Below are 102,929 nucleotides of genomic sequence, written 5' to 3' on the forward strand. Positions count from 1 at the left end.
TATTTGTTGGTTTTCCGGTTTTAGAAGCTGTTCTGCGAAGGCAAGAGCTGGGCATCATACAAGCCATTCTATCCAGCAAAACTGACAGTTTTGGTTTACAGATATCAACAAAGGAGGGATTCCTGAACTATCAAAATTTCCAAACTATACACACAGTTATTATCTGTGGTGATCTTTATTGGTTCTGTTGGTTTACTTGGATGGAACATGTGCGAACTTTTATAGAACTTTGAAAAGTCTATATATGTCTATCTATAAACAAAAATCAGCTATGGTATAATAAGATCAGATGTGCAAACAATGTCAAAGGGTTGTAAAATTAACAATTTGAAGGCAATTATGCTGAAAAAATATGAAAGTTCCCATGCAAATTTTGTCTGTATATCGACAAGTGTCTGCCAATAAATGTCAAACTAGTAATACAAAACTTACCACAAGTATGTAAAAGCACTTATTACCTGTGATCATTTTTAGTAAGATAGTGTAATTCTAAACAGTAGCAAATGGCTTGTTTAGTAAATGCATAATGCAATTAATATGATTTCCGTTCTATTGTGTAATTAATAAATTGGTTGTTACTTGTTAATCCATGATAAATGTTTTATGGCTAGTACAAAGCCAGCAATGTTAATTTTGTAAAAGGTAATACAATAACAGCACTTTGTAATTTCATATACTAGTACGTAAATATTCTTGTACTGTAGGTTGATGACAGTGTTTTAGTATAACTTATTTTGTAACTGTTATTTTATGTGCAAATAAATGATGTGAAGTGTTTTGTATCTCCACACAATACCACATACCAATTTATATATGTACTGTGTTATGTGTTATTTGAATGTTTAAATAAAAAAATATGAATGATATAACATGATGCATTCTAATATTTGCATTCAAATTGTAACTATAGAGCTAAGTGTATGCAGTTAAGACTGTGATTTTAGAATTGCTACAAAATGGCTAGTTTTTTAGTGGCGACAAAATTTAAACTTTTCAACAATAGTTTGCGAAAGAAAATTAGAAACCTGCAAGATACCTGTATTTATTAAATATTTTAATTGCGAAACAAGTATGTTGTTATGCTGATACACATAATTATACATTGATAATAAATAAGACGACAATTAGTGGTGTTAACGTTTCCCAACAGTAGAAATCATTCTTCTGATGAAGTCAGTGATATACAGACGAAAGCTCCAGGTATGGCTTTCAATACGTAGTATGTGTTATTTGACAGTCTAAAACTTATTGAATTAAAATAAATCCTGTCAAATTTGTCAATCAAAATTGATTTGACACATCACATGATTTTGATTATGTTAAATCAGTGTACTGCATGCTAAATGCAACTGCTTTAGCAAGCTGTCAAGTTGAATTGAGACATTTGATGAAACAAACTGTTTCCTGGGTAGGACCAGTACTTAGTGTCTATATGACGTACCATGACGTCGAAAGTCTACAAGACCTACTAGGTAGAACGAGAAATGTACTTCGACGTACAAAATTTTCACCGACCCTTGAGTGGTAGCCAATCAGAAGACACCTTACATCTGTTGCTTTTAGAGATATTTGACATTGAACAATATTATTATTATTATTTATACCGAATTATGCGACTATCTACCGCTAACTCATAGATATTGTGCGTATTTATTGACCTGGCGTGGCGGAATTAACCTCTGACTTATTCAAGTTATGGTTATCACAAAATACGACCAACGGGGAGGTTATTGTACATTATTTATCCCGTTAATGCTTGGTAACTGTTTGGTTACCGTTGGGAATTTCCTACACAGTAATGCGCTGGACGGTCGTGATACTCCGCCCCGCATGATCAATAAATACTCACAATATGCTGAATAATTTTAATTTTAAAAAGGTAACAATTGAATCTTCTTCAAATTTGTATATAATCTATTTCAATACATTAAATACTTGAAACTTCTATGTGTTTTTTTTTTGCCATTCTGATATTTTTATTCATTTTGTCCTCAATTAAAAAAGAGATTTTAAACATTTATTATAAATAAATCTTAAGGAAAAGCGGCTCAAGAGAACAGTGTTTTGATTGGCTGTTCAGAAAATGTGTACGTCGAAGTACAAACATGTATGTCAAAGTACAAATTGTACTTTGACGAACAAGTATATACTTCGAAGTGTATTTTATATTTATGTCGACGTACAATTATTGTACTTCGACGTACATTTCTCTTTTCACCTTGTAGGTCTTCTTGACTTTCAACCCAAATGGTACGCCATAGTATGTCTTAAGGGTTATCTAAAGAATGCTCCCACTTAAGGGATCAATACAGAGACCTCCCAGTGACTAAGCCAGTTAGCAGACACCCCATACACTATATCCATGTAACTCGTTTTAAGATCGATTTTTTTTGGATGCGTTTACTTAATTATTGCAACAATTATAATATTTTGAAGACAATCATGTCCATATATTTATTAATAAAAATACATGGTTATCAAAAAAACTTAAAAAGCTTTTGCCCGTAAATAAGGTAGCACCTATAATCATATAAGAGTTAACTTTAAGTGTAATTTTCAGTATTCAAGTGTGTCGAGTGCTTGTTTCATATTTCTAAATGTATTTTGTCGCATAATTAGTCACGTAACATACATTAAGTTTATCGAAGCGATGATAACATTATTTCCTGCAGATGCAACTAGAGATAATCATTTATGTCCAACTCTTAGGAGACCATTGTCTTTATTTCCTTTTGAATACAAAGTGAGCAGAGGGTTCTAATCATTTTGGACTGATGAAATACAAATTCTAACACGGCACGCGACTTGTTTTCTATAGACAAAGAAGGAAATCAAGTGTGGGTTATCCTGCAATAACTTATGGGCGGAGCTTAATGTTTCGAAAATAGTTCCGAATAAATAAAGAAAATATTGCAGTAAAATGCACGTGCTAAAACCCGCCCTAAAAGAAATGTAATAAATGAAGCATGTATATAAATGTAATGAAACAACAAATTGTATATTTGGTGATAAGTGGCATAACCACACCTACAAAGAATGTTATTGGTAAGGAAGCGTAATTCAGAAAACATTTATAGCATGTCAGATTTTCAGTAGCATCAATAAACGTGACGTCATTAAGTTTCTACGATTGTTGTTTTCAATGAAAGTGACTTCATTTGCAAAATATTTATGAATGAAAACGACGTCATATGTTTGTACAATTCAAAGACGTCACTAAATAGCGAACTTTGTACTAAGAATGGAGGAGTATTGAAAAATATAGTTCACGTCCTAAAGCTTGAACCAAATCAATCAGAATCGTGTTAGAATCGAAATAATATTTTTCTATGATGTTTTGTCGTCGAATAACCCACAGTAAGTTGTATAGATGCGTGTTATCAAATCACTCGTGCTTCGTACTCGTGATTTGATTCCTACGCATCTATACCCCTTACTGTGGGTTATTCGACAACAAACTATGATAGAAAAATATTATTTCTTAAGCAACACACCCACGTGCTTCATAAATTTCACTCGTTGATATAATTTCCTTGTTCATTCAAGCATTTGTTTAGATTATGACAACATTCACTTGAAGGCTTAATTACAACTTCAATGTACATTAAGCACGAACATAATAATTCTGCTTATCTAAGAGTATCAATACATTATGATAAAATTCATGTTCATGACTACACGCATTCCATTATTATAAACTACGATTCATTGTGAGTTATAAAACTGTTTTTATCTAACAAGACATTATCCTTCATTCCATTTATTGCTCACCTATGACGCCCTGAAATCATCAATACGTTAACAAATGTATTGTTTATAAGGCTCAACCATCAAATGTGTTTGTTTTTAATGGTTACACACTGATAATTTTTCTTTAACGAAATCACTATAAAAAAACTTATCATACATCAACCATATAGTTATAAAGAATGATGCTGATATCTGATTATTATCACCTTATTACAAAATATTATTACATATATATATGTAACATATATGTTACATGCAGTAAGATCATTATATCGACTGTGTTTGGCTGTATATATGAACATAAGGCTGCACTTTTAACACAGCAAATCACTGCACATGCTCTCTTATGTAATGTTTTTATAAACTATGTAAAACATTGTAGCGTCGTTCAATGTCGCATCGCCGTTTTATGTCGTATGCTACGAGATTTGTCGCAACGTTGACGATACATGTCGCAAGGAACGATAAAAGTCGCAAATCCTACTGATGATATATGTCGATTATTTGACTATAAATGTCGCGCACCTATGGAAGTCATTTTAGAATGAAAAGTTGAAGCAAAATGACTCAAACTTTAAGGTTAGATCTAGATTACCTGACGAGGTTCTTTGTGCCGACTTCCACCCAAATGGTCATTTTTAGTTAGTATTGTCCGAAATGGTCAATTGTGGCCAGTCCCATAATTGTCAGTTTGAGTCCGTAATGTCAGTATTGGCCCAATCAAATCCTTTAATTCTTGGCGCGAGTAGCCAGTTGTTGATTTCTCTGTGCTAACAGTATTACAGCAACACAAATAACGAACAAATTGTACTGAATATTGTATGTTAATTACATGCAAGGGGAAACAACAGGACACACAATAACGAAACGTGTTGTTTTTATTTTACACTAAATTAAAAAACAACAAATAACTGCATGTTTCTACATAGTGTAAGCAATACGCAGTAAATGAATCATAAATAATAAGAATACAATTAATGTAGACATTATAATAATTTTCAAATAAAATACAGTAAAATACCAACAATGTCTTTGTTGATATCAAGAAAACTATAGGCATTCTTTCATGCTTATTTTCATAGTGATAACATAGAATGGTAACACGCATTGTGTATTCAGTTATTTTGTTGTATGCATATCTATTGCTGCCGTTGAATATTTAACGTTATGGCATGAATAGCGCCATTATAAGGATATCTGTCGAACACTGATGGGCGATACGGTAACGTCACCGAACCGACTAAAGCATAGATATAACCGCGGGGGGTGGGTCTTACCTACTAAATATCTGAACATCATATTTTCCCGTTAAACGAAGTATCTTGTCAAAGGGCTTAGATTTAGAACAATATAAACAATTATATACGAAATCTCACGCGGTAAGTTCACATGGCGGTTTTTGTCAACGTGTTTTCGGTTCCTTTTAAACTGTACCATTTCTCGCAATCGCATAATGTCTCTAACATTATGCTATCCTGGTCGCCAGCGTTCAGGTCATCCACGCAAGCGCTCAGGTCATCACCGCCAGCGCTCATTTCATAACCACCAGCACTCAGATCATCAAAGCCAGCATTCAGGACATCACCGCCAGCGTTAAGGTAATTACGATCAGCGGTTAGGTCATCAACGTCAGCGTTCATGTCAATGACGTCTGCGCTCAGGTCATCACCTTCAGCGCTCAAGTAATTATTGTCAGCGTTCAGATCATCATCGCAAGCGATCAGGTCATCCCCGCCAGCGTTCAGGTCAACACCGCCAGAGCTCAAGTCATCACTGCCAGCGCTCAGGTCATCATCGCCAGCGTTCAGGTCATCACCTCTGACGTTCAGGTCATCATCGCTCGTAGGTGAGTCAGTTTCCAACGCTACTTGTTCTGTTGTGTATACAATTATTTCTAATGCATGTCTATTATAACCAAGTTCAACGTAATGCTCATCGGCGCCCTCCAGGTAATGTTCAAGTATTATTAGCGGGTAACGGTTTGCCAGACATGAACTCCCATATGGACAATGTTGTGGCACTATTCCTATTTGACACTATTAAAATCTGCATATTATACAGCTGCGACATCGCTTGTAATATTATTTGGTCACCGTATTAATTTCTGTAGACATCTGCAACAAAAAATTTCGTGGTTGCTCAAGTATTGAGTTTCACAAGTTTGCACCACAAAACCAATTACCAAGTACGGGTGTTTGCCTAAAAATGTTACTTTGTCTTGTCTAAGCGTTTCTTCCGACCTATGTATTTCATACTGGCGTAGGTGAAAATGAAACTTATGCAAACTGACAGTTGCCGTTTCAAATAGGATCCATTATGACGGGACAATCCGAATTCCAATCTTAAGTTTTTAAGCTGAGACGATTTTGTTGTAGGTATGCAATACTGCTTTTTATGTAACCGTGTTTTGCTTTATGCACCAGTTGATGTACACGTATATGGTGTGAGGTTGCGTACGTGGTTCCATTTTTCTTTCGAACGGCCTGATTGTCCTGCTTGAGCAGATTCGGAGACACGATATTTTATTGTGTACATGTTTGTTTTCAAAGATCGCTTCTGTATCACCCAATCTTCTGCCGATTTTCTCCTATTAAATAAACATTTTTTCTTAGAGCGTAACAGCACTGAGTCTCCAATATTATAAATCGGTATTTTGCATGCGTTCTCTTGAGCTCTGTCGTTACGCTCATTACACTTTAGTGTTGCGACTTTGTCGGCATCTCTTAGGTTCTTTATAAGCCATTTGCGATTTAGCTTTGAATTGTTATTATAACGATCCCTTCCATAGTAAATTTCATGCTGTGACTTCCACGCTAGACATTCTTTTGTGTCATTGTTTAATATATGTTGATACACCGGTTGCTGTTTTGCCCAGTTTATACTAAAGCTATCCACATGCGTCAAATCGTATTCAATTTTTAGCTTCAATGTTTTATGCAACCTTCAACTCTCCCCTGACTTTGAGAATGATAAGGGCGACTTTTGCTATTCTTAATATTGAGAACTTTCAACAACCATATCACTTCTCCATCAAATTAACTTCCTCAATCACGTTGATTTGGTCAATCATGCTGGTTACCAAATTCTGCAAATATGTTTAAAGGTGTAGTGATTAAATCGGCTGATTTGCAAGGTATAGCTCGTAACCACACAAACCGACTTAATATATATTCATTACGCTTATAATGAATTTACACTTTTCTTTATTGTATATAACTACATGTCTCTGCATGTCGACGAGATCGATTTGAAGACCAGAACTGCTGCACTCATGCTTTAGAGGGGCTTTGTTAAAAGCTTTGCATAATCTTCTGATGTTCTAGCCGTTTAGAAATAAATTGCATTATCTTTGCCTATGAAACTTAAGTAAATCTTCGTTTGAACAGATGATATAACCTTCTCACACCGATGCCATTACTTTTATGGTAAATATGAGTTATAACTTTACTGCATGTTGATTCTCAAAAGTTCTTTTTCCTTATAGAACAGTCAATTATTTCCAATCGAATAGAACGCCTTGTTTCTTTGGAATCTTCGCAGTGTAGATTGCACTAAGGGTGTCCTTTCTGCAACCGGTACATGATATTTTCTTTCTGATACCACTTCGAACATGATCCTATACTTTGTATTGGACATTAGCCCCCACGTCCTCCATCCCTTTGCAAGCGCCATCACAATCGGCAACAGCAAACATATCAAACTAAAATACAGCATTAATATTATGTTAGTTAACAACAATAAAGTAAAACTCTGTTAACGGTTCCTTTTTTGTTATTGCTTTAACCAATATGTTTTATCAACGTTAAACTGTTAAACGAAACATTGCACAATACGGGAATTTCAATCTTTATTATAAGACTTTAATCAACAGGCAATAGAGCTCACTGTTTACAAAGCTTGACATAACAGTACACTGTATGACATTATTCAAATTAAAACGTTATTTATGCGACGCCATTTCCCCTGAAATGCACCGGCCGATTATATGAGACCTTAATCGTGCGTTTCCTGATTCCATAGCAAACGAAACATATTTTCCCCATGCGATCGCACATGTAATAAGCATTTTGTAATACGATAGATGGACACAGTGTAACGTAAATCTGTAAATTTGATGCTTTGGGGCTGACCCTCGTACCCCATTTAGTAGTGAACACATATTCATGCCCTACTATTTTTTTCCAAAAGATTAAACCAGAACAATAGTTTAAAGTGTAAAATATGCCTTCGAGTAAACTTTTTTGTTAAGATAGTACAGCCCTACATGACACGATTATTTAGTATACTGTAACCTTCTGCTTCAACAAATTCATTTAGAGTAGTCGCCTTTTAACGCTCGTGATACCTTAATTGGCGATGTCGACGGCTTTTGATTTGACGTCTTGGATGTCGCAATATTCCTGCTCGAAAATTGAATAATTACAATTAGTGCACTCAGTAATTAAAATGTATTAAGCCATATAAAATTGATAATTCACCGATAGACAGGCGATGCAAAGACGGTCCATTTCTGAATTTAAGTTTACTCATTTTCGCATATAAATTTGATAAATGTATGTTCAATCCAAATAGAAAATAGATAATAAAATCGGCCCTGGTCTCGATGTTTGAAAGAAAATACTAGCTGCGAAAAGTATACGTTTTTTATGATACATATACTGTTCATGTTAAATGCATCTTATAATAATAGTTAAGCCATTTAGTAAAAAGACAGTATATCAAGTTATGCTAAACATGTAGTTAATATGGTTTAATTACACGAGCAATCTTGGTATATTCATGCCCCACTAAAATCAAACAAAAAATAATAATTACCTCAAAATCAGCCTCGCTGTCTTAAATGTTCCTTCTCTAGTAAATGTGTCAAAAAGAATTACAGGTAAGTCAAATGTTGGATAAGAAGACTTCCTCAAATAAAATTATAATCGCAAATCGTGTTCGCGTCTTGTAGAAACATGAATAGTCTAAACTAAATGTCAACCGAATGGGCGATCTCATTTTGCTGCATTTTTTTTAAATAAATGGAATTGTCTATTAACAATGATTGCTAGCAATAAGACCTTCGTACTGTGGCTGACGTCTGATATCTGTAAATTTGCAATTTTATGTTTGAGACATCAAAGCAGGTGCGGATCCAGGGTTTTCGAATAAGGGAGGGGGCGTTTGTCAACTTTTACATGGGGTGGTTACTTTAGTGAAAAATTGAAACCCGAAACGGTTGATATCCAATTACATGCGCCGCAGGCAATTTTTGGGGGTTAAGCAACTCTTGGCTTTCGATTTTGAGGCCCAAGTATGCACATTTTAATAAAAAAATGTTTGCTGATTTTAGGTGGGAGATGGAAAGCAGACCGCTTCCGTCCTCCAAATCCGTTCAATGGAATTCAGAAAAATGACATAAATATATTCCGATTTGTATAAAGAATTGTCGTTTATATCTTATTTTTGTCAATATCAACAGTAATGTATGTGTCGCTAATTTAAAAGAGACTTTGATACTTATTTTATCGCCGTACAAGAATGTTGAATTGAAATACCCTAGTGCAAGCCTTTCTTTAAATTTAGGTAGGAAAATCTGGTAGCATGTTCAGTTAACAAATTATGCAATAACGAACAACTTCAGTGCCTTCTGCGCGTTGATTACATGACGTAATCTGTTTTGACATTGACAAAAATTATTTGAAGTTTAGTCTCACTGTATTGGACATCGAACTTCGGTATACCTCCTTCTTTATTACTACGTCATTAACTAAATACACGCAGACCCACACAATAAATACGCTTTCGTACTATCATGCATGCATCGGCGATCTCTTAAACAGAACTATTGGAGCCAGTTTTTACTTTATAGCAGCCATTTTACCGGTTAAACACCTCAACGAGTCGCATTTACGGATGCAAAAAAGTGACTTCATCTTTATTCGTTTTATTGTGTTATGGTTTGATGTACTAGCTGACGTTTAACAATAAATGTCAAATTAAATAACCGTATGAATGCGTGCAATGATGTGTTCTTCTTAATTCATCACTCCAGTTATATAACAAAACTATACAAAATAATGATGGACTTTTAGTATTGACGGTCTCCCCTTCGTATCTCACAAATAATCAATCATCCGTAATTCATCAACGGCATTTAAAGCGGGAATGCACGATTTTTATATGTGTTAAATTGTAATATATTGATAAAAATATATTACAATAACACAAACCAGGCTAGAACAGTTGTACATTTAAGATGAATTTAATAAAATGCAGCAAAGACAAATAAGGGCCCCAAGCCGATCGTGACGAAGATATTTTGTACATATTTTCCTACAATACCCGATACTTTCGTCTTTAAATAGGAACGGAGTTAGTGCTCGTTTGTCCTATGAATAGATATCGTTGCAGGAAATTAAAATGATCCGTAAAACTTAATTAAGTTTCACATCGTACATGCAGGGTATACATGCTGGCGAAATCGAATGTACAGACATTTTCGAGTTCAGATTTAAATATCTGGCTTATTTCGCATTTTTCGACACATGTTCTTCTTAACTTTTATTTTAATTTCTATAGAAATAGATGTATTCAGATTCAGAAATTGTATTGCAACTTTATGTTGGACCATTCCCTTTAAAATGATACAGATATGAATGTGTAGAAGCTATTAGAAAGTCTCACAATCCGAATAATAAAGGGAGACTACCCTCAAAAATCTTCATCACACAAGTTGTTAAGGTTACTTACCTTATAATGTTTTGAAGAAGACGATTCAAAAGGCGTCTTCTCATAGTCATTCGATAACTGTATTGTTGTAAACCACTCCAATACTTGATAAATTCATCGACAATTAAGTTCTTGCACACTATTTGCTCTGTATATGAATTAGCGGTTCATCAATATGTTTTATATAATCATTATTCCAATAGATATGCACTCATACCACTGTAACACCGGAGTTGCGTATTAACCACGACCACAACAATAATTTTAATCAACATTCGATGGTTCTACTAAGAACGCCATTATTGGTCTGTTTGAGAAATCAAAATAGCATCAACGATCTCGTCGGGATCCTGATATCGTTTTTCAATGCGTTTTCACAACGTCCTAAGCGTTTTCACTACGTATATAATGAAATCTCTCGGATGTCACGGAGCGATCATCGGCGATGTCATGGTGTCTACAAACGCATGTAAATGGTAACTGAATTAACAGATATTTGAACAATAGATGTGCGCGGTAGCATTTTATCAATTTGAAAGCGATAACTGGTATAATTTGATTAATCAGTACGTTGGCATATATTCTAGTCAATAAATGGAGGTCAATCATTTGATTTATAAAAATAAATAATTTACTATTCTCAACGCCATGTATACTCTGAGTTAATACTCCGTCCTTATGATATGTTTTTCAAACATTTACTTTAAAAGTGAATTAACTCATTGTTCGTTAGCTTGCATACACACCTTACGAAAGCACATCAATGTCTCAAGTGAAAGTCGACTTTTCAAGGATCGGTCATTTGTTTAAAACTTATTTATTTTATAAGATAATATGATATAATATTTATTTGTATTTCGCGTAAATAATTGCTATGTTGAAACGATCTTCGCGTATAGATCACAGAATAAAGTGACGTTCTTCTTCATGTTTATGGTGCCTATTTTTAACAGTTTACATTATAACAAAATTTTTTATAGACCATTATGTGTTATAACATTTATTGTGCATTACTATCGCACTAAAATCTGGTTGGTTTACTGTTAAGTTATAATTTTTGTTATTATGCGCGATATTAACTAACGACACTTTAGAAATACAGCCACACTTCGCACACACGCGCAGTTATGTCATTAAACATTTTAAACTATTGAAGGTAAAATGTTGTACGAGCTTTGTGAATGTAACCCAGAAAAATCCACAACCAAAATGGGGATTGAACCAGTGACCTCCCGATTCCAAATCAGACAGACACTTTACCGCGTCGCTATATGAGCTAGCTCATAAAGCAGGGCAGTATAAGTTCTCATTATACCCAGCCCTGCTACCCAAACCCCATACAATTGCGATTTGTTTCCACGAATTTCCCCATTCCACTACATCTGACGTCTGACACACATGGTGGGTTTTTTACTTTGGGCGCCAATGTAACCCAAAACGATCCACAGCCACAACCCGGGATCGAACCCGGGACCTCCCGACTCCAAATCAGACACACACTCTACTGCGTCGCTATAAAAGCTAGCTCATATAGCAAGGCAATTTATTAAGTTCTCCTGATATCCAACCCTGCTCAATGAAACATGACCCAAAGTGAAGACCTTTAATACTTTTTTACTTTTTACTTAATGTTAATTTTCCGAAAGCACTTTACTTGAAACTTTGTTAACCGGGATATTTTGCAGTATTTTTTTTAAAGATTTTACACTGTTCCCTTTCTTCCCTTTGTAAGCTCAATCTTAGTGGAACAGTGGATATATCTGCTTTTCATGGTGGCCTTTTTCTGCCATATCCTGTTGGCGGATTTAAAAAGGTGACACCACTCAAACAGCAAGAACTAACTTATTCGTCCAAACCGCGTATTTGTAAGTGTTAATTTCAGTCCCGTCTATGGATTACATAATACATTTGTTGAATACATCATTACGAGGGCGATTTTCACTTTGATCGGACTTGGCGCCATGATTATAGATCTCACTATCCGAATAATAAAGGGAGAATTACCCCAAAAATATTCATCACACAAGTTTTAGGGTTACTTATACTCTTTTAAAGTAAACGATACAAAAGCGTCTTATCATAGTCATTCGATAACTGTATTGGTTAATTCACCCCGATATTTGATAAATTCGTCAACGATTAAGTTCCTGTACTCTGTTTACGATGTATATGAATAAGCGGTTGATCAATAATATTTTACATAACCCTTATTCCTTATATGCACTAATACCCCTGTAACCCCGGAGTTACGTACTAACCACGACCAAAATAATAAGTTTAATGAACACTCGATAGTTCTACTTAGAACGCAACTTATTATTCTGTCCGACAAATCAAAACACCATCAACGATTTTGTCGGGGTCCTGATATCGGTTTTCAATGTGTTTTTCACATCTCAAGCGTTTTCACTGCATATATTCTGCGATAGGCGCGGTAATACAATTTTATCAAAGCGATTACTGATATAATTTGATTTATCTGCTACTTGGCATTCATGGTAGGCAACGAATGGAGGTTAATCGTTTAATTCACAAAGAAATACGTTACTATTTACAACGTCATATGGCGTCAATGCGATAGTCAAATTGTACTGTCGCCATCGTATCATCGCATTGTCCCCATCGAATTATCGCATTGTCGCCATCGTACTATCGCGTTGTCGTACTGTCGTCATCGTTTTATCGCATTGTCGCCATCGTACTATCGCATTGTCACCATCGTATTGTCGCACTGTCGTCATCGTATTATCGCACTGTCGCCATCATATTGGCGCACTGTCGTCATCGTATTATCGCACTATCACATTGTCGCATTGTCACCATCGTACTATCGCTCTGTCGCCATCGTATTGTCACACTGTCGCCATCGTACTTTCGCATTGTCGCCCTCGTTATTTCGCGTTGTCGCATTGTCGCCATCGTACTATCGCTTCGTCGCCATCGTACTTTCGCGTTGAGCGTGTCCATGGTACAATTAAATAGATGATATTGTGAATGAACCTATGGATGATTGTGTGCATGCACCTAGCAGTGATGTCATTTACTATCAAAACAAATTGAAAAAGTTTAAAATACAGTATGAGTATTGCTGTTCAGCGAGTCTTTTGTAGATGGTGTAGTGCACAATAAATGCTTTACATTTTTACATGTGGACATAAGTATAATTTTAATGGTACTATTTTGAAGTTACATAAATCATTTTACAAAATGATAGTAGTATTTAGAATAACATGTGATTAATGTAGATAACACCTTAATGACGAGAAAATTAAATAAATAAATAAGTCTACAATGCTTGTCTCATAATCATGGAGTTGCACAGATAACAAATGGGAAATAGGCTCTGATATTACGTGTAGGAAATAGGTAATAGCAAACAACTACGGGTGTATTGTAACTTATACACTTATGTATAAAACATATTTACACTTAATGATGTAATTTGTCAATGTATTGGGGTAGTCTACTAGTACTTGTTGATACTTTTACATTTATGAATGCATATTTATACATATCTATCCATTATACGTATCCAAGTTTTAAAGTTTAGAGTTCACATACTCGTGATCTTTAATTCATATATGTGTTATGGTATATATCAACATATACATGTACATACATACTAATACTTTCATGTGTTAAGGTGTATATCAACATATACATATATACTTGTACATTTTTACATACATATACACATATATATGCATATACAAACATACTTATACACTTATTTAACTTGTATGTTAGGGTATGCATTAGTGTACCTAATATGGGTGGGAATGGGTACATATAAGGCATTCTTTGAAAAAGGATGTTTTCTGGTATATATAAATTGTTTGAGAAGATTGATATTTACTATAATTGAAAATCAAGTCAACACTGGGTATTAGCTCATGCGTGTGATATTAGATTTGCTTGAAGCAAATGTTAGACAGTTCCTGTCTGGAAGTGATCTTGATTTTCTGATCCTGGTTCTTCAACGTAATGAATATGTTTCCATCAAATGTCCATGTACCTGCGATGGGAGACAGTGGGTCGTGTTTCAATTGTCGGCAAGTGACAGCAATTTCCTTCTCATTAGGGTTAATTGTTCATTGAGGAACACTTTCATTTTATTAAGTCTCAGTTGTTTTCTTGGTTTGCTGAAATCTGTCTTTGCTTTGTAATGAGTGAACCTGACTATTATGTATCTGTGTTTCACATCATTCCTTTTTGGAGGTCCATTTCTATGGGACCTGTCAATATCTGACAGGACAATGTTGGAACAATTATCTGTTGCTATTTGTATGATGATATCATCAGTGGATTCATCCTTGTTTTCTGGCACATTGCTAACTATAAGACAATGACGCCTGCTGTATTGATTGGCATCGTCCAGATCTTGTTTCAGAACAGCAACATTGTAAGATATTTCATTTAAAAGAGGAGTAACATGCTCAGCCAAACATGCCTTGACCAGCCCACGGATTTCATCACGGAGGGAGATTCTCAGTGTGTGGACAATTCGTTGAAGCTCAAAGTCGGTAATGAAGGACTGTGGCAGCATCTGGATGGGTGTTGACTGCATACTGGGTGGGGAGGTCGTGGAATCTGCCACTCAAGGGACATAACGTAATGATGATCCGATGCAACTATTAGATGTACAGATGGCTGAGAGGTGTTATGGCATGGCATAGCTTGTTGGGACTGTTGATTATTCACACAGTTTCTATCAACGAATGTTGAGTCAATGGTGTCGCCATGAGTATTACTGTTCGACATTTTGTGAACTGAGACAGCTATATGTGATTCAATGGTGAAATTGGGGAAAAAACAGTCCACACTTGACCCTTCAGTGCTCTCCGATTCGTGCTCAGATTCAGTGTCCGTAGTTAATCTGGACTAATTTGCGTTTCGTGTTATCATGGGAGACAACTTAACGTTTTTTAACACCGACCCGTTTTGTTTGTGTTTTATTAAGATTGTTTAAATCTTTGGTAGGAGAGACAATAGACGTTAGATCACCTTTACCCATTAGCCAAGTCTGCCTTATGATTCAGGCGAGGTAAACTTAGTTAGTAGGCAAACGATTACATTTTTTCAAGATAGCGATTAAACACCTCAACGAGTCGCATTTACGGATGCAAAAAAGTGACTTTATCTTTATTCGTTTTATTGTGTTATGGTTTGATGTACTAGCTGACGTTTAACAATAAATATCAAATTAAATAACCGTATGATTGTGTGCAATGATGTGTTCTACTAAATTAATCACTCCAGTTATATAACAAAACTATACAAAATAATGATGGACTTTTAGTATTAGTATTAACGGTCTCCCCTTCGTATCTCACAAATAATCAATCATCCGCAATTCATCAACGGCATTTTTAGCGGGAATGCACGATTTTTATATGTGTTAAATTGTAATATATTGATAAAAATATATTACAATAACACAAAATAGGCTAGAACAGTTGTACATTTAAGATGAATTTCATAATGCAGCAAAGACAAATAAGGGCCCCAAGCCGATTGTGACGAAGATATTTAGTACATATTTTCCTACAATACCCGATGCTTTCGTCTTTTTAATAGGAATATAGAAAATGATCCGTAAAACTAAATTTAGATTCACATCGTACATGCAGGGTATACATGCTGGCGAAATCGACTGTACAGACATTTTCGAGTTCAGAATTAAATATCTGGCTTATTTCGCATTTTTCGACACATGTTCTTCTTAACTTTTATTTTAATTTCTATAGAAATATATGTATAATAATTTTTTTTTACACATTATATATATATTCATAAATATATGACAAAATCGGAAAAGTCTCGCTTTAAACATGTCGTGCATATGTTATCGACTTTGCTAAAACCATATCTATCCTTTAAAGTGTGATGAAACAGATGTATTCAGATTCAGAAATTGTATAGCAACTTTATGTTGGACCATTCCCTTTAAAATGATACAGATATGAATGTGTATAAGCTGTTAGAAAGTCTCACTATCCGAATAATAAAGGGAGACTACCCTCAAAAATCTTCATCACACTAGTTGTTAAGGTTACTTTCCTTATAATATTTTGAAGTAGACGATACAAAAGGCGTCTTATCATAGTCATTCGATTACTGTATTGTTTTAAACCACTCCAAAATTTGATAAATTCATCGACAATTAAGTTCTTGCACACTATTTGCTATGTATATGAATAAGCGGTTCAGCAACATTTTTTATATAATCATTATACCAATAGATATGCAATAATACCACTGTAACACCGGAGTTGCGTACTAACCAAGACCAAAACAATAATTTTAATCAACATTCGATGGTTCTACTAAGAACGCCATTATTGGTCTGTTCGAGAAATCGAAATAGCATCAACGATCTCGTCGGGATCCCGATATGTTTTTTCAATGCGTTTTCACAACGTCCTTAGCGTTTTCACTACGTATATTATGAAATCTCTCGGATGTCACGGAGCGATCATCGGCGATGTCATGTTGTCTACAAACGCATGTAAATGGTAACTGAATTAACAGATATTTGAACAAATGGATGTGCGCGGTAGCATTTTATCAATTTGAAAGCGATAACTGGTATAATTTGATTGATCTGTACGTTGGCATTTATTCTAGTCAATGAATGGAGTTCAATCATTTGTTTTTGATACAAATAAATAATTTACTATTCTCAACGCCATGTATACTCTGAATTAATACTCCGTCCTTATGATATGTTTTTCAAACTCTTACTACAAAAGTGAATTAACTCATTGTTCGTTAGCTTGCATACACACCTTACGAAAGCACATCAATGTCTCAAGCGAAAGTCGACTTTTCAAGGATCGGTCATTTGTTAAAAACTTATTTATTTTATAAGATAATATGATATAATATTTATTTGTATTTCGCGTTAATAATTGCTATGTTGAAACGATCTTCGCGTATAGATCGCAGAATAAAGTGACGTTCTTCTTCATGTTTATGGTGCCTATTTTTAACAGTTTACATTATAACAAAATTTTTTATAGACCATTATGTGTTATAACATGTATTGTGCATTACTGTCGCACTAAAATCTGGTTGGTTTACTGTTAAGTTATAATTTTTGTTATTATGCGCGATATTAACTAACGACACTTTAGAAATACAGCCACACTTCGCACACACGCGCAGTTATGCCATTAAATATTTAAAACTATCGAAGGTCAAATGTTGTACGAGCTTTGTGAATGTAACCCAGAAAAATCCACAACCAAAATGGGGATTGAACCAGTGACCTCCCGATTCCAAATCAGACAGACACTTTACCGCGTCGCTATATGAGCTAGCTCATAAAGCAGGGCAGTATAAGTTCTCATTATACCCAGCCCTGCTACCCAAACCCCCTACAATTGTGATTTGTTTCCACGAATTTCCCCATTCCACTACATCTGACGTCTGACACACATGGTGGGTTTTTACTTTGGGCGCCAATGTAACCCAAAACGATCCCCAGCCACAACCCGGGATCGAACCCGGGACCTCCCGACTCCAAATCAGACACACACTCTACTGCGTCGCTATAAAAGCAAGCTCATATAGCAAGGCAATATATTAAGTTCTCCTGATATCGAACCCTGCTCAATGAAACATGACCCAAAGTGAAGACCTTTAATACTTTTTTACTTTTTACTTAATGTTAGTTTTCCAAAAGCACTTTACTTGAAACTTTGTTAACCGGGATATTTTGCAGTATTTTTTTTTAAAGATTTTACACTGTTCCCTTTCTTCCCTTTGTAAGCTCAATCTTAGTGGAACAGTGGATATATCTGCTTTTCATGGTGGCCTTTTTCTGCCATATCCTGTTGGCGGATTTAAAAAGGTGACACCACTCAAACACGCAAGAACTTACATATTCGCCCAAACCGCGTATTTGTAAGTGTTAATTTCAGTCCCGTCTATGAATTACATAATACATTTGTTGAATGCATCATTACGAGGGCGTCAATGCGATAGTTAAATTGTACTGTCGCCATCGTATCATCGCATTGTCCCCATCGAATTATCGCATTGTCGCCATCGTACTATCGCGTTGTCGTACTGTCGTCATCGTTTTATCGCATTGTCGCCATCGTACTATCGCATTGTCACCATCGTATTGTCGCACTGTCGTCATCGTATTATCGCACTGTCGCCATCGCATTGGCGCACTGTCGTCATCGTATTATCGCACTATCACATTGTCGCATTGTCACCATCGTACTATCGCTCTGTCGCCATCGTATTGTCGCACTGTCGCCATCGTACTTTCGCATTGTCGCCCTCGTTATTTCGCGTTGTCGCATTGTCGCCATCGTACTATCGCTTCGTCGCCATCGTACTTTCGCGTTGAGCGTGTCCATGGTACAATTAAATAGATGATATTGTAAATGAACCTATGGATGATTGTTTGCATGCACCTAGCAGTGATGTCATTTACTATCAAAACAAATTGAAAAAGTTTAAAATACAGTATGAGTATTGCTGTTCAGCGAGTCTTTTGTAGATGGTGTAGTGCACAATAAATGCTTTACATTTTTACATGTGGACATAAGTATAATTTTAATGGTACTATTTTGAAGTTACATAAATCATTTTACAAAATGATAGTAGTATTGAGAATAACATGTGATTAATGTAGATAACACCTTAATGACGAGAAAATTAAATAAATAAATAAGTCTACAATGCTTGTCTCATAATCATGGAGTTGCACAGATAACAAATGGGAAATAGGCTCTGATATTACGTGTAGGAAATAGGTAATAGCAAACAACTACGGGTGTATTGTAACTTATACACTTATGTATAAAACATATTTACACTTAATGATGTAATTTGTCAATGTATTGGGGTAGTCTACTAGTACTTGTTGATACTTTTACATTTATGAATGCATATTTATACATATCTATCCATTATACGTATCCAAGTTTTAAAGTTTAGAGTTCACATACTCGTGATCTTTAATTCATATATGTGTTATGGTATATATCAACATATACATGTACATACATACTAATACTTTCATGTGTTAAGGTGTATATCAACATATACATATATACTTGTACATTTTTACATACATATACACATATATATGCATATACAAACATACTTATACACTTATTTAACTTGTATGTTAGGGTATGCATTAGTGTACCTAATATGGGTGGGAATGGGTACATATAAGGCATTCTTTGAAAAAGGATGTTTTCTGGTATATATAAATTGTTTGAGAAGATTGATATTTACTATAATTGAAAATCAAGTCAACACTGGGTATTAGCTCATGCGTGTGATATTAGATTTGCTTGAAGCAAATGTTAGACAGTTCCTGTCTGGAAGTGATCTTGATTTTCTGATCCTGGTTCTTCAACGTAATGAATATGTTTCCATCAAATGTCCATGTACCTGCGATGGGAGACAGTGGGTCGTGTTTCAATTGTCGGCAAGTGACAGCAATTTCCTTCTCATTAGGGTTAATTGTTCATTGAGGAACACTTTCATTTTATTAAGTCTCAGTTGTTTTCTTGGTTTGCTGAAATCTGTCTTTGCTTTGTAATGAGTGAACCTGACTATTATGTATCTGTGTTTCACATCATTCCTTTTTGGAGGTCCATTTCTATGGGACCTGTCAATATCTGACAGGACAATGTTGGAACAATTATCTGTTGCTATTTGTATGATGATATCATCAGTGGATTCATCCTTGTTTTCTGGCACATTGCTAACTATAAGACAATGACGCCTGCTGTATTGATTGGCATCGTCCAGATCTTGTTTCAGAACAGCAACATTGTAAGATATTTCATTTAAAAGAGGAGTAACATGCTCAGCCAAACATGCCTTGACCAGCCCACGGATTTCATCACGGAGGGAGATTCTCAGTGTGTGGACAATTCGTTGAAGCTCAAAGTCGGTAATGAAGGACTGTGGCAGCATCTGGATGGGTGTTGACTGCATACTGGGTGGGGAGGTCGTGGAATCTGCCACTCAGGGGACATAACGTAATGATGATCCGATGCAACTATTAGATGTACAGATGGCTGAGAGGTGTTATGGCATGGCATAGCTTGTTGGGACTGTTGATTATTCACACAGTTTCTATCAACGAATGTTGAGTCAATGGTGTCGCCATGAGTATTACTGTTCGACATTTTGTGAACTGAGACAGCTATATGTGATTCAATGGTGAAAATGGAGAAAAAACAGTCCACACTTGACCCTTCAGTGCTCTCCGATTCGTGCTCAGATTCAGTGTCCGTAGTTAATCTGGACTAATTTGCGTTTCGTGTTATCATGGGAGACAACTTAACGTTTTTTAACACCGACCCGTTTTGTTTGTGTTTTATTAAGATTGTTTAAATCTTTGGTAGGAGAGACAATAGACGTTAGATCACCTTTACCCATTAGCCAAGTCTGCCTTATGATTCAGGCGAGGTAAACTTAGTTAGTAGGCAAAAGATTACATTTTTTCAAGATAGCGATTACAAATTTGATTCTTTTACACCGGAAACCGGTAAAATGGATACAATTTTATGTTACGGTAGACAATATATTGGTATCGCTATATTAATGAATAAATTAAAACAACGTCTTAATATTTCGTGGAAACACGATCGATATTCAACAGAGAGCTGTTAATGAAAGGTGATTTATAAGTTGGCTTAGCAAAATTGATACATAAATTACATAACAATAAGCAATATAAACTATGAGAAGTATTCTAAAGAAAAAAGATATTATTACATTAAATTGTAGATATTTAACAGTGAACTAATCAAATGTGTATACACAAATAAATGCTTCTTTTGTAAGTTGTAAAAATATAGAAAATATACACAAAGAACAAGTGAATATCTTTCTGAATAATGGAAATACGCTATCCATAGTTATGTTCGGGATGTCTTCTTTAAACGCGTTTTATACTTAAAGGCCTGTCCGATACAATGGACCTTTCTATAAGTGGAGATGTTCAATATGACACAATAACATTTAAGTCCTTCAGTCGTTGTTCAGCTCGCTGAAGAGAAGAGAATATGCTATACACAAAATGAGTATTTAGTCGTAATTTAATAAGTTTTCTACATATCAATTCGTTTGCAGGTGTTAATATCATGCTTATAGAAGATGCTGTAGATTTTTAATTCAATAACACACACTTATGAGAAAAATCTAATATATGTTATCACCGTTAAAAATCATTATTTCTGGCGCTTTCCTAATCTTCTGCATCCACTAACATTAGATTAATATGACTAGGACGACACCAACATAAAGAACACATCTTCACACGAAGCATTGTTTTATGTATTACTTTTATCAACTACAATATAAACCGTTTGTAATACTGTAAAAAAGCTTTTGTCATAACTTTTCATTGTTTAAGTATAGCGGAATTGATTGCACATGCCACGTACCTATCTCATACGTGTGTTGCTCATTGTCTGTGTTCTGGTATTCAGCATTCGTTTCTCCACACACGGGACTGCGCGCAGACATTTCAGTTGAACAGACTGAATCGGATAAGGTCAAAAATGGTTATTATGGAAGAAAGAACTTCGTGTTCCAGCATTGCATGATATATATATATCAATGCTGTCACTGCTACGAAAGTTATCTCTATGAATTGTGAATTTACCGTTTTACGTTCTGCACTAAATCCTGCCTATATTGCACACAAATGATTATTATTAAAAATGTTTTTTATCTGAATAATTTATGAACTACATCAATTTATTCTTAACAAAACGTACAAAATAACTTGTTTAAATTGATTTGTGCGAGCTTGTTTGTTTGTGTTCTGCAGGTAGTGACTGAAATGTTCATAACATGCCCTATCATAAATTGCGAACCGTTTTCTGGAGTTTCGGACAAAATACATACCGATAGTAAACAAATAAAACAAAACACGTGTTAACTAAGACGATACATCCAAGCTGTCCAGGACATCTTCTTATATATAACAATCAAGCTTTACAATTAATTGTATTTTTTTCGAAAATAAAGGGCAATTTTATGAAATATTATCTCACGGCCGTATATCAACGGCGCCACCTCTTTTAACGATGCATTAATACACAAGCCAATGCTACTTCCGAGTTGGCGCTTAGAACCGGATGTTTTGAAATTGCGCGGATAATTAAACAGGTATGTTTTATATGCTTTTTTCAACATATTGCGCATTATTTAAAAAAGGGCAATTTAGTGCGATTAAGCGAATATTAACGCTTCCACAAATGAACAGAAGCATGCAAGTGAGGACCTTTATGGTGTTGCATGGTGGAGTTTTCGAAATAAATAAACGTATTTCGCCTGTATGACGAGGAAATTTCCACAAGATTTATTCAAAAACGAAACCAAACGATCGCTTTCGACATGTACTAGTTGCTGCATGCACTAAGGCATTGGCCTTTTGCAGATGTAATATATACTTTAATATTTTTCCAAAAAACAGATACAGCCAATGCCATGGAGATGGCGCTTATAACAGGAGGTGATGCTATTACACGATATATGAATCATCGCATGACTAAAATTTGATAGATACTGTTCTATTTCCTTTTTATATTTTTCAGCGTAAATACGTCAACCCAAATCTATAAACAAAAAACATATATACATTCTATAAAATCGACACGATGCAAATATGTAATAATGAAAGTAACCAACTCAATTAAAAAGTCAGCAGCATGAATACAACATTTTGTCAAATATAAACCCCCAAAATGTAATTCTGAATGAATACACTAACTAAATTGTCAACATTCTCAAACTATTTCTTCTACAACAAATGTAATTATACAGTAAGATAATTCACGAAATAATTAAAAGATGTTACTTTTACTTGAAACGATTATTTTTTTCCCCTGATCCAAAATTTAAATTTACCAAAAATACAAATGTCAACGAATCTTAATTAGGCTAATATTATGTCGTTTGTTTACATTAACAACTCAAAAACATAAGGACATCTTGGTCTTAATCGAAAACCTTTTTTATTATACTCAGGTTACTGTTCAGTTTAATAGTATATTCATTGACACATGTTTCTTCATAATCATCTAGACTTAGATTATATTTCATTATGATCGAAATAAAAACAACCGATTGAACACTCAACCTAGAATGCCCCCCCCCCCCCCCCAACACACACAGCGTTTAATCAGCACCAATAATTAAACAAATCGGAAAATGTGCATTTACGCAAACTCCTTTCATTAGCACCACCTCCTTGACAATGGCTCCGTCTCGTTTGTAATAATGTAAAATTATATATTTTATCGACAAGAAGCCACTGTTGTTTTCCATGCAACAACTTGTAAATATTCAAGGCCATGGTTTGATGTCGTTAACTATTTCATTGGGTCGAAATTCGCTCGTCACACAGGCAAAAGACATCGATTTTCTCTGATAAAATTCCCCGTACCAAGCTTATATAAGCAACTTATCACGTTTCCAAATGAGTTGTTATTATAGGTTTCTGTAAATCTGTGGATGAAAACTCCTAGCTGAATAGCACTACATTGTCCGATTTTTAAAATAATGCGAAATATGTTGAACAAACATATAAAACTAACTCGACCTGTAGAATTACCCGTGAAATTACAAATTTTCCGGTCCACAGCGCCACCTCGGAACAAGCATTGGCTAATTTATAAATGCATTGCGAAAAAGAGTTGGCGACCATGATTTACGGCCGTGTATCTTCATTTTTCAGAATTGTAGCTTTGTATGACAACCATGATGTACGCTAATGGAAGATAGTTGTCAAAGTCTTTATAAGTAAGACGTGCTAGCGTTATCACATCTAGCCACTTACAAAGACATTTAAGTTGTTAATATTTTACATTATTGCTCAAGAAAACACGTTATTAAATCAATTGTAAATTTACATATGGAAAAGCTATGTGTACATCAAACCAAGTGTGTTTTCAATTATCATCCGCTTTGACAGGAATTAAGGTTCGATGGTCAATGGTATGCTAACGCTTTGGATACTTGAAGTCTTCAACCGGCCAATTGGACAACTCAAATTAGTCATATATGCGATACTATATTACACATTTACATTGACCTTAAGCCGTGTATGCGAACAAGACGTAAATCATAATTATGACATAACACTTTTAAATTACTTATTAATCGTCTATATTATTTCTTTACAAAAATGTGAACTGATGACGGTAGTTATTTGCAGTTTAAAGTAGGAATCAGCTATAGCTATAAACGGCTACATACCCTTTGCCTGGAGGGCAGCATACGTTATTTCTTCAGGGAGATTGGCATTGTTTGCTCGTTGAACAGTATCGTACAATGGACTTCTAAAATTTTCACGCAATATGTGTATTGGTCTTGTACATGAAAATGCGAAAGAAATGACACACGTGTAGCATTTTTTACAAAATAAATGGCCATACATATAAAGAAAAAGGATAGGCATGCTGATTGTTATTCCGCCTGCCTAGTAGTAACGTAACAAACTAAAGTAACATGCATCGGTCATACGGGTCCAGTGAAAACAATAGGACAATATCAGTCGCACACATGTGCTCATACGACACAATAACACGAAGTTTTTCTCAAATAAACAACCACACATAATCGCGTCGGAACCTACTAACGTGCAACTCATTAAAAACATCTTTGTGTCTTTGTGTCGTAGCAGTAGATATAGTACTTGTGTAACGAATAATGATTTAGGAATACAAACCTTCTTCGAAGATAAATAAATACAGCCACGGCTGTCACAACAACGACTATTACAGCAGCAGCCACGCCTCCTCCAATTGCAGCTGTTGGAACGACATCTTCACTACTTTCTTGCTTCAGATCTAAAATCACAATGATTTAAATGCCGTATTTAAACAATATTTGTTTAATGTAACATTTGTTAAGGTTTTTAAGTTAGGGTTCTACTATAATTATACAGTTGAGACCACACAAGCATCAAAGCATATTAAGGTCTTGCGATACATGATGTTTGGTTCGACATAACAAGTATGTTGTCCTTAAACCCATGAGATAACATTAATACAAAAGCGCTTAATTAAACAACAAATACAATTACGGTAAACAAAGAAACAATGTCGCATTCTTTACCTTCCATGCAATCGACTCCTGTAAATTCACCACTGCAGCCATACAGACAGTTTCCTGTTTCGTTGGAGCATCGGGTGTCAAAATCTTTTCGAGCACAATTTGTAGGGCATGCCTTTTCACAAAATGGTCCAAAAAAAGTCAGAGATGCATCCATGCGTACATGTACCATTAATATGGCATGATGTATTTACGCACTTATCACTACATGTCAGGGAGCATTCGTTTCCGAAGAGGCCTGCAGACGAGCAAACCAAGCACCTTCCGCTTATCCTCTCACAAATTGAGCAATTGTGTGTGCACTTTGACTCGCATGTTAAATTCCAAAACCCGTTTTGACATCCATGTATGCAATGCCCTGTAGAAGTATTACATTTACCCAAAATGCACGATTTTGAACACGGACTACAAGGTCCGTCTAATTGTGGATAATTCCAAAATCCGTCAAGACATCCATATTCGCATTCCCCAGTGGCATTGATACATTTAGTGTCTATACAATTGTCAGAACATGTCGTACAAAACCCGTGTAAATTAGGATAATATCCATCGATGCAATGTACGCATTTAAAGTCAGTGCTATTTAATCTATCGCATTCTCCACACTTCGGATCGTTGTCGGTACATCTAAACTGGCAACCCGCACCAAAGTACCCTTTTTTGCAGCCGTGTGTACAATGTGTAAGCGATGAGCATGATGAATATTTACAGGTATTGCTACAGGGGCAACACGATTTGCCATCTGAATAGTAAGACGCATTTGTGCAAGTGTTGCATACAGAAGATTCGCATATACTATTTACACACGTGCATGCAATATTTGGCCTCGAAAACCCCTCACTACATGTTGAGCAAGTTTTTGTGGTATTACAAGTTTTACAGTTGTCAGGACAACGGATTTGACATGTTCGTCCACTAAACCCAGTTTCACAAGATCCACACGAATTAGATGAATTGCATGTTGTACAATGTTGTGGGCATGGGTATTCACATTGTGTTCCATAAAAACGTTCTTTGCAAATTAGACAATTATCCAACCGTGTGCATGTTTTGCAATTCGGTGAGCATGCATTCTCACATTTTCGCCCGTAAAATTCGTCTTTGCATCTTTGACATGTCATATCAAGTGAGCATTCCAGGCAGTTATTAGGACATTGTAGCTCGCATGACCATCCAATTAGGCCTGGTAGACAGCAGTAGTCACCATAATACCCGAGTTTACATCCGAAGGTACATTTGGCAATATCTTGGTCGCATCGTGTGTTGTAACATCCGTCTGAACAGCTGTTGTTGCAAAACTTCCAGCGGAACCCGTCTTTGCACGGAGAGCACCAACCGTTTGTATAACATGCATTTACACATCCTTCGCTACACGTCGTTTGATATGAATCTGAAAATATTCAAATAAAGAAGGAACGCAAGATAGTCAGTTAACCTTAAATTGTATTTTTTGTAACTATTATATACTAATGCATTTTTTTTAATGCACGCAAAAACCAGTCTATATGCATGTCGTATATCAACTAACATAAAGCATTACCTTGTATGAAGATTGTTATCCAAACGTAAATAAACAATGTGTTCTTCATATTCTATGTATTGAATGTTCTATGCTGAAAAAAAAATACCTATTTCAATTTTTATAATAATGACAATTTATAACTTGCATCGAAGTTAATGTAACCGAAGATTTTATGGAAATGCTGTAGTATTTTAATATGGGAAATACATGGATAATTAATTATCAAAATGATTGTACTCGTCTGTAATTGTTTTTTTAACAGCTGCGTTAATAAATTGTTAAATATTCGACATAAAATTCATTTTTATTTGTTTTCAATTTAATGTCAACTCTATGAAGTGTATGCGTCTATATGCGTGTATAGCGTTTTTAAAATTCCTCAGAGATCAACAATTGTGAATATAATACGTTTCAAACACCAAGCTATACAAAGAGTATAGATACGGTCTCATCAAATGGTCATAACGATCGAGAACTAAAATCTATATAAAAAATGTTATATTGGCAGAGATATTAATTTAAAATCTTAGTGCATTGTTAATGCATGTTATTGCACTTTAACCTGGCTTGCCGTACGTATTGTCATTTGATACGATTAGTAAATATCATTCACCGATATGGTAAAGGACATCACTCTTTAATTTACTGACACAGAGTTTACTAATTGCGTTCAAAATTTATGGAAACGCACGCACAACAATAATTATAATTATTGTGTTATTGAAATAATGGAGCTATTGTTTTATGCAGCTTAGGTTTTGGTTGTTGACCATTACACTTGCACTAGTGCAATTATTCAGCTACAAGTCGTATACACCAGCTACTCCATAAAGGCGCTACAACAAGTGTTCTATTATAACGTGGTAAACAAGATCAGATGTGTTCTACCATGTATTCGAAATGCACTACTCCAAACATGTTAAGTTAGCGAAAACTAAATCTTTACACTTACATAAATCATACCGCAGTATTATTGAATGCTGATTTTAACAGCAATTTACTGTGTATATAACATGTATTCTTGCATCTTTTCATATACACAAATTTGCTAAAAATGAAATAACGTTTACGTTATTAAGTATTCACCTGTCTTTAATTCAAATAATGGTTGCTTGATGAGTATGTATTTCCAGTTATTGAAATAATTGCCGGCATTGTGACAAAGCATAATTCCCTCCATTAAAAATAGGAAATACGGTATTATTTCATTCCCGACTTTATAATATTGTTAGGTTGTTTTAGTTAAATATTTTAAAATGTTATCAACGGAAGCATAACTCAAAGTATCTGGTCGTAACAAGATTTGTTCTATAGTATTTAACCATAAACAAATCGGTATTCATACGCAGTTACTTCGTGTTAAAGTTCCGCAAAAACAGGAAGATAATTAAGTGTATATTTCCTTTTGTGGTGCTTGATAAAATTACCGTGTTAACAACAGAAGCAATACAACGGCCAAACATAAAAAATCTTCAAAGTTTTGGGGCGTTAGTATACATCATTCAACGAAGGAAATCAAAGTTATAGTAGCTTGAATTAAATATTGTGTAAATGTAAATTCTACTGCTATCAGGAGGAAAGCCGTCCTTAAAAGCGTACCTCTTCATTATTTAGATGCATTCAACCAATTGCGGAAAAATACAGTGCAATACAATACACACTTTCTTAGCACGTGTGTGTATATTCCACATTTTAACTAAGTCTCTTAAGCCCCAATCTTTGTAAGTGAACAATACCATTCATGTTTTGAAAGGGTAGTGAGTCCCCGTGTATTTCCTTATCACCACAAATATCAAGGTGCGCCTGCTATTAGTTCAGTAAATTGAAAGTATATTAATGTTTGGTGTCAACGATGGTATCATGCTCCTAGTGCGAACTGCGCCGGTATTGATCCGGCACTTGTGCTAGACCAGGTACCAATCGACTCGGTTTAAGCTTGTTTTGTTTATAACTGACTATTTAATAACAATCCATTGGTTTCGCTGATAAAGTGATACCTCGGTGTTAAATCTCTGAACGCAAAAGAGAGAACCTCTGTTATTGTTATTTAAAATCACACACATAAGTTTATAGAATGCATACAGGCAAGTAACCTTGGATGTAGGTATTATCTTATTATACAGTGTTTAAACAAGCATTTGACTATTTTAATAATGGAAATACAATTTGAAGTCAGTGAAGTTTTACATGATTTTACACAAAAATGTTTTGGTAACACATTCGTTAAAACAAAATCGTCGTGTACATGTTTATTGAACTGTTCTGTCAGATAGGTAAAATACTTGAATTCTTCCCATGCTAACCATTTGTAAATTCCTACGGTGTTGTTCTTCAGTTAAAAGTATCCGCTTAAAGAGCTTGAGTTTTAAATTGCATGCTTATTGAATTCGAAAATATTCCTTGGGGAAATACAGTGAATAGACCACGCCGACTGGCATATACAATGCGAACATAAGTTATATTCGAATTTTGATAGCATATTTAAATACGCGTCCGACATTTGGAATATATTTATATATATATATATATATATATATATATATATATATATATATATATATATATATATATATATATATATATATATATATATATATATATATATATATATATATATATATATATATATATATATATATACATGTGTCTTTCAATTGCATCAACTAGTAGATATAACGAAGGGGACATACAAGCAAAATATATTATAACCATAACATAATTAACAAAACTGCACACGCACATCAACTTGACACATGATAACACGCAATTCAAACTGGGTTACTTTTGTCTAAAAGCTATCGCTTAATCATGTCGTTAACACGACTGTAATTTTCGGGTGCATTTGTTAGTCGTTTGCCTTTTGAAATTGTAAAATCAACAACATGTATCGGAGAAAATACTTGTTTAAAGAGCAGACAAATAATAACTTTGTGAATGTCCAGTTAAGTTGTTTATCAATTTTCCTGTTGTCTGATTGCTTCGAGATCTAATTTACAAACAAGGTTTCTTTCAAGAAAAGTAAGCCGTCTTTTTCATTCAACGATTTAATATGCTCGAACATTGTTTAAGCATAGGGTTTCTTTTGTCGAATAGTAGCGAATTATTGAAAACTAAATGACTGATGCAGTCATAGTTTCTAAACGTGTTATCTCTACCCTCCCATCAATACTGTGTTTTGATTGTATATTGCATATCTTATAGCTGTGTTTATGTTTTTAAATGTTTAATTTATACATTTAAACAATGTATTCAATTTATAATAAGTACTTGATACATGCACGCTTGGCAAACGGAATACTTAATGTATGTTGTCCAATTATCATTTATATTTTGAGAAGAAAAATGTAAATAAGCCTATGTAACATTGTATAATTTGTATTTAATAATCGTTAACCTGTTTTCTCAAACGTCTTAGAGCAGTCAATCCTTCTTTGAGTATATAACCTTTAGACGATGTTTTTTTTTTAATTCTAATTTATTTGTAGAATTCATTCAGGAAATACGTCTTAATGACCGAGCTTTTTAAATAGAAAGTCAAACAGGAGATAAATAGACATTTTTAGAATTGAACTAGGAGAATTAGAGACTAGAATAGAATAGTAACTAGGGTAAATGCAATATAATTGAGTATCTGTTTTTTTCTGTTAGTTCACTACAGAGATTTCATTTAATATTTATGTTAACATTGTAAGTAATTACAAACAGCACAGAAGTCGTTACTTCATATAAATGCGTTGTATATTTACTTAACATTTAATATACTAAGAAAATTTTACATTCGCTCTGCGTTTAATTGTGCCTACATACAAAACATGTAGACCGTTATATCAATAAACTGTCGATACATTTAAATTGCTGGAAACCTTAAAATCCATTCGGACTCACATGTCCATTTTCTTCGCTAGTTGTAACACATCCTTAAGATACTAACAAGATTTGGTTCTGTACTTTTCTTGAGCTACGTCTTGTAGGGTGAAGCAAGCATCAGGCAATTCGAAAGTTGGTTTACATCAAATTTGTTGCATGACAAAATTGTCACTTAACAATTATAATTCTTCGTGTAATTTTAATTGCATAAGCAATTGATAACTTTCTGAAGTAAAACCAAATATGTCGAATGTTGACAAATTTATATTCTAACTGATTTTGTTTGTTTTTGAGGTATTAATTTTTTTTTATTTAAAATACTTTTTGATTGACAAGTTTTTTTATAAGCATTCAGACGATTTGAATTTGCATATAATAAAATAATATATTCCTGCTGATTGTTCATGAAATAATTAGGAGAAGTTATTAAGAATGTATCGTGTAATAATTTATAAAGACTATATTAAACTACAGTTATTGTGAAGATTTTATGCTTTTAAACGTCAAGACACGATATACAAAATTAACGACCGCATCACAGGTTCATATTATTGTTCGTTTCTGACCAGTTTTAACTGTGAATTCAAATTGCGTACAAAAGTGCACATGTTTCGTATATACGTTTATACCTTTCGGAATCATGGCAAACACAACCGAAGCTCAAACTACACAATACCCTGTCAACATGTTAGCGCTTTGTGCTATAAAGCATGACACGTATATTGCTGCGACAAAATGTTTCAGAAGAGACGGTTTTTCTTCAAATTTCATCTATTGAATACCAAAATATGTAGTGAAACGGGTGTCTGGAAACCCTCGCAACTAAATACAATGTTTTACTTTTCATATACGAGCCCTAGCATAACTGAAGTAAATGTCTGAAATGTTGTTGTTGTTTTTTCAACGCTAACATTATTTCCCAAACAAACCGTTAATCCATATTTGTATACGTATTAAATGATGAACGTTTTTATCGTGTTGTTGGTGCTCATATAAAAACTCTTAAATACATGAGGTTTCATTAAGGAATAATCAAAATAGTATGAAATCAGAGGCACATGTTAAATATTTCCTAATATAAGTCTTAGGTTAAATAACTCTTAACCACGCTTTAATGACACTTTTTAACAGCTCTTGACATGTTTTGGCGTGTTTCTTTCAATTGCATAGACTGATATATATAATGAACGGAATATACAATCTAGATATATAATAACCAGACCATGATGTACAATATAATAAACTCTCATCACATGATAAAACGACATTTGAAGTGGGCTACTTTTGTGTAGTTTACAGGCAATTGATAATTTTCTAAAGTAAAAACAAATATGTCGATTTTTGGCAAAAATACATACTTACTGATTTTGTTTGTTTATGAAGTGTTGAATTCTTATATTTCCAATATTTTCATTGGAGAATTTTTGTATAAGAATTCAGACGATTTGTATTTCCTAATATATTCCTGCTGCTTTTTCATGAAATAATTTCGATTAATTATTAAGAATGTATCGTGTATTAATTTATAAATACTATATGAATTACAGTAATTGTGAAGACAATATGCTTTCGAACGTCAAGACACGATATACAATATTTACTATACCATCAAAGGTTCATATTATTGTTCACTGATTATGTGAATATATTTAAATGTGTCAATCTGTCAATAATGCACACAAACAAGTTTCAGGGTTGATGTTGACGTTACACAAATATGCATTCAATTCTGAATATGGTAGAATGTGTATGTTTCGGACGTGTCAAGTATTATTAATTGCGTTATATACACTCTTATTTATCAGACTTTTTTTCATTTGTTCATGCTTGATGGAAAAATATAGGATATAACACATTAACTTAAGGGTTTAATCTCATGCAAAATAGCATCGTGTATATTTTTTTTTCTTAACAATTTTCACACTTTTTTTGTCACATATTAAAGGGGCCTTATCACGCTTTGGTAAATTAAAAAACATTTAAAAAATTATTTCAGATTCACAAATGTGCGCTGTAGTTTTGATATTTGGGAGGAAATAGTAATACTGAACATTTACCATGCTCTAATATATCCATAATATGCATCATTTGACGATTTACAAACCTGAAACATATAAAGCGTTGCAACGCGAAACGATGGAAAACAAATTGGAGAGTTCTGTTGTTGTCGTTATATTTTGTGATACTACGACGATTGCTTATGTAAAGTATACAATACACCACTCGTATGCGCACGGATGGCCGAGTGGTCTAACACATAGACTTTTACTCCGGGGGTCAGTGGTTCGAGTCCAGTTGAGGTTTACTTTTGTCCTTGATTTTATTTTTTTATTTTTTATTTTAATGGAGCTTTTTAGATCCAATGATTGCATGTATCAATATCACGCAATTAATGACAAACTTAAATATATGCCAAAATCTGTGAAAAGGTCCCTTTAATACTAACTGTAAACAAATTGACTCTAAGAGCGTTGACATCTACATACATTTTATAAATGGTTTTATTATTTAATATTGTGAAAGCGCGAGTATTGCTTAAAAATATATAATTCAAAATATAGTTTGGGCTTTATTGTGTAAATGATCGGATTATGGCAATTTTATTCAAAGGTAGGTTACAATGCCAGAGCCTCTTTGTTGTTTAATTGTCTCAAACAATATTGTTATTCGGCCTAATCACCAACGTTTTGAGTTTAAAATTCATCATGTATAGGCATTTAACAAAAAAAACCAAAGGCTTACATCTTGAATATATCCTATCTATTTCGGTCATATATGTTTCGTAATAATAACCCCTTCTCAACCGGAAATAATTTGAATACTGTAATAGAATTAGTTGAAACACGAAAAGTTATAGGTTCGACTTAATTTTATTTTGAATGTGATAAATAGTTTTAAGTGTGTGCCTATGGTCGAAAGCGCTTGATGCGAACGGTATGTATACGTTACGGTTTATAACAACGAACGAAGAGGACTGACTCAGTTTACTCCAAATATACGTAAGCTATCGCTTTGTTTTAACAATCCAGTATTACATTTTAGATACTATCGTGTTTAAATACCTCTTTGTATGAATTATGCAAGTATGAGGAAATAAATGTTTACTATATCGTTATCTGCTTTTGCACTTCTTTCTGGATTTTCAATGAGTACGTTTATATTGCCATTGTGTTATGCATTTATATGAAGCGAGTGTCATGTTCGAATATTTGATAGATTTTAGTGTATTGTATTATTTTTTTAGTGCATCTAGTTATAAATAGGTCTGCATACATTTTTAAGAATATGCGTTATCAAGTGAAGATCCAATCATCATTAACTTTGTACTAATGGATTCGGTCCGCATGAGGATAGTTTTTACTTTATTATGTATACTAAATATGAAATAAAGTGATAAATGTTTTATCAAATCGAGTTCAGTACCTACTTTCATTGAGATAATGTTTTATCCAGGGGTCATGTAATAAACGGTAGTGAATATATGCCAACCAATTATTCACACGTGAATTCAATACATAAATATGTTTATGAAAATATATTGCAATATATACTTACGTCAAACGAATAATTTCTAATCTGTATGTTGTACGTACTACGCGATTATCTGCAAAGTAAAATGCTGAACTACCACGAGAAGATCTGCATTGTGTGTTTATCTATTCACATGTAAACCCAAGTTGAAGTTAAAGAAATTTTATATTTTTTCAATGCGCTTTACAGCACTCGTTTGAAAGCCATGAAAGAGGCCTTTGTTAATTAAATTTGGTTGATGACGTATATGTTAAGTTAAATTTTGAAATTGAACAAAGTAGCGCCGAAGCAGCTACGATAACATGTTTAAAAAAAATACAACAGTGAAACAAATTATTTTACAATTCACAAATACTAGATGCTATTAAAAAACAAGATTTTGAAATATAGTATGTTAATATGATTGTATTCGTAGTATACTTGGTTTAAACACTATGTATTTAGTTCATTGAAAGTACATATTAGCAATACAATACAATACAAACATGCATATTATATTTGAACAATATACTAGGCAGGTAGAATTGCAGTATTGCTTAACATAAAGGCTGTATTATACTTATATTATTAAATGATGCCTAATTTACTAAAATGTGTTAATCAAATTCCTGGGGTTGCTCACAAGTGTTTAGACCATCGCCATACTTTGCATTTGCCTTACCATCTGTGACCAGGCAGCTTCAACGTAAAAGCCTTATTTAAAGTAATATCATATTAAAAGTAAAAGATTGTAATGAATTATAGTTCGTATTTTTTTCCCCAAACCTGTTCATATTATTTCACTGGATATCAAACTTCCGCAAGTTCAACATATTAGACAATAAATTAAAAGTTTAAAATTTCACAATTAAATAAGACAAATAATAATCAAAACAGTATGGCATCATGTTCTTTGCAGGATGTGCAGTGTCTTTAATATTTATACCATTTTTGCTTTGTTAGTGAACAAACATTGATAATAACACATATAACGTCTCTAGTACAACATACTAAACCTACATGTGTCGTATTTTTCAAATGCTTAGATAAATCAAAGAACAGTAATTTTCGATATGAATACGAATGTTATAGAAAGTATATTCATTGTTTTGTTCATATCATATTGATTAAGCAAATTTATATCATGTTCTTACGAATATAATAAAAATATTATTATTATTATATAGTGGGTATGTTAAATACCATAATAAATATATATGTATATTCAACAGTTATTGTTTTAAATGCGTTAATTACATACGAATAAATAATGTTTCATAATAAATTTCACAAAATCCAGATGCTATGGAACATTTTCGAAAGCTTTCATAAAAATAGTTTAATTTGATATTATTTGCATTACATTTATATAAGTTTAAAATTATTAATTAACTACTACTGATAAATGTCAAATACATGGGTTTCCAAATTAGCGTTTTGACAATAACCATATATGAATGTGCCACAAGGTATGTGAAGAAGCAGCTTTAATGCGAAGGCCACATTTATATGTTATATCGCCTTGCATAAAAAGAATAAATGAATGAAATATAGTTCGTTTTTATGCAAACACCTGTCAATATTGACCTTGTTTTATTTCACTGGATATTAAACTTCCGCAAGTTCAAAATAGTCAGATCATAAATTGTAGAATTGATAAATAACAAAATTCAATCACTTGTAATTATCGAACACTTATTTCATCGTTTTCTTTGAAATATGCGCAATGTCTTCAACATTTCGAAAATCAAGTATATTTGCTTTAGGTAATTCGCTTACAATAACAAAACACATAAAACATGTATAGAACAACAAATAAAACCTACAAATACAGTATTTTAGTAAGCTAAAGAATAATCAAAGTTCTAAAACGGATTTTAGGGAAAGAATAATATACAAATAGTTTTCTGTGTTTATATTTTTATATTGTTCATATAATATTGATGAAAAAAATATCTTTAAGTACTGCTTTTCCATGATAGTAATCTTATTATATTTCAATTTCTATATTAAGCAAACTTATGAATATAGTAATAAGTCATAAAATTAGTTGATTTAAATTCGATAATTACATAATTATAGTTAGTGTTTAATAACAAAAACCGCAAGAAGCCTTATGTGCAATATAATTGTGCTTATGTAATTAGACATATTATCTCAGAGTTGCATTCATGCAATAAATATTTGAGAGGTGTACTTACGATTGCACGATTTCGTCAGCTCCATGAGGTGTTAAACATATAAACCACTGTTAACCCTTGAATTTAAGTAGCTTATAAATATAAGATGACTGTTCTACTTCCTTGTGGGTGATTTCGACAAACACTTCAGACGCTTAATAAGCTTAAAACTCTTCACCATAAGCGCTTTGTGCTATCAACCATGACACATTAATATTACGCGTTTTAGAGTTACTTGTTCACAGCAATAAAGGTTGTCAAATACCACACACTGATCTTAAAAACGGAACTGAAATGCAATTTATACATACGTATTATAAATATGACAAACACAAATTGAGCATTAAGCATGTATGCGAAAATAAAATTATGGCATTTCTCCCTTGCCGAAAAAAATCAAAAATGTTTGTTCAATAAGTATTAACGTTCTAACAGTATTTCACTCACTAGTGCTCATTTATTTTATGCTATACAATAAATAACCAGAATATATGTGGGTTTTCTTAATTCTATGTTGAAACTAACCATAAATTCAATCAATTATCGTATGTAAAAGTTATCAAAAGCCTGTGATATGTATTGGCGTAAAGGCTGCAGTATGTGGCGCAAAACCCTGTGAGCACTTGGTGTATTTAATAACAATTTCCTAGACGTGATGGTTACTTATTTGGACTTGCACGGAGCGTAACCGCGTATGTATACCTGTGCCAGTGACCCACTACACAACCCTCTGGCAGCCACACTATATAACCCTCTGACATACACCAACCTTTACCAGTAACCCATATATCGCATATTTGTCAATACCTTGTCACAAAACACATGCATATATGAAGCTATTTAAAGTACCACACATTTGTCGATAGCATAGTACTTCTAATAATAATTATTTAATGTGTCACAGAAACACTGTTGTTGAACGTACGAATTCAAATTTTCTTTCTGTATTGAGTGTGTTTGTGAAAATCGAATATCAAACAATGTATCTATTAAAATTGCCAGCATGGTAATAATGGAACTGTTGGAAGTTTGTGCTATAGTCCATTGACGTTCTAATGCGCATGTGAAACATCCAAGAACAACACATTTAAGGAGCTGCACATCATGCTGACCTAGCATAAGTAAAATACCATATATACACTATGCTTTCATAAATAAAAGCATAAATAAAATCAACAGCCCTTACCAGTACCGGATTACTCTTCACCGAATTCAAATCTTTTGTTGGAAGAATACGACCAATTAGGTCAACAAACGAAACTTCATTAACATAATCAACATGGACTGCTCCACAACAATCGAAGAAGCAAAATATCACAAATGTGCATGCATCATTGTTATAATTTGTATGTAAAAGGGTATACCTCAAAGACACAAATGTCCGATGCACAACTAATCACAAAAGAATCCAACAAGAAACGAGGAAGGTTCTAATTTCGTTTCATTATAAACAATAGTTAATGATAAGTGCCATCCACAGTGTTAACATCCGCTATAACACATAACTCAAAATGAGATCGTATATTCCGCACGTCCATTAACTTCCGTATAGCAAAACTTGGTAGTTGAATTGAATTCTCAATCATTAAGGATTGAACGTTATATGTACAGGGGAAGTAAAGAACATATTTCTAACACGTGTACAAATAGATTTGACTAATAGCCCAATATAAAAAACATTGTTTTTTGTTGATGTATGGTTGTGACAATTTTGTTTCTTAACTGATAACCGAAGCAAAAAGTCTCCAGTAGAGCGATATCGAGAAAGTAAAGGCTTAATTTAAGGGTTGTTTTGCATGACAATGTTGAAAACCAAGCTGTTATTTGTGTGCTAATTAACTAAAATATGTTTTTTTTTTATCCAGACGTCTTAGCAACAGATATTACAAGTAAGCGCACAAGTTATTTTCATATTATTTTCAAGATTAAATAAGTTATACAGCGGAAATGTCATTTTTTACATTATCATTATTATTTTGACCTTTGACTTTAAAGACTTTCATAAATCTTGAAGGTAATCAAATGGGGTTTTCGTGTAAAAAATGTAGCGTACTACGTTAAATATTACATGAAATATTAGTATACAAAATCTTATACGCATGGGACAATTATAAACAACAGAAATTCAATTGGCAAAAATTCCGACTATAAGCAATATCTTACATACAAAGAGCCCAGCTAATGAATCAATTAACGAATACATGCTTCAGAACGATATCAGATGGCCAATACAGATGGTAATGATAAATAACATCTAATTATACGAGACGAACACATCAAGTTAATTACTCATTGTTTAACTTGCTAATTAGACATGTCGTCGGCATGCAGGTAAAATAAATAGCGGACTTCCTTATTCGTCTATCGCATATTATATTAATTCTCTATATTTAAGCATTTGGTTTTGCACAAGATCCCGTCGGAAATTGACACGTCAGAATTAGGTGTTCCAATCTATATTAATACAGTGTTCGTCAGTAGAGGGTAGTAGGAGATTCACGTGCACAGCCGGACGTTACGTTCACACAAGATGTTATTGTCATTGGACCAAAAGTCCATTGCATTTAACTTATAGTTTAGAAAATAGTACGACATTTTGATAACGTTGTGTTAAAATTAAATAAAAAAAAATAAATCGTTATGAACACTGCAAAGGACTTTGAGTACGTTTATTATGAGTTTTAAAGAATATGTCACAAAAATAGCATGACTAGATATGAAGATTTTGAGTCAAGAACAAAATAAAACGTGTTTTTTTTTCTCCATCAACATCATCCATAACAATGCATGTTCACATGGTGAACACAATATGTAATGTAACAATACCGATATACATACACATATTGCGCGGTTATAAACCGCACTGTGGATTCCACCCATACACACAATATATCACTATATTGATCCCGCACTGGGGATTCCACCCATACACATAATAGATTACTATATTGAACTTATATCCCACGTGATAGAAATATAAATACTCCGATTGTTTATTTGCATGTGTACACTTCACTGAAGAACTCGACCAGGAAGTCGGTGACTATTCCTTTGTCAGGAATGTTGGCCATCATTCCGTACACACCAGCGGTGCCCTTCTTCGCGAGGGCTTTGTTATCCTGATAATAGAAACATTGACAAACACTACTGCCGTATACTGCATTAAGCCATAAGGTTAAACAAAGAACAAGGGAACTCCGCTCGATTAAAGTATAAATCCATTGTTTAGAAGTCATACAGTCTGAGAGTTCAATAAAATTTAAAGTCAACGCAAAGGTAATTTTTAGGCGTTGAGATCTAAGCAGTAATTAATACTTTAAACATTTACAAGTAACACTGCGGTGTGCTTATGCAATTCAAGAATCTGTTAACAGTTGAGTTGAAGAATAAGACAAAAGTCCTTAACAAACTACGAATACATTTAAAACTTATATATAGTATTTGCCCTACCATGCAATGCTTAGTGGCTGCGTCTAGATCATCAAGAAAATTGTCTGCCTTGCCGGTGTGATGGGGCAGGATGGAGCAGTGCAGGCAGTCAGGCGTCTGGCACCGCTCCATCTTCCATCCTGTAAATACGAGGTGTGTGTGACACACTTTTTTCTTTGCAGTTGCTATACATAGATGTCGTGTTTAGGAAAAGTTCTTATCTGGTCATAAAGCACAGTCACTGTGGTATTTTCACATTTGCAATGCTCTCAATTCGTCTTTCAGCACAGCCAGAATGTTACTTTTATTTGACAGTTTTACAGTATTAGTTACACATTCGTTACATGTGGTAATGAAGTTGAATTATATTGCATTGATTTATTCTCGAATATTATTGGTTTACACGAAATGTACGGGATTATACCTGAACATACCATTATTATGTTTTTATCACAAACTCTGAGTTTAGAAGTTACGTAGAAACTTTCAGTACTTACCAAAATGATCATTTCTATTTATTTACTTAGAAGTATTATTTGTCTCCGAACATTTCATGTCATAAGGCCGATGTGAGCTGATTTACACTACTTTTAACTATCCGGAAGAAGTTCTTAATTAAAGGCCCGTAAAAGCTGACAATCCATAATTATATAACCGATTTTTAAATTTGTGCATATTTTATTTATAAAGGTTATCAAAAAAAAAATATATACATGCTATTAAACATTACCATAAAAATGAGCAATACAACTTGTTTTGAGCTAAAAATACAGTGTCCTCCAAGTCAATTGTGTTTACAAGCAATAAGTTTATTTACATCGCTGTTTACTCAATCATGCCGAGCATTTCCGAGCCGGTTTTCCGATAACAAGTTTTACAGGTCGACACAAGACATTGTGTATCAAGTCAAAAGTCGCAATTACATTCAAGGAAAAAGTGAAATCAAGAAAATGAAACATATATAAAAACAAGTATGAATGATGCAATTCAATGTAAAACATAATATTTTACAATACAAAAATATTTTACAGAACTCATGTTCTCTTTCTTTGTTTACGAGGCTATTGCGTTGCTTGTACTACGTCATCAATATATGCTTACTTTACGAAAGAAGCCGAGAAATATCTGAGATAGCGAAAGTGTACGGAAATTGCAAAGTTGTAAACATTTTTTAAATTATAAAACGGGTATAACTCCCATAATTCTTGACAACGTTGCACCTAAGCTGTGTTATTATCATTTTTTATACACGAGTAACTGAAATCCGGTAAAAATTAGACCAGTTTATATGCATAATAATTGGATTTGTCACCTTTTACGAGACTTAAATTGCAATGTTTGCTCTTATTCATTAGTGAGCGTTAACAGTGTTTATTATTTACATACCTGTATATTAATTTAAAAAAAAACCAGCATCAAAAGAAATTACATAGCGAAACCCACAGTTCCAAACTCCCAAACATGGATCTCACCTTTGGCTTCCATGACATCGGCCACAGCCTGGATGTTAAGGTTGGAATCACTGGAACCAATTGCAAACGCCGACATGCATGGTTCTCCCATCAAACACAGGCCCTGATAGAAAAAAAAGCGCAAGTGTTTTAGATTATGGCAGAAATTATAATCTATAAAACAAGTGGGGGAGTTGATTTGGAAAAAGGATGTCCCATGTTTGAATAGCAGAAAGAGCAGCGAAATATGTCTTAGCTAAATCATTTTTTCTACATTTGCTCCGATCCACTGAGGTATGTAAATGGGTATTATACCTATTACTCTGGATGCATAACGCTCCGAATGTAATGTAAGGATCAAGTGGTCATGGTCCGCTTACGCTCAGTATAGATATTACATTATACCGAACCGTTACCTTTATTTATACATGGGTGAAATTTGTACCTGCACATTTAATAATCTATAAATATACAGCTTAAAGAACTAGAACTGTAACTGCATGTGTATCAACATGATTGCAGCTTGCACCTTTAAATGCCGGATTGACATCATTCCTATCTGACATAACGATATATGATAAAAAGAAAGCATATTAACACAACAAAATATATTAAGTCATCAAGACCTTTTTAGCAATAGATATAAGTGAACGTAATCGGTCTAAGCCTCAAATTCATTAACTTTTCAAAGGAGTAACACTAAAAGTGATCATTAGTATTTGAGATTGATGTGTGCTTTTGTGTAGTGTTAAATTGTTTGTCAATTTAAAATTGTCCATCAATTGACGATATCGTTCTAATAATAAGATGTTTATCTTTCTGTACAAACTGGGGGTTTATTTTGCTTATATTCGTATCGGAAGTCTTCCACAAGCGTTCATTATTAATCATGCTCATTATATCATTGTGCACATAATACTTGAATACAACAAAACATACAAAAATGTGTCTTTAATTTGACTAAACGTATATTTGTTACACGCTTATAGATAGTATTGGATTTATAATTTAGATGACAAATTGTATCCGTACAACACCGAAAAACAATGATAAATCCTACTAAAATACTGACGCCCTGGCTTATTCTAAGTGATCAATGTTTATAATTATTTTTAATCCATATACGGTACCTTGATACTAGTTATTCTTGCTTTCATTTTGTCCGTGATGTCCATGAGTTCGCGTGCTTTAGCAATGTACCCGCTTTCACCTAGTGCTTTCATAGCCGCCCAGGCCGATGCAATTTTGCCGCCTTGAAATAGAATACTAGCTTAAGAACAAGTGCTTCTCTCATCAGTGTATTTCATAGCCGTCCAGGCCGCAGCTATGTTGTCTGCTTGAACCAAATTTAAACTTTTGCAATTATTCAAATGTTTGTACCAGTTTTCACCTAAATGGGAACACCTTGAACCAAACAACAGTTTAAGTAATATTGCAATGTTGCAATTTGAACAAAACAAACGTCTAAATGATATTGAATTGGTATGATCATTGACAAAATAATGACTTCATTGACAAGCAAAAATTGAAACGTTGATCCGTCATCTTAAGTGATATTACAATGCAGCAAATTTGTTTTCGGACTATTTCCTTGTTGATAGAATTAACAATTTTATTGTTAACATTAAAAATACACAATAAATATCAAAATTAATATATTTTTACAAGCAAAACAGGCTGAAGGACAATCCATTTTACGTTAATTAAGAATACTGTTCTAGAATTCCATGCTTAAAGAGTTTGTTCAGTTCCAAAGTGGGAAACTGTTCAATTTTCAAAAAAAAAATAAAATAAATAAATAAAAAGACCATTAAACACCGTATGTTACACATTGACTGATGCTAGGCGGTGACGCCAGCTTTTATTATTTATAAAGTGTAAATTGTTATCTATCTTGTGGTCAGTAGTGAACAGGCAATAAGTAACTTGCCCTAAATACACGACTTATCGTTGTTTACAAAACAATATCTCCTGATTTTGTTTCTTGAGTTTCATTAATATATCATATATTTGTAAAATATCCGTCTCTTTAGCAATATTAAGAGAAAATACGTAATATTTAAGGTTAAGTTAGTATAAAGGTTACATTTAATTTTATTGGCTCGAGTAAACGTTGTGATTTTAGAATAAACACTTCACGAGATATTGATTCACCTGGCCTGGTTCCCGCCATGCTGGGAGACCCGTACAGACCGCCGGGCCACTCAGCGTAGGCGTATATCTGGTGTTTCCGTATGTCCGCATTACGGTACAAGATCACACTGGCGCCCTGGTAACAGAACGAAAAACGTTAATTCAGCATATAAAAGTGGAAAATAACGTGTTCGTCGTTTAAATACATATATATACATATTTAATAAAGGGTTATTTTGTAATGCTTGCAATGAGACCTATATTGGTTGGAATACAATTAGTAGAATATAGATAACTTAGTTTTATGAGCAAATTTTCATTGTACATAGCAGTGATCACGTCTCTCAACATATACAAAAAAGTTGTCATTGGGAATTGATCGTTCTATACTTATGTGACATTATTCACTTCAATTCTTATTTCTGTTAAAACGTCAAAACCTTTCCGCGACTAAGGCTGCTTAATGCTGTGACGTCAGTAAAAATGCAAACCTTCACACTATAGCCATATTTATGGACATCCGCCGAGATAGAGGTCACTCCGGGCACTCGGAAGTCAAATTTCGGGATTTTGTAACCCAGTTTTTCAACCCGACCATGTTTAAACAATAACATAAATATAACAAGTGGATATGTGGTTCAACATTGTGGGACAAAAGTGGAAAACTCGCATGTTAACATAAATGTCAAAAGAAACGTTAGAGAAATCACTGAAAGCAACTTAAACAACTTCTGCAGATTTTATAATAAAAATTTGAACTAATAGGCAAATTCATGTGTAAATTTTAATTGCAAATCACTTCATTAAAAACAAACACATCAAGATTAAGTACATCAACAATAAAACAGCATGCACATATGCTGATAAATCATATCATCATTAAAAATGCATTTGATCGGACTCACCAAGGTAGCATGAAACCCCCAAAGCACGCGTCCACATGAAGTGGTATCCCTTTGCGAAGGGCTTACGCCCCTATTTCTTCAATTGGGTCCATCACACTGTGACAGAACTGTGGTGCCGATGCCACAATGAGCACTGTGTCCGAATTAATAGCCTGCCCGAATTGTGGAGCAAATCACATTTGAACAAACACTGGATTAACATGACAAACTATGATTAACATTTGAACTAGTTCGAATCATTTTCATTTATTTATTACCGATACATATACACTGATTTTGTATTAGTCTATTTGTCTATGTTATTATCATCGATTAATGATTTTGTTGACATTAAGTATGTTGGCGTTATTCAGAATTACTGATCTTATTTTTTTTTCATTAAATTATAAACAAAATATGATAACAATGAAAATTTGAAAAAAAGAGAAGAAAAAAGACTATAATAACGATATTTAAATGGTAATAACAATGAGGATGATAAAACTGATGAGAGCAGAAATATTCATTTTGACACCAACCTGTTCGATGGCTTTAACATCTGCCCTAAAGTCCTTGTCCATGGGCGTGTGAATGATATCCATGTCAAAGTAGTGGGCAGCCTTGTCTATGGTCGGATGAACCGATATCGGGGTCACCTATGTGCATATGTCGTTAAACATAAATTTAAGAAACTTGTTAACTGATTGTCGAACTGAAATTTTCCAATATTATTACCATAGATTCAAACACATTAATACCTCTGTACAGTAGGGTGCGAAATATAACTACTTGACTGGATAGCCTTAGATAGCAACCTAAAGAGCACTAAATAATGTAATACATAATGTGCATACACACACATAGTGGGTGCTACTTGCGAGTTTAACGATAAGTTATTCAATTGTCTTTTGTAAAATATAATATCATCTGTTAAATGTAAAACAAATTTGTTCTGTCAATAAGATAAAGGAACTGCCAATAATAAATATCCACTGCCCCGTATGTGACTTATCAAAATATGAAACTCACGGTGTTTCTAGTGGTGTAGTGGATATGATGTTCGCCTTGAGACCGGGAGATCACGGGTTCGATCCCCACATTGGCGGCGTTCTTTAGAATTCTCTAAATACACAAAGTACTGGTTCTACCAAGGATACGGACTCGAGAAATTCATCATAAGCCAAGGCTTTTGATTCTATCGAGCTAAACTAAATATATTTAAACTAAGATATGTAAATTACGATATTTGGTCGCCGGATATGGGGGCGTTGCGCTCGACCATAGTCCCTAAAGGTCTTCACCGCCATCAGGTTGCTCTCTGTACCACCGGAAGTGAGGAACCAAACCACCTCCGGTCACCGTTCAACATGGCAGCGGTCATACTGACCACTTCCGTTTCCATTAATCTGTAAAAGCTGGAGCTATTTTGGGGGGAAGAACATAAATAAACATTTAATTTGAAAGTAAATAAATATTACCTCTTATATAATCATTTTTAGGCATCAGCGGACATCATTACGCTGGCGTATCAATTCAGCTTGAGTTTCGATTTCAATATCTTTAAACGGTATATTATTGAAGTTGGCGTCTTAAATATGAAGGCATTCAGCTTCTCAAGAAAGAAAATTAATATAAATACTATTCGCGCAAAATATTGAAGTTATTTTGCAACTTTTTTATGAAAAAGTAGCTCGGTCGTTAAATTTGCATTCGAGCAATGAAAACCACGTGACGTAATTCAGAACCAGAATCATGCGTTAATGCGAAATAGTCCGCAGAGTTTATATACCGATGGGACTGAGAAAAATGCTTAATAAGTCTTCATTAAACCGCCCATTAACAATGAATATTTAGGGAAAATACACATTGAGAAAAATAAGATGAAACACCATTCGCTTGTTCTACGGTTATTGCATATAGATATGAAATAACTCTTTCCGTTTAAGCCCCGTACTCTGGGGAAACGGGGTTTAATGCATTCGGGTCGTCCCAATGTGCGTAAAGAGTCGTCCCATATTACCTTGTGCAGTCCGCACAGACGGGGTTTAATACATGTGCGCAAAGAGTCGTCCCATATTACCTCGTGCAGTCCGCACTGACGGGTTTAATACATGTGCGTAAAGAGTCGCCTCAATGTGCGTAAAGAGTCGTCCCATATTACATTGTGCAGTCCGCGTAAAGAGTCGTCCCATATTACATTGTGCAGTCCGCGTAAAGAGTCGTAACATATTACCTCCTGCAGTCCGCATGTGCGTAAAGAGTCGTCCCATATTACCTTGTGCAGTCCGCATACACGTGCGTAAAGAGTCGTCCCATATTACCTTGTGCAGTCCGCATACATGTGCGTAAAGAGTCGTCCCATATTACCTTGTGCAGTCCGCATACATGTGCGTAAAGAGTCGTCCCATATTACCTTGTGCAGTCCGCACATGCTTATTATCTACGAAACTGTTCACTTTCATAGATTTATTTCATAGGAAATCTCTTCTTAACGAAAATCCAGTTAAGGTGCAAAGTTCTGTCCCTAATTAGCCTTTTCGGACAATACAGCCTGGGGAGAACTTAACGCGCGAGCATTAAGCCCTTATTCACAGAGCAAGAATAAAAAATATATATATATATAAGGAAACTACTAATTCAAAGACGTTATGCAAACCTTAGAGCTGGGAAGATCATAGGGTTCAATGCATTTTCGTGCATGAAGGCGTGGAAGAATTCCTTTTACAATTTTGTCGTGCTCTGCGGAGTGACCCGTCTTCTCTGAAACGATTTGATGTTGTTTATAAGCCATCGGTATTGTTACAAATTGTAAATATTCTGATAAAGTTAATTCATAGATATAGATAAGTATGGATATTGAACGTGGGTTCTTGAAGTAATGATGCAAAACAATATGTTAACGGTATATTGTAAAATGATTAATACTCTTGCTGTATTAATGTTAACTGTATTTATGATCAATGTAAAACATCGGTATGTAGTTTTTACTGAAGTTGTCTTAGCTCAATGACATTTAACTAACACATACCTTAAGGCATAAACAGTTTTCATACCGTTACGTTGCATACATTAGTTTCCGTATTGAAAACGAGTAGGCTAAACTAAATGAATGAATAACCCATTAAATACCGGGTATCGTGTCATTTAGTTCGTGAACACGTGCACGGACAAATCCATGTGAGGTTATTGGGTATTTCAGGAACACTTATTCCGAAATGTTCGTCTTCAAATTGTTTAACGCTTGAAAAGTGACCAGATTTGTCGTTCTTTCGCCCAGTTTGGGTGTTCTTGCGCCTCTGATATGTCGATCGATTGCGTTAGCAGGTTCGAAAGGCGACAACACGACAAGGGGCCAAAAAGATTAAATGACCATTTTGGTTGTTTTATACTAAATAATCGAGTCGTGTAGTTTGCTGTATTTCTCAAATATCATGTTAATTTCTCAATCCCTGAAATATAATAAAATTAGAGACTCCAGCAAACAAAACTGCACGGAAAATGATTACATTAAACTAGAAAACGGCCGGAAAAAGGAAGGTGCAAAAACAGTAGATTTTGATTTTTTGTCAAGTTCTTTCTAGGTTTGGACATGAAATAACTTTTTATTGCTTAAATCGATTCAGCTTATAACGCCCTTCAAGAAAGGATATGATTATGGGGGTCTATATTTGCAAAATGTTGCTTTTGTTTCCGCTTAATATTCTCTGGTGTAGGCGGATTCGAAAGGCGACACAAAGACGCGAAAAGGTTCAAAGTTACTTTAATGGGCATTTTGACGTCATAATTATATAAAGTGTTAACGACACTATATAGTTTTAACGACGAACGATGCATATGCCATATTCACTGCAACGATTGAATGGATAGTTCAAATCAGCGGTTGTATTTATTGATAGCTATATCTGTTAAGAGAATTATTAGACAAACAACTTGGTATGGTAGTGGGTTCGTTATTTAAGGCAAATCGTGATCTGACCTAAAAATCCTCTTGGGCCAATTTCTCTGTCAACGGATAGCCACACTTTGTAGCTGGTAACCAATATACATGTACGAAATAGAGTATACTATGGGACTACGCAATTACGAACGGGGCGATTAAGCGCTCTATTCGTCCACAAATTTAAAGAAGGTATTTGAATTCAAACAAAAATTGACAATAGATGATTCCTTTTTTGCGACCAACATTATCATATAAATTTGACAGACAACTTTACTTACAGATTTAAAAACAATACTGCTATTCGTACATACACATTATAGTACATGGTTTTCACAACAAGTTTTGACTTGGTATCGACATTTTTACGAAAACACATTTTTACATAAGCTCAAATTTATTCAATAATTCATTTTCAGTAAATATTTCGATAACTTAATAACAATGATACTGTTTATAGTTTATTACATTGATCATTATATATTTCTTACTTGCAGCCATGATAAAACATACGGCATTATAATTTATGTCGACTACTTGTTATTACATGACATGTGAAGTATAGCGTTACGTTAATATATTGTTCGAGTTTAAGTTTACTGTGAATTACATTATAACCTGTATTTCTTGATCATCTAAGCTCTTCATGCTTGTATATCCTTAATGTGTTAAGATTGTGTAAATTATAATCATATATTTAGTTCGAAAACATTCGGTATACAACTTAAGTTAACTTTAATTTATGTAGAAATATACAATATGAGTTTATGAAACACTATGTCCCCCTATATATTTGACATTTGACCTTGTACAATGACCTTGACATTTCATCTCTCAAAATGTGCAGCTCCATGAGATACACATGCATGCCAAATATCAACTTGCTATCTTCAATATTGCAAAAAGTTATGGTCAATATTAAAGTTGGACGCAAACAAACCAACACACCAACAAACAGACAGGGCAAAAACAATATGTCCCCAGTATAGACTGGGGACATACAAACAATTATCATGCTCGAACAAATTAATCACCGCATTACGTAATAACATATATGTAGTTTACTACTAAGCTTATATCGGATGTTCCGTGAGTAAGCAATACGCTTGGTATATTGGTTTTTATGACAAAACATTCGGTTTTTAACTAGTTACTATTCACTGTTTATTTAATGCTGCCCGTCTCCATTATTAGTGGCGAAAACTTGAAAGATTTTTATTATCCGCGAATCAGTATGTTTTCTCTCCAATAACCGTTTGAGCCCAGCACCCGATTGTATAAACGCTGGTTAAAGTTACCGCTCGGTAACTTTAAGACCTTGGTAAGTTTGCGGTTATTCATGTTTAGTAACCTTCAAGGTAACTCGATTGTATAAACACGATATACCGCAAAGTAACCTAACCGCGCAAAGTTGAATTTAACCACCGGTAAATTTAACCAAAACATTCCCACAATGCATTTTCTAATGACTTTATTTTCGCGCGAAGTGTCACGCTTCGATTTCGTTAACACAAAAAATAAACAGCGACATGTATTTTTTTTTATCAAATTCATTTACAATAGAATAAAGTGTACATTTTAACTATGACTTCATCAAATTATTTAAAGTGTTTACGAACATATGAACAGGGAAAAATGTATGATGATGTCGGGAGTTGCATCATTTATTGGAATCCCTGGTGCTTCCAACGGCGAGAGAGTGCTTGCAAAGACGCCTACTTTTCGTGTTGTTTTAAGTGATGTAACATATACATGGTCGTCGTTACATGATAGCCTATTTTTCTCATTTAATTGGCTTATAGCCCGTTTTCATGACTGCGTTATAAAATAATATCTTTCGCCAAATAACGATTTTTACAAATTCAAAGCACAACGCTGAGTATATAATTAACTTTTAATTACATCCGAAAATCACTCTGTCTATAGTCCAATCTTGCATATTGCAATTGAGAAAAGTGCGAGTCTTTTTGATGATTTATTATAAACGTTATTCACATGAACATGTACTGTATATCGACATATTTGCATTGTCAATTTATCACATTTTCCTTATTTCGTGCGATGTGCATTTTTTATAATCCGTGTATATACTTTTGACATTTTAGAATGTACAACAAGCCATACAAAACAATTCCGTTATACTCTGCAATATTTGCTTTCCGATTTAATTCACGTTAGGCATAGAGATGTGTCAAGTATACGATAGTAAAAATAGCACCACATTGGAATTCGGAATGCCCCATTTTGTACACGGATATTATCCACTCATTTATCTGTTGTGTAATGGAATGTTTTCCATTCTTTGTGTATTTATATATTAAATAAAAACATTCGGTATACAACTTAAGTTAACTTAATTTATGTAGAAATATACAATATGAGTTTATGAAACATTATGTCCCCCTATATATTTGACATTTGACCTTGTACAATGACCTTGACCTTTCACCTCTCAAAATGTGTAGCTCCATGAGATACACATGCATGCCAAATATCAACTTGCTATCTTCAATATTGCAAAAATTTATGGTCAATATTAAAGTTGGGCGCAAACAAACAAACACACCAACAAACAGACAGGGCAAAAACAATATGTCCCCAGTATAGACTGGGGACATACAAACAATTATCATGCTCGAACAAATTAATCACCGCATTACGTAATAACATATATGTAGTTTACTACTAAGCTTATATCGGATGTTCCGTGAGTAAGCAATACGCTTGGTATATTGGTTTTTATGACAAAACATTCGGTTTTTAACTAGTTACTATTCACTGTTTATTTAATGCTGACCGTCTTCATTATTAGTGGCGAAAACTTGAACGATTTTTATTATCCGCGAATCAGTATGTTTTCCCTCCAATAACCGTTTGAGCCCAGCACCCGATTATATAAACGCTGGTTAAAGTTACCGCTCGGTAACTTTAAGACCTTGGTAAGTTTGCGGTTATTCATGTTTAGTAACCTTCAAGGTAACTCGATTGTATAAACACGATATACCGCAATGTAACCTAACCGCGCAAAGTTGAATTTAACCACCGGTAAATTTAACCAAAACATTCCCACAATGCATTTTCTAATGACTTAATTTTCGCGCGAAGTGTCACGCTTCGATTTCGTTAACACAAAAAATAAACAGCGACATGTATTTTTTTTATCAAATTCATTTACAATAAAATGAAGTGTACATTTTAACTATGACTTCATCAAATTATTTAAAGTGTTTACGAACATATGAACAGGGATAAATTTATGATGATGTCGGGAGTTGCATCATTTATTGGAATCCCTGGTGCTTCCAACGGCGAGAGAGTGCTTGCAAAGACGCCTACTTTTCTTGTTGTTTTAAGTGATGTAACATATACTTGGTCGTCGTTACATGCTAGCCTATTCTTCTCATTTAATTGGCTTATAGCCCGTTTTCATGACTGCGTTATAAAATAATATCTTTCGCCAAATAACGATTTTTACAAATTCAAAGCACAACGCTGAGTATATAATTAACTTTTAATTACATCCGAAAATCTCTCTGTCTATAATTCAATCTTGCATATTGCAATTGAGAAAAGTGCGAGTCTTTTTGACGAGTTATTATAAACGCGACTTATTTCACATATACATGTACTGTATATCGACATATTTGCATTGTCAATTTATCACATTTTCCTTATTTCGTGCGATGTGCATTTTTTATAATCCGTGTATATACTTTTGACATTTTAGAATGTACAACAAGCCATACAAAACAATTCAGTTATAATCTGCAATATTTGCTTTCCGATTTAATTCACGTTAGGCATAGAGATATGTCAAGTATACGATGGTAAAAATAGCACCACATTGGAATTCGGAATGCCCCATTTTGTACACGGGTATTATCCACTCATTTATCTGTTGTGTAATGGAATGTTTTCCATTCTTTGTGTATTTGTATATTAAATTATTTTCTTGTACAATAAGGGCATTTACCATAGACAAATAGGCCTAAATTGTGCAAGTTTAAACATATGTTTGTATCCAGAAATCTGCAAATGCAACCGAGTTTACCACCGGCTATTATTTGATAAACTGCTCCGGTTCATTTTAACAGCAGATATGTAGAGTACATGACGTAGCGTGTGACGAAGAAGAAAGTTTATCGAGTTCATAAATGCATTTGAATATAGTGATAGGATGGCATAAGGGTCTTTATTTAACTAGATCTATGCTAAAATAATTACTAAAGACCCTAGATGCAAAATCGTCAATTATTGAATTTAATGGATTATTTATGGATTCTAAAGGATTATTAAAGGTAAGATACTAGTTCGAACGTGTTTTGGTTTTTGTTTGTACTTTTGTCGTTCCCTGTTCCCGGAGAAATGATTTTAACATGGGCGCAATTGATGCATCGGATCACAAACGGCATACCCATAACAGAATATTAAGAACACGTTCTGTGCGTTCTTAAATTCGTCGTTCGAAGTCGGAAATCGTATTGCCCTGTAAATTAAGTCAAATAAAGTGTCAGTCGCTGCAATTTCCTGTTTACTCGTCGAAATTGTGAAGGTCGTCGATGGTTAGCTTTTATAATGTCGCGCGCCGAGGACATTTTGTGTAAGTTACCTCTCGGTTACTTGTACTTACCCACCTAGGGAAGCAGGGTATGTTTTAACTGGGTTTTAACCGATCGGTATAACTAACCAACTTTTATACAAACGCTTACCGACCAGTAACCAACAAGTTACCGACTTTTAACCGCCGGTATGTGGTTAACCGCCGGTTTAACTGTTTATACAATATGGTGCTGAACTCCAGTTTGAGAAATCCCTAATCTAATGAACATAAATAAAGAGCATGTTTTGATACGGACCGTATTTTTCTCGGGAATTCAGACTCGTAATAACAGTGAATTGCAGCGAAATGCGACATTTGGCTTTGATGTTGTGACATTTAATACGGTTAATTTTAATGTGGTATTTAGCGTAACAAATGCGTCATTTAGCGTCTGGAGTTTTCGCGACATTTATCGTCTGTTGCGGAATTAAGCGAAATTGAACGTAAAGTGCGATATTTAGCCTCGATGACGAAAATTGACATTGCTATAATGGCATCGATCTTTTGTATTCGGTAATTGATTAATTTATGTCCAACTATAATAATACCCTACCTTCAAACATGCAAAACGCCTCCTCTTGCGTCTTTAATGGTGTACGTGTAAGCGAACACGTTACCGTCCTCCTGCGTGTTGCATTCCCGCTTCAGAAGGTTGCCCATCTGAACACGGAGGTCATCCGAGCTGAACGCTGAAGACATGCACACACGGTGTCCGTAAATACGATAGTTTGAATGAGGATTTCTAGCTAGACATACATAGGTTATAAGGAAAACATAACATGAGCTCGGAAAATAAACGCACCGATAATACAATTTTGAAATATTTACATATTTCGTTAAGGCGTGTTTGCAGGTTATAAGGGTGCTGAAAGAAAGGCACGTCATTATTGTCGTTTCGGCACGTACAAATGTATATGTGCTGTTGGGCCCATCCATACCAGTAACACATGTAGTCCGGTGACAGTAAATAAATGATTAATATGTCTACCGAATGAAAAATATTTTTTTGCATAGGAATATCTAATAATGCAATGGCTTAATTTGAAAGATCTAATAGTTCTTTACTGAGGAAACGTTCTTAGAAAATACCCTACCGGATCAGTCTTCTTTAAGCCTCTCCAATCAGCGTTGTTCTAGATCATTTAGTAATTGACATTAGCAACATCGGTAGCCTGTACGAGTCTACTGTGAGGTATATATCTTTATTCTAAGTATATTTTTTTAAATATATTACGTATATATGTAATAACTTAACGGCATTGGTCATATCATACGCTGGTAATCTAAATACGGCGTACCTGATTTAGGAAGAACAATACGCGGATTGCTGGCAACTACATCCTGCGCAAACGTGGACTACTTTACAAAGCTTGTGACCTCCTTCTTAAGGACCTGGTCAATCAGGGTCTGCACTCCCGGAAGTTCCTTCACCGCCAGGACGATGATCTTCAGGAATTAGCGGGGCCCCTTCCGGTAGTAGACGCTGACACTCACCGCCAGAACGAGCGTGAACACCGCGTGCTCGATGAATTGGAACATCATTTGCTTTGCATTTAAGAAAATAATGATATGCTCATGGTTTGAAATAAATATTAACCTGGTAATGAGATTTATAAATTAATGTAGTAAAATGCAGTGAGAATGAATATATAAATAGCCGTACTGAAGCTGTTTAAATCGAATAAGAAAAGAGTAAAAATTGCAAGTGTACATTTATGCTAATAGCGTTTATGATTGGAAGTTAAAAGATGTCGGCTTTGACATTCTGTTAATTTCTTACATTTTAAAGAATAAACCTACCATACTTTTAAACAGTAAAACACCATCAGGGTTAAACGATTCAAACGTAAAGTATTCAAGTATGTTTGTATGTTTTAAAGTCAAAGTATAGGTTATATTATGCGCAAACTAAAGTTGATTGTAATTAAGTAGTCATTAAATGCAAGTTATAATATAGATTGTCTAACACGCACGTTCATCGTAAAAGTTTACTTAAACCTGACGTACTACATTATGACCTTTAATATTTATAAATATAACTATCGTGGCCGGGTTGTTATTTTTATAAACGATTAACTTTCATTTTCAAATTTTGTAGTTCAAACTATATATTATCCAGCCTTCACTAATAATCTCTAAAAAATCCGTGGGTTATCATAGCCGATTTTTAATTTAGATGATAAATATAATGCATTATTGAAACGGATATATTAACACACCTATTAATAAATCGAGTAATTATCAAGTGGATATGAAGTTGGGATTATTAATACAATTTCTGTTGTTTGTCTTTAAGTAAACGTAATGCAAATACATCTTTATACCAAAGTATATTTTAGTGTTGATCGGTAAACTATGTTTATACACAAACACAAGTCTTGAAATGAAAAAGGTAAAAAAAGCAACGATATTAACATCCACTTACATGTACTTGTTGGTGTATCCAAAATTCAAAGTCCAGTCAGAACAATTAATCGCATGATATATAGTATCGTATGAAGTAGTTATCACTGTTAAACAGGTTAATGTTTACTTTGATTGCACTTAGCGCCGTTAATAAAGATATCATTACCGGCTGAGTGTTAAAGGGAGAATACTCGAATATGTTCTGCATACCCTTTACAGAGGTTACCTACCCTATCGGTTTACAAAAATCATTTAGATAAATTAAATAATACAATTTAGCGCCTATACTAACAGTCATTAACCAAGTTGTAAAACACTTTTAAGGAATGCCTTTGGTAGAAAGATGCACTTAAATTGAGTTATTGATTACAAACATAAACACATTATAAACTAAAAAGTTAAGCAGGACTCAAACGAAGGAAACAGTGCACTGTGATAAAATATAAAGTATTAAATATCAACTAGTACGAAAGGTTTTATCATTCTCTCTCTCTCTCTCTCATTCTCTCTCTCATTCTCTCTCTCTCTCTCTCTCCCTTTACATCGCAATGCGCGAGCACACGTCAACTATTAGTTAATTAATTACTTAATTTATACATACATGTATAAACATTAATGGTAATCAACAGTAACACGGTCTTTAAATAACTTTACATCTTTACACCTAGAATGAATGAATTATCCGGTTTCAAACCAGTTTAAGAGTAACTAATTGTGCACACTGATGATAGGAAATATGAACTTAATCAAATTTGCCATCTTATTTTTTTCAATACTTATTTGAAAAATGCAAACACAAAATCTGCTAATAATAATTTATCAATTTGCGCATTATCATAAAAATGAAGTACTAGGACAAAGTGACGAATTTCTACTTCTTGTTTCTCAACACGATAATCGAACCATTGAAAGTACGCGAAATGCTTAATGAAATAGTTGTTTTGCTTCTGTGAATAAATATATACATTTGATCATAAGAGAAAATCTTTAAAATCGTTCATTAAAAGATTCAACTGTTGTTGTAAGTTTTTAATCCATTAAATATGACCATTTGCGCGATTCCATTTCACACCGTATTACGCGTCACGTCGATGGCAGAATGTTCCGTCGATGACAGATAGCTTTACTCGACCGCGTAAACAGGTAGGTTACAAATTCGTTCGATATAATTATATAAAGCAAGTAAGGCATAAATCGTTGCTACGAACATATTGTCCATTGACTGAGGACGCCACCAGGTAATTTTGGACTCGTAGTTCAAGTTTTTAAAGAAATGCGAACGAGTTAAAAGTGACAGTTTCCGAAAAATTATGGAAAATGACTGATTTGTGTTGAACATATCTCACATTTGAAATAAATGACATGATTTCGTGTTATACACATACGCATTTATCCCTTAGGGATACGTAAGCCAAAATATCCGCCCTTTGAGTTGTTTAATGAACATGTTACAGGCGTCCAAACTGACCCCGTCGAAAAAAAATTGGTGCCATAGTTGGCAGATATGTATTTTAAATGATGCCGCTGATGGCAGAAATGCTGTAGAAAATGCTAACTTAGATGACAGATTGTCAAAATAACTATTTTGTTTATTTTTCTCTTCTTTTTGTACTTTTATACACAATTGAGAAGCGAAACTGTCCTTTGTAATATATTCTCAAGAAAAGAAGGTTATGTATGCTGTAGGTGTATGAATATTCTGTTCAATAAACTTGATTGTGATACCTATATAATATATATAACGAGGCTTTAATATAATATATTGAGGGTGTTTTTTTTGTAGAAAACCGTCATCATGGAAGTTTGGTTAATCAATTCATTACATTTGCAAAAGTAAAGTAGACAATAATAACATTCATGTCATTAAATGGTATAATACGCAACATGTACAAATACAAACAATATGTTGGATTACACGACTTTAACAAGGTCTTAATTAAATACGCCAATTTTAAACAAAACAGTATTTTAATATATTTTATAACATACATTATGGTATAACACAATTTAAAAAGCACACGGGCACAGTTTCATCTTTTCATTTTAAAGTTATAGTTTTCCTGCATTGCTTTATAAGGTTCTATCAAAGAAAACGGTTGCACCTCTTACATATAAGTGTACTGTAAATTTCATAACGAATAGTATCAACCTTACATGGTTTTATGTGTTTCTTGGTTTTCCAAGCGACACACAAATTGCAACTGTAATTGTCTACCTCGGCAAATGCCCTTCTTTGGCGAACTTTAAAATTCGCACAGCTTCAAGAACCGTCATACCAAATTCTTGTTCAAAAATATTTTTAGACAGTTCAGCCAAGAGCGCGCCGTCCATCATGTTCTCTCGAAACATCGACTCGTATTTTTCCAGCCGCAGTACTTTAAGATAACCACACACCTCGTTAATCGACAGTTTCTTCACATCAATTCTGTCATTAACTGTTGGTAGATGTTCATTTACGCGGCCAGACTTTTCAATCAAATCCAGAGTGTGGCTTTGCTGACCTGGTTTTGAAGGGCATATTTGCTTGCGTTCTATGGCGTCCTTCGGTTCTTGTCGGAAAGGAGGAATGCTAGTCCTCGGAAGGTCATTTGAGTAGATGGCCAACTTGTGTTCTGCAGATGCCAGCGTCTGCAAGGGAGTCTTCGGTAGGCTCTCGGGCAAATGAGGGCTTTCCTGTGTCTTTGGAATCTCCGGTGGCGGCCGACGGGGCTTGATCCCGATGGGCGGTTGGGCCCTAACGGTTGGGACCGGAGCCGGACTATTATTGGGTTGCTGAGATGCACGGGGTTCTGGTCCCGTTGATTTAAGGTTTTCACGTGCTTGCACGAGAGACTGTGCAGTTACCGATGATACTGGGTCTTTGTTCTGATTATGAACTTGAGATACATTAAAATGTTTCTGTGGCTGCACTTCCAGCGCTTTGTGTGATTGTAGAGATATATCATGGGCATTACGAATTCCAAACGTTGCCAAAATTGGCTTGTGATAATCTGTGATTTCGTGATATAACCCGGACTCAGTATCTCCATGTTGAGCCTCATCTGAAGGTATGGAGGTGGGGTTATCAATCGGGTTCCCGCGACGATATTGGAACACCGAAGCGATGTTTGAGTATTGTCTTGGTTCCACGTAGGAGTAAACGGTGTCTGAATGCACCGCCGATGCGTCGTATTGGGCAATGCCTGGAGTAAAGAAAAACTCTACTTACAACAAAGTTAGATTTATGTTCATATTAATCAGATATTTCCTGTTGTATCATAATACAATAATAAACCTTTTAAAGGAACAGTGAAATGCTTATTAATTAATTAATTAACGATGAAAACAATGCATATTTTATGCTATTGGAAATGACAAGGGATTTTTATAATATTATATCTCGAAATATCGCAGTGATCACAACAAAATAAGCATGTGTTTAATATTTTATGTTTAAAATATTGATGAAACATGTCCCGGTGTTTATTATTAAAAATTCACGTGTAAACGTGCATGAACACATTTTTAATGTAAGCAACGATAGCTATATAATTTGATATATATATATAGTTTAATAAAATATGGTATGATATGACAACGAGTGTCAGATCTTTTTTATCACACGCTTTTAAATGAGCAAATTAAAAACATATTTACGCAAACATAATGATAAATCCCTAATGTTGTTTACATTTCGTGACGTCATTCGACGTTGCAACGTCATTTCAGCACAAAAACAAAATGCGATTATGCGATTGGTCAATAAACGAAAACTAAGCCAATGAAAACGCTTAAAAATGTTGTGTTACACATGTGTAATAAAAACAAATATGTAATTGTTGTATTACATTGGAAACAGGGTATAGCATGTAATAATTGTGATAATATATATATATATATATATATATATATATATATATATATATATATATATATATATATATATATATATATATATATATATATATATATATATATATATATATATATATATATATATATATATCGATATATTTCAAATGATAATGTTTGTTTAATCTTTCAATGAAGTGCAGCCATTTTCATTAATTGTGTATGATAAACGTGCATGAAAACATTGTTAATGTAAGTAACAATAGGTATCTATATTCTGCAAGTCCCTTGTTTAGCCCCTTGTTACAAGGGCATTCTCTAGATACCATGATAATGTTTGTGTAATCTTTCAATGAAGTGCAGCCATTTTCATTAATTGTATATGATGCGATAATGTGTTGCGACGTAGTGTTTTGGTTTACTTTTTTGACCAATTCGTCACTTTCTCTGATTGTATTTAAACCTAGTACACCTTAATATACTTAATACTTCACCAAACTGCTGTGTATGTCTTATATATCATATTTTTCAAGTGTCAAAAGGCTTTGATTTCACAAACCTTCATTCCCGTACTCTTTGTCATAATTCAAGTAGGAACTAAAACGCGCCAACTCCTCCAGGTAACCCCGCCATTTCTGTTGGGATGTGTTCTTGAGGCACGTTACGCGGGTCATACGCAATTGAGACAGGTACAATGGTACGTGCACAACTTCCGGTCCCATTACACCTGCGGTATTAAATATATAGTGTTAAGACTCATACGAGTAAAAAAGCAAATACAATATATAAAAAGAAACCGTCTCGATTTGTCGTTGAGTTTCTGCCAATAAAAAATGATGAAGAATTGGGATGCCTATGAAAATATTCAAGACGAATTTCAAAAATTGATATGCGACAGAAATAGGAGCGAGCTATATTAAGCTATGATTGTCTAAGGTTTTTGTCTCATTTCACAAGTTTTGCTGAGTATTGAATAGCCTACTATAATGTTATAGAAACCACTTGATTATCAAATTATTAGTACGTTTAAGTCATGCAGATATGTTAAGATTTGAGTCAGCACACCGTCAGGAATACTGGGACCGTCAGGGACATTCAGTTATTTGCAATCTTTCATTTACTGCACATCTTAATAAACACAAGGCCATTGCTTGCTTTTCGTATGTGAAACAGGTCTCAATATGTTGATTGCCGTTAAAGTGAGACTTCAAGATTTTTATATGTGTTAAATTGTAATATATTGATACAAATATGTTACAATAACACAACATAGGCAAGAAAATTATACAATAATTACAACTTCGATAACATTCATATGAATGCTGCATTCTGATTGGATAATTTGTTCACGTGTCCGGTTTTTCATTGGTTCATTTTCATGAACCCACTTCGTATGCAAATTTAAGCATTAATACGTACTGGTCATAAACAAGTTGCCAAAATGACGTTATGTTTTTCGCAAAACGTAATGGCGTTGCTTATTATTGGTCAATTTAGCGCAATGGCGTTATTTTTTTGCGCGAACTTCAACGATATACCCGTTTGACAGAGATGAAACCGAAACTGAAAAAAGATTCATACGCTTGATTAAAAAGGACTTTAATGGACCTTACCACGATAGAATTTCAGCTTTAAGATCATTTTGTATTGTAATTATAAGCATTGAATAGCATTTTCATGCATTTCATCGGTGTATGAACTGTCGGGAAAATACACCTAATTTATGCATAAACGCCGACGGCGTAATTTTCCTGACAGTTTATACACCGATGAAATGCAGGCAAATGCTATTCAATTCTTTATTGAAGACCAAGTTCATAATATGCAACAAAGACAAATTAGCTCTCCGAACCGATAGTGCTGAAGATATTTCGTACATATTTACCTTCAATAACCGAAGCCTTCGTCTTGTTATTAGGATCGGAGTTAGTGTTCGTGTGTCTTATGAATAGATATCGTTGCAGGAAATTAAAATGATCCGTAAAACTAAATTTAGATTCACATCGTACATGCATGCTATACATGCTGGCGAATTCGACTGACAGTACAGACATTTTCGATTTCAGAATTAAATATCTGGCTTATTTTGCATTTTTCGACACATGTTCTTCTTAACTTTTATTTTAATTTATATTGCAATATAGAGCGGGGTCGGGTATTTCCGAACATGCGGGTATTAGCGAACATTAATTTAAACCTAAAACTTAACACATGACGTTAACAATGAATTTTATATGACGTCATCAGTTATCGTCACTATCATTTTCCCTTCGCTTTCATAGCCAGCGCAATCAGATATCGATATATATGTAGTTTAAAAAACGACTTTTTTGCAACAGCACCGATTTCTAGAGAAAATTACGTTATTTACTATTTTTTTATGTTTATGCCTAAGATTCCATAGTCTTATAAAATAATGGCTCTCTTCGTAACTTGTATTTATTCGATAATAAACATGTACGACTTCAGGTTCAACTGCGCTTATGTCTCCTTGTCATGACTCTAAAGATTTTAACAGGGTAGTCGGAAATAGCCTCACATTATTTCTAATGTGAGTCTATAACCGAACGTCTTCATTGATCGTATAGATGCTCTGTTCTTATGTTTTTGTTAGCATATTTCATCAGTACGCATAATTTGAGATTTTAACATAATATTATCTAAAGGTGTTTACTTGTCGAAATAAAGTTTTGCCAATATTAAGCACGAAGTGCACAATTTCCACGAGGATTACATTGGGTTGCCATATCAGTCTTTTGAGTAACTGGCCACGATTGTTTCTGTTTCGCGGAGGAGTACACCGTAAGGTCTGATTAGTGTGGTAGGTACAGCAAGGCCACAGAACCACTGAAACTATCCAATGAAAGTTACACTGGTTTATTCACACATAACTGATTCACAATCGTTTGTTTCTTCAGTGCTATGGAGCCATACTCTTATACTACTCGTTTAGTAGTAAATAAGCAGTTTCGGTTTAAAATGAACATAGCCAATCAAATAACCGGTACTGATTATCAATCGATCGCGCATTTATAGAAATTTGACTTACAACTGGGGATTATGTATCATTTATGGAGTCATGTGCAAAGTTGGCAGATGTTGTTCATATCAAAGTTTCATCGACCTTCGAGTCTACTGATGCAATCAGGTTAACCTACGGAACATGAGGCTCAAGAGCCCCGATTTAGACGCGGTTGGTAGTTTCAAGCACAACTTTGCAGGAAATCAATAACCACTTCGATATTAACATGCAGCTTATAAAGTGTAATGTTTTCTAGAGATTTCAGCATAATCAATAAATTTCGGACGAAACCGCCGCTAATTTTCGCAATTAGCCCGGTACCGGCATCATTCCCAAAGTAGTGGGGAAAATCGCCGAAGAGCCATATGAAAAGGATTTCATCGAAGGTGACCACTGTTTTCGCAGATTTCATATAACCTGTGTACAGTCCGAGATGTGCCCTTTTAATGTAATTATTGTTGACCATCGCTGTAACATTAAGTAACGAGTAGTCGCCGTTTAATGCAATGCGCGAAGCTCGTGATACGTTAATTAGGAACATTGCATACAAGTTGTTCTTTATTACAAGCGTGTTATTTATACATTATACGCGTTTAATTCTCTATGATTGTTGATTTAATGACATTTAAATGAAATGCAATAAACTGTTTAATATTTCAGTAGAAAAATACTGACTTATTAAAAAAGACACCTTATGTTCGGAAATACCCGACAATCGTGTACGGTAGAGCCGATATGTTCGGAAATGGCCGCACGATTGTTAAGTTTTAACATGAATATATTTTCTATTGGAAGAGTACAGCGCAGTCGTAAATAGCCGCAAATTTAATCTAGAAAGTTGTAGAAATATATGGAATGATGCTATCTTTAAAAAGAGAGTGTATTACCGAACACAACAAAATCTGTCTTAGGTAGTCGGAAATACCCAACCCCGCTCTATGTATAATAAGTTGTTTACACATTTTATAAAATTTATAAATTCATAAATATTTGGAAAAAAAAATCGTGCAGTTTCACTTTAAACCCCTGTTCCAAATAACGATATTTTTCGTGAAAATAACCTACCATCAACAATGAAGTTTCCCAGCAGGTACATCTCATCGAAAGCTTTCTGAAGCTGAAGTTTTGGGATGTGATTCGTGCTGATGGTCTGACCTCCCACGCTAATGGTTATGTCCTTGGGGAACTGCACGTGACACGGTAGGCTATATCCGTCTAGGACCCCTTTTATCGTCTGGACCTTGCTCACTGTGAGATAATTTTATCTTGATAAATGAAATTAAGCTATCAGTCACATGCAATTTAATGTTGAAATTATAGAGACGTTGACGTGTCAGATAGGACAAAATATAGGATAGGGTAATAGGTTTTAAATTGTTGCACGACCAGTTCTGAGTTTACTTAATCGAACATGGTATTGAGTAATATGGTTACAAAGAAGGTTTTAAAATGTGCACTTAATTATTGAATGTCTTAAGATATTCAACATTTCGTTTGTGGTACGGGGAAAAGACGAGAACAAAAAAGGAGCACAGTCCAGCATCCTGCAATTTGCCCTAAACTTTTCTGTTCATGAAGATTAAGTTGAATATACTATAACACTGTGTTTGCAAGTTGCGGTTACGCATAAAACATACATAATTTACAAATAGAATCTTAAACTTACAGTATTGTTATATAGATTATATGATATAATTAGGGTAGGTTTTGTTAAGGGCTGAAAACACCAATTTTTTAAATGAAAGTGTCCCTCTCGCTGATACAAGTTTTCATTATTTAATGTTTTAAGTAGGCGTTCTTAAAGTAGTGGATATTAACTAACATTTCTCTCCGTATAGATTTTTAGAGTTTCATTGTTTTTTATATATAAGAATAAATTAAAAAAAAAATAATTGAAAGAAAACGGTTGTACGAAGTTACAATAAACCAAAATACATTTGTTTTTCTTGACGACGCAGACTTTCTCAGGGTAGGTCAGCGGGATGCTAATAAGTTTAGAATGATCTCCCATATCGGCCCTGGCGACCACGCGCCGTTGCCTGGATACCGTTTGGATACGGATTATCTGCGAAACAAAGCGCAATAATATGTTAATCCTGTTTTGTTATGAAGACCATAAAACTAGGATTTGTTAAACGTTTTCCATATTACACATTTCTTGTTATAGTGAAATTTCACTCAATTCACTCAATTCAGATATTCTTATACTATTTATCTACAAAAGTTCATTTTAAAATCACTACAATACGTGCCATATAATGAAAAATGATTCTAAACATGATCAGTTGCATTGACTATATGAGTAAGAAAAGGTATATATATCGAATCGATGCTTCTCATGTGAAAACATTTGATTAAATGACATGCATTGGCCTTGATTAATAACGTGGGTATTTTTATCTTATGGGGCGGTAACAGTTCCTACGCACGGCATAACATTAAATTGTCATTATCCCTCGCACATGCAATGTAATTATATAATCACGTAAAATATATCTATTTTGAGAGATAATGTACATGTAAGCTCAACAACGACACATAATCAGCTGTTTTGCAAGGGATATTCTGAACTACTTAATCGCAAAAATTAGCAAATATTACTACAGTTTATGCAATAATGATGCAATACAAAAACTGCAGTAAAGGACATCTGCTATTTCCACCAGCTTCTAAGTTTTACAACTGTTATTATAACTCACCATCTCTCTATCGAATGTGTCCGCCACGATGTCTCCGAGGAATCCCTGACTGATCATGACAACCTGTGGCAACTCATTTACGAAGCGCTCGTAGAACTCGGCCACGGTGTAATCGGTATTCTCCACATCGAAATCCATTGTTTTAACGAAACGTTTGGGCTCCTGAACACCACTTGGACCTACAGCGACATAAAATTTAAACAAATAACAGTTAAAACGGGTTTTGTTATAAATAATCGTGTTATTCGTATCACTTTCACAACTGCTACATACCATTCATTCACTGTAACTGGAAGGAAAGTGTTTTCCATGAACGTATAAAAGTTCAGACGAACGATTGTTGTTATGCTCTTTTATGATAAAAACGGTTATTCCTTTTGATTATTTGTGGTTCAAAGCCGGTTTAAGGGCGAAACAATCTCACACTTCACAAAGCTGAAAAAACAATAAGAATTTGGCAATTTCATTTTCACGATTTATTCACTTGGTCGTTAATACAGTGAAAACTCGCTATTAAGACCACTTGTGGGACTTTTCAAAAGTGGTCATAATAGCGAGGTGGTCTTAATTCTGAGTTTTCATGAATTTGATGGACATATAATTACAACAACGTAAATATTCACTGAACTTTAATCTGTTTGCATACAATATAACAGTCATCCGTTTATACATTGTATTTATACATTTATACATTGTACAAAGACAGTATTTCAAGTTGTTCATTAAAGAAGTGTAAATACATGTACATGTACTTTTCATCAAGATCCTTGATGTTTACTTGACGAATGAGTCAATTGTCGTCTGCTTAGCATTTCGTCGAATACAAATTGAGCTTTTCTTTTTATAATAGCTTGAACCCGAGTCTTTCCAATGCCGAATAAATCGGCCAACTGTCGTTGAGATTTCCCATCACTCGCGTCGATCAAATCAATATTTTCTTTAAACACAACTCTTTCCGTTTTCGCTTCTCCATTTTGAATAACGATATGGTATAAAGGTATTTTTTTATCCATCACGAACAAAACCGTGTTACTCAAATATCCTAACTGTTAAATTATTCGCCGTATTTAATCTTTAAAGTGTGTACCAAACAACTACCAATTTACCCATCAAAGACTCAATAATAATAATAGCTAATTGTCAATCAAGGGTTAAAAATTATAAGTGCCGAAAAATCTAACACCTGTGTCGCAAATCGATGCCAAAAACCGTTGTCGTTAATTGTGGCTAATTGGGTCAGAATTGCTTCGTACACAAGCCCGATAGTACCACAAAACCAGATTAAGTAAGGTGTGAAAATTACTTGACGATTGGCGGTTGTCAATTAAGAACAATATCGATCATTGGTACTGATTAAAGTGGTCGTAATAGCGGATTAGCGGGTTGGTCGGATTAGTGAGTGCAACGACCATTGAAAAATAGAAGGAAAAAATCGGGACTGAAAAATGGCGGTCGACTTAGCGAGTTGGTCGGAATACCGAGGTGGTCGTAAAGAGAGTTTTCAGTGTATTGGAATGTTATCATAATGTGTATAAATCCATTGTTGACATAAGCTTGAACACGCAGTATTAAATGACACTGATATTCAAGATAACATTTCGTCTTTAATCACTTCCTTGTTCCGTCTTTTATTATGTAAATGCGGTGCGTTGAGTACAGGGTAAGTTTTTAGCTTAACTCGATTTTGATTTATAATTTGAGATATTGTAGAAGTTTTATTAAAAATGTTTAAATTAATTTGCATTTATTTTAGTAAGACATTTCATCGTACATTGGTAATGTGTCAATACTTTGATGCATGACTGTTTTTAACGATGTTTTACTATTGCTCCCTAAGATCTGACAATTATAATAGCTTATGCAAGGTTCTTAAATATTGTTAACAAAAAGAGAATCAGCTGTAACTTGCACTAATTTCATTTATTTGTGCTTAAATGTTAGTAATGTGTTTTTCAAAAACTTTTTTGTGGTGTATTTTAGCCTTGAGAAATTAAGAAGTAACTTTATGGACTAATTATTAATATGCTTTGCTTTTTAAATTTGAATTACGTTGCTGATAGAGATTTCTATTTATCTACACTTGTCTTTTATGATGTATTCTTAGTATAGTATTTGATCAAGCCAACACTTATCTGGTTTAAAAATACCAATACTTTGGATTTATCGTCGATGACCTCACTTATAATCATTGATTGTTTTTACTATGTTGTTTATATTTTCCTGTATCACATAAGCAATTTATCTTTTGCATTCAATTAAAGGCTGCTGGAGAGGAACGCACTTTCTCTCTTTATTATGTCTGAAGAGTTGCATTGTTCCTCGACCACATGAATCACACACCGGCATGGAATACTTTTTACGTTTATACCGCCACTGTATCAACACCAATGGTTTCTATGCAAACTCTTTAAAAGTTTTATAAAGTCTAATGACCTATAGATTACTTATCGATCCATGCACTGCTCATTTTCGATTTAAATTTTGAACTTATGATTCTAATGGAATTGCGACTTTACTTTGGTATGGACTATATAGCTCTTGATTCCAGCTTATAATCAGGCGTTTTAATGAGACGAGACTTACTGACAACCCATTTGTCAAATGCAATGCTAACGGCATGTCATATTGTATTATTTTATATTGTGCTGATTTATCCTACAATCTAAATGCATGAACATATGTCGCCCGTTCGACATATTTTAAAGGTATAACAACTACAATGCCTTCTTTGATCCTCCCAGGACAATTCCTATAAATAAATAAATTGTTATGTATTGCCATCCTGCTGTTGTCACAATTTAGCAACCGTTATACATAATAATCAAAATGCATATGCAGAGAGCAAACGTTGCAGTAAACCTTTCATAAAACAGCTTATAGCTGTTAAAATATTAATACGATATTTTCTTTGGTAAATACTTAGTGAATGGGTGGGTTTGGCTAGAAGTTTCTTTTTTAAAGAGTATTTAAATAATATGATTTTTTAGTCCAATTGTTTTGTTCAACAGAAAAAAGTATACTCAAATATAATGAAACGTTATACAATATAACATAGGAATGGTCACCTGGTTTAGATTCTGGTTTAGGAAACATGACGTTAACAATGCCTTGGTGTGACATCATAACTCTTCTCATAGTAATGTCCAAATCAGAATTAGTATCCATAATTACGATGACGTAAAAAAACTGTCTAATTTTACAACTGCATTGAAGTTATACTTCCGGTCTAATCACACACAGTAACACACAACTTACTGAAATACGAGTGTTCAATACTAAACCTATCAATAATATAGAGATTTAGGGAATGCACATACAACTTCAACTAAATATATTTAAATGAAAAAAACGCATGCAGCGTAGTTTATATAAAGAAATAAATGTTATGTATGGCTGACGGTGTTTTACTTATCTTACCGGATGTAACCCGTGAGATAGATGTTATCTATTGGGGACAGGTATAGCAAATAACTAAAACGTTTATCTTACTAAACGTACCAAAGTATAAATAACCTCCTAACTAAGTTCATTAACAAAATTATCTTATATCTCTCTTAAAATGTGCAATTATGACCAATATACAGAGTGTTATCAATGTTAACCATGTTACAATTCATTGTACACATGTTACGCTCAGTATTTGCTAAAATTCAAGCGATACAAACGCGCTATTGGAATGAACTGAACAACGCAAAATATCACTCAAATTTTAAACTTATTTCAAAACATACCAATGTTAATTTAAAAATCGCTCCTTAAGTTCGTCTTGAATTTACGTTTTACTTATTCAGTTATACACTAAGCTGCGTACCAGAAAACCATTTAATATAATTGTCCTCTAACTCGAGTGGATATACCCAGTTTCCCTTACGGGTCGTCTTGTGCAAATGCTTGGGAGGATATACATTTTGTAAGTAAGGCACATAACGCGTACGGTATCTAAGATAGAAACCATTAAATACTACAACAGTGGTAACCGTTTGTATTAACTTGCAAAAATAATCACTCATATGCCATAGAACTTTGTAATTTAATGATATAAAGCGGTCAGATCTCATTCGTAAATCTTAATAAAACAGTTTATGCTCGCTGAGATATGCTCCGCTTCACTGAAAAAACATGTGATCTAGAATAAATACACCAATGAATGGTTTTGTTATAAATACGACAAAGTTTTTTATGGTGTCGTATATTCTAATAGACTCAATTTATCGGACTTTGATTTTCAACATATGTCCTATATTATTGACTTATTTTACTGAATAATTAAAATATATATCGTGAAAAACTGACCGAATCCAGTAGAAGGTTTTGTACAGATATACATACAATAGACATAGATGAGTGTAAGCTTGATATTAGAACATGCTTAATGGAAGATATGCTATTGACAATAAAAATAAAGTTTGTTTAATTGTCAGCTTATGGAAGATAATTATACATCTGAACTGTCTAATTGAACGCCTTATCATTGAACATGCCTAGTGAAAGATATGCTATAAATAGTAAACAACTTAACTATTTCATCATTCTCCTTCTCCGGAAACATGCTTGTAACCTTGGCCCGATGGACAGAGAGCAGGCCTTGACGAGCCGGATCAACACTTAGGCTGTTGGCCATGTTCTTGTCATCAATGTGAAGGTTTTTTTTGCATAACACATTGTAATAGTTATGTAGTGCCTCTTTTAAAGGATATATAAACACATTTTTATGCTTTTGTACCTATTAGTCCTTTACTTATTCAAAACAATTGGTTCATACTTGTCTTCATGTTTTTGTTTCTTACATTTACATTTTAAATACGTATGTGCCTATGCTGGTGTCTAGAGAACATTTGATTGGAATTTTATACAAGCGTGTAATGTATTTTTATCCACGTTACAATTTGATGGTACTTTCTTATACTCTATATGTATCATTCCAAACTTGTAAAACAAAGTAATAGTCAATTGATCGTTAGGCCACGTAAAATGCTAGATATGAATACATATATTATCCATAAATATAATTGTTTATATCCTCTATTATCTACTTTCTACACTTTTTACAACATCTATTTCGATTTATTTTCAAGACTTAAAAAACGACACTGTTTGCAACACATCACATTGCAGCAAATAAATATTAACATTTGTGCTGAAATGAATTTCAATACTTTATATGAATACATCGTGTCCACTTCGTTGATATCGTTCATCTTGAATGATATATACATAACACAGCGACACCACACACATTACTTCTTGATACCTTGATAATTAGCAACGTTACATTCACACCTATCTTTTACAACTATTAGTTTACGTGTCCTTAGGTTTGGGCTCAATCTGTTGTGCACCAATTGCTGTTCTTCAGTTCATAAACGATTTCAGACGATCCGTCAAACGAATCAACAAGTTGTGTTCGATATTTATGAGTGCTAAACATTGTATTTATTTACTTACAGTACAGTATAACGGATAACGGTAAGTTTCCTGAAACATTTTAACAATCACAGCTTTTCTCCAGAAGAGTTTATGTTGTTTTGGACCATGCCACATAAAGGCAAGACGCTCTGCTTGGATGGCTAACCACAATGCAGGTTAAATTGACGATTGTTCTTCTTATTCGTTGTCTTTTAAACATTTGTATTAACCACTTAACGCTTGATTGCTAGATATGTTTAGTTTTTAATAACCAAATTTTTCCTCTCTGTTATTCATTCAACTGTAGGTGAGTGTCTAAAATTATTGTCCAAATTATATTTAAGACCGAACAATCTCAATAATTCACGACATTTATTAAGGAGAGACGCAGACTACTTCTGGCATCTATTGTTATACCTACCCCTGAAACGATAGTAACACTTTCCATTCAGTAACATGTTATTACAATTTGAAAAGAAACATTTATAATCGTTAACGTCTGATAATCAGTTATTCAATAAATAAACGTCGTTTTCAGCTACGTTTCGTCTTTTATTTTTCGAATGCAGATCATGCTCAGAGACGTGGATCAATTTTGAGCTATCATAATAGAATCTTTGTTCAAAGTATAACATTTTTCAAATGTAAATACTGCACAAATAGAGATGGTCTCCAACAGAGTAACCGTAAGTAATTTTATTTGAAAAATATACAGTTATTTAGAAAACATATACAATCATCACTTTGATGTGTGGCCATTATGTCTTTTTTATCGATTATAAACCTTAAATAACAGCTGTGAACAAGTTACACGTATCTGATTCGTGAAATATGTTGGCTCAAACATGCGAATATAGAAAACTTCGGTGGATACTCATTTATAAAATCGTTTTTTTAAACAATTATACAAAAGACATTTATCATGCGTATAACGATACATATAATTGTATACGTACATGAATTGAAATCAATACCTGGCACTGTATAAACCTCCTTAGTACTGAGGGCTTATTCATCAGGAAAGACAATAAACGCACCTAAGATGGCTATTAAACATGACATAATTTATGAAAGTAGTTGTGGCACATCATACCGAGAATGTTATATTTTATCTTTAGTATCAGTATATTCTTTGCCGTTTGTTGCATTAATATCGAACAATTGTTTGAAAGTGTTCACCCCGCCTGTAGTGACGATATTGTTTTTGGACATAATGGTGTAATAATGATGTGTGGATAACTTATGATTTCATATTACAGTTTATATTCAAAATGTTTACATAATAGTGATCTTAAAGTGTGGCAGCAAAAGAAAGTCAAGGTATGGCAATTGCTTGATTTAAAGGAGTTCCCCTCCATGTTTATAATACATACAAACTCTCATGCCTCACTCCTTCTACATGTTGCGTTATAATTTTATAAAAAAGTTACACAATAATCATATATTCAAGAGCTCAAGCATGTTTTTCAAACTTTGAATGCAATTGCTTGAAGAACTATTGCTATTTGTTTGAAAGAATACATGTACATGTAAGCTTCTGTACGCAACCCCTCGCGTGCACTTGTCATTTATCGTTTAAAAGATAGTTATTTCTCATCAAATATGATTGATTCATCGCGCTTTTTCTAGAGTAATCGGCCTATGTTTAAGGACTAAAGCCAAATTTAAAATGGAGGATTACAAGTAGGGCTTTCTACCTTACCCTTTGAAAATCCCGCAAGCCGCAGAATCGCCATAACAATAAAAACAGACATGAAAGATGACGGTTCGTCAGCTGGATTTCGAATAACGCCAAGCGGTTAAAGCCAGTGTCTACAGGAAGCCGTCAGACCGGCGACCATCTTCTTCACCCGTACCACCACCACTATCGGCTCATAGATTTCCGAACCATCAACGCGACCGGAAACACGCGAATGACCGCATAGATGAGAAAGTTGAACATCATACAAATCAGCAAATCAAGATGGATGTGTATTGGACAAAGCGAAAGACTTACTCCTGCTTTTGAGGCATGGTCTAGAGGATGCTGCGCACTTCAGGAGAGTCGTGATGCTTTACAACGGTTCCAGAAGGCGCTCATCTGGTGGGAAGCGCACGAACCACGGATCAAGATAGATTATTCCCATGCACACGAGTAAAAAATCAAAATGAACCTAATGAACAATAGACTAGCAACCAACATACAAGACAGAAAAACATTAGCTGGTTCAATGAAATGGTGCTTTTTAATAAACATAATCTACAACATTCATGCTTTTTATTTTATTTTATATTTAACAGCACAATCGTCATACCCTCGAATGGTTATAATCATGAACAACACAATCATGAAAATTATCAATATTACTATAACATGTATTCCACTCATTACCAGTACTTCAACAACTTTCTTCTCAAATTAAACTTGTTGCAATCGTTTACATCAAAACAAATATGCAAAGCAGCAGCATTTAGGTATCGTATGTAAACACCATTCACAAATATCTCGCTTTTTTTCAGTATTTTGATCATTACTGTTTCCACACAATAGACACGATGAATTAATTTCTTTTTAAAAGTAGCTGCATATATGGTATACATCAAGTATAGTCTTCCTTGATTTCGCATTAACATTATTTTGAAACCAGTATTACTTAGTGCATGTTGCCTTTCGAAACTTCATCAAGTTGTATTATTATCAAACACATTTTATGTAAATTAATGTAAATATGATGACGTTCGTCTTATTATGTCATGGATAATCGCATGGAGGTCAGTGTAATATAGTACACAGTCTTTTAAGGTATATCATATCATAACTGACATACTTCATCGAGCCATGCAATCATAAAAGGACACTTTAAGTAAGAATTATTCTGAAAGTGTTCTTTAAGTATTAACTCATCACACAAATGCGTGGGGCAATCACATATATTATGTTGATAAGGCAACCAAGACCTTTGTTTGTTTAACTGATGAACAGTATTCGTAAACTATCAGAGGTTAATAATGTCCTCATTGTCCTTAAATGTGACAATGTAGTTAAAGTAAAAAAACGCTTTTGTTATAAACAGTTAGCTGTTATCAGACACGTCACTTGCAATGCAATAAATAGGGAGTAAGGACCCCAAGTTAAAACCCTACATTGACTAGATATGAAACAGATATCTAGCCGGTACTGAGAATTTTGGATGTGTGACAATGCAAACGCATTTGCAGAATACATATACGGATAAATAAAATATCTGCGTTAAAATATGTTGGGGCAAATGTTTTAACCGTTTTGCCTACCCCCATGCGTTTTTTTTCTTTAACCCCTGCGTTGCCGAGTGTTTATGCGCAGCATATGAACGCAACACAACGAAGTTATATAAATGTCAGGTTTTTTAAGTGATGCAAAATTTATGAAATCAACATGACCAGTTTTGTTTATGAAATTAATAACACCAAACCCCTTTGATACAATATTTGCATGCTAACTTGCTTCCATGTTTACACAATTTTCTAGGGAGGTGGAAGTTATTCGAACCCTAACGTTTGTGACAATGCTGTCTGGTTAAGGATCGAACCAGGTACACTGCAGTGGAATCGTAGTAGCAGCAGAACACGCTGATTAATTGGTCTAATCGTCGTTATAAGAAATTATTTGTACTGTTAATATACTGGTTTGCAGACACTAAGTTCGTCTACCAAGTAAGCTTATGCCATAAATAATACATCATAGAAAGCAGTTTAACAAACGTGGCAGCCGTATAACGCTCTATTGGTTATTTCGTTCTTTATAACTAAGCGAGACGCGTTTCTCAGTAGGAGACACACACATAGTTTTGATGTATATTTGACCTAATACTTGCATTCGAAATGAACTTTTCACGTTTTAAAACTTTCGTATTTGGTCTGGTTTCAATGGCTATGTTATTTGTTATTTGTACATCAAGGAAGGACTTAATACAAGGTATTATCATTTATTATTCTCTTCTTTCAAACATTGATATACATTTTATTTTATGAAATACATTTTGAAAAACAAAGTATTATGTACCGTGCGGCGAAGAATTATATGTTTGTGTACAGTTTTATTAATTTTTATATTTGTGTCTATTTTTCTGAAACACAACTCGAGTTAAACATTTAAAAAATAAAAAAATAAAAATAATAATATATAGAGAATATAATATCATAAAGTAAAATAATGCAAACTATTATAAATTACAAAATACACTATAAATAAAATATACAATCAATCAAATATAATATAAATAAAATAAACATACAATAAAATATTAATATAATGTTATTTGTTTAATGACTAAAGCCGTTTATTTATCTCGTGTTTTTTCGCATACAATTATTTCAACCAGAGATCGTATCACTATGCTATTAAGATATCTGAAACGTTATGTTGAAATACCTTTTCAAAATCCCACGTTTAAACTGTTGATACAGGCCACGTGTTACGAAGACTTCTTTTAACATTGTGAAGTATAAACTTTAAAATAATAAAAACATTATACACGTTTTCGTGTATTGATTTTTGTTAAAATGTGCCTTTATTTTTGCAATGTGTGCCATTGCTTATTTTAGAAGCAGGAACTTATTTGCAAGTTACTTTTAGTATTAACCATAGGCTAAAATATTGTGTAAAACACATAATTAATTTGATTGGGTGCGACAAAATAACAAAATGGCGTCTTAATGTTATATATAGACTAAATCAAATTATCTCAACTAATTATAAGCCAACCTTTACAGAGTAACACAAACATTCTATACAATGATACACATAACATGAATGTTATGATTAACCTACCGTTTTCAAGAAGTTTGATTTGACTGATGGGGGGTGGGGGTAAGATTGGTATAAAATTGTTTTCAAACCAAAACATACACACACACAAATTACCAACTTGCTTTTTTCAGTTTCCATGACATTTGGTTTTACCAGAATACTTATGCCTACGCAGAATAATCACCTCATCTACTATTTATTTCATACTGAGTTTATATTTTCAAATGATGATTAAAAAATACTTGAAGGGGGTAAGTTAAATTGTTGGGCAAAATTAAGCTATAGAATAAACGTGAATATCTGTATTTTATAATTGTAACTGAAGAATGCAACACGTTTGAAGTCCGTATTGACCAGCACGTCGTTTAAACTCCATCGAAAGCCCTTTGACCGTTTTATTGAAAGCGGGCCGATTACAGACATCGCACACAGCTTGGATGTTAATTGTTGTTTTAGTTTATTTCCATATGTGTACAATCAATTAACATGTATTATTTTTCCATTTACCGCACCATTATACTTAGCCCAACCATTATTGTGGAGATGCGTATGGTCATTAATCTTGTGTCTTAACTGAGCGGATAACACAAGCATGAATCATGTTTTATCTATTGACATTGAACTACCGATACACATTATTCGTGCGCATTGACAAACCACACATGTTAAGTGTTCAGTATCGTTTGTGATAACGATGATGACTCCTGTAGTCTTGCAACATGGATGCGCATTATATTGTAAAATGTATTTCGTAAAAGGAGTGGGCTTCAGACATATAATAGCGAGTAACTATTATGTAAAACAAATAATATGTTAAAGTGTGTTCAATTAAATGGAATTTGTTTGACTAAGATTGGATTGATTGCACGAAATCGTTTTTAAAACACTTTCCGCAACATTTGTTACAAAGCTGAAGATGTTTGTCTAGATTTAAATTGTTAGAAACAATTAAAAGCGATTGCCTTTAAAACAAGTAGTTTACGGATGATATCATATATTTGTCCATTCGTCTGCTAATGCTTTAGCGTAAAATGTATTTTATTGTAAATGACTATTCCGCAGTTGGTACACTTATAATGAAAATAACATGTAGGTATTGAATAAAGGCTATCGATGATGAGGTAATATCCATCTCTAACATGTTTTATTGACCGATGCTTAAGGAAAGGTCAATAATTATTATATCGGTGAATATCACATCATAGTCAATGACCAATTAGCCATAAAGTGCTTTATGACATGATATCTTCACGGCATCTACAGTTTTCAAAACACGTGGAGACAGCTGCTCACTTCCAATTACGGGGGCGTAGCTAGAATTTTTGAGCTGTAGGCACGGATAAGATACACACAAAAAACGGGGGATCCGGGGGTCTTCCCCCTAACATTTTTAAAATCCTATTACGTCTGTGGTGAGACTTAAAGCATATCTAGACAAATAATAAGATAAGAAAATATAAGACTTTGGCTTGTTTTCTTTGATATTTTACTGTTTTATCTCAATGTCAGAGAATTTAATTTTACTGTATTATCTCTATTCCAGAGAACTAACTTTTAAAACAATATGGAACAAAAAAACATTTAAAAGTGTAACGCTCCACTTATTCACAAGTCAAACCATGGATATTATTTCCAATAATACTGTCTGCATGTCTGTCTACATGTCTATAACGGCACGTTATTGTAAGGCATCAAGCGACCTAACCGAGCCGGATTCAGTCAATGGATAAAAATCCAACGATAATCGATTACAACTTACTGTAGTGTTCAAAGGGAGACAAGTAGATCTACATGTAGATCTATGTAAACTTGAATCAGCAAGTCACGTGAAAAGAAGCGAGCTAGAACCTATGCACATTAAAAGAAGTAGATTTAATAATTGGAAGATATGTTCTTTGAACACGACCAGAATCCATTGTCTGAGGATTATGTCAATATGAAATGTAGATTCCTAACACATCACCCGCTTGTTTCGAAGTTGAAGCATTTTTTTTTTCATGTTTCAAACAAAATTGTAGACCCGGGCCGGCCGTGCCTTATAGCAGCTACGCCACTGAATTAGGTTAATTTTAGACATAAAAAAATAACAACACTTATACAACGGCCAATAAATGCATAACATTATTAAGAGAATCAAATAATATCACTTGATATACAATAAACTAAATATGACATTGTGTACTGTTTAAATAACGGAAATGTAAAATAAAAAGTACTGGACGTGAGGTTTTTTGGTTGTACAGTTGCGAGAAGCTGTGCACTGCACTTATTTATACTATTGTCCATTTTCAGACTCGTGTGATTAGTTCAAACATAGCTATTTCATTGAGAGACGATCACATGTAAAGCAAATGTTATACTTTTTTTTTAAATACTTCAACTTATATACAAGTTGTATGCACATAATAATTCATTTGAGTGGCGAGCACAGCAGATTTTCAACGGCATATAAACGTGTTGGGTAATGAAAACCGTCATATGCCGCAAATAGACCATATTATAATTGTAATGACACATCGAATACAAATCGAATATATCTCCGTGTTCAACAAAAAATTCCACAGTGTTGTTTTTACATGCTGAGCCTGACACATTTGTTTTATCCGAATCTCCAAAATAATGGTGAGTGTTGTCTTTACATGCGGAAATTTAACACACACATGTTGAGTATAACCCAACGCAAATTGTGTGCTGATGCTGACGCCTTTGTTTTTATCCGCATCTCCAAAATGTTGGTGAAAATCATTATCTGATTGAATCTTACAACCAAGACAAAGTTTATTTATCAAATATAATTTTATTTACAGAAGTGTATTGAATTTGGCAGGCATGAGATAACACGATTTTGTTTAGGATAATGTAGTAGCACCATGATATGTTATTCTCTATCAGAAGAAGTAAACAATGTTCCAATAAGCTGCGCCTTGCAAGAGAGAAGGCATACCAGACATTTTGTTTGAGGCATTAAATTGAATTTTTGTGTTTTATTATATGCTGAAAAACAGCATTATCGTCATGCCCTAGAAAATGTATCATTATAAACAACACAATCATCAACATTATCAACATCGCCATAAGTTTAAACTCTACAGATTCTTTGAGCAAAACATGCCCGACTTAAATAAGTTTATGTAGAACGTATGTTCGTCAAAACAAATAAACAAAGCTTCAGTCTTATAGAAAGTTCTTGTAGCACCACCATTAATAGATATCCACAATTAATCAGTATTTCTAACATTCACATTTATGTTTGCAATCGATGTAGACGAAACATGAATTGTCTCTTCAAGTATCTGGTTTTAGGTAATATGTAAGCTTCTGCAACTAGTCATTTGCATGATTTTAAACCATTTTGTATTTAATATGCTTTAGAATTGGAATAGTTCATCAAGATTTATACCTTAAAAGCAATAATTTCTTGGGTGGAAGCATATTAAAAACAAGTTATGTCTTTTCTTACGTCTTATACATGGAGACTACCATAGAGTTACTGATATAAATTGTCGAGACATGACATAATAGAAAGCTGTTATCTAAGAATTATTCTAATAATGGTTTTTAATAGGTAATCACGATCCATCTGCTTGGAACAATCACAAACCCTGTTTAATCGCTTATGAACAGTTTTTGCAAAACATTACTATTTTTCATTTTTCGAAATTCAATCAGACAATTTATAGAACGTAGAAAATGCCTCTGCAATCAGCAGTTCGGAGTTGTCAGAAACGTAACTTGATTTGTTGAACACATCTATTTTTATGTTAAATTGAACTGAGGCAATTATATAATAGCGCACTTTAATACGTTCCGAGGTACTAGATATGAAGTTTGGCCGCAAAGATTAAAATCTGCATTAAATATTTATTGTATTACCTTACACACTTGATCTTATCTTGAACCCACGTAATATTATATTTATACATTTTGTCTGCAAATTGTATTACTAGATGGGAACAGTTGGTCACTTCTTTTGCAGACAAGTTGCCTTTCGATATTAAACAAATACACACATAATCATTCCGCGAGAACTGTCGAAAATAGTTTGAAACAGTTGTTATAACATAAATTTTTCAACGATACAAATAAAGTCTCTGAATACATTTAAAACGTTCAATCAGCCAATGGCTTATCAAAATGTTAGTTTGATTTGCTCATTTACACTGCGGGGAATCACGTGATCACAAAAGTACATCGTACGCACACAATGGCGGAAAAAGCTCTCGCTTAATGACGAAAATCAAGATATTCTCATATTGTATACTATCAAAATAAATGATAACTATGCGCAGAGTACCCGCTAAGTCGCCTTATGTACTCTAGTTATTGTTGTGTTTCTTAGATTTCTGTAGTTTTCTCAAGCATTCAGGAACAATAAACAATGAAAATTGTACATCGTCTGAACATACTTTATTTTGACGTGTTTGCTATTCAAGACGACACATAACGAAATCAATACAACATTTTTTGCTTGATAACATGCTTAGAATATTTCGTACAGGGGTTTGCACGTTATTTAATATTTTTTAGATCTGTGGCGAGGAATTTAGAAAATAGTACATCGTCTGAACGTTTTTTGTTTGCGTACATCGTCCTTCATGCCTATCTGTGAATGTGTGTTTATTCAATGTGTTAAAAATGTATTTGCTGTTATATTGTCAACTGTATGCTATTATATCTTTAAATTTCAGAACTAAGATCAGATTGTACTACACAAGGTCCAAGAAGACTTTACCATATAAGCCATCAGCAAATCGAATCCGGTAATGTTCTCTCTACATATCGATGGGCAAATAAATTAAGCCATCAATATGAAGTGGACAAATTACATTGGATTGCTTTTGATTGTTTCATATTGATAAATTAACAACAGTGAACGGAATTAAACAAGCTTCAGTAATGGCAATTTCATAATTGCACTACCATGACCAAGAATATTTGTGCTAAGGTACAGCTGGCTTGGTTTGGACACGTCACCAGGCACGAATCTCTGTGCAAGACTGTTCTCCAGGGCAAGTTAGAGGGAGGTCGACGCCGAGGCAGTCAGAAGAAAAGCTGGATGGATAATGTAAGAGTGGACATCCCTTTCTATGGATGAATTACTCTAAGCAGCAAACAACAGACTTGACTGGAGGAGGATTTCTGTATTGCTGTCCCTCATTTCCCCCGAACAGCCGAACCGGTCAAGGGATTGATGAGAAAATTATCAACGTGATATGACTTGAGAATGACTGTGATAAAGAATTTATTTAATCTTACAGTCATATATTTTAATTTGTGAACATGCCAATATATGTACTGTATATGTGCATTATCTTTACCTCTCTGACTATGACATAACCAATATAAAGTTCTGGAAATTTAGTATAGTGCAAATAAAAATTACATTTGTTTCATAATACATATTACGTTAAGTTTCTTATGTTTAGCTCACCTGAGCACAAGGTGCTCATGGTGTGCTTTAAGGATCACCATTTGTCCTTAATGCGTCGTCAACAATTTTCCTTGTTAACACTCTAAAGGTAACATGTATTGCTTGATTGTCATGAAACTCGGTAAGAAAAGTTGTCCCAATGATATCTTTGTCGTGTTCGAAACTGGGTCACATCAGGTCAAAACCTAGGTCACTTGGTCAAATTTAAGAATAAGATTCTAAACACCAGAATTCACATTTATAGTTCAATCTCATTGAAATTTGGTCAAAACGTATGTCTTAATGATGTATCAGCTTTCTTTGAAAATGGTTCAGGTTCGTTGAAAAAGATTGCCACCAGGAGGGCATATCTGCTCACATGGCTATAGTAAAACCTTTTTAACTCTCTAGGAGTCACATTTATACTTCAATCTTCATAAAACTTTGTACGAACATTTGTTGTTATGATACTTCGACTGAATTCGAAAATGGTTTCGGTCCGTTGAAAAACATGGCCACTAGGGAGCGGGGCAGTTTACCTTGTATGGCTATAGCAAAACCTTGTTAACACTATCGTTTATAAAAACAAATCTTGCTGCACTGATGTTTTCTATTGGAACTTGTATCTAACAATGTAGAAAACACCCTAAGCACTAGTTGTAATGCACCACATGCTGAAGTGTACAAATGCATAATTTCAACATTGGGCTAGGCAATATATTCTGATAGGAAGACATTCATGTACCAAGTATAATCGATATTAAATACATAATAGATATAAAAGTCCTCAAAATGCTTTAATCCAGTTAATTCCTCTTGAAGCATCATAACTTGTGTAAAGTGTATTTGCTGTTTTTTGCTCATGTCTTATATCTGCCCCCCCCCCCCAAAATTGGGCACATGTCCGGTAGAAGTTATTTTATCAGTCATTTAGCTATTCGAGTCAATGAAATATTTTACTTCCTGCGTGTGGCCACTTTTGACCTCAGTCAAGATTAAATAACACATACATGTATTCGAGGGCCTCTATATGATGTTTCATATATAATATAAAACTAGGTCATAATGACTTCTTTATAAACATTAAATTTAATTTCGCATTCGGAAAGTCTATAACAATTCATAAAATTGGTATTAAAAGGAAGTGGTAGAATCTCAGAAGAGTTAATATATGAGATGTAGATAAACAACTATTTCATATCTTAGATACATTAGTACAAACTATTTTATGAATATGTATCTCGTTAAATTGTCTGCTTGTGTTGTAGTATTCTCATAGCTTTGAGATTCACACGATATCGATTTCACTTAACTGTTCGCTTTTCGTTTTGACTGATCCATTGTTAATGTTCAGAAGATTATCTGATTCAGTAGCGTCATGAATGCCACGGCATACTTTTTCACAAAATGGCTACTGCTCAAAAAAAGCTCTTGTAGAAATGCTTTTCTTTGCTCGCTTTTTGGGTGGAGATACTTTATACACTGGTGAACAAAATGGTGACTTAATGGGCGTTAGCTGATTTGTAGTTTGTTGCAGACAAACTCCATTGTGACATGCAGTTGACGAAATGCATTTTGGTGCAACTAATCGTATTATTTGCGATGTTTTCAAGCGCTTTCTCGTCAAACGATGAAGCGATCGAATTGACTTTTTGCACATTCTGAAATAAAAACAAAACAGCTATATAATTATAACAGACATCTAATTATATCAACTTATTTGAAGACATCAATTTTTATCTTCACAAAAATAATTATATATCGATTACCACATGTATGTTATTCAGACTAAGATTTACATTTAATATTATTTACTAAATATATTATTGAAGCTTGACAAAAAACACCGCAAGCTCAGAGCTGCCACTGTTTCGAGCCGAGAATTATATTTTTAATAAGCACTCTCATGTGCCAAGTATGTAAAAAGAAATGTTAAGTTCAGTTTAGTGTTACTGCAAACTACATGTGGTCTTTTTAAATATAAATATGTGAAAAGCCAATGATCTTTCGTCCAAATGACATACCTCGTATTACATTATTGTAATGCCTTTATATGTATAAATAACAACCTTTTTCGAGCGTTACTTGTATTTAATTTAATAAATTTAATTTAATAAAATTAAACACTTTGTAAACATGCAAAATAACACAGAATTTTGTGTTTTCTGATCATAGAACGGAACGTCATTTGGACGAAAAATCGCTTGGCTGATCACAGATGTTATTACAATTTTATTATGATAAACATCGCATTAAAAGTTAAAACAGAAGCAGTTCAGATGATGTACTCAAAACCGTTCAGACGATGTACGCAAACAAAAAACGTTCAGACGATGTACTATTTTCCAAATTCCTCGCCACAGATCTAAAAAAGCTTAAACAACAAAACCCCTGTACGAAATATTCTAAGCATGTTATCAAGCAAAAAATGTTGTATTTATTTCGTTGTTTGTCGTCTTGAATAGCAAACACGTCAAAATAAAGTATGTTCAGACGATGTACAATTTTCATTGTTTATTGTTCCTGAATGTTTGAGAAAACTACAGAAATCTAAGAAAAACGACAATTACCAGAGTACATAAGGTGACTAAGCGGGTACTCTGCGCATAGTTATCATTTATTTTGATATTATAAAATATGAGAATACCTTGATTTTCCTCATTAAGCGAGAGCTTTTTCCGCCATTTTCTGCGTACGATGTACTTTTGTGATCACGTGATTCCCCGCAGTGATTAAGTAACGGACAATTTTGACAATTACTAACTTATATACGATGAACAATTTTCCAATTGGAGCATTTAGTAAAAACGCTCCCGAGATGTTAAAGGATTAAAACTTGTACAGCATTTTTTTTCTCAAGTATTAATTAAAAAACTACAACTATGACACATGCTATATACATGGAATTTATTTTAGTAGATAATACGGTGAACTTTGCGACAGCTAATTCCAACATTGTTTTGATAAACCTCTATATGTATATAAAGAATATTGTATGAACATATAATATGGAATTAAAACACGATGTAATAATTGTGCTGATGTTTGTAGACCATATATATTAGGCACCAAAACACGCCTTCAATAATATGAATATATATTATATTTTTTTGTTTACCACGGTCTTAACCAATGAAATGTGTTACTTCTTTGACAATAATATTATATTCACACAGTCATACCATAATTTCCAAAGCATCATTAACGCATTTTTACTCAAACATAAAGTTGCAGAAAATTACGGCAACATTCAAAAGATGTATACCGAAACCCGAGAGATATTAATTATAATGAAACGAACGTCACATCAAAAATTATTACACAAGAAATTTGCACTACATAAACAATGATTACATTCGGATCACATCCTTAAAACGGTAAAGGCGAGGCATATGATGCGTAAGCCAGTTTGAAGGAGTCATTATCCCCACGCTTTTAAAAGCGTAGGGATTTTGTTTTGATCTCCGCGTTCTGTGCGTTTGTCCTGGCCACTTTCTCTTCCTACACTATTGGCACTAGAACCTTGAAACTTACACACATGGTAATTATGAGCATATGTGCGACGGTGTACTATTTGGAATTTTGATCTGAGCCCTTGGTCAAAAGTTATTGGGGTAAAATGAGGACATTTTCACTCATTTTACTAACAACATACGACGCACATGACAAAAACTTTTGACCCAGGCGTCGGATCAAAGTTCCAAATAGTGCACCGTCGCAAATAATGCTCATGGCTACTATGTGTGTACATGTAAGTTTCAAGGTTCTAGTCATAATTGTGTAGGAGGAGATAGTGGCCGACCACGCCCACCCAAAATTTTGTTTTAACATAACTTCTTCATTTATTCACCAATTGACTTCAAATTAATACTGAACATCTCTTATGACAACACGGTCTTTCTCGACTATCCATGTCCACATTACCCACACCAGGGCCATTGATAAAGGTAAAGGCAGCTTGGTTCCCGTCCTCTTTCAAATTTATCGAGAATTCCACGGGTACTACTTCCCCGTTCCCCCAAATTATTTGTTTTGTACCCAAAATAATTCGTGCCAAATTTTTTCCGTACCAAATTTTTTTGTATACCCAAATTTTTTTCGTACCCATTTTTTTTTCGTACCCCAATTTCCCCGTACACCCCAATTTTTGTTCGTACCCAAAATTTATCGTACCAAATTTTGTTGTACCCAATTTCTTTTCGTACCCAAATTTTGCTTCGTGTCCAAAATTGTTTTCGTACCCACATTTTTTTCGTACCCAATTTTTTTTGAGTACCCACATTTATTTTCGTACCCACATTTTTTCGCACCCACACTTTGTTTGCGTACCCGATTTTTTTTCGTACCCAATTTTATTTTCGGACCCTATTATTTTTCGCAACCAAATTGTTTTTTCCTACACATTTTTTGTCGTAGTACCCAATTATTTTGTGTATCCATTGTTTTCGTACCCAAATTTTATTTCGTACCAATTTTATAGGCATCATTATTTCGTACCTTAAATGTTCGTACCCAAGTTTTTTTTTAACCAAACATGTTCGTTCCCACATACACAATTGGGGTGATAAATATACACTTAAATTAATGCTTTTATACCCATCCTCTTCAAAAGAATTGCCACACCAGTACTGTCAGTACTTTGATTCTTATTTTGCATTGATAATCCCTCCGCTCCGAATTGGAGCGGGGGATTATGTGTTATCTCCGCCGTCTGTCCGTCCGTCCGTCCGTCCGTTCCTTCTGGCCACTATCTCCTCCTACACTATTAGCACTTGAACCTTGGTTTCAACACATGGGTTAAACACATGGTGGCTGTGAGCATATGTGCGACAATGCATTTTTTGAATTTTGATCTGACCTCTGGGTCAAAAGTTATGGGGGTTGGGATGGGGCCGGGTAACAGATTTACACTCATTTTTTAAGGTTATTTTACATTAACTTCTTCATTTTTAAACCGATTTACTTCAAATTGGTACTGAACATCTCTTATGACAATACGGTCAATCTCAACTATACATGGCCCCATTACCAACCCTGGGGCGCCCCGCCCACATAGACCACGCTCACCCACAATTTTGTTTAAACATAACTTCTTCATTTATTCAACAATTTACTTCAAATTAATACTGAACATCACTTATTACAACACGGTCTATCTCGACCATCCATGTCCACATTATCCACCCCGGGGCTCCACCAACATAGGCCTTGCCTACCCAAAATTGCCTTTTTAATATTACTTCTTCATTTCTACACCGATTCACTTCTAATTGATACCGAACTTTTCTTATGACAATATGGTCAATCTCAAATATGCATGGCCCCATAACAAACCCTGGGGCGCCCCGCCCACATACACCGCACCCACCCAAAATTGTGTTAAAACAAAACTTCTTCTTCTATTCACCAATTTACTTCAAATTAATACTGAACAACTCTAATGACAACACGGTCTATCTCGACCATCTATGTCCACATTACCCACCCCGGGGCCCCACAAACATAGGTTTTGCCCACCCAAAATTGTCTTTTAATATAACATCTATGCGGCGTGGGGATACGCGTCGGCCTCTGCCGCGCCACTTCTAGTTTACGTTAAAATTATTCTTTGGCAATCTTATCATGATCAATTAAGTTTTTGCAACAGTAATTGAAACCATAACAATTTCCGAAATGAAATTGAAACGCCCTTATTAAAAGTTATGATATAAAAACATAAACCAACATAGAAAAAAAATCTACACAATTAAAGACACAGTATTTCGGAATCGTAGTTATGACGGGATTGTAGATGTAGATCTAGATGTTATTTAATATTAATGGTTTACTTGTTTTATGTTTTGTGAACTGTTTTATTGACATAACTAATGCTGTCATTTAGTCAAACTGTGCGGAATTCTTTTACCTTAAGTCGTTTTTAAAATATTTTGTAAACTCTGACTTGTAATAATAAAAACTAGCAGCATATCACAGCTGCAAGAGTATATCATTACTTCACAATGTCAAGTCAAGTCAACAGTTTATTAAAGAAACAGAGATCTCCGGCCCCAAATACATATCATGTAATAAACAGAAATTGCAAAGTTGTGTCATAGTAATATTGTGCAGATGTAAATGTTAATACATGTATCTATTCTTTTATAGAATTCATAGGATAGAAAACATACACTGCTAATTTTCTAATAGTTTAAAAATCATGCGTTTACAATAAGTCATAAAAGTTATTCAGTTCAGTACCAAAGTCATACCAGTTGAACAGAAACTGATTTATAATACTTGTATACTTAGCCCAATGGAAAAATGCATGATATTCACAATCCACATATGTCATATCATTACTAATTTGTTAATTCTGGAAAGTAATATTCAGATGTCTGCCAGTTTTAACTTGTAGTTTATGATTTGAACATCTAAACTTAGCATAGGCTATTTTGTGCTTGACTGGCATTTCTATTATCAAATATTGCTCAATATTAAGTAGGGTTTTAGAATGACTATAATGGTGACATCGACTTGAGTTATTTACGGTGTCATGCCGGTTTTGAGTAAAACAGTAAATCAATCTATTTCTGAAAAGTTTGATAAATATATCAGAATCGCCAATTTCTTGTAATATCCACGCATATCCAAAACCGTATGTAAAAAGTAAAGATTTTACTTTGGTTGCCCAACACATTCTTCCAGCATCATCTATTAATTTAAGCATAATATAACATTGCCTAGGGTATCTATCAGATGTCATAGTTAACAATTTACACCAGTACCTATTACAGTTGGTAAAATAAATAATACATAATGGAAGTCTTCCACATTCCCCCAAAACCATGCAAGTATTGGTATTGATACTAACATGTAAGACCTTTTTACAAAAAATATTATGAATAGATTCAATAATTGGGCTGTACTCATAACTCCATATCTGGGAGCCGTAACATAATATTGGCTTTACCATAGTATGACATATTTTAAATAAATCCTTTGCAGGAAAAAAAGCCAAATGGTTTCTGATAATTGCTTATTGCAAATAGTGCCTGTTGTGCTTGGGAAGCTAGTTTATCATGGGCTGAGCTCCAGCTTAACTTTGAAGTCAACAGTAACCCCATGTACTTGCAATCAGGAGTAACGTTAAGTTGTTGTCCACGGAAGAACCAAGTTTCATATATTCGGAGAGGACCACAATTGCGAAATACAATAACTTCACAATGAGTTCCGGCTGTTAACAATGTTTAAAGAATGTCTGATTAAAATAAAATACAGCCAGGAATTAAGTATAAAAATATAAGGAAACATATTGCAAAAATTGTGAAATGTACTGTATGCGGTTTTATTTCAGTGTTAGAAGCACGGTTTAGCGTGTTTCTCATTCGTTTAATGTCATTGTTTTAATTTGATGATCAATACCAGCTAAAGTATTGGATTGTTTGCTGGTTTATTAGAGACAAAAAATCACTTATTCCGCCGGACTAGCAAAATATTGTTTTCTACTACAGACTAAAGTTTGGTTTTCCCGGACAATCGGGATACCGTTTATGTTGAACCCCATCAGTGATACCCAAATTCTATTGAGAGCATTTACTATCTTCGAGGTCATTGTCGTACAATAGCAATGTTGTCATATATTTAATTAGTTTTGAAAACAATTGCTTAACGTACGGATTGCAAAAACAGTACTCAAAGGAGTAACTTTACATACCATATTGGCTAACGTGAATCATAATAACAAAAAATGAAATGATTGTTTTACCAATTTTCGTTTAATGCCTTTTCGTGTTTATATAGTTATGCGTTTTTGAGTTTTCGTTCATTAAGCTTGCATAACAAGACATATCTGCCATAAATTAAAGCGATTCACAAGTAAAACACCTTTTATTATGAATGTGTTTTCTACATTGTATATGAGATAGTGCACATGTCCACTTATTACATAAACTTTTTCAAGAACAAAAAATAGTACAGGCATAACTAGGAAGTTTTACCATTTTAATCATTTCTCGCTACTAAACTTATATGAAAATCATCTGACCTAATGCTGACAGACTACGCAGTCAGAATATTAGGTGGATGAGTTTATGAAAAATTATTATTTTGTTCAAAGTAGATAATGTTAGCGTTACAGGCTTCGAAGCAATTAACTTTGAGGATTTGTGCGTAATCTAAGTTAATAGTATAAAACTAAAACTATAGTTTGGTATGATCGAGTCTAAACATTATATTTATATACAATTTCAATAAAATAATTGCATAATATTCCGTGTAAAACAGTTCCGTGATATGTTCAATATGAATTCAAGATTTAAAACAAATAGCTAAACAGTCTATTCCAAGAATGAACGTTAGATATATAAATTAACACCATAACATTAGTTAAACTGCGTCAATCTTACCTCTATGTTAACTGCATCTTTAATTGCCAAACTTCTTCCAATAGCACAAGACACTTGCGTCGATTCAATAATAAAACGAACGAAGACCTGCATTAATGTAAAGCTGTGATCACGCCATTACCATATGTAAATAAAGCATTTAAATAAATATAATACGCCCTAATTTGTTATCCGATCCAAAATATACCAAAACACAATTTTATGAGCTGCACCTTAATGGTCTAATAGCTTAATCATTTGTTTGGATACTCTCGTTATGTGAATGCCCAAGTATACATATTGAATTGAAAAGATTGTTGAAAGGTGGTGTCAAATTTCAACGACCTAGATACAAGTCTTTGTTGCCACAAATTGCTCGGTGATGGTATATTATCTAATAGGGCGAGTACGCAAAATGTAAATTAATGTAAATATGATGACGTTCGTCTTATTATGTCATGGATAATCGCATGGAGGTCAGTGTAATATAGTACACAGTCTTTTAAGGTATATCATATCATAACTGACATACTTCATCGAGCCATGCAATCATAATAGGACACTTTAAGTAAGAATTATTCTGAAAGTGTTCTTTAAGTATTAACTCATCACACAAATGCGTGGGGCAATCACATATATTATGTTGATAAGGCAACCAAGACCTTTGTTTGTTTAACTGATGAACAGTATTCGTAAACTATCAGAGGTTAATAATGTCCTCATTGTCCTTAAATGTGACAATGTAGTTAAAGTAAAAAAACGCTTTTGTTATAAACAGTTAGCTGTTATCAGACACGTCACTTGCAATGCAATAAATAGGGAGTAAGGACCCCAAGTTAAAACCCTACATTGACTAGATATGAAACAGATATCTAGCCGGTACTGAGAATTTTGGATGTGTGACAATGCAAACGCATTTGCAGAATACATATACGGATAAATAAAATATCTGCGTTAAAATATGTTGGGGCAAATGTTTTAACCGTTTTGCCTACCCCCATGCGTTTTTTTTCTTTAACCCCTGCGTTGCCGAGTTTTTATGCGCAGCATATGAACGCAACACAACGAAGTTATATGAATGTCAGGTTTTTTAAGTGATGCAAAATTTATGAAATCAACATGACCAGTTTTGTTTATGAAATTAATAACACCAAACCCCTTTGATACAATATTTGCATGCTAACTTGCTTCCATGTTTACACAATTTTCTAGGGAGGTGGAAGTTATTCGAACCCTAACGTTTGTGACAATGCTGTCTGGTTAAGGATCGAACCAGGTACACTGCAGTGGAATCGTAGTAGCAGCAGAACACGCTGATTAATTGGTCTAATCGTCGTTATAAGAAATTATTTGTACTGTTAATATACTGGTTTGCAGACACTAAGTTCGTCTACCAAGTAAGCTTATGCCATAAATAATACATCATAGAAAGCAGTTTAACAAACGTGGCAGCCGTATAACGCTCTATTGGTTATTTCGTTCTTTATAACTAAGCGAGACGCGTTTCTCAGTAGGAGACACACACATAGTTTTGATGTATATTTGACCTAATACTTGCATTCGAAATGAACTTTTCACGTTTTAAAACTTTCGTATTTGGTCTGGTTTCAATGGCTATGTTATTTGTTATTTGTACATCAAGGAAGGACTTAATACAAGGTATTATCATTTATTATTCTCTTCTTTCAAACATTGATATACATTTTATTTTATGAAATACATTTTGAAAAACAAAGTATTATGTACCGTGCGGCGAAGAATTATATGTTTGTGTACAGTTTTATTAATTTTTATATTTGTGTCTATTTTTCTGAAACACAACTCGAGTTAAACATTTAAAAAATAAAAAAATAAAAATAATAATATATAGAGAATATAATATCATAAAGTAAAATAATGCAAACTATTATAAATTACAAAATACACTATAAATAAAATATACAATCAATCAAATATAATATAAATAAAATAAACATACAATAAAATATTAATATAATGTTATTTGTTTGATGACTAAAGCCGTTTATTTATCTCGTGTTTTTTCGCATACAATTATTTCAACCAGAGATCGTATCACTATGCTATTAAGATATCTGAAACGTTATGTTGAAATACCTTTTCAAAATCCCACGTTTAAACTGTTGATACAGGCCACGTGTTACGAAGACTTCTTTTAACATTGTGAAGTATAAACTTTAAAATAATAAAAACATTATACACGTTTTCGTGTATTGATTTTTGTTAAAATGTGCCTTTATTTTTGCAATGTGTGCCATTGCTTATTTTAGAAGCAGGAACTTATTTGCAAGTTATTTTTAGTATTAACCATAGGCTAAAATATTGTGTAAAACACATAATTAATTTGATTGGGTGCGACAAAATAACAAAATGGCGTCTTAATGTTATATATAGACTAAATCAAATTATCTCAACTAATTATAAGCCAACCTTTACAGAGTAACACAAACATTCTATACAATGATACACATAACATGAATGTTATGATTAACCTACCGTTTTCAAGAAGTTTGATTTGACTGATGGGGGGTGGGGGTAAGATTGGTATAAAATTGTTTTCAAACCAAAACATACACACACACAAATTACCAACTTGCTTTTTTCAGTTTCCATGACATTTGGTTTTACAAGAATACTTATGCCTACGCAGAATAATCACCTCATCTACTATTTATTTCATACTGAGTTTATATTTTCAAATGATGATTAAAAAATACTTGAAGGGGGTAAGTTAAATTGTTGGGCAAAATTAAGCTATAGAATAAACGTGAATATCTGTATTTTATAATTGTAACTGAAGAATGCAACACGTTTGAAGTCCGTATTGACCAGCACGTCGTTTAAACTCCATCGAAAGCCCTTTGACCGTTTTATTGAAAGCGGGCCGATTACAGACATCGCACACAGCTTGGATGTTAATTGTTGTTTTAGTATATTTCCATATGTGTACAATCAATTAACATGTATTATTTTTCCATTTACCGCACCATTATACTTAGCCCAACCATTATTGTGGAGATGCGTATGGTCATTAATCTTGTGTCTTAACTGAGCGGATAACACAAGCATGAATCATGTTTTATCTATTGACATTGAACTACCGATACACATTATTCGTGCGCATTGACAAACCACACATGTTAAGTGTTCAGTATCGTTTGTGATAACGATGATGACTCCTGTAGTCTTGCAACATGGATGCGCATTATATTGTAAAATGTATTTCGTAAAAGGAGTGGGCTTCAGACATATAATAGCGAGTAACTATTATGTAAAACAAATAATATGTTAAAGTGTGTTCAATTAAATGGAATTTGTTTGACTAAGATTGGATTGATTGCACGAAATCGTTTTTAAAACACTTTCCGCAACATTTGTTACAAAGCTGAAGATGTTTGTCTAGATTTAAATTGTTAGAAACAATTAAAAGCGATTGCCTTTAAAACAAGTAGTTTACGGATGATATCATATATTTGTCCATTCGTCTGCTAATGCTTTAGCGTAAAATGTATTTTATTGTAAATGACTATTCCGCAGTTGGTACACTTATAATGAAAATAACATGTAGGTATTGAATAAAGGCTATCGATGATGAGGTAATATCCATCTCTAACATGTTTTATTGACCGATGCTTAAGGAAAGGTCAATAATTATTATATCGGTGAATATCACATCATAGTCAATGACCAATTAGCCATAAAGTGCTTTATGACATGATATCTTCACGGCATCTACAGTTTTCAAAACACGTGGAGACAGCTGCTCACTTCCAATTACGGGGGCGTAGCTAGAATTTTTGAGCTGTAGGCACGGATAAGATACACACAAAAAACGGGGGATCCGGGGGTCTTCCCCCTAACATTTTTAAAATCCTATTACGTCTGTGGTGAGACTTAAAGCATATCTAGACAAATAATAAGATAAGAAAATATAAGACTTTGGCTTGTTTTCTTTGATATTTTACTGTTTTATCTCAATGTCAGAGAATTTAATTTTACTGTATTATCTCTATTCCAGAGAACTAACTTTTAAAACAATATGGAACAAAAAAACATTTAAAAGTGTAACGCTCCACTTATTCACAAGTCAAACCATGGATATTATTTCCAATAATACTGTCTGCATGTCTGTCTACATGTCTATAACGGCACGTTATTGTAAGGCATCAAGCGACCTAACCGAGCCGGATTCAGTCAATGGATAAAAATCCAACGATAATCGATTACAACTTACTGTAGTGTTCAAAGGGAGACAAGTAGATCTACATGTAGATCTATGTAAACTTGAATCAGCAAGTCACGTGAAAAGAAGCGAGCTAGAACCTATGCACATTAAAAGAAGTAGATTTAATAATTGGAAGATATGTTCTTTGAACACGACCAGAATCCATTGTCTGAGGATTATGTCAATATGAAATGTAGATTCCTAACACATCACCCGCTTGTTTCGAAGTTGAAGCATTTTTTTTTTCATGTTTCAAACAAAATTGTAGACCCGGGCCGGCCGTGCCTTATAGCAGCTACGCCACTGAATTAGGTTAATTTTAGACATAAAAAAATAACAACACTTATACAACGGCCAATAAATGCATAACATTATTAAGAGAATCAAATAATATCACTTGATATACAATAAACTAAATATGACATTGTGTACTGTTTAAATAACGGAAATGTAAAATAAAAAGTACTGGACGTGAGGTTTTTTGGTTGTACAGTTGCGAGAAGCTGTGCACTGCACTTATTTATACTATTGTCCATTTTCAGACTCGTGTGATTAGTTCAAACATAGCTATTTCATTGAGAGACGATCACATGTAAAGCAAATGTTATACTTTTTTTTTAAATACTTCAACTTATATACAAGTTGTATGCACATAATAATTCATTTGAGTGGCGAGCACAGCAGATTTTCAACGACATATAAACGTGTTGGGTAATGAAAACCGTCATATGCCGCAAATAGACCATATTATAATTGTAATGACACATCGAATACAAATCGAATATATCTCCGTGTTCAACAAAAAATTCCACAGTGTTGTTTTTACATGCTGAGCCTGACACATTTGTTTTATCCGAATCTCCAAAATAATGGTGAGTGTTGTCTTTACATGCGGAAATTTAACACACACATGTTGAGTATAACCCAACGCAAATTGTGTGCTGATGCTGACGCCTTTGTTTTTATCCGCATCTCCAAAATGTTGGTGAAAATCATTATCTGATTGAATCTTACAACCAAGACAAAGTTTATTTATCAAATATAATTTTATTTACAGAAGTGTATTGAATTTGGCAGGCATGAGATAACACGATTTTGTTTAGGATAATGTAGTAGCACCATGATATGTTATTCTCTATCAGAAGAAGTAAACAATGTTCCAATAAGCTGCGCCTTGCAAGAGAGAAGGCATACCAGACATTTTGTTTGAGGCATTAAATTGAATTTTTGTGTTTTATTATATGCTGAAAAACAGCATTATCGTCATGCCCTAGAAAATGTATCATTATAAACAACACAATCATCAACATTATCAACATCGCCATAAGTTTAAACTCTACAGATTCTTTGAGCAAAACATGCCCGACTTAAATAAGTTTATGTAGAACGTATGTTCGTCAAAACAAATAAACAAAGCTTCAGTCTTATAGAAAGTTCTTGTAGCACCACCATTAATAGATATCCACAATTAATCAGTATTTCTAACATTCACATTTATGTTTGCAATCGATGTAGACGAAACATGAATTGTCTCTTCAAGTATCTGGTTTTAGGTAATATGTAAGCTTCTGCAACTAGTCATTTGCATGATTTTAAACCATTTTGTATTTAATATGCTTTAGAATTGGAATAGTTCATCAAGATTTATACCTTAAAAGCAATAATTTCTTGGGTGGAAGCATATTAAAAACAAGTTATGTCTTTTCTTACGTCTTATACATGGAGACTACCATAGAGTTACTGATATAAATTGTCGAGACATGACATAATAGAAGGCTGTTATCTAAGAATTATTCTAATAATGGTTTTTAATAGGTAATCACGATCCATCTGCTTGGAACAATCACAAACCCTGTTTAATCGCTTATGAACAGTTTTTGCAAAACATTACTATTTTTCATTTTTCGAAATTCAATCAGACAATTTATAGAACGTAGAAAATGCCTCTGCAATCAGCAGTTCGGAGTTGTCAGAAACGTAACTTGATTTGTTGAACACATCTATTTTTATGTTAAATTGAACTGAGGCAATTATATAATAGCGCACTTTAATACGTTCCGAGGTACTAGATATGAAGTTTGGCCGCAAAGATTAAAATCTGCATTAAATATTTATTGTATTACCTTACACACTTGATCTTATCTTGAACCCACGTAATATTATATTTATACATTTTGTCTGCAAATTTTATTACTAGATGGGAACAGTTGGTCACTTCTTTTGCAGACAAGTTGCCTTTCGATATTAAACAAATACACACATAATCATTCCGCGAGAACTGTCGAAAATAGTTTGAAACAGTTGTTATAACATATATTTTTCAACGATACAAATAAAGTCTCTGAATACATTTAAAACGTTCAATCAGCCAATGGCTTATCAAAATGTTAGTTTGATTTGCTCATTTACACTGCGGGGAATCACGTGATCACAAAAGTACATCGTACGCACACAATGGCGGAAAAAGCTCTCGCTTAATGACGAAAATCAAGATATTCTCATATTGTATACTATCAAAATAAATGATAACTATGCGCAGAGTACCCGCTAAGTCGCCTTATGTACTCTAGTTATTGTTGTGTTTCTTAGATTTCTGTAGTTTTCTCAAGCATTCAGGAACAATACACAATGAAAATTGTACATCGTCTGAACATACTTTATTTTGACGTGTTTGCTATTCAAGACGACACATAACGAAATCAATACAACATTTTTTGCTTGATAACATGCTTAGAATATTTCGTACAGGGGTTTGCACGTTATTTAATATTTTTTAGATCTGTGGCGAGGAATTTAGAAAATAGTACATCGTCTGAACGTTTTTTGTTTGCGTACATCGTCCTTCATGCCTATCTGTGAATGTGTGTTTATTCAATGTGTTAAAAATGTATTTGCTGTTATATTGTCAACTGTATGCTATTATATCTTTAAATTTCAGAACTAAGATCAGATTGTACTACACAAGGTCCAAGAAGACTTTACCATATAAGCCATCAGCAAATCGAATCCGGTAATGTTCTCTCTACATATCGATGGGCAAATAAATTAAGCCATCAATATGAAGTGGACAAATTACATTGGATTGCTTTTGATTGTTTCATATTGATAAATTAACAACAGTGAACGGAATTAAACAAGCTTCAGTAAGGGCAATTTCATAATTGCACTACCATGACCAAGAATATTTGTGCTAAGGTACAGCTGGCTTGGTTTGGACACGTCACCAGGCACGAATCTCTGTGCAAGACTGTTCTCCAGGGCAAGTTAGAGGGAGGTCGACGCCGAGGCAGTCAGAAGAAAAGCTGGATGGATAATGTAAGAGTGGACATCCCTTTCTATGGATGAATTACTCTAAGCAGCAAACAACAGACTTGACTGGAGGAGGATTTCTGTATTGCTGTCCCTCATTTCCCCCGAACAGCCGAACCGGTCAAGGGATTGATGAGAAAATTATCAACGTGATATGACTTGAGAATGACTGTGATAAAGAATTTATTTAATCTTACAGTCATATATTTTAATTTGTGAACATGCCAATATATGTACTGTATATGTGCATTATCTTTACCTCTCTGACTATGACATAACCAATATAAAGTTCTGGAAATTTAGTATAGTGCAAATAAAAATTACATTTGTTTCATAATACATATTACGTTAAGTTTCTTATGTTTAGCTCACCTGAGCACAAGGTGCTCATGGTGTGCTTTAAGGATCACCATTTGTCCTTAATGCGTCGTCAACAATTTTCCTTGTTAACACTCTAAAGGTAACATGTATTGCTTGATTGTCATGAAACTCGGTAAGAAAAGTTGTCCCAATGATATCTTTGTCGTGTTCGAAACTGGGTCACATCAGGTCAAAACCTAGGTCACTTGGTCAAATTTAAGAATAAGATTCTAAACACCAGAATTCACATTTATAGTTCAATCTCATTGAAATTTGGTCAAAACGTATGTCTTAATGATGTATCAGCTTTCTTTGAAAATGGTTCAGGTTCGTTGAAAAAGATTGCCACCAGGAGGGCATATCTGCTCACATGGCTATAGTAAAACCTTTTTAACTCTCTAGGAGTCACATTTATACTTCAATCTTCATAAAACTTTGTACGAACATTTGTTGTTATGATACTTCGACTGAATTCGAAAATGGTTTCGGTCCGTTGAAAAACATGGCCACTAGGGAGCGGGGCAGTTTACCTTGTATGGCTATAGCAAAACCTTGTTAACACTATCGTTTATAAAACAAATCTTGCTGCACTGATGTTTTCTATTGGAACTTGTATCTAACAATGTAGAAAACACCCTAAGCACTAGTTGTAATGCACCACATGCTGAAGTGTACAAATGCATAATTTCAACATTGGGCTAGGCAATATATTCTGATAGGAAGACATTCATGTACCAAGTATAATCGATATTAAATACATAATAGATATAAAAGTCCTCAAAATGCTTTAATCCAGTTAATTCCTCTTGAAGCATCATAACTTGTGTAAAGTGTATTTGCTGTTTTTTGCTCATGTCTTATATCTGCCCCCCCCCCCCCAAATTGGGCACATGTCCGGTAGAAGTTATTTTATCAGTCATTTAGCTATTCGAGTCAATGAAATATTTTACTTCCTGCGTGTGGCCACTTTTGACCTCAGTCAAGATTAAATAACACATACATGTATTCGAGGGCCTCTATATGATGTTTCATATATAATATAAAACTAGGTCATAATGACTTCTTTATTAACATTAAATTTAATTTCGCATTCGGAAAGTCTATAACAATTCATAAAATTGGTATTAAAAGGAAGTGGTAGAATCTCAGAAGAGTTAATATATGAGATGTAGATAAACAACTATTTCATATCTTAGATACATTAGTACAAACTATTTTATGAATATGTATCTCGTTAAATTGTCTGCTTGTGTTGTAGTATTCTCATAGCTTTGAGATTCACACGATATCGATTTCACTTAACTGTTCGCTTTTCGTTTTGACTGATCCATTGTTAATGTTCAGAAGATTATCTGATTCAGTAGCGTCATGAATGCCACGGCATACTTTTTCACAAAATGGCTACTGCTCAAAAAAAGCTCTTGTAGAAATGCTTTTCTTTGCTCGCTTTTTGGGTGGAGATACTTTATACACTGGTGAACAAAATGGTGACTTAATGGGCGTTAGCTGATTTGTAGTTTGTTGCAGACAAACTCCATTGTGACATGCAGTTGACGAAATGCATTTTGGTGCAACTAATCGTATTATTTGCGATGTTTTCAAGCGCTTTCTCGTCAAACGATGAAGCGATCGAATTGACTTTTTGCACATTCTGAAATAAAAACAAAACAGCTATATAATTATAACAGACATCTAATTATATCAACTTATTTGAAGACATCAATTTTTATCTTCACAAAAATAATTATATATCGATTACCACATGTATGTTATTCAGACTAAGATTTACATTTAATATTATTTACTAAATATATTATTGAAGCTTGACAAAAAACACCGCAAGCTCAGAGCTGCCACTGTTTCGAGCCGAGAATTATATTTTAATAAGCACTCTCATGTGCCAAGTATGTAAAAAGAAATGTTAAGTTCAGTTTAGTGTTACTGCAAACTACATGTGGTCTTTTTAAATATAAATATGTGAAAAGCCAATGATCTTTCGTCCAAATGACATACCTCGTATTACATTATTGTAATGCCTTTATATGTATAAATAACAACCTTTTTCGAGCGTTACTTGTATTTAATTTAATAAATTTAATTTAATAAAATTAAACACTTTGTAAACATGCAAAATAACACAGAATTTTGTGTTTTCTGATCATAGAACGGAACGTCATTTGGACGAAAAATCGCTTGGCTGATCACAGATGTTATTACAATTTTATTATGATAAACATCGCATTAAAAGTTAAAACAGAAGCAGTTCAGATGATGTACTCAAAACCGTTCAGACGATGTACGCAAACAAAAAACGTTCAGACGATGTACTATTTTCCAAATTCCTCGCCACAGATCTAAAAAAGCTTAAACAACAAAACCCCTGTACGAAATATTCTAAGCATGTTATCAAGCAAAAAATGTTGTATTTACTTCGTTGTTTGTCGTCTTGAATAGCAAACACGTCAAAATAAAGTATGTTCAGACGATGTACAATTTTCATTGTTTATTGTTCCTGAATGTTTGAGAAAACTACAGAAATCTAAGAAAAACGACAATTACCAGAGTACATAAGGTGACTAAGCGGGTACTCTGCGCATAGTTATCATTTATTTTGATATTATAAAATATGAGAATACCTTGATTTTCCTCATTAAGCGAGAGCTTTTCCGCCATTTTCTGCGTACGATGTACTTTTGTGATCACGTGATTCCCCGCAGTGATTAAGTAACGGACAATTTTGACAATTACTAACTTATATACGATGAACAATTTTCCAATTGGAGCATTTAGTAAAAACGCTCCCGAGATGTTAAAGGATTAAAACTTGTACAGCATTTTTTTTCTCAAGTATTAATTAAAAAACTACAACTATGACACATGCTATATACATGGAATTTATTTTAGTAGATAATACGGTGAACTTTGCGACAGCTAATTCCAACATTGTTTTGATAAACCTCTATATGTATATAAAGAATATTGTATGAACATATAATATGGAATTAAAACACGATGTAATAATTGTGCTGATGTTTGTAGACCATATATATTAGGCACCAAAACACGCCTTCAATAATATGAATATATATTATATTTTTTTGTTTACCACGGTCTTAACCAATGAAATGTGTTACTTCTTTGACAATAATATTATATTCACACAGTCATACCATAATTTCCAAAGCATCATTAACGCATTTTTACTCAAACATAAAGTTGCAGAAAATTACGGCAACATTCAAAAGATGTATACCGAAACACGAGAGATATTAATTATAATGAAACGAACGTCACATCAAAAATTATTACACAAGAAATTTGCACTACATAAACAATGATTACATTCGGATCACATCCTTAAAACGGTAAAGGCGAGGCATATGATGCGTAAGCCAGTTTGAAGGAGTCATTATCCCCACGCTTTTAAAAGCGTAGGGATTTTGTTTTGATCTCCGCGTTCTGTGCGTTTGTCCTGGCCACTTTCTCTTCCTACACTATTGGCACTAGAACCTTGAAACTTACACACATGGTAATTATGAGCATATGTGCGACGGTGTACTATTTGGAATTTTGATCTGAGCCCTTGGTCAAAAGTTATTGGGGTAAAATGAGGACATTTTCACTCATTTTACTAACAACATACGACGCACATGACAAAAACTTTTGACCCAGGCGTCGGATCAAAGTTCCAAATAGTGCACCGTCGCAAATAATGCTCATGGCTACTATGTGTGTAAGTTTCAAGGTTCTAGTCATAATTGTGTAGGAGGAGATAGTGGCCGACCACGCCCACCCAAAATTTTGTTTTAACATAACTTCTTCATTTATTCACCAATTGACTTCAAATTAATACTGAACATCTCTTATGACAACACGGTCTTTCTCGACTATCCATGTCCACATTACCCACACCAGGGCCATTGATAAAGGTAAAGGCAGCTTGGTTCCCGTCCTCTTTCAAATTTATCGAGAATTCCACGGGTACTACTTCCCCGTTCCCCCAAAATTATTTGTTTTGTACCCAAAATAATTCGTGCCAAATTTTTTCCGTACCAAATTTTTTGTATACCCAAATTTTTTTCGTACCCATTTTTTTTTCGTACCCCAATTTCCCCGTACACCCCAATTTTTGTTCGTACCCAAAATTTATCGTACCAAATTTGTTGTACCAATTTTTTTTCGTACCCAAATTTTGCTTCGTGTCCAAAATTGTTTTCGTACCCACATTTTTTTCGTACCCAATTTTTTTTGAGTACCCACATTTATTTTCGTACCCACATTTTTTCGCACCCACACTTTGTTTGCGTACCCGATTTTTTTTCGTACCCAATTTTATTTTCGGACCCTATTATTTTTCGCAACCAAATTGTTTTTTCCTACACATTTTTTGTCGTAGTACCCAATTATTTTGTGTACCCATTGTTTTCGTACCCAAATTTTATTTCGTACCAATTTTATAGGCATCATTATTTCGTACCTTAAATGTTCGTACCCAAGTTTTTTTTTAACCAAACATGTTCGTTCCCACATACACAATTGGGGTGATAAATATACACTTAAATTAATGCTTTTATACCCATCCTCTTCAAAAGAATTGCCACACCAGTACTGTCAGTACTTTGATTCTTATTTTGCATTGATAATCCCTCCGCTCCGAATTGGAGCGGGGGATTATGTGTTATCTCCGCCGTCTGTCCGTCCGTCCGTCCGTCCGTTCCTTCTGGCCACTATCTCCTCCTACACTATTAGCACTTGAACCTTGGTTTCAACACATGGGTTAAACACATGGTGGCTGTGAGCATATGTGCGACAATGCATTTTTTGAATTTTGATCTGACCTCTGGGTCAAAAAGTTATGGGGGGTTGGGATGGGGCCGGGTAACAGATTTACACTCATTTTTTAAGGTTATTTTACATTAACTTCTTCATTTTTAACCGATTTACTTCAAATTGGGTACTGAACATCTCTTATGACAATACGGTCAATCTCAACTATACATGGCCCCATTACCAACCCTGGGGCGCCCCGCCCACATAGACCACGCTCACCCACAATTTTGTTTAAACATAACTTCTTCATTTATTCAACAATTTACTTCAAATTAATACTGAACATCACTTATACAACACGGTCTATCTCGACCATCCATGTCCACATTATCCACCCCGGGGCTCCACCAACATAGGCCTTGCCTACCCAAAATTGCCTTTTTAATATAACTTCTTCATTTCTACAACCGATTCACTTCTAATTGATACCGAACTTTTCTTATGACAATATGGTCAATCTCAAATTGCATGGCCCCATAACAAACCCTGGGCGCCCCCGCCCACATACACCGCACCCACCCAAAATTGTGTTTAAAAACAAAACTTCTTCTTCTATTCAACCAATTTTACTTCAAATTAATACTGAACAACTCTAATGACAACACGGTCTATCTCGACCATCTATGTCCACATTACCCACCCCGGGGCCCCACAAACATAGGTTTTGCCCACCCAAAATTGTCTTTTAATATAACATCTATGCGGCGTGGGGATACGCGTCGGGCCTCTGCCGCGCCACTTCTAGTTTACGTTAAAATTATTCTTTGGCAATCTTATCATGATCAATTAAGTTTTTGCAACAGTAATTGAAACCATAACAATTTCCGAAATGAAATTGAACGCCCTTATTAAAAGTTATGATATAAAAACATAAACCAACATAGAAAAAATTCTACACAATTAAAGACACAGTATTTCGGAATCGTAGTTATGAGGGATGTAGATGTAGATCTAGATGTTATTTAATATTAATGGTTTACTTGTTTTATGTTTTGTGAACTGTTTTATTGATGCCGGTTTTGAGTAAAACAGTAAATCAATCTATTTCTGAAAAAGTTTTGATAAATATATCAGAATCGCCAATTCTTTGTAATATCCACGCATATCCAAAACCGTATGTAAAAGTAAAGATTTTACTTTGTGTTGCCCAACACATTCTTCCAGCATCATCTATTAATTTAAGCATAATATAACATT

The 102,929-nt window shown here is 33.9% G+C and overlaps 2 protein-coding genes and 1 pseudogene across 5 annotated transcripts; all 3 read right to left on the reverse strand.

Moving 5' to 3' along the window:
* Positions 1-20,969: 20,969 nt before the first annotated feature.
* Positions 20,970-26,645, reverse strand: LOC127858793 (uncharacterized). 2 transcript variants are annotated; one of them, XM_052396079.1, is made up of 5 exons: positions 25,576-26,645; positions 25,187-25,307; positions 24,715-24,797; positions 21,894-21,989; positions 20,970-21,496 (listed from the first exon to the last, which is right to left on the reverse strand). In XM_052396079.1, exons 1-5 carry the CDS (start codon positions 25,742-25,744, stop codon positions 21,489-21,491), a joined length of 477 nt encoding a protein of 158 aa, XP_052252039.1. In that variant the 5' UTR covers positions 25,745-26,645; the 3' UTR covers positions 20,970-21,488. The 2 variants fall into 2 exon arrangements, with proteins under 2 accessions (XP_052252039.1, XP_052252038.1); XM_052396078.1 differs by having other exon boundaries at positions 24,715-24,827.
* A 12,660-nt stretch (positions 26,646-39,305) lies between these two features.
* On the reverse strand, positions 39,306-54,627 carry LOC127857277 (uncharacterized; annotated as a pseudogene).
* A 2,722-nt stretch (positions 54,628-57,349) lies between these two features.
* On the reverse strand, positions 57,350-89,120 carry LOC127858785 (uncharacterized). 3 transcript variants are annotated; one of them, XM_052396067.1, is made up of 6 exons: positions 89,012-89,120; positions 65,044-65,222; positions 64,280-64,409; positions 63,410-63,592; positions 59,882-60,049; positions 57,350-58,673 (listed from the first exon to the last, which is right to left on the reverse strand). In XM_052396067.1, exons 2-6 carry the CDS (start codon positions 65,179-65,181, stop codon positions 57,703-57,705), a joined length of 1,590 nt encoding a protein of 529 aa, XP_052252027.1. In that variant the 5' UTR covers positions 65,182-65,222; positions 89,012-89,120; the 3' UTR covers positions 57,350-57,702. The 3 variants fall into 3 exon arrangements, with proteins under 3 accessions (XP_052252027.1, XP_052252025.1, XP_052252026.1); XM_052396065.1 differs by lacking the exon at positions 89,012-89,120 and adding an exon at positions 68,109-68,419; XM_052396066.1 differs by lacking the exon at positions 89,012-89,120 and adding an exon at positions 65,317-65,534.
* Positions 89,121-102,929: the final 13,809 nt, after the last annotated feature.

This window comes from Dreissena polymorpha, chromosome 14 (genome assembly GCF_020536995.1).
Source record: "Dreissena polymorpha isolate Duluth1 chromosome 14, UMN_Dpol_1.0, whole genome shotgun sequence".
Classification (NCBI taxonomy): domain Eukaryota; kingdom Metazoa; phylum Mollusca; class Bivalvia; order Myida; family Dreissenidae; genus Dreissena; species Dreissena polymorpha.

What these genes read in the sequence shown, in the direction of transcription:
- LOC127858785 (XM_052396065.1), bottom strand. Translation starts at nt 68,208, where the DNA reads ATGGATACTAATTCTGATTTGGACATTACTATGAGAAGAGTTATGATG. An exon ending in ACACATTCGATAGAGAGATG is followed by an intron (nt 64,410 to 65,043) that starts GTGAGTTATAAT and finishes TTTGTTTCGCAG; the next exon opens with ATAATCCGTATCCAAACGGT. An exon ending in CAAAGAGTACGGGAATGAAG is followed by an intron (nt 58,674 to 59,881) that starts GTTTGTGAAATC and finishes TCTTTACTCCAG; the next exon opens with GCATTGCCCAATACGACGCA.
- LOC127858793 (XM_052396078.1), bottom strand. Translation starts at nt 25,744, where the DNA reads ATGGTACATGTACGCATGGATGCATCTCTGACTTTTTTTGGACCATTT. An exon ending in AGGAGTCGATTGCATGGAAG is followed by an intron (nt 25,308 to 25,575) that starts GTAAAGAATGCG and finishes TTGTGATTTTAG; the next exon opens with ATCTGAAGCAAGAAAGTAGT. An exon ending in TGCTGCCCTCCAGGCAAAGG is followed by an intron (nt 21,990 to 24,714) that starts GTATGTAGCCGT and finishes TATCCGATTCAG; the next exon opens with TCTGTTCAACTGAAATGTCT.